This window comes from Caloenas nicobarica, chromosome 4, assembly GCF_036013445.1.
Source record: "Caloenas nicobarica isolate bCalNic1 chromosome 4, bCalNic1.hap1, whole genome shotgun sequence".
Classification (NCBI taxonomy): domain Eukaryota; kingdom Metazoa; phylum Chordata; class Aves; order Columbiformes; family Columbidae; genus Caloenas; species Caloenas nicobarica.
In genome coordinates this window covers 65,388,392-65,532,570 of record NC_088248.1, presented here as the reverse complement: position 1 = coordinate 65,532,570, position 144,179 = coordinate 65,388,392, and the positions used below count along the sequence as shown (strand labels likewise).

The window sequence follows — 144,179 nt, the reverse complement described above, 5'->3', positions numbered from 1 at the left end:
CCAGCCATTTTGTTACTACCTTCCTCAAAGAAGTTCTAGCAAGAAGTTTAAGTTCTAGCAAGACTGAAGGCAATCATTTCTCTGTGAATTCATTCCAAAAATAAAGATGGGAGAAATCACACGAAATTTCCTAGAATCTGTGTGCTATTATCCCTCAGCTCTGTAAACCCAAAATGTCTTTGGCAGATTTTCTCCTACCTCTTTTAGCCAAATGCATATTTTTCCCTTTGATGGTGATTCATATTACAAGCAATTAGGTCTTGCTCAATATTATCTTTCCATGTTCTTCTTCATTGGCCTGGGGATTGAAGCTCCTAACGCTGACTGTCCAAAATAAGCCTCACTGGTCTGTCTTCCATCATCCTAACCACATACTCTGCCCACTCAGGTCACTGGGATTTCACTCCATTCACTGCATTTGGCTCTTCATAGACCTCCCACAGGCCCTTGTTCAATAGTCCTCCCCACAAATCCTTCTCTCTAACTCACCCAAACATTTATCAGAGGACTTTATTCTCAAAGATCTTTAACTGTCTTTTGTTCTTTGTTGGTAAATTCTGCTGTTTCCTATCAAAGCAAACAACAGATTTCCTAGTGGTTCTATATATTGGTAGCTTGGTGTTACTTTGCAATTGCCTTGAGCTAAACATTATCTTCAGAGTAAAGCAATAACTGTTCCTCCTCTGTACTAATTGCACATTTTCCATCTCCAAGATGTTGCTGAAGTTTTCTGGAATTCATAGCTGAAATGTACGATTTGGTAATTTTCTTAGAAATTATGAGTTTAATGGTTTTAATTCAACTACTATATTTCTCAGATTTTAGTAACATTTCATTCATATCTATCATGTTTTTATCACTGCTTTCTTTTTCTCTGTCACCTAAATGATAAAGTTTCAAAGCCAAAATGTCACTTCTGACTTTATTATTATCATTTCTAGCATGAATTAGGTATGCATTCTCACATGTACTTATCTTCCCAGAGCTATTGTTATTTTTCCTGTTGCTGACCGCCAAGTTACGCAATTCCAATGTTGCACATTGTTTCCAGATTAACATGGAGATTTCCCATACAAACAATAGTTTTATTACACTTTACCCATATTTACATTTTGAAAAAAGTAAAATCCTCTAGTATTTGATTCTATGGCAGAGAGAGAACATAATATGCTATAAAATTAGCCTTAAATCATGTAAATATCCCCTAATTCCTTTAGCTCCAGGCAAAAGATGTTATCTCTGAGAGAAAAGATTTTTAAAGCTTAAGGACTCCTATTTTGCATCCAAGTAGTAAAAGCCACTAAAGTATTGCTGTTACCTTTGTATCAGTATTTGTGAAGAACAAAGGCCTTTTTAAGCAGGGAAAAGCATATTGGTGCAATTAAAGTCTGTTAATAACAATTGAAAGTATTTTCATAAGTCAGTGCAAACTGAGGTTTTAATCATTGGTGAAAAGATTTAATCAGAAATTTCTAACACACTGTAATTGCTGTCAAAACTGCCAACTTGGTAAGGAGTAAGAAAGATAATTTATCCCCTATTCATCTGTCTATATTCTTCCCATTTAATAGTGCCTTGTAAGCTCACTCTTTATCCTTAGCTGTAATTTCATTCTGAAACTTATTTTACTCTTTGGCAGAACTCAGTATATTCACAACTTCTGTCAAGTCTTAAAATTAGTTGGGCTGTAAGAAATTCCTGCTTGGAAGTGCACTGTGTTATAAGTGAAAGTGCAAAATATAAGCATTATCCAGGAGAGAAACAAAACAAGATTGGGAGTGTGATGCAATGAGAGCATGGGAAGGTTGGACATCACTTTAACAGGGTCCCGTGGAAGCTGACTGTCCTATGGAAGACATTGTGCTCTCTGCTAAATATTTTGCCAATGGAATAAACTATTCCTGACATTTGGGAAATGGACAGCAGTGCACGATAATGCCGACATACTTGCTAAATTTATAACTACTAGTATAAAGAAACTACTTTGCTCGCAGGTATTTTATTGACTGCAAAGCTCTCATATTGCAGCTTGCTGGAAAGCTACCAATCAGACATTTTTTTTTCTTTACATAGATAGCCAGGGGCTTGCCATCAGAAAGCTTTTACCTCGCAGGAGGTGTTTGTCGTTCCATTTTACCCGAGGGTAATGTTGCTAACCTGCACTTCACGCCAATGGGCATGTTTGGCTTCATCTGGGCCCTCAAGCCAGTTTAAGCAAAGGAGAAGAGGTGACAAAGAAAGCCCTGGAGGCAGCTTCCCTGCATAAAATGTAGATGGGAATCCTCTTACCCTGCATTTTGGCTGTCCTATGTAGAATGTAAGACCTTTCGATAATGACTGTCTCTGCTTACAGGCCTAGTCTAGAGCCCCTGAAGTAAACAGAAAGGCTTTGATAGTCTTCAGTAGCACTTGATTCCCAGTGTGTGCATGTACAGTAACCCACCTAGGTCAGGGCATGTTGATGCTGTTGGAATTACAGAGAACTTAGCTCTAACTCTGCCACCAGGGCTCAGATGCTGTGTACCCAAAGCAGATAATGTGTTATCCAGGCAGCAAATCCACTCTGTATTTATAACATGATTTTGGACTGCAGGATGAGTCTTTTTAAGTCTCCAGGTAAATACATTATCTTAATTTAGCCCGTAATTTGTTTAAAACTGGATCTGTCCTTCAAGAAATTTAGCATCTGTGTCAGTGTTTTCTTTGAGTCTGGTTACACATAATGGTAATCCAAACACATTAAGATTAGGGCAGCCTGGCACCTAAATAACTTTCGACTCTGCCCTTCAGTGATACCACAAGTAAGGAAAACATAGGATTGGGGAATCTCATGTGCTTTTAAAAATGAAATATAATCTAATCCAGGACCACAAATACAAAATGCTTTAATTATAATCATATAATTACCACACAGTTAAAGATGTTTCAGAGCCTTAATCTTCACTGATTACTTTAATGAGTGGATCTCTTTTAAGTGTAATCACGTTTTCCAGCTTTGACTTTGATGTAATTGAAACAAATCTGTGCAATATTTTTGCTTGAATTAATTGTTTTCTTGGTTTTAACACTGTCTTAATTTAGTTTTTTATCAGGCCATACCAAGTAATTGATTTCTAAAATTAGTAGCTAAAAGCTCATTTTTCAAGAGATTTATATAGCTTATTAGAAAATACTTAGCTTCAGTTGAATTAAATACCCTAGCAGTAGGGAAATTACTGAGTTTTGTAGCTCAGTAGATATATCTTCATGTATTATATGAATATCTGCCTTTAAATAGAAAACTTTAAACACAGTTTTTCACATTATTTCTTTTTTTTTTTTTACAAACCTCACATTATTACAACGACATTGGAATCTGATCATGTTGCATATCCATTAAAAACAGTTCTGAAAGCAGAGCACAAAAATTAAGTGTTCCAGCAGACAAAATTGTAGTTTATATATGTCTTTATCTTAGAAGCACCTTGTCTACACTCTAAATAGGTTAGTTTTCCATATGTTGCTGCAAATTGCTCTGTCAATAAATGCCTTAGATCAAAATCTAGGGATGAGCACCACCCTTTCATTGCTGTATCTATTTCTTAAAGCCACTCAATAGTAAAGGTTGATAAGAACAGATAAAAGGTTACCAACAGCTCGAAATTCAGAATGTAATTGAAAGCTAAGATACCCACAAACCAGTGGGGCACTGTTTAAAGTGTTAAAAAAAATAACATCATGACCAAGAAACACTAAGAGTGGGTGTTTTGCATGTTATGGTCATGAGGGTGTTCCTTGCCTGTTATCAGTGTTGAACAACTAATGACCAAACCCTGCATTTTGCAAAGGTGGTAAATTAAAGGTGGAACTTTTAGGACAAGTCATTGAAAGATTTATATGTAAAATTCTTCTAGATATAGTTTTCTTTTTGTATCAAAGCCTGGCATGCAATTCCTTTTATGCAGTTGCAATACCTACATTTGGGGAGTGACAGTCAACAGAAACTGTAGGAAAACATAAAGCTTCAATCGCACAGTGCTCTCAGGTCCTGCTGCAGTCAAGAGAGGGAGCTTGCAGTCATGCAGCCAGACATGCAAAGACAACAGGGAGGGCAAGCACCGACCAGCTGTCTGGAGGCTGTGGTAGCAGATGGACATGACAGAACAGTGCCTCCCCATTAAGAATATGATGGTGATGATGACAGCCATTAGCAAGTCTTTCAGAAATAACCCTATGTAGACTTCCTTTTCAACATAACCATTTTCAAAACAGTTGCTAATTCAGTATGACCCAGGCCATGACACTCCATGACAATAATACCTTACTCTCATGTTGTCCTCTTACTTCGAAAGGGGAAATTCAATCTCAATCCAGTGAAATTTAGACAAATGGTACCAACTACAAACCTGATGTGAAGCTGGTTGTAATGCTTGCAGTAATGTTTTGCTGAATCAGGACTAGACCAAAAAAGGGAACAGAGAAGTATCTCAAGATTATAGGGGGGGATGGGAAAAATAAGTCAAGCTCTAAATGAAGAAACACAATTCACTGAACTATATAGAAAGTATCTAATTTTGGCAGAGCTATTTTACAAGTGATTGGGTAGTAGGAAGAGCAATGACCATGTGAATAACAATTTGCTCTGTTCATGCTGCTCAATCTCTGTTCACTTTAGCTCATTCAGAGTTAAAAACATTTGAGCCCCCTGTTTTAATTATATAAAAGAAATTAATTGTACTTTAAGCTAGGATATGACTGGACCCTTGCCTAAAGTTTCTGCAAGATTTTTCCATGATGTATATATTGCTGTCTTTGACTGGACAGTAGGCATCAGTTTCTGGGACATTTTGTATTGAATATGCTGGAAGAGACACACAGTATCACTGAGTAAGTGATTATACCTAAAACTTGAGCCTATCCAATAGTCCATGCTGAGACAAAGCCCTGTCTGAGACTGAGATTGTCCCTACCTTAAGGCACTTTCTAGTCCATTCGGGACAATTATTCAGGCATTCATAAAAGAGCATTAAAATTAATACTTTGTTTATAAATACATGCTCTCCATGAAGCTCGCACTTCTTTCCAGACACTGAGAAAGTTCTCAGGGTGATTGTAAAGCATAAAGATATATCCCTAGAGTGCCAGAATGTGAAAATAAAAATTAACCTAAGAAGAGGACAGTAATATGAAGATTATCCTTAAATGGTAGCTGAGCTTGTTTTACTTGCTAGCTAAATAGTTATTAGCAATTCCACATCTATAACTAGCCTGTAGTTACTGTGCACTAAAGACTGGAGTAGTTATTGAATAACTGTATTTGTTTTATTTAGTTGAAGTTCATATACTCGGAAGCTTTTCTTGTCTCTTCAAATGGGCCAGGAGTTTACCCCCAGCTTAGCTACCTCACTCAGCTCCCTGGAGAAAGTGAGGAACTGCAGACAGGATTTATCCTGCCTAAATATAGCTGCCTAAAGGTTGGGAGTCTTGTCTGCACCACTTACCCAGACTTCCTGTGTAGCCAGTGAAAAACTACAGTCATCTTATGCAATAAATTCCATCTACCTCTGGCACTTTATTACAGTTACAGCTACATAGCCATGAATCTATAGCTATGCTTTCCTACCACGTCACAGAGGATGCACTGTTTCTTCCAGCTCCCTTCTAAGCCTGTAGGACACTTCACTCCGGGATGCTGCCTACACTGCTCTGTTTGTGAGGTTAGCTCTGTATGGCCTCTTCTACCTAGCTTTTATTTTCAACAAATGCTCTGACTTCAAAGAAACCCTGTTGATTTTCTTTGTTACCAGATACAGTCTTTGAGATGATTAAGCTAGAATCAAGCACAGATTGCTGAGGTGGGGTGAGGGCGAGCTGCAGTCAGAAGACTGAGCCTGTGAGGCTGCAGTGATTGCAACAGCAGCCGAGCAGAGCCATGGGCCGGACACTCGGGAGCTGCACTTTCTTGTTTGGTCAGACCTAGTTGCTGGTAGACCATGCACAATATTTTCCTAATCCATCTCTCTGCTGTAGCTCTGACTATATGAATAATTATATTCTATTTCAAATAACAGACCAACAGGTAGGTTTAAATCTTCCTCCTCAGTAGTGATTTCAGCTAACCTGTTTGTTTGATTTTGCCTTAAACAGCCTTGGGGCCATGACAGAGACTGCTAAATTTCTCAGCTGAGGAGCTACTATCTGAAAATGAGCACCTCCTTAAAACATCTCGCAAATGAGTGTTGCATTTTCAAAGCCAAGTCAAGCCTGTAAGCTTGAATTACTTTTAGAACTTAACCAATATCAGGTTAAGGAAGCAGTTTAAGAAGCTGTTCCTTCCTGCTTTCAGTAATTAATTACCACTTGTCAGCTCAGACTGGGTACTCAATACATATGTATATGAGGGCTTATTTGGCTAACATCAAATGGGAAAACCAATAAGACACGTTAATGTGATCCAGTTTGGGGATTACAATATAGTTGCTTTTTAATACTATATGAAATCTCCAGTAATTCTCATTATAAAGACATTCCCTCTCACAGTCTAAAATTCTTCTGCAGAAGAATTCTTCTACGGAAATCTTTTTTCACCAAAGCATGCTATTTTCATCTTCTCTTCCTCATAGATCAGTAAATGGTTTTATAGCCTCCATACCTTCTGTAATGAAGATTCACAGCTTTTGCTAATGCTTTTTGAGAAGGAGGAGAGACTTGAAAGACTGCAGCCTTAAGGCACCATATAATCTCTTCTTTTATTCAAGCTTATCTTCATGGTTAACTCCATGGGACAGTAACAGTCTATCCATACACCATCTAGCCTGTTTTCTTGATTGGAGCTTCTAGTTGCTGCTGTAAATTAAAAAAAAATAGTAATTCTCATTGTTAACAGCTTTCAAAGTTAAGAGCAATCACTGTAATTTAAACCTAAGAATGGTTAGTAAACTCATCAGGGATTTATTTGAATGTGTTCTAGTATTTTGAAATTATCAAGATGAAATAATCTAAGTAAGATGTTTGTCTAATTTTCCAAGAAGTGACCACATAAGGCTGAATTCGAATGTCATGTATTGTTCACTGCAAGTTGAAACAAAGCTTGATGACCCCAGGGTAGTTTGATGTTAGATCTAATCTCATGAAATTGCACTCGCAACCCTCAAATGAGGTTATCCTGCTCTTGCATTGCTTGTTTCATATGCTCCTTGCCCTGTCGCTTGCCTGGAAACTACCGACCAAGTGACCTAAGGGTGAGTTAGTACAGTTTACTGCTCCTGTGAAAAAGTAATCCACCAAAAGAAAAAAGAAAAAGAATAATTTTCTGTTGCATCAGTTCACTGAACCATCTCATCCTCTGCTAGAGCTGATACAAAGAAGGGAAAAATAGCAAATGGTCACAGAAGGGAATGTGACCAGTCATTCTGGAGGAAGTCTGCAGAGCTTGGAGTAAAATTAAGCTCAGACCCTGGTCTTACAAGTGGTTTAATTTGATGTATAAAGAGACTGCTGCCAAAAAGCCCTATAGCAAACTCCATGCTGCTCGTAATATGTTTTCACATTGTCCCTTATGCTGACATTGCATCTAATTGTAGCTGGGCCAGGTGCCTTATGCACAACAAAACTACTTCGCAGTATCAGCAAGGCTAACCACTCAATCTTTTTTTCAAAAAAAACAGCATTTTTTGAGTTCTTTTTGGCAAATTAAAAATCAGCTATGTCAATTCCCTGTTCTAGCTGGATCATTGGGTAGTTATATAATTGCTAGAGTTGGCACAGGAAGAAATGTCAAGGTATGGGCAGCTCCTTTGGTAGTTAATTCTTAAATCATCGTAAAGTAAATGTGAGATGTGAGACTATACCCAGGCTACGGTAGATACCAGGTTTAGATCTAAAACACAGAAAACACAGAGAAGAAGGATAAAATACCATCTGTGTTGTAATTTATTTAAATCTTTTAATGCACATTTCCTGGTTTATGCTTTTAAGGTTCATATTCTGTGCAGAAATAACTACAGTGGCCGTTCTGCTAAGTTCATTTTCAGTGTTTTCTCTTTCTGTATTGCTATAATAATTATTCTGAATATCTATAAATGATGCACACCATTCTGAAGATAATTTCTGGTTTTGATCTGTTGATTCATATAAAATGTGTCTTCTGAAAGGAAGTATTTTATGTATTGATTTTAAAAGTGCAATTTTTTTCAAGCCTAGAGAGGTTCTGTTCTGCTAAAAGAAGAGGCTGTGCATAAATCCAGAGCATAACACAAAAATCAAGGAACTCAGCTGTAAACAAAATGTGGATTAGAGGCAAACAGCTTCATGAGAGATTTTTGTAAGATAACCAGTTTTTACACCACATAAGTATTTCTTCCTTCTTTCCATTAAACATGAGATGCATATATGTGATGCCTTTAATGTAAAAGTTTTATTTCTCTTCTTTCACACCTTCTCAGGACCTTTCTTCTGGTCATTTTTAATATTTCTTGCAGCTTCAACCTCTTTAGGGGACAAAGAGGCTTCATCTTTCACTCTGCTGCACCATCTTCACTTGTGATTGTTGCTTGCAGCTAAAACAGGTATTTCATTTTCAGCAAAACATTTGCTTTGCAAACCTTGCAAATTAAGTCCATCCACAGAATATAGTGATCATTCTCAGGTATTTTAAAGGGTGATCCTTGTGTGCAGCACTTCTAATACCTTTTGCTTGCTGTGACATCATATTGTGAAGAATAGGAATATGCCAGTATTGAAACAAAATTTACATGATGCTTTAGTTAAGGTACTAAATAAAGTAGCTCTCTTATTTTATGATTGTTCAGAAAATAGAGTAGGAAATCAGTAACTGTTGTGAACAAAAAATTAAGGTATAGAAACACACATGTCTTGGGAAAAAAAGTCCAAGCTGAAATCCTGACTCTAGAGTCAATTTCCCTTGGATTCCTGTGAGGTCTGGATTTTCTCTCTAGCATTTATGCTAATTGTGCTTACTATTAACTCCTTCATCATTGTCACTATACAGTGGCTTTTTTTCTTTTCCTTCTTAGAGAAATTTGGGGATGCATAGCATTGACTCCTTAGATTTCAACAGCCTCCAAGCTAGAGGTCAGTCTCTTGCAAGTGACATGGTCACATTTTAAAAAATATTTGATCCCAAATTGTTCTTTATATTCTCTATGGCAACCGGAGAGCAGGTTAAAATATGAGGCTTAGAGTTTACCTGCAGATTCTCTGTTACACAAGCCCCAGAAAGGTACTTGATGCAATGAGCTAATTTTAGCTCCAAGCATCTGAGCTCCTTCCCATTTTTTATATGTGAAAAAACAATGTTGTGGGGCCTTTCACCTTTATGAGCTTTCATGATTCCCATTGTGAAACAGTTCTGGGGAAACCTGGAATGTGAAATGTTTAATGAGGCTTCCATGCTGCCATTACTTTAATGGAGAAGCACAGAAGATGACTGTCTATAGTAACCACAGAAAGGATGCAAGACACTACCCAGCCTCACTACACACCCTAAAATAGCTCAAAATATGAATAGTGGAGAAAAATTAGGAGCAAGGCGAGCATCCATTCCTCTTGATCTGCAGGACAAGATAATACCCAGAGGCTTAGCGTTCTATTTCTTAATTTTTAAATAGTTAAATGAGATGCTATCAACTGAGCCTGCTGAATCCACAGAGCACAGAGGGTTGACAAATGTGTGAGTATCCATTCTTTTTGCAATGAAAACTGCAGAACTATGTCTGTGTTTGTGAATCAAAGACAGGCCCAAGCTGCAGATATATGATCAACCACAATATTCAATTATTAGCATAATACCTAGGGCAGTTTTGGCCTGTGCCAAAAAGAATCTCCCAAACTGCATCTGGGGCAATGACCACTATCAATAGACAGTTTGGATTTGGCATCCTGATTCCAGCAGGATAATTCAAGCGTAAGGATGTGAGCTGTGTCATACCATTTAACTACATGACCAGAAAATAGTTTCTGGCCTGTTTTATTTACTGGTGTAGATATACTCTACATGTGTCAAAGAAGAGGAAATATATTTTCCGATGCAGCCTAAGAAGCCAAAAGGAATACTACTTTCATATTTTATAATCATGGCAGCTACAATTACACACACATACAAATTTCATAAAAATTAAGGTATATAAAAATACATTTTGATGTATCTTAATGTAATGTTTACATTTTTCATTGGATTATTTTCTTTGTTAGAATCTTACTTTTTTAGGTTTAAAACCTAAAAAGTACATTTTCTGATGCATTATCAGTATAATCATGCCTATTTTTTTCCATCACATTCCTCAAAAATTGAAATGCACAATTTGAAAAAATGTTTGTGATCAGGAAAGCTGAACTTGAAAATAGCTTCTGTGTCTGCCTCTATGTGTTTTTACATGTCTTCAATTTCAGATTAAAAAACCAGCAGAACTGAGCCAAAGGAAGCAAAATCTGACTTTTGAGCAATATCAGCTTCTTACCTCAATGGGAAAAAAGTCTCTGTAGAGGTACAGAAAGAGAACAAACCAGGAGTTCCTGGCAGTTGCATCACTTATCATTGGGTATGGTGCAAAATTTGCAGATTATTCCAACATCAAAGGGGGGAGAGCAAAAAAGAGAGGGGGAAAAAAAGCTATAAATAAGTCAATATTTAATAGCATTAAAGACAATTCAAAGCAATTACCATATAACATGTGTTCTACATGAATACAGGAGTGTTAAAACTGATTTAATTTGCTTTTGTAAATAAAGAATAACATCCAAGCATGCACACTTATCTCTTTCAAAAAGGTAAGTGTTCCATCTGCCAGTAGCCTCTGCCTACAAGGCTGGGCTTTTATCTTATTGTGTATTTTCCACATCTAATAAACAACAGTGAACTTTCCCATGTGGAACTTCTTTGGCATTCTGACTTCATTTTCATCTTATTTTCAGTTAGCTACCATTTCTCTTTAACATATGATTAAAAAAATGCAAAATTAGATTGACAGGGTCTTAATAACCTCTTTTGTGTTGCATGCTTCCCTGCACTAATGGTTTGAATAAATCATTGCTGAGACAGTGGAATTTAATGCTAATAATCACCTGTACATTTCCCTCCTCTTACCCTTTACCACTTACAATGGTGAGAATTATTGTTGTCTTCTTCAGTGCAGAAGGTGAGAAAAACCTGGCAACCTGGTTATTTACCTATAACATTGTTCAAGCTGCAAGCACTGATGTATGATAAGCATATGTGATAAAATTTCTGAGAAGAAATACGATCAGACAAATCATTATGGAAGTTGTGGTTTCACTTAACCTTTTTATTCCGTGAACATATTTGATGTTTTCTTACAGCAAATTCAATAAATTCAAACATCCTTAGACTTCCTGGCCACCACTGTCCTTTACTGGTATGTAGATCTTTGGAACTTGAATAGCTGGAGGTAACTTACACGGTCTGTTCATGCTACCTTTGCTACTTACACTTTAATCCAGTATAAAGCAAATAAACTTTCATCTTCTAGGCACTTAAGATAATTAAATTTAGCTAGAATCTCAAGTACTGGGATCAGTTCTATATACAGCCATTACAAAGCCAAACATCATAAAATCCAGATGCAAAAAACATGGCAACTTAGTCTAACAAATTTTCTTTGGCGTGAAACATAAACAAAACCATATTGATCACTGTAGCACTTCAGACATTAAACTGTTAATCAGTGTTTTAAAATAAAAACTTATTTTACTATGATTGTTATATACATGTACATTATTACTAAAATGTACTTTGATTCAAATACTAGCAGATGTTAGTCTAAAATGCTGAACCTTTGAAAGTGTTTTCCCAGAATAATAATCATAAGTTATAAAGTCAATTTCAGTTTGTTACTGTCTATTATTTTTTCCATTGAAGTGAAGGGATTTTCTGTATTTTCATTTCTATCCCACCAGTATTGCAGGAATCACTCTTTTTTCAAAAACTACTAGTAGAGATCATAATTACAAAGAGTCTTTTTCAAATCAATCCCACTTTTAACACTTGAGTTAACCCCACAAATTTTTTTTTGGGTCACACTAAACAGTTGATAAAATAAAACTAAAAGAAAGAGCTCATATAAAAGTGTAGGGACATAATCTAGCTGCTTCATTTTTGGTAAAATAATTCATATGTGAGCCAGGCTGTGTGATACATTAGCCTCCTGTCTTGCACAGGTACATTAATACCCTGATTCCTCCGTTCTGCACAGTGAAAACTGCTTTTATTATTCCTTTGCTATATGTAATCCAGTAACAATTTAAATTAGTTCAAGGTCCAGAAAAGATTGGTTTAGCTTTAGAAAGCTTTGCAGTGTTTGATTCTTCTCTTACTTTGCCAGTGTAAAACTGTTCCAAGTTCAGTAGTCTGATTCCCAAACTCTCTCTCTAGTTCATACTGCTGTCATCGCCTTAGGTACATAAGATTGTTTACATTAAAGTAGGCCTTAATTATTGTATGGATTTTACAGAATCCATACCGCACCTCATCTTGGCAGTCAAAATTCCATTTAAGATAATTTGGGAGTTTTATATCTTATTAATTCGTTATAACTTGTTTACCACTGGGTTCATGTAGTAAAAGGTGGACTGAGAATGAGTGTGGGGTTCAGTTCCTTTTGTTGTTAGAAAAGTAATTTGAAAAATGATCATCTAGCAGTTCCTGGAGGCAGCGGTGAGCTCGTCTGCTTTTGAATCATTATGAATCCTCAGTCACTGTGAAAAGAACATGCCACCTACTTTTCATCAGGAATTTCCAGTCATGTCTTTTTCAATCAATGTCAGTCAAAATCAAAACTTCTCAGTGGGATATTTGCACCAGTTCTTGTGAAGATGCAATTCTTGGACAAAATAAGAGAACGTAATCCACATTAGACTAGTCGGTATCTACGATATGAGAGAATAAGGTTCAGGACTTAGATTCAGTTTTGGGTTTGGTTTTTGGTTTGTTTATTTGTTTGTTTAAATTTTCACAGAATCACAGAATGTTAGGGATTGGAAGGGACCTCGAAAGATCATCTAGTCCAATCCCCCCACCGGAGCAGGAACACCTAGATGAGGTTACACAGGAAGGTGTCCAGGCAGGTTTTGAATGTCTCCAGAGAAAGAGAAAATTTTATTTTTTTAAAATTCAAATAGATTTAAACAGCTCCTGTAAAAAAGGACTGAGAAGATCCACCTCTAAAGAAGCAGACGGTGGATTCATTCACATGGGGTTTTGGAGCCTGAGGCAGGGCACGGATATAGTAGGACAAGCTGAATTTGCTAGTACTCCTTTTTGGCTGCAGGCTATTGCCCCAGAACTCTGCCAGAGGAAAAAGTAATGTCCATGATGCTCAGCCTATCTCAGAAAAAGCCAGTTAAGTTAAATTGTTACTGTAGGCATTTGATATTGTCTGATACAGGCTAGGAAGTGCTTTTGTAATTCTTTCTCCACCCTGCTGCTGGCAGCGAGAAAGGAGATGGTGCAGTCCGTGTTACTTGAGCTGGAGGACACCATCTCCACTGCTTCAGGCTCAAGTCCTTTGCATCTCAAGCAGCGCATGATGTGGGTTTTCTCATAATACAGGTTTAGATCCTAGCTACTGATTGTCTCATCTTTTTCTGCTGTGAAATAGGAAATGTCTTTTCTTATCACTCTTACTGGTAACAGTTGCATCACAGAAACTGACAGTGAAAACACTGATGAGCAGAACGGTGAGATACTCCAGGATTCAATTCTGCTGCTGCCATGCAAAATGCTTGTTAGTCAAAGTTTGGCTAAAAGCTGCCTAAGGAAAACTTACAAGTGAATTCCATTCTTTCAGGATCCAAACACCAAATTAGATGACAAGCCAAGCTTGACCAGTCCCCTAAGCTCAATAAACTTCAGATGTGCGTGAAACTAGCTTTCATTGTAACACATTTATTCCAGCCTTTAAAAAAAGACTGATGAAGATTTTTTGCTGCTGTTGTTGTTACATTACTGCTGGTATTCCTTGAAGCATGATTATTTCAAGGACAAAACCCAAAACAACCCCCAACCCATTAAAAAGAGAGTAATAATACCAGCATTTTGAAAGGAACCAATGTCACACAGGTTACTCTCCAACTTCTTCACATGGGATTGCCAAATCTTTTTAGTGTTTAGGTGGATTCCTTCCTTCACCTAAGTAAGCAATAAACTAGCAATATGAAGTTTATAATGCAGTTTTAACAGCCTGTGTTATTTCTTTTTCCCATGGAAGCTATAGGTTTGGGAGCTTCCTCACAACCTTCCTGTGAGATGAAGTTCAGACATTTTGCCTAGGGAAAAGCTAAATATGCTTTTTAGCAGAGTCTGTTACAATAGGACAAGGGGTAATGGTTTTAAACTAAAGGAGAGGAGATTCAGGTTAGACATGAGGAAGAAATTTTTTACCATGAGGGTGGTAAATTACTGGCACAAGTTGCCCAGAGAGGTGGTAGGTGCCCCATCCCTGGAGACATTCAAGGCCAGGTTGGATGGGGCTCTGAGCAACCTGATCTGGTTGAAGATGTCACTGCTCATTGCAGGGGGTTGGACTAGATGACCTTTGAAGGTCCCTTCCAACCCAAAATATTCTACGATTCTGTGATTCTATGATTTATTTACACTCTGTCCTGTTAGCACATCTCACCTGCTAGTGCACATTGAGTCTAAATATTTTAAGTTTTGACTCAGTGTTCTAATTCATGCTACTGTGCCTCAACAGAAGTTATACTCACATATTATGTCCATATTATGTCCATATTATCCACATCAGAGTAAGCATGACTTCGAAACTTCTTCAGACATACCCCCTATATGTATTTGTGGAAATCTGATTGTAAGTGAATTTGAGTAAGTATAATACCTTACCTACATAAGAAACCTACTAAATATATTTAAAATATGTAAAATATCTAGAAATGTATATAGTTGCATTGGTGCAAACCTTTGCTAACATAATCTTAGTTTTCATAAACAAGTTGGGAGAGCATGTCTGACATTTCTCAGGCCAATACAGATTTTTGCACAGTGAGGGTCTGAATTAGCTGAAGTGTGTAGGCCAATCTCAGTGTAAACTTGTAATAACTGATGACATCATGGATTTTCAAATGCACGGGTAGCTCTGGATTACTTAGTTTCCATCAAAAATCAACAGCAGTTAGATGACTAATTTCCATGGTGATCCCTTCCTGTGCATTTTATTTTTCATAGCCATTAGATTTCTAACTCACAAATGTATTTTAAAGCAAAATAAGTGACATTCTTCTCTCACACACTGCTCATAAACTTACAGCTTGGTTTCTCCCATGGAAAAAGGTGGTCTATGGGGAAAGATAGGACCTGTGACCAGTGTGCAGTCACTATAGAATTAAGAGTCTGTTCAAATCTAAGTATTTGATAATAACTGAAATGTGACAAGTTATGCAGTGCCTTTACATGAAATGCTTCTGGAACAGTATTCAGACACCTAGGAGATATCTTCTAGCCTTACATTTTGTTTTGGGATCAATTTGATGTCAGCATACATTTGCCACAGCGCTTCACTAGAGTTAAAATTCAGAGGTCTTATTCTGCTCTAAAGTCAGGGTTCCCTGATGCAGCAAGGTCACCTCTCCCTGCTGGCATCCTGGACAAGGCATCGTAGGAACTGTCTGACACAGGGCATTCAAGGACATTTATTTGGGAGTTCAGCCAGTGAAGGAGAATCAGGCTCGAGTCACTCAAGCCACAATTTCCATGAGGCACCATGGCAGCTGAAAGACACCCTTGGCTGCAGGCCGAGGCCAGGCATTTGGGCATTTGTCTGTGAAAATGTCCATGCATTAATTTCTTGGCATTAGTGACATTGCATTCCAAAGGAAGGCCTATTTTTTCAGATGTCTGCCCTAAGAAATGAGTTACTTGAAAATAAAATTTCCAATACAATGCTGAAGAGAGAAATCCTTAATGCACTATTGAGCCAGCCATTTGCTTTGCTTCTTTAACCAGAATGACAGAAAAAGTATCTGTCAGCGTTTTCTTAGACACTTACACATTCAGCTTTTGCAAGTGACATGGGTATCTCATTGCAATATTTGAACTCTGTTAAGAGCAGCAGTTTCTTCTAAGAATGGGAGTGAACTTTCCAAACTTTTCATTTTCTTTGTTTTTCTCCCAAAATATATAGTTTTAGTGAGGGTCCAGTGGGCTGTTAAGGACTGTCTTTATTTTGGCTTTCCTTTTGACTGAGCCCTTTATAAGAAACGATCTGTGGTTTCCCTTTAGAAGAAGAAGAGTTTTGTGAGTAGTTAAGGGCAAAAAATTGAATTTGTTAGTGGTGCATTCCACACTTTTATGACTAAGCCTGTAGCACATGTCTATGTAACTGGTACATAACATGATACTAAATCAGCCCACATAGCTAAATTGCAACATACCATTGATTTTAGTCACTAATAAAACACATACACGTGTTTCAAGTGGTTTTAATTATCTGTTCATTATTAAAGCATGTTTGCTGCATTTCTATAAAGTTTTGATGAATGAAGGAATTTTGCTTCCAAATTTAAGCTTAGCTGTATTACTTGAAACATTTTTAGACTGGGCAAAGAGCAACAAATGGCCATTTACCAAATTATCATTCTTTGGCCACTTAAAGGTGCTACAGAAATCATGCGTGAGAGCTGGTGTTCAGGGAAAAATAATTAAAGATCTGACTGGTTGCATGCTAGGTCTCTGTGGTTAGTTTCACAGAAATTAACCACTTCTTAAGCTGAGGCCTGAACAGTCTGTAAGCCTGACTAACAAACTCACAGGAAACCAGCGCTCTGCCTCACGCTCTGTTCCCCTCTTGCTGACCCGATAATTCCCACCTCTGCAGTTCCCTGTTCTCTGCTCTTCCTTTTGTTTTTATCCCTTCCCTGACAGCAGAACTCTAACTCCCATTGCTCCTTTCCTCTCTTCCTGGTCTTGTACAGCACAGTATGACTTGGTGGCTTAGATGCCTTCCTGCAACATAAATATGTTTTCCTCTACAGTTTTGTCCTTCAGAGTAAATCTACTTAATCCCAGTAACTTTTTCCACATCTCTGACTCACTCCTTAAGCTTTCCATCCTCCTCTATCCACTTCTCCCTCTTCTCAAAGGCCATCTCACCAACGCCTTTGGAGGGGAAACCAGCAAAGACTTCTGCTTTGTCTTGCTTTTTCTTGCCCTCTCCAACTTTCTCCTTTTCTCTTGAGGCAGAGATGCCACAGTTGCTCTCTTCCTCTCAGAGCTCTGCTTTCTCCAGCAGCCCCATCCCGTCACTTGATCACCCTCTTCCATTTCATCCATTACTCTTCCTGTAGCTTTTGTCACTTTGCCCTTTCTGTACAATCCTGCTTCAGTCTGTCCCACAGTCATCTCCCCACCCTTGTCTCTCCAGTAATTGCCCTATTTACTTTTTACTTTACAAATGCACTGAAATAAAAATTTGGTTTCTCTCTCCTGGTTCCATTATAGAATATCTTCCAGGCAACACTTTTTGTATTCTACCAAGATGATGATTGCCAAAGTCTTTTCAGACCTTTAGACCACGTATTTTTATCCTGCTCAGTATCTTTCATTCCTTTTCAAATATTGGCTCACATATTAACAGGAACATAACAGCGTTCGTAGCACTTTATACTCATATAATAAATTTTAAAACAAGTGCCTTAATTCCTTTGCCCACTTTGTCCATTATGCTTGGGAGGAACTATCACAAATGTTGATGGGACATGGCTTCTTCACAGCCTTCTCTTTCTTTGATGTCTGAGGATAATCAGACAATTGCTAGATTACTGGCCTGCAGAGACCTTTACTTATCACTGCTTTTACTAAATTAATCCAACATTGCCTGGTTTCCTTGTACTCATTTGTCTGAATCTGTTCCTTTGTTTTATCCTTAGATGATTTTTCATGCAAAACTGGTTTTTATCTGCTCTTCATAGAACTCTTCCCACAATGAGGTCTCAGTCCATGACTAAGACACCACTTCATTTCAGAAATAACAGCCATACCTTAAAGGCTTAACTGAATTTCAACAGTATGTAAATGTACATAATCGTTAATAAACCAGACTCTTATTTTTATTTGAATTGTTTAAATTTAAGGCCTTTTTCAGTAATTTACTCTTCTTTGTAATTAACAGTAGTGAGAAACATATGGTTACTCTTTTTGATCTGAGCAACTAGCCATATTCTGAGATCTCATAGGTTATTCCCGTTGAATGGAGAAACTGATGGGGTAAATTTTCTTTGATGTTTATTTGTTTATTTCTGAGAAGGTTTATTTCCAAGAAAGAAGTTCCTGCTTTCTTGAAACCATCAGGATTCAAGCTACCAGAAATAATACGTCCTCCAGTCAGTATCCAACCAATAGCATACTCCTAGGGTATATAACAGCATTGGTCCTTTTTATGTCTTCAATCTATTTCTGAGCTTTGCTCCACTTCTCAGTTTGAAGAATTCTCCTCTACACACGTATAGATACACATGCACGTGCGTGTGCAAACTAAGCTGAACTGCTTCACTGTTTTTATTTCAGTTCGTGGTTTGAGTCTAGAGACTGCTGCTTGCCTCCGTGGAGGGACTGAACGAAATCTTTCAACTATTATAAACAAACAGCAAATTCATCCTTGTCCCATTAATGCATTTATTAAAGGGAGGTTTCTTTTTAGAACTGTATGCAGATGCATTTACTATTAATTTTGCAAAACGATCTACAAAATCCCAACATAATAAACCTACTGTCATATTTTGGCTTTGTAAACCTCTGGAAAAACTGTTTACCTCGAAAACATAAAGGATTTTTCACAGAACACTGGAAGTGCATCATTTACATTGAGACATTGAGACACCTCAATTTTGAAGCCGTAAGAAAAATATTTTTTCACACAATAAGATGAAGAATTTTGTAGGAAGTCCTTTACTAACACTCACTGTGCTCTGTTTCAGAACCTGTCAGAAACCTGGCCAGAATCTTTGCATGTACCTGTAGGTTTTGCTCTTTATGTGCATTTGGAAGACTCAGTTATGGCTATATGGTTACTTCATGTGATTTTGTGGTGAAATGAACAAAAGGCACATCCTAGACTCATTACAAACTGTAAATAATGCAGTACTGGCCTTGTTAAACCATATGTAAAGAGCCGTGTTAGTTTTACCCACACATTCCATAGTTAGTATTTTGCTGTCACTTTTTATTAGCACATTGTAACTACCAGCTATTTTACAAGTGTAATATGTGATGATACATTAAAGAATGCATAATGTATTTGTGTCAGGAAAAATACTTTTCACTTGCCTTATTTCATTCTTTTGCACTTCCAATTGTAAATTTGTTTTTATATTCTGCTGCACATGCCCTGTATGCAGTAACCTGTCTTCCAGAGGAAGCCTTGCTAGTGTGGGGGAAAAAACTAATTTGGGATTTTACATTAATACTTAGGGCCATTTTCCTTGGATCTTAGTTAATGTTGACATTCCCTTTGCTGCTTTAGTAATCCTATTGGTGCATTATAATTCTGGCTTTTTTATTCCTCCGTAAGTTTTCCAGTTCTGACAAATTAGAGTCAGTTCTACCAATGCTCGGATTCATTAAGTGAAAGAACATATGAATATACCTTCACAGACCCAATAGACATGAGGATGGCCTGCCCTTCTTCTGAGATGGTTGCTTCTGAGCCTGCTCTAGCCAGAAAGCTGATTAGCAGTATCAGTGGGACATGGTGTCTCAACTAGAAAATTTGCTGACAGGCAGGTATAGTGTTTTGGGAATAGTGTTCCCTAATGCAGTTGTATGGCTCCTGGATTGTTCATGACTCGAATCTACCAAGCTCATGACTGTCTGTCTATGCATGATCAAGGTTAACATTTTGTATTTTAAATATTGTGTTCTTCACTCGACCGTGTTCAGATCACTGGTGCATTGTCTTCATTCAGCCTTAGATCAGGGCAGATACAGAAAATTGAGTGTAAAACACCTGCTACATCTATATATATGCATCTTCAAATGATACGTGCAAATTTCTGTAGCCCCATGAAAACAAAAGTTCTTTTTCAGTCTCATAATATAACAAAGTAGTTGCTATAAACTGTAACCTTTCAACACTGATCCTGATGAATATGCAACAAAAAGATAAGGTTTTTGAGAAGAGCAATTGCAATGAACTAACTATAATAATACCTAGCTCTTGTACAGTCCTTTTCATCAACTGATCTCAGAGCACTATAGAAAGGAGATCAGTATCATTACCCCCATTTTGCTCATTGGCTTCATTTTCTTACAGTGTATTGTCCCGATTTGCAAAATGTATACAAAACTCTTTATATTCCTCTTTCAGATCTAATGTGAAGTGGGAGTTATACTCTCTCTGGCATGAGAGGGTGCTTTTTGCCTTTCATATCCTCCAACCCCTACACACACAGACCTCTCTATTTTTTTTCTGACTGAGTGGTTTTGCAGAGCAGAGATCAAAAGGAAATTTATCAGTATCTGTCTCCCTTCAGACCATTGAAGCCAGACTTCTGACAACTGTGTAGCAGCCTTAAAGCTGAAAGAGGCATCAAGAACAGGGAAAGAAAAGAGAGAAAAAGAAAAGTCCCATGGCTACACTGTCATTGTCAGATTGTGGAGGAGGAAATTGCAGTGTGAGAGTACTCACAGATGCTTTGAAGGTAGGGTGGCAGAGGCTGGGGAGCGTGGCCTCACTTGATTGTTGGTTTGTCCAACCCAAAAGATACCACAGAGTCTCCAGTCACTGAAGACCCTTGAGCTCTGAAGTTGAAACAGCATCCTTGTGTGTTACACAGTTGTGGTTAAAGGTGACCTAAAATGCTTTAAACACATAAAGCTCCCTAAAATGTTGGATCACTAGCAGAACATACATGTACAACAAGTAATTACAAATACTTCACTGAAAATGCAATTTATGGCGTGTCATTTAAACACAATCCTTCCTTCATCTAACTGCTAAAATTGGTGCAACAGCATTCAGAATTTCCTCTGTTAGAAAAGCTCTTGTGTATAAACGCTGAAACCTGAAGTAAAAACTTATGAGTTACTGGTCTGAACTTATCCAGACTCGAAGGAATTTGGGCTAGGGATTGTCTGAAGTCCCTTGCTTAAATACTCAGCCAAGACTGCCGAGGTGATATTAGACAGCACAGACTCTGTTCAGCTACACCAGAGGAAAACAGTCAGTGGATCCTTTCATGTCAGATGTGCTCAGTATTCCTTCAACAGCATCCTCTACCTACTGAATTGCAAGTGACTTTACTAAAAGCGCTGGGGAGACCTCTGCTTCTGCATTGCTTTAAATAATCACGTTAGTAATGTGATTCACTGATGAAAGAGGAGTAGATAAGTCCCTGAGCTCTGAACTTGGAAAGCAGAAAGAAATGATGGATGAACCTTCTGCACTGGCAATTCAATTGGGTTCAGATAATGAATCAAATGTTTAACTCCTCATCCAGACCCTATCCCACAAAAGCTCTCCAAACAGTTATATGTTATACCAGGACGGCATCCAGCTCCCTTTGAAATCAATTAACAGCCTCTCACTGACTTCAACAGGGAGGAGATCAGGCTCTAGGGCTCTGACAGGTTTGGTATCGAGGTCTCTGTGACTTACAGATTTTTTTTGCATTTTGGCTGAGATGGGAACAAGACTGACATAGCACTAGTCTGAAGACAAATCTCCAGTCAGGGAGAAATGGGACAAGTGAAAATGCCAAGGACTTTTAAAATCCTCTAAGAAAACCTCTGGTGGCACACCATTATTATGTATTTATTTTCTTAAGAAAACAGTTGATTCAGTTTGAGCTTTGTGGAAGAAGTCAGATTTATTCTTATTTTGACCATTCTGGTTCACCTACCACAGTAAAATCCATTATATTTCATTGTCAATAGAAAATTATTTTGAACCTGATGTCTGAAAGATGCATTTTTTTAATGAGTAGGGCCTGAAAGCACCTTTTTGAAAAACACTCGTATTTATCTTTGAGTTAAATCATGGCAGCATACATGGCAAATTCTCCACCCATGGTCAGGAAAGAGTTTAGAGGTTCCATATGGCAACTGGCACCAAAGAAAAGGAAGCTGGTCAAAGAGGTCAATTGACTGGGACACATCCTCTCAAAGTTTTGCACAATGTCATTGCTACCCAGAGAAATTCAACAGGATGTGGCTATATTTTGTCTTTTTGGCATTTCTGAAATGTATCTGAGACTGCGTTGTTGAGCCCTTTTCCGATTTAAGAGCTGTCAGTCCCAATACTTTTCTGTGACAGTGTAAATAAGAAAAGGATTTTGTTTATAGAGAGGTTGTCAACACAGCATTCTTGTATTTATGACGGGGAGAAAATCTCTACATCTCTAGTAACTAGAAATATTTTTTTCCAGGGAACATTAGGTTTTAATTTTTTTTCTAACAGAAAATGTAAACCACTTCTAATTGAAACGTAAAAAACAGAATTTGTGTTGGAATTAAATATATTTTCCTTGTATTTTTCATGTAAACATTTTTTTTTCTCATGAAAAAACCTGACTCTGATCAAAAAATTACACTTTCTGATAGGAAGAAAGTTTATGGTAAGAAAATGAACCAATTCTATTAATAACTCCTTAGATCTTCATAACTATTTGGGATATATTTCTAGACTGTGTGGTTTTCTGTCCAAATTAACCTTGTTAATGTGAAGGGGAGAAAAGAACACAGATGTTTCAGTCTCTTGGTAGTAGTTGGGTCACAGCTGCAGACACTTTTTGTTAATCTGTTTGTCCCTAGACACCCAAATAAGAGTACAAAAAGCTCTGAGGATGTGAAGCCACTGCTCTCAGTGTGTTGGTGCTATTTTTGGCCATCCCTATCAGAGCACTGAGTTCATCAGGCATAGCTGACAAGAGCAGCTGTAGGTACAACCATCTACCTACCTGGTGTGGCCATGCACAGGCTCCTTTCCCAGGAGCACAAGTCGCTCTGACACAAAAAGACTACACAGACCTGTGACAAATAAGACCATACACACCCTAAAGTGTGCATTTCTGATGAAAACTGTTTCTTGAGCTTCTGTGGCGTGACTGTGATTTCCCTGAAGATTCTGGGGAAGGTACAATTTAGTATACACCCATACAAGAAGGCACAAATGCCAGACAGAATTGAGTCCAAAATGGTTTTTAATCCAATTTTCTTATTATTACCTTGCACTTCAGTTAAATGCAAATGGAAAACAGAGTAGTCCATGTTATTTGTTTTTATAGATGTTTTCTGGCTAGGTTCATAGTCTGGTTCTCAGGCCCTCCTAGAGTGTTAGCAGGACTCACAATACTGGAGAGGAATGTTCAAATGCAAAACATTTCCCTTTATAATGAGCACAGATCATCGTAATAGTTCCACTCCTACTGTCTTTCAAAAAATGACTTCATGAAACCTAATTTGAGGCCCTAAACCACATGGCACATCCCTTGTAATGTTAAAAACCCATCTGAAACAAAATGTTCTTTTACCTACTTAGTTACTATTTCTGAAAGGTGTCATCACATATTTTTAATTTCCACTCAGCTGAGGGTGGTTGTGGTGAAAGTTTTCTTGAGGAAAAAGGCAGACCTTATATTGTTTCTGCTAAGAACTAATGCATTCACTACATCTGAGGCAGAGAAAAAAAATCAGGATTTGAAGTATGTTTCCTTCTGTAGCCCTTCTTTTGTCTCCTCTGAAAGTAATCTAATATTGGTCTTATCAGTAGCAGGTTACCTCTCATGTCTGGATCTGTTACTTGTGGTACAATGTACACGGTGCTTGAGAAGATAAAGCATGCCTGGCGTGCCACATCAAAACCACAGGAATGTTATAAGGCTTTTTCCTTAGTCTACAATTGTCTAAAGGAATTGGCCATAAATCCCAGTGCACTGAGTGTGCCGATCCAAACACCATCCCCGTGAGCTGCAGTTTGGCAGATACTGCATCACACTGGTGTCTGAAGGCTGTTCTGGACACATCTCCCAAAAGTGGGCATAGAGATTAGATGTTTTCTTCAGAGAGCTGGACAGTGGGGACTTCAGGTAAAGGAACCATAATCCACAGGAATGACTAATGGAGTTGTTTGTACAAGTCATTAGAACATAAGGCACAGATGATAATCCTGATCAGAACAGTGTATTATGAATGTCCAAATTCTACAAAAATGACAAAAATTTCCCCATTCCCTAGTGGTGTTTGTCACAACATAGTGAAGCTCTCTGAATTTCAGACTGTTTTGGACAACAGATGCTTGTAGAAAACCACTTTGTATTGTGGGTAAGCTCACAGGAGAATGTATTCTTCCATTTAACTTTAAAAGTTTTGGAAACAGCAGCTTTGGATTCACATCAGCATATTGGAGATCAAAGATAGCTCATGAGCGGAAAATCTTGCCTATTTGTGGAGGTTATTTGGAAGACTGTGCTGACATTGCAGTTTCAAGCCTGACATCACCAATCATCAGAAACATCTACTCTTTTTTGCCTAATATGTGAATATGAATCAAAGCCAGTGCAATTTTGCTGATGGAAGATACCGCTTCTGAACAGTTCACACATGTATTTCGGAACTCAAAATCCAGCACAGAAAATGTAAGTTCTCTACAGTAATTAATTAATTTGTTGAAAAACATACCATTTCTTAAGATTGTACCTACAAACACTGGGACATTTCTTTGTAATGAAATGTCTCAGATGACATCATTCTTAATAGTCAGGTCAAACTACACATTTGCAAGCCTAACAGCTCCCTGGAAAGGCATCCTAGAGCACAACCATAACCGAATAACAATTAAATTCAAAACTGGAAAGGCAAAATCAGCATACTGGATATAAGAATGGCAAATTCTACATGAGGCCCTTTCATCTGCTGTCTTCAGCAGGCTGTATCCTGGAGCTGTTATTCAGTTCTTACTACTTTCAAAGCAAAACCATCATTAAAGTTTAAAAGTAATAATTAAATTATAAATCAACATAGGAGGCAGATTTGGGGATGGACAGATAAATTACACTAAGGCTGAAATTTTCAGTATTGGATACATGAGAATAGCTATATTTTGCAAGTGCCCAATAAAGCAATTCCATTTTCAGGGAAGTAGAATCTACACAGAGAATGCTCTTTTCTCACGTGGAAAATTCCCTTTTTTGCTTATTCTCTCCAGAAATCCCTCCCCCTTTCTTCTTTTAGCCTTCTTTCCTTATAACTATACTCACCATAATTGCAATGTGTTTAGAGAAAGAGAATGTGTTAATAAACCTCCTCACTTGGTTATGGACCCAAAATACAATTACAGCAATTACATATAATAGTGGCAATATATTTCTAAAAGCCTCCCTGAGACAGCAGTTTTGAAACAATAATGAACATCCATGGTTTAAATCACTTATGACTGAGATTAGCTCTTTTGCCTTATTTATGTTCCCCTATTTCCAAGAAACATTTCTGGAAAATATCTGAAGCAGAACAGCAAAGACTTGCCATTGAAGTTTTGTGCCAAAACATCAAGAAGCAGACTTACAAACAGAGATTACAGTCGTGTACTGAATTGCTCTAATTTCTTAATTACTTATTCCCACATGTAGAATTGAGGTCCTTTAGGAAGTATTTTAGGAAGACATGAACTCTTTTTCTGCCAAAATAAGTGGTTAACTTTCAAGACTTCATCATCACTTGACAGAAGAAAATCTCTCCCCATAAACTCTAATCTGGGATCTGCTGTGTGCCAACCAGTTTTGAAATGTAAATCTCACCTGTCTAGGTGAGTGCTGAGATTTTCTGAAACTCTGATCCACTGGTATTCCAGTGATGACTGATCTAGAAAAGTGTAAGAGTTACAAGTGTCTGTTTCTTGTGGCTTAGACTGCACAATACTTTCAGGAAATGATCCCGGTGTTTATCCCCTAAAAATACATTTGTTTATTACTTGAGCTAAAGAACTATCTACTGGCTCCTTATAAATGTCTATCAATCAAGGCTGTTTTCTTCATACTACATGAATTGATGGACAATTTTATCAGACAGTTTTCTGTAGAGAGGGAGTATACAGTCAGCATGTAGCCACAGAGTATCTGCTTTTTCTCTGGTCCCACTGTATTTTTATACATCATCATCTCATATATTTAGACATTTTACAATCAGCACCTTACAGTGACTGGAGACTTCTGGAAAACTTGGATGATACTAAGCTATCACAATCTGACAAACTTTGCACATCCTTTATTCTACATAACCAGATGTCACTGCAGTAGGCATGTGCATTAGGCACATATTTATTTGAGCATATTTACAACGAGTGCAATATATGCTGATGGTGTTGTTTTTCCATAAATAAGGACTTAGGCTCCTAAAGCGGCACTTAAGTAGAGTCAGAGACTTTCTGTCTCGCTCATCCTTAACCTGTAATCACCAGTTAATAAACTGCATCTTTCTTCACCTCTCATTGCATTTGTTCTTTCAAACTCCACTCAAAATAATTTAACTTTTGAATTGTGCAGGAAGTTTTGCAATCTCAAGTTATTCAGTTCATTTTAGAGGACAGATGACAAAATGTCAGCTATAGCACTATTTAGCATTATAACTACACAACTTCTAAGATACAGCTCCTAAAGTATTGTAGATGAAGCCTTCAGAGGAGGAGCCGGTAAAGAAATATATAATAAAAACAATAAAAGTGGGCAGTAATGTTTAAATAGCAGTAATCACTTCTACCTCCTTTTCTTTCTTAGTCACTTTATTTGTTTCAAGGGGACTCATAGGCCTCTTAAGGCAGTCTCATAATGATACTAATTAATTAATAATTGGTAGCAATTTGGGTGTGTTGAAGAGCTGACCTCGGATAATTCATGCATTGTGACATGATGTACTTTACAGTGCCAGGAGCAGAAACAGCAGGAGTGTCATCCTCCAGCTGCCAGAACTAATTATCAGCAGTTTGTCTTTTCCCTCAATGGCAGATTTTGTTTGTTTCACAACAGCCCATTTAAAAGTCACTTGTAATATCATCATCAACAAAAGAATACCTGGAAAACGTGCCCTCACTTTTGACCAAGAAACTGCAGAATGAGTTGGATTTCCATGGTCACTTTTGTTATTTCAAACAGTGAACAGAAGGCAAAAAGCAGATGGAAAGTCTCTCACAGGAAAATATAAAAACCAGTATTGCTTTTGCACAACCAATGTGGTGCTGATGGGTTAGTTAATCCAGCAACTTAAAATATAAAGTCTCTTCCTGAGGCTCTTGTATTCTATGATCAAGCTCATGACAAAGGACCACAGGATACATTGGCTGTGAAAACTAATTCTGTGTAAGTCTCAGTGGGCTCAAGGCACTGAGAAAGTCATACAGTCTTATAGAATGATCCCAGTGTTCACTGAAGTAGAAGGTAACTCACTGTTATGAATTCTCCTCCTTCCTATTACTCAAAACACTCACACCATTAAAATCCCTTCTTAAAATTTCATTCTTCCTCTATAGTAAGGTGAAAAGGTTAATTCCCAAGGGACCAATCCTGTGAGGTGCTGGGCTCTCTCAGCTCCCACCGACTTCAAAGTTAGATATTTGGTTCACATGAAAGCCTCTTTAATTCCCCATTACTGTAAGGTATACTTGTATACAACAGTGGGAGCAGTTGTCATTATAAATCAGACAGTTTATCAGGGGAGCTGTTCTCCAGGGCAGAGCAGATTCTAACACAGCACGACATACTTTATTTGTTAGCCTCAATTCTGCAGGAATTTTATTCAGGCAGACACCTCAAGGCATGCATCTTTTCAAAGTGTTTAGGCAGGAAGCGAAATTCAAATTAGATACACTTACGATGCAAATGCATTATTATTTAGCTAAAAACGACTGAGGCTCAGGGGTCGTAAATCCTGCCATAAAGAGATCTTTCAATTACCTTCTGTTCAGTGAATCAGAGAAGAGGAACCCTTTCCCTGGCTTTTTCATGCAGAACAAATTTGACTCCCAAACAAATATCAATCACCATAATTCTCTATATTTTGGCCTCTATATAGACCTAACTCCAAGCTGTTTTATATGGGGTTTTCTTTTAAGATGGTGTCAAACCGAAACCTTGCATTTAGTGTGACTGAAATCTGAACCCAGTCCTGAATGGCTCCTCCCTTTGTGAGCTGAGCCAAAACTCCAGACTAGAGGATGTTTGAAACCTGGAGCCAGATCTGGATCTGATTTAAGATTTTTTTTCTTTCCATTGAAATTTCATTTCTTCCTCAGTTCATTCCTGTCCTTCATTCCAAACATCCAAATTACAGCTAAACTTTATAACTGCTTTCTCCCTAATGCTTCCTCAGCAAGACTATTTCTCGTGGTTCACATTTCCCTCACCTCCTTGCTTGATGTTTGGGTTTTCTAACACTCTCCCAGTTGCTTCTCCGTCTTCTCCTTTCCTGTCCCCAGCTGTGCCAGTCTGTTCTACAAACCACCTACCCATTCGAAACACTCCTACTGTGGTTGTTTTCCACCATATTGACCGTGGTGTCTATCACAGGCACCTTGGACCCTTTGATTAGTTATTCTCATTCCACTGCATCAAATACACACCTTATCCCCCTCAGGACGCCTTGAACTTCTTTCCCTTGCTTCTTTGTTTTTATGTTATATTGATCAGTTACACCAATATGCTCCCCAGCAGCCAAATTTTGCATTACCATCATTGAATTCTGTTGCATAAGACACTGGGAAAACTCTGTGTCTGCTTCTGCTCTGATCTTCTGAACAGGTATAAGAACAGAGAAGCACAACATCTCTTCTCATAGCTCCTTAAAAAGAATGTGAACACGCCAGTCTCCATGGACAGTGCCTTGGCTGGGAGTGTCCAAGCAATTGTGAAGTGTTGGCAGCATAAAGATTCAATCAGTGCAGCTCTTGCCGTGTATATCCACACTTTAGAGTGCCTCTAGGAAATTTCAGTTTTCTCATTGCACAGTGCTGATTGTATAAGTGGTGGTTTAAAGCTTCTTTATGACACAAATTAAAGAAACATCTCCTCAGATACACAAAGCCATCCCAACAAAAATTCACAAAAATCCTATTTCCCTGACATGGAGAAACTCTACATTCCAGTTCTAAGTTCCTTATATTTAAAAAAATCCAAATTTAAATATCATTTGAGGCTGTACTTATAACAATACAGATATTCCAGCAACATTTTATGCAAATGTATATTGTATTTATGTTCAGCAGAACAACATCTAAATACATTTCCTCAGCAAAACTTGCTAGTAAAATTCACATTCATCAAATTATATATTCAGTTCGTTCATCAAGTTAAGTACTTGGTTGTAATTGTACACATGTATTTTCTCACAGAATAAATGAATTGCTATTGTTTTCAGTGTATTCTAAATGGGAGCATGCTTTTAAAAATTAATGGTGTGACTGCAGTGCTCATGAAAGGTGCCAAGAAAATATCTTAAGAAAATGCAATTTTCCCTGGGTTTCATCTAGGAACTCTTAGAGAAGCAGTGTAGGTCCTGTGGTCAGCGAGCAGAGATGTGTCAAGAGGCCAAGGCGTCTGTTCCCCACCCGCCAGACCTGCTGCTTCACCCCAGGCCAGCCACCTGATCACTTTGTAGCTCAGTTTGCCCATCCGTGAGGAGAGTTTAATCTTTCCTACCTACTCTGCAGGAAAGCTATGAGGCTTATTTTGCTGATGTTCAAAAAGTGCTTTGAAATATCTGTCTTGAAAGCAAAGCGTATCTCCTGTGGTGCTGGTTTTACCCATAGAACTGGTACCACATTTATAGTCATGGTACCGGCTCTCCAACACCACTGATAAAACTAAGTCGTATTGAGAAGGGTGGCTCCCATATCATAACTTTCCATTTTTTTTCTTTTACCTTTCCTCTTTTCTTGTTAGTTCAGGTGACTTTTTTTTTCTTTGCTTTTTCCAGACTAAAACCATAAAGGTTCAAAGCAAATAATATACTTTTCAGACTTCCTCCTTCAATTTCAATCAAAAGGAGAGGAAAAGGAAAAAAAAAAAAAAGAAAACAAACAAATACATTTGGTTTGTGTACATTTAAAATTATTTGTAAATAAGGCTTTATGAGTATGTATAGCAAAAAAATACAATGGAAGCAACCACAGTGTCATAGCTGAAAAGATAGTATCACTGGTCCTTGAGTTTGTGCAGGCCTTCTTAGGTCTTTATCTGTGATTCCATTACCTAAACAAAAGCTTATCTTTCTTTTGCTGTCCTTATCTTGTTCGTCAGTTGATTGTTTGCTAAGTATCTCAGTGAACAAGACCCAAATGAAAATGACTGTTCATGTATAATTTGTTTGGATCAGATTAAATTGGAAAGAAGGTAAAAGTGAGAGACAGAGAAAGTAGAATGGACCTTACAAATGAGCAGTAGAGGTCAAAATGAATTAGCAAACATTCTGCTTGAAGTTTTGCCTTCCTCTTGTCAGACTTTCCTGTGTACTTTCTTGAAGAGGGTAGCTATAACAGCATGTCCAAAGGAAATTCTTTAGATCATGTGAATTGGAAATGTCTCTTATTAATGTCTCTTATTATTCTAAGGTAAGAAAATGTCTTGGGAAGAATAAAAGGATCTAACACGAAGTTAACATAGTTACCTCCTTTTGTCACACTCTTGCCTGCTGACAATTCTTCCCATGGCTGTTATTACTTTCTGTTCTAACTGTGAATTTCTCATACTGATTCATTTTAACTGTTCTATCAGTGCAAGTCTTTGAAATTGATCCTACATTTCTCGCTAGAAGATTCAGAGGCCTGACTGGGATGTGATTTGGAAGAGAGAGGCTAACCATTTTAAAGTCCTTTGTTGTTCCGTTTTTGCATTGCAGTAATACCTGTATCTGAGATTTGGACTCTGTTTTGTTCAGAAGCAGGACTATCTTACGACTTTATTTCAAGTAGATAAGGTAATCAAAGGATGCCTGGGGAATTAGAAACCTTGCAGGACATCATTACTTGCCAAAGGCACAGCAGGCCAGCAGCAGCAGGGGCAGGATTCTGGAGATCTGTTGTGCTTCAGCAGCATCCGCAAGCTGCTAGTATAGGCATCTTTCCCACTTCTCATTCTCTCTTCTGTTTCTCTTTACTTCATCCTCTCATAGATATAAATCTAGATGGAAAAAATACAGCTATCTAGTCAACATCCCTTCATTCTACAAGCTGGATAATCTTGTTATGGTGTCCTTCTTCTGTTCCTTCTGGCCTGCTTTTTAATTAAGACAGACTTGTTGATTTAAAACCAGAAAGAAAACCACAACACCCCTGTGTAACCTCACACGCTTGCGTAACCTCTTCCAATGGTTAATGGCTCTCATTTTCTAAAATGTATGATTTTTTTTTATTTTGAATTTGTCAAGTTTCAGTTTCCAGATGTTGAGCCTTGTTACATATATGTCCGATAGATTAAAATCTCCCAACTAAATGGATGGTTTTGAATGGTCTTAAGCTTCTTTTACATAAACAACATAGAATTTTTAGTCTCTCACATAGATCTTTATAGCTCTTTTCTCTACTTTTTCTACCTTGTCAGTATTTTATTTTGGACAATGAGTATCCAAACTTGGTATAATATTCTACTTTTGCAACAGTTTCAGAAAGACCATGTATAGTTGTAATATTTTCCTTGTGTTTGGCTAGTCCTCTGCTGACACATCCAGAGATCTTCCAGCTATACCAGATTCAGTTCATTATTTACCAGAATGACTAAAAGTACATAACCTGTATGTGCCTCAGACCTCTGTCCACACAGTCTTGCTGGTCTCCCACTGCTACAAGATACAGGTATTTTTTGATCATGCAACCACTGCATTTAACTGAATCCACTCCTCCAATGCCTAACCTCACAGCTCCCTAAGTCATCCTAATTCTTTCCTTCCTTGGGCTTTCACTGAGCCCCACAAACTCCAGAGATCATTTTTCATCCCTGTTATGAGCATGTGCAGCAAGATGTGATCAGTGCTAGCAGCAGTGAAATGACTTATGTCAGAGACAGCTCAAAATGAAGACAAGTCCTAGCCGTCATTTCTGTGTGTTCCTGAAGTCTTTCTGTGTTGTATGGAAAAGGTCAATGGGAAGTCAACAGAAGAGAAAAGGAAAACATGTAGCAGTGTTCTTTCAACAAGCTACCTAGTCTTCATTTATTTGCTGTATATGCAGATACTTTTAAAAAATTTGCAGGACTGATATGCTTCCCTTTCTTCCTCCATCTCATGGAGACATTCTTAGGCTTATTTAGTCTGCCACATGCTTTGAGCTCCTCCATTCACAAACTTAAAGCATTACTTACTCATTGACAATTCATACAAAATTAAAAAAGAAGACCCAACACTCCCAGCGTGACAAAATCGCAAGTAATATTAAACAGCCTTCAGCCCACAAAATGCCACTCTAAAGACTCTGAAAGGACCTCCTCTGAAACTCCACGATAGTTAGCAGTCTGACATTTCCGACAGCACGACCTGATCATCTCTTTCAGATGTCAGCACCTACCAGAAGGCTCATTCCAGCAATAACACTAGTTCTTTGTGAACTTTAAAAGTCAGTAGCTCTCTCCTTAGTGTATTCCAGAAGATGACATAAGTATATCCTTTTCCAAAATAGTATAGTTCACATTTGAACACGAATTTGACTTTTTCTTCCTTGTTTACAGTGACCTTCATGCAGAGGATTTTGAAACGCTGCCCAACAGGCTGTTCCTACAGGGAATATTGCATCGTGGGAGAGTATGTACGGGGAGAGCAGCCTATCGTGTTGTGGTGCAGGACCAGTAAGTGTTGATCGACTTGTTCTGGCAGAAGGCTTGTGTCACTACATAAAAAGAAATATTTATAACAGTGCTGGAAAAGTGAAGGATTTGTTAGTGGAACAACATCATACGTAAAAGCTAGTTAGGATGGATCGAGTTTTGCCAACACATTTCTTCGTGCAGACCAGGCTGGAGACCCTTTATGCAAGTCTGGCTTTCTCAACGGCATCTTAGTTAATCTAATTTAGGGCCTGTAGCCCCAGCCATGCAGGACCCGGCCCCTGGCCGGCCCCGCTGCCTTGGCCCGGGCAGGCCGGGGAGCTGTGACACTCGCACTGCAAGGCTTCCTCTGGCCCTGAAACCAGCCATTATTCACTTGAAAGCCAGACTTGCACAAACAAATATTTTGTGTAGCTGTTATGATTATTGTCAGTAACTGTCCCCATTGTTCAGGCACAGGAATTCCTTTGGTCTCATAAATACTAAACCAAGTCCTCCCCTCCTCCCTTTAACTGTCAGATAATTACACAGTTGGCTTTAGAGTTTAACTTGTCAAAGGAGTTTCATTACTTTGTTCCTTTTGGGCAGCTTCCACTATTGTGCTTTCTGAACACTAAACAGAACCTATATTAACTGTCAGTTAATTACACACCGTTTTTCTTCAGTATTTACCAGTCAAAGGGGCAGGTAGGCTGCAATCCTATCATCTCAATCACTGTCTCTGCTCACAAAAGAATCAATAAAGATGAGTCACTTAGTGTCACCCAGTGTCTGATACTCAAAGCCACCCATTCCTAATTGCCTTTAGAGATGGATGATAATACAAACTTTGAAGTGATAATCAGCCTAATGAGTGGCCTTGCTGAGAGGGTAGATCATGTGTCAGAACAGTTTGCAGATGCTTACAGGCAAACAAAGCCAGCTTTCCTTTTAGAGCTGAGAGGACCATGGCAAGTCTGGTACCCAGAGCCCAGCACAATGGCAGAGACTGGAGCACAGCAGGACGCTGCAGCCTGCTGATCACAACTGACTCCATCCATCTTGCTCTTTGCCTTTAATCAGCACAGTCAGAACAAGTCTTCCAGATCTCTGCATGTTTATGCTGGATGTTTAGGCAATAACTGCGTAAAAGAGAAATTCTCTTGATTCTGAGTTGTTGGATTTAAATAATAGTGATTGGACTTGATAGGTAATGGCCAGAGATCCCAGCTAAAACTACTGAATAAATGTAATTAAATACAATCGGGTGCAGTCAGCCAGGCAAAGGCAGAGACCATAAAAGGCTCATTCAGACAGCAATGAAAACAAACAACGTCAGCAACAAAAACAAAACCAGTGTTTGGATTGCTAATAAGAGCATGATCTGAGGCCCGATCTACACTCAATTTTTGCACCCAACAATTTGACCAAATCAATAATTTGAAAAAAACAGCAACAAACAAACACACGAAAAGACAAATTAAATTGTTATAATCCCTTGGTTTGGATGCAGTTATATTATCATAAAGACATGTTCTTTTCAAAATCGTTAGGCTGTCATAAATTCAATCAGGTGTGAACAAATAAGCTATGGCTATGTTTGTGTTAATATGACTGTCTCAATATAAATGAGTTGTTTTGATTTAACAATCCTTTACCAATTCAGCTAAATTTTGACAAGAACTGACTGTGGACATGACTTAAAAATCATCTGACACAAAGACTTAAAATCTGTAAGATTACACCAGTTTGATTTCAAAGTATAAATGAAATACACGAATGTGTATAAATGGACTGCTTAACACATTTAGCAATTTGGACATAACAATTTATAACTATTTTGGGGACAAATGCTAAAATCCGTATTCACTTTCTTAGCACTAGTTTTCAGTGATTCACTGTGAGTCAGGGAGACAAATGTGATGAAAGAGCTGAACAAATGTGTTCAGGATTTGTCACTGTTTTAATAAGAAGCTGTCAGAGGTTTTAATATCTTGTAGTCAACTATTTTGCTTGTAAAACCTTTCATGCAAATGAGGAATTATTGCGATAAACCAAATGAGAAACAGAAATTGTCATAAAAGCACACTAACCCTTTGAAAAGTAAGATTATTGCTGCCTTTAAAAAACTATAGAGTGAGGCCTCTTTCAGATAAAATCAATTACATTTACTTATTTTTTCCAACTTTACATGTGCCTTGCTTCCTATCTTCAAGTCAGTGAGAAAAGTGCAATCTTTAGGGTATGAATGGACATAAAAGATAGCTTTTTATCTTTTGTAGTTCATGCATGAATATAACAGCAGCACCAGGGGAAGGATTTTAGAGCTGTCCATACTGAAGTTTTCATTTTGAGGCAGTGTCCTCTAATAAACAATGTCTAGTAATACTTGCTTTGTGTTCATATGGAAAGCTATGTCTTCAAGCTCTCTGTTATTAATAAGATCAGTAATTATCTCAACTTAACACTATCTGAAACTGAATTCACAGTAAGGATTTCGTTTAGTTCTTTTGGTAAAGAACATAAGAAAGAAGATACTTTACTGAATTCATATGTGGGCTCCAGTACACCTGTCTACCAGTGGTCAGAGGCTGCCAGCGGTCACACAGGATACCTCAGGTTCCCTAAATCACAACACTGAAAACATGTGTGTCCGTCTGCCAGGGCTGTGCACTTGTAAGCTGGCCCAGGTCTGCTGCATTCCCTCAGAGGCAACTCTGAATGACACCAGAGTTTTCCACATGTTGAGGCTGTGGGCTTGCTCCCTATAGACAAACTGCCCCTTCATCTCTGCCCAGGAACACCGCAGAGTGCTTCTAACTTCTACTCTTTTAGTACTTCTCTAACGGTGCTGCCACAGAACTTTCGGGAAGTAGTTTTGAGTTGTGGAGGTGCTTTGCCTTCCTTCTTACCCGGGGAATCATCTGGCAAAGGCCACCCCAGCCATACTGAAGTAATATTCTTCTCCAAGGCAAATTCTAACCCACAGTTACATTTCTTCTACAGATAAGATTCCTTTAAAATCTTCTTACACATTTAAAGATCATATGATTCAAGTGAATTTTTAAGTAATAAAGCTACTAAACATTTTTAAAATCATGAAATAACCCCACATGCAAAAGTATTTGACTACATGCACACCACAGGTTCATGCTAATTTAGTTAAACACAAATATATTCACAAGCATGCAAGACTAAAAATGCCCTTTCAGGCACAAAATACTGCTCTCATTACACATCTTATCACTTAGAATCACATTTGAAGTCTCCATCTGAGCTCTAAAGAGTGTTGGAGAAAGGGAAAGCTTACCTGTGGTCAGACCTATAGAACTGAAGTTGATAATTTGTGATTAGTTAATGGAAACGTGTTGACATATGAATTACGGTTACAAGTTTAAGCATGTGTGTTGCAGGAAACTATGGGTGGGAAATGAAAGGGAACAATGAATTGAATAAATGGGTTTGGTGATGCATGACAGCTGATACCCGCTCAAGTTATCTTGATTCAAAATTTGGATTGTAGGTGAAGATGTTAACAGCCACGTGACATGATACACTGCAAGGAACGTAGTAACTTTTTTTAAAACAAAATAAACAGGACTTTCAATGTATCTTTGAAATCTACTCAGTTACTACTAACCTTAGGATATGAGTTTACTATTACTTTGATAGCTCCTATTTATATTATTGTACCTCACAGTCATAAAGAAAGGGTTCCGAATTCTTGCCTCTGTACAGATAGCAACCAAATAATCTGTCTGAAATATTTCCCTAGATATAAAGCCTTAATAAAGGAAATTATAACTATGATTTTCAGAAATTATTTAGTTTTTGGATGAGCTCAATCTGAGCACCTGGTTATCAACAGATTTTGAATTTCATACCTTCTAAAAGTATCTTAAATTGGATATCCAGAAATAGAGGCAACCACAATCACTAGTGATCTTTAAAAATCACAGGTGTGGTTTCTCCATCCATTTATGCCATTCTTACACTGGGTCATTGCTGAAAAAGGGAATCCTTACCTCCCAGTTGCCCCCGGTTATACACTCTCACTGCATTAAATATGCTGGCACTCATGCTCACGAGCAAGCCAATCTGATGGAAATATAAGCCTGCAGAAAATGCAAAGTAATCTGGTTGACTGGGCAGCCACACAAGCGGTACTGACAGCACATGGGCACAGGCTACCAGGGCTGGCAAAGGCAGGACAGGTCTTTCAGCACCAGCCTGAACCCACATTACCTTAAGAGATGAAGTAACTGCACCCTGAGCTTGTATGGATTTGTGTCTTCCAGTATGTAAGCAATTTGCTGGTGCTTTGCCAATAAGCAGACAAAGAAACACAAACAATACAATATTAACCCTTAATAATAAAATAAATCAACTTCATGTTAGAGGGAAGAGCAGAAGATAAATAGACTGAAAAGATTATAAAAGAATGTAAACTAAGCATGCCCTTGCTTTAAGCTTTTTATTTACATGTGGAGATTTACAGTGATAGCGAGTTTAAGTCAGCATCTCCAAGCTCTTTCACAAATAAGTAGCTACAAGTTTTCCACAAATACCTATAGAATTCCATAAAACTTTCCATGAGGCAGCAGAAATATATCAGGAGCTAGTCACATGCCAGTGGAAGGCAAGTACATCTTGAGGAAAACACAGCAGGGGCACTAAAATCTGACACTATACATAATGGAAATAACGGGAAGAAATTAAGGCAGTTAAGAACAGTTACTGGAGAGGAAATTTGGACAAGACATGATGGTGTACAATCCTTTTCCCAATCTCAATCCTATTTAAAAGTGCCATGAAACTACTAATGACAAACAGGAACTGGAATATCCTTTTGTCTCATATGAGAGGTATCTCCAGAGCAAGTAAGAATCTTGCTTTTTAAATGGTTAGCCCTGTATTTATTCCCACTGAGCCAGTGTAAACTTTACCATGGTTTTAATTGGACCAGATCCTTGGTGTGTTACTGAATAAATTACCAAACCCACTTCCTACTTTTCTTGGAAATGTCTCCATTTCCCACGTTCATCCAGTCCAGCTCTTTTCTGAGCTGCAACTCTGTCAAGTCTTGCAAGCTACTAGGGCAGCAGAAAACTGTAACTGTGGAACTCTGCAGCAAATTTTGGACATTTTCTTTAACGCAGGCCATATGGTACTATAATTTTAAGCAGATAAACTATATAGCAAAAGTCACACTCACAAAATCAAATGCGGCTTTTACAAAGTCTTTTCATTTTTTTAAAGAAAACACAGTATATGATCACTGATATGTTAAAATGCAGCCTGATTCAGCACTGGGCTGTATTGCCTTCTCTCCCATTGACTTCAAAATGAATAAGCTCAGCCTGGGTATTTGAGAATTCATCGCTGCTAAAACATATTCTGGCAGGTCAACACAAGCATTATTCATAGGCCTCAATTCAGTCTGTCATCTGAAATGAAAGAGAGTCTTTCTTTAAAAAGCTAAAATACATCTTTAATTTGTTATCCTAGTAACTGTATCAAAAACTGTTTCAAAATAAATATTAAAAATGAGAGCAAGCTGATGGGCAACTGAAACACAGCAAAATAGATCTGGAAGTGAGTGCAGGGCCACCAAGTCCATGCTCCAGCTATTGCAGGCAACCAGATCATATAATCCTTTTCATAAATTTATCAAGCTCTATCTTAAAAGCAAATAGATTTATTTCTTCAGTTACTTCTATTGTGCAGTTATTTGTATTTTTTCCAGTTTCAGTTACAGATTCATAGATTATATGCCAGAGGGGACCACTGTGATCATCAAGTTTGACCTCCTGTATAACATAATCTGTAGGATTGCAATGAATTCATTTAAGAAGCCAGTGATTTTGCATCCATGAGGTTACTGGAGAAAGAGCACAAGACCCACTGTATCAGTGTTAGACTGATGGGATTAATCAGTTCATGTTAACACACTGATTATCATATAGTAAAGGGAAATGTTTCAAAAGAATACTCCAGTCTGAAACATAAAGTGAAATCATTTGGACTTCCAGAGAGGTCATGGTTGAAATATCACAAAACTCTCTTTACTCAAAGCAGATGCTTATTAAGATTAATTTAGTGTGAAAAGTGAACCAGAACACATATAAAAGACAATGCTTCCTCAATTATGTAATAGGACACCTCCTCATTATATTCTGTTCACTGAAGATGGTGGTATTTTCCTAGGGGATGTATAACTACAGTTTGCCAAAGTCCTTCTCCCTCATTTTAGATTAAATATCAGACTACAGAGCATGAAGCCAAGTGAACAGAAACAAGAGAACTCAAATAAACATCAATTCAAATGTAAAAGAAAAGGCCTGTTGTGTTTGTTTTCTAAATATTCATGTGCAAAATAGAAAGTTACAATGATGCCAGGGTACAAATACAAATAAAAACTACTAGCATTTGACATAAGCAAAAATACCTCTTTATTACATTTATACATGGATTGAAATGGGAGGCAACTATAGGTGTAAATATTAGTATAAATTTTCGCATAACTGGAATAAGTTCTCTTTCTTGCCACCTTTTGTCTTTTCTTCCTGTCTCTTTCTGTGAGCTCCCTCCAGTGTCCTCAAGGAAGCATTGAATAATTTCGTTTTGGTATATTCCATTTTTACCACATGAAATACCATCATAAGAAAGATTGCATTCATCTAACCTAAAATCAACTGCCTCAAAACTAGATGCCTAGTCTAAGCTGAAAGTCTAGTCTAAACCATGTTATGAGAATAGGTATTGCAAGAAGCTGCATCTCACCCACCACAGATGTCCCTTAAAATGAACATCACACTTTGGCCAAAGGACCGCTGGCTGTAGAGGTGGCTAAAGAACGAGGTGAGACTGTGTGCCAACACTGAGATTATTTGGAGTTAAGGCATACCAGTTCTTTCCTCCTTTTCCCCTTAAGGGCAAACAAGAAAAGACAGAGGACCAGAAAAGACCAGACACTGACTCTCAGTCATCAACGTGAAAAGAACAAGTTGGCTCTAAGACCCCGTCAGGTAAGGTACATTCTGTATAGCAATAATAATGCCTTTGTACAAGTCTAAGCTGAAAGGCTCAGGGGATATGATTACACCCTGGCAGAAAACATTCCGGGCACCGAATCCCGTAGGCTGTGGACATGCCAGCCTGCTTGGAGCCAGCTTGGGGATCTCTATACAGTGCTGCTATATGCAGGCTGTAAACATGCTCTGACACCTATTGGCTCCTGCTTCTACCAAGATCAGCAACAACAGAGTCAGACACTCTGTCTTCTGTGTCTCTTCCACTGGCTTTGTGGAGTTAGTAAATTGAGCTGATGCAAACGAGAATAAAATTATTCTCTGTAAGGCTAGTCTGCCTGGTGTGTTTCTGCTGGTTTGTTTTTGGGGTCTGTTCACTGACAGAATAAACCAATATAAGCTGAGGCTCTTACCCTTTCCTCCCCACATAGTTCGTTCCCATCCTTTCCCTTGTACCCACGCTAGTGCTTTGTGCAACTGGGCCATGAAAAAGTTCAGGGAGCTTAGCTGTAATGAAAATAGGCAAATATTGTGAGAACATGCATAAGCTTAATGTCATAAGCAATAGAACTAAAGATAATTTAATTTTGAGTACTGCAATGTCAATTAATTTGGTGTCTTTACTGGTGCTTTATTTATTGTGAAAGCCACTATGACAAACCACTGTACTGCTAATCTGCATGATATTCAGCAGATAGTGAACCATTGCCCAACCTCAGAAATGTCAGAATGGAGCTATGGATTTACTCCAGTCCTTTGTGGGTTTGGCAAAGATATTGTAGGATCTCTAGTGACGTACGCTGGGCCTGATTCAAATCCCAACAATGGAAATGTCTTTGATTCGGTTTATTGTTATTTCTGACCCTGTAAATGTGGGGAACACTCAGGCATTAAGAAAGATATTGTTTCTCTGACATTTCGGTTGGTCATTGCAATTAACATCAAATGAAACAGAATGAAAATCCCAGTTTGATTTCTCTTCATTTACTTTTGAAGCACTCATAATAACATAAATTCAATGCCTGCCCAGCCATCATGGTTTGTTACGTACACACCAGGATTTGAGTTTCTTATGAGAAAATGGAATAAAAAATGGTCCATATTTCACAATTCCCTCTCTTATACCATTCTCTGTAAATAACTTCAGAGCAGTTCTTCCCTTTTACGCTCTTTTTCTTCTTTAAAATATTTCTTTAAATAGGTTCCTTTACATTTTAATTTTTCAACCCTTTTTGCATTTTTGTTCTATCCATCTTCTTGTAAGGGCCGCCCCACCATCACTGCTGAGTGTTGTTAATGTGGAATCAATAGAAGATCACATTTAAATACAGTTATTCTTTAACACAAGACATTAGCATACTCTGTACTGTTTTCCAAGTCTGAAGTTCATCTTCATATTTTATAACAGATTTTTTCCTCTCAATTTTTATCAAGGAGTTGTAATTTTAGAGAGTAACCAAAATCCATCCAACGCCTAAATCCACGAATCTTCAGAAATAAATTGAATCTGGACTATGCTGGGGGAACTGCTGGGTCTGCACTGGTTTTCAGTCTTCATAGCAGGATGGTTCCCGAAAAGTGGTTCTTTTCAACCTCTCTCCTACTGTTTTCACAGTGGGCATATCAACGTTATTTTTCTTGGGGAACTTCTAAAGGGTCTCTTGCATATATGCTTTCAGCTCTGCTCACTGCCGGTAACTCAGGGCATTTGGGACAATGGGAGTGTCTCACATATACAATACTTGTTGCATATGTTTTTTTCCAAGCCAAATCCTCTTGCATCCAACATGGTAGGCAGTGGTGTGCAAAATGCAGGTCTGTCTGGTTTGTGCTCATTGTATCCCATTTCTAAGGCCCCATAGGCTGACAGCCACATACATAGTTGTTGTGGATGTTCATTCTCTTCTTTACCTATATCATATTATACTTGTGAGAACTCTGCATTGAGATTCCTTTGTGCTGGCTGCTGCTCAATTTATAAGGGTTCAGCTACTCAGGGAAGCTTGTGAGCAGCAAAGTAGGTTCTGAATGGACTTAGGCATAAAACAAGCTCTACTTAAAACATCTGTACATTCCTGTGCTTAGCCAAAGCTGCTTCTTAACATTCATCAGTGCCATTTAGAGAGTGTTCAAAGGGCTCACTTTGTCTTGAGTGGGTTATTGACACATATATTTTCACAATTCTTAAAATTCAGCTACATGAGGTTGCCTGTGCCCTGCTCCAGGACCTTCCAGTCTCGTGTTTGTTTTACAAGCTCTTAATATTTTTTACATTACATTTTGCTCCCAGCTTGAATTTATTGTAAGATTTGGATTGATATAGACCTTATCTGCATCTCTTCTTCTACTTTTAATCTTTTCTCTAAGCTCATTATATTTTTCTCATTCTTAAATCCTAAATTCCCATTCTTCTAACTGCCACCATTTTTCCAATGAAGAAGTTCTTCAGATAGCAGTATGTTAAACCATAGAATATGCAGGTCTGCAGACATTGCAGGTCTAGCAGCAAAGATACATGTAGGATTCTTGTATATACAATACAGAATTTGTCTGAGTACATGTTCGACTATTTTTTTCAGGATTTCCAAAATCAGTGGTTTTGGAAGGTCTGAATACATTTTTCATTCATCAAATGTTTTTCTTAAAAATGCATGTAATGTGGATGCTACCCCTGGAGATCAAAATATAACGTTTTCAAGGCACATGAAAAATAACAGCTTGCAGTGGTGAGAGTGCTAATATTTTAGTGGCTGCTCTCAAAAATGACTTCACTGATGAAAATTATAAGGTAATCCAGATGTTTCATCAACTATCTACTAAGATTATCCAAGCACATGGGAAACAATGCCTGCTGTTATTGTGCGTATATTTTTGTTGTTGTTGAAAAAATATCTCCATTTTTATTTCTCTTTTTTCCTGGTAGACAATGCATGGCCTTGTTCATATATATGTAGGCCAAGCTTCTTTTTCAACTTCTCAGACAAATGTTGACTGATGTTGTTGAAGAACTGAATAACAGAGTTTGACTTTGTGAGTCTCTGCAGTTGTGTCGCTACAGAATTCAGTAGACTGAACTTCTTTGTGTTAAGTGCCAGCTGTCTTCTTTTCCTGCAGAGCTTCAGAGCCAGGCGCACCCCCAGCCCAGGGCACTGGCTACCTCCCTGTCACCAGTCCACAGGGACATCATGAGGGAGGGCCCAGAGGAGGCTGGTCAGGGACAGTCAAGGCTGTTGGTGAGCCTTGACACCCAAAACTCACTGAAATCGAGTTATATATAAATACTTCAAACGGGATTCCGATCTCCTTAGGAGTCAGGCTCCTAACTAACTTTGATTCCAGGCTTCCTCTTAGCTACCATTGCTCTGGATCAAGTGATCAAGTGATCTGGATCAAGTCAAGTGATATCCAACTTAGATCATAATCTGCTCAAAACACTAGCAGCAGAGTTATTAGTTGCACAAATATATTTGCTGTAAGTAGTGCTGTTGTTGGATAGGTCAAGAAGCAGTAGTGATAAGGCCAAAAACCCCCTAATATATGCTATACCATAAGATTCAAGGTTTAATAGGATAAGCACAGATCTGTGGGATTACACTTTGAGTTGTGAGCAAAGAATTGAAGATCTTACCCTCTGAAGTCTGCTGCTTTGGAAAATAACATTTATTTTGGTGCATAGATTAAGTGTATAACCCAAGTAATTTTTTTTTTTATAAAACCTTGTCTGTAAGGTAATTTTTTTCTAATTAAGACCTAAATTTTCTTCCTCACTTGGAATTTCAGCTGCTTTTTGCATATAATGTCCAAAGGCAGGGACAGTGTTTCCATGTATGTCAGGAAGAATCAGCACCTCTGAGAATTATTCTTGCACGTTGAAGCTGGATCTTCAACATTTCTATAGCTCAAGCTTAATTGCACTGAACATACACACACACACACACTTCTTTGGTGACATAGTCCGGATAGCATGTAGCAGTTAGGAGTTACAAGTAAAGAAGGGTTTTATAGGTAATGTCTTGTAAGAATCAAATACGCCTCTGAACAATCGGAATATCAAGTTATCATTTTTTCCCTGAATTTCTATTTTTAAATATCATATCTAAAGATATATTTTAAGGCAAAATACATCTATTTTGCATAAGTAGTTTCTATTTTTTTTAATTGCTTTGGGTATAAATTTTGGTGTGACATTCTAGTTTCAAGAGGAGTAACAGAACCTTGATGTTACTTCCAATTGTACTGGTTTCTAGTGGTCAATATTTGTTGCCACAGACAATACAAGTTGCTTAAAGCTATGCAGTTCACATCCATTCTTTCCACAAAACTTTGTTTCATTGTAGACAGTGATTGAACTTCCTTTGTACAGGTTGTACTGTCTTACAATCCTACTTTTAAACACCGAAGATTTCTTTACACATCCACAAAGTTGTATTTACTTTGAGTTTAAGCCAACAAGCGTGCATGCTATTGGCTTAAAAGTTTAAACAGTCATCAAATACAGCTTCTCTCCTTTTGATTTGCCTTGATTACAAATGTGCACTGCAAGCAAATTGCCTTCCTTTTATATTTTGTTCAGTTTGTAACACTGCCATCACATAAAGAAAGTTACTGCTTTTATGCCAGAAAAACTATAAAATGTATGAAAGGGACCGCAGATAGTTTTCTGTTGTCCATGCCAAATTAGGACCTTTGTATCTGGAGTGCATTGGAAGGGAAGAAGTTCAGGACCTTTATCTATTTTGTTTAGCTCTCCCATTAAAATAATTTAAAATGTGAGGAGCTACCTGTCTGTGAGTGGAGATGAACCTCACTGGCTCCTCTTTAATGGGCACATTGGTTGATAATCACAGGGAAACACTGACTCCTTTTCACTGGCAGCTTTGCTCAGGACATTTTGCTGGACACGTCTGTTAAGCAGGTACACCAAGACCTCATGATGAGCATCCTGACCTCACAATGCACACAAAACTGGCTTAGATTTCAAACTCCCAATTCCTCCTCTTTGAGACGTACTTCTGCTGAGGCATGACTGAGTGCAGAGTGCATATGTTCTTACAGATCTACCTGCATTGCTTGTGGTGGGACTGTAGTCCTTTGTGTGTGATGTGGAATTTTACTCCAACTTTAAAATCTTAAATTTCAAGGTTAGTCTTTTTAGCAATTACAGGAAGCTCCAGCATGTACTATTGAAACCTATCTGCTCCAAAGTAAGCTTTAAACTTTCAAAACAAGGTGGCTGTGGAAGTGCAAAAAAACTATGGAGTAGATGCAGTTACTATATACAGGAAGCCAGGATCAAGTTCAAATAAAAGCTCTGGGCACCAGTTCTTAGCAATTGATTTTAAAGCAGTTGTAATCTTCAAAGCTATCTATTTATCTCTACAGCAGAGGCCCTGGGTATTATATACCTAATGAGTTAGACCATTTGAGCAACCTTCTTTCACATTAAAAAGATACTTTAACTTTTTCCTTTGCCAGATTAACTGTCCAGTCCATTTCTGACAGATGAGATCAGCTATATGGAATTTTAATACTGTGTTTCTTTTAAAATGTGTTTCTGCTTATTTCCTTGTGCCTGAATGGAAGTTTTAAGACTGTTGAGGGTCAAAATGGGTTGTGCAATATTACTATTACTGTTTTGGGGTGGTTTTCAGTAACTACCGGTCACATACACAAAGCACAAATAAATAAGTAAAAGGAGAAATAAAGACACAATCTTATTGCCATAGAATTTCCAGCTAAGCTCCTGATCTGGTAAAAGGGTTCTGTGCTTAACTATATGTGCCATGTATGGTTCTGTTGACCTCAATTGGAGTATTCACCGTATTCAAAGTGGTTTAGTCTGTGTATAAATCTTTGCAAAATTAGGAGGCAAACTATAGTATGTCTGTTAAAATTTACTTTGCTATAAGAAACTGTAGGGTGGTTTTTTTTAAACCCCAAAATGTATAGAGTATTCCAGTTACCTTAAAGTACTTTAATTTCATTAGAAAATGAGTAAACTATAACATGGCATAGGCACCAGTAAGATGCTTTTTCTAAAAGCAGGAAGGGAAGGTGAAGTTCAAAATTTCAAAATAACTCTCATATTCCTACACTTTAAATGTAAAAAAGCAGCACTCTAATAGAAAAAACCCTATGATTATTATCCAATGCCTACTTAAATGGGAATACTTGAAGAGAGTATAAATGTTAGCTTCATTAAATGTTGGAACAAGCTATATAGATGAATATGCACAAAACCAGAGGTTAATCCTGTCACTGACATCTTCAGGAGCATTCTACTGTGGGCCAAGCTGTGAATTTCTTATTTCTATTGGCAAGAAGTTACCTGTGCAGGTGCCTACGAAGTGATGTGTTTGTGGAGTGATGAATTAGTTACTGTAAGGTGGGCAGAACCAAAGCATTTGAGAACTATGCTCACACATAGCATTGACAAACATGTCTCAGAATTGTCTTCAGGGAGTTTCAGTCTGAAGGTGTCAGTGTGATCAAAACATTCCTGGAATTTTATTAAGCGTGCTTACTTCACTTTTGGTAATGCAAAGAAAACGAAAACAATCAATTTTAGGAAACATACCTTACTATGTGTAAGTTCCATGCAGCTTTATGAAATACATTCTTTGCTAAAGTGTCTTTATGCTGAATTTCTTAATCTTGAAAGAGCAAAGACATTTAGCTCAAGGGTGAATCAAATACTGCTGGCATTCCTGGAACAAGAGGTTTAATCTCCTTCATTGTCTACTTTTTGTCATACCTTACACATACTTTCACGGTAAATCCAGCACTGAGGACAGGGACTTAAAACTGTCTCTTCCTTTAATTAGAAATACATGTCTGTATCACAATAAAAATACAATTTAAGATAATAACAAAGTATGAATGAGTACTAATCACAATATAACTACAAGGGAACCCCTAATCTACAGCTGAGGCTGAACTGATGAGAATGGAACTGAAAGCAGAGTAGTTTCACAGTATTCAGCAGCGGAAGAAAGTCTGATACTCTGGAGCAGGCAGGAAAAGTAGATGTGGTTGATTAAGTTCCAGCCCACTGTCGAGAGGCAGGATTTTGAAATACTGTTCTTTGGAGACTGTCTCAGGGAATGTGCTTCTGGTCAGTGAGACAGCGAGAGCACAGTTAAAAACTACATGGTATCTGCTGGATCCCAGAGCATTATATGGCACATTATAGATATGTATATATATGTATGTAATACCATCACTTATTTGGTCAAGTTTTCCCCTTCGTGACACATAATTTCATGTAGCTAGCCTACTGCACAGAACGTGGTAAAGAAGTTGCCTCAATAACGAAGGTTTCTTCAGGAACAGTTAAGATTACAAACAGCGCTGTACTGTAGGTGGCTGTGATACATTTCCCAGGTACCAGCATCCCACTGTCCCGGGGTGGGATGGCAGCAGATCACAGGACCTCACAGGCCGGTGGAGGACTTGCCGCTGCACGTTCCGGGTGTGACGAGGTTGCTCCACAACTCAGGGATAAGTAACCAGGGGACATACACGTGTGACCATTTCCTGGGGGAGATCTCACCCCAGCGCTAATCCCAGATCCCGGTGCGGATCTGCTGACACGTATTAATCAAACCTAATTATCCTGCCTTTCCATTACTAAGTTGCCAACCTAAAAACTTGGGTGACTGCGTATAACAGCACCACCTGGCGACACCTGCCAGGCGTCATGTCGGGGTGCTCCAGACGTCGAAGTTTTGTCGGAACATAATTTTTATTCCGCAGGCGGGCGCAGGGACCCGCGCACGGCCCTGTCCCGGCGCTCCCGCTCGCTGACACGAGCTGAGCGGCGGCGGCAGGAGCCAAGACGCTTCTCCCGAACTCCAGCACCGGCTGCCCGGGCTCGGCGCCGCGCTCCCCGCCGCGGGCTCCGCGGAGGCTGACGAGGAGCTGCTGAGTTAAGCCGGCGCCGCGCAGAACGTGCGGGCGCAGGGCGGAACGCGCCGCGCGGGGCCGCGTTGCGCGGGGAAGGGTGCGCGGCGGCACCGGGGGCGGGCCGGCCGCCATGGCGGTGGACATCACCCTGCTGTTCAAGGCCAGCGTGAAGACGGTGAAGACCCGCAACAAAGCGCTGGGGGTGGCGGCGGGGGACAGCGCCAGGGATGAGCTGCTCAAGCGGAGCGCCGCCCGCTCCAAGAGCGACTTCACCAGCCGGGCCCGGGAGGTGGTGAGTGCGGCAGCCGGGCCCCGGGCGGGAGGACGAGCGGCAGCCGGGCCCGCCGGCGTTCTGCGCTTGACGGCGCCCCGACAGCGGCTCCGCCCGGGCGCCGCCGCGGGCAGCCCGCCCCCTCACCCCCGCCTCGGAGCCGGCCGCCGCGTCCAGCGCTCCCCGGGGGCCGGGGGCGAGCGAGCGGGCCCCGGCGTCGCCCGCAGACAAGCCCGGGGCAGCTCTTTCCCACACGGGTGTGGGCTGGGAGGGTGGGAGCGCAGCGTGAGAGCCGGGACCCGGCGGCTGATGTGGCGGCTGGGGAAAGCTCCGAGCCCGCCTGTCGCCCGCGTTCCCCCCGCCGGGCCGTCCCGTCCCGTCCCGGGGGCTCTGCTGGCGGCGGCCCTTCCCGCCAGGGCCGAGGCTTCTGGTCGTGCAAACCCGAGTTTCCTTCAGTCTGTGCCGCGGTCTTGCGTGTGTTCACACGGGCGTTGCCTCACGCCAGTTGCCACGTCAGAGATCGCTTCCGTGACAAACATGAGCACAAGCGTTTCTAGTGTTGCACCGTATATGCTGCCTTTAGTGGGTTTTTTTTTCGTCGCACAGTATGGCTGTAAAGTTTTAGCTCTATACAAATTACATGTAAAAAAGCGATCAGAACAATTGAAAAGGCAAGCACAGAGGAGTTAAGGAATTACAGAGCTGAAGGCAGGCCAGCATTAATAATAGTCCTCAGTCCACAGTTGTGCTGTAAAAAAAAATTGTTGCAGATTATCTTCCTCCAAACTGAGTAAAAGGCAGGGAAAAAAAGTCTGATACCGAAGCAGGGTTTGAGTAACACATGTTTAATAAGGCACTGGACGATATTTTGAAAAACTAAAAACCTTCTTAGTATGCTCTTTGAGAAGACAGTCTTACAGAACGCGCATGCAAGTTTAGGACTAAACAAAGAATGCACAAGTAACCTCATTCTTTCTTCTTCTGACTTATGAATAACTTAGTTTTCAAGCACAGATACTAGTGTCACATTCAGTGCTCATTGTACTTTTTCCAATTCGGAGAGAAAGTACTTAAAAACTAACGTGGTTTCTAACACTGGATATTTGATGTTCAGTAGCTCAGTGATTGCTTTGACGCTGAAGCAAAGAGTGTCAAGTTGGATACCTGTTAAATGAATATATAATTACTAACCATTACAAAAAGTTGATTTAAGTGACTTGTTAGCTATGAGTTCTATGGTGAGGATCTACCTGCAGTGATCAGACTAGTCCATAAAACGACCTTCAAGATCTTTGTCCATGAGATCTATCTTTTTTTCCTCTACTGCACCTCCTGATTTTAACTAAAGGTGTTCCACTTTTGCAGTGTTAGAGAGAACAGGCTTCTTCAGTCTTACCTCAGAACAGGGCAGCCTTTAAAACGCTATTTGTGTGCTAAATTCCTAGAATTCTAAAAAGGATTTAAATTTTATCACAGGGCATCATGTTGGCATTTATCCGAGTCATAAACATGGCTGCAACTTTTAAATCTGCCATTCAGAACTCCAGCACTTGGGCTGATGCTGAGGGCAGGTTGTTACCCTGCAAGGGTTTAGCATGAGTGTCATGGTTTAACGCGAACTAGCAATATAACCACGACAGCTGCTTGCTCACTCCCCCCATCTGCCACACCGGAATAGGAGAGAGAATCAAAAGGGAAGGGAGAAACTCACGGATTGAGATAAACACAGTTTAATAATATAAGAAAATAACACACATACTACTCATATAACATGGAAATGGAATATAAAAGATACTCAACGCAATTCCTCACGAACTCCATCTGCAATGAGCAGCCAGTCCCTGGGAGCAGCACCTGGTCCTGAACAGCCAATCCTGGAGACAGAAGAGAGAAAAAGTCAGAAAGGCCCAGAGGCCTCTGTAAAATGGCAGGATGGCAAAAGGCCGAACTAAAGAAACTTCCGAACAGAACTCACCTGAACAGGTCTCTGTGCTGGCTCCGAAAGAACCTAGCTGGAAGATCCTGAGTCTACTTAAATATGAAGCATGATGCTAATGGCATGGAATGCTCTTATTGATCTGTCTGGTTGTCAGTCAAGCTCTGCCCCATCTATGCTGCCCTTCCCAGCTGCCTCACACCTGTGGGCAGAGGGCTCAGAATGTCCTTGTCTCTCAGACTACGGCAGTTAAAAACATCAACTCTGTCCTGGAATATGATCTTGTTCTCCAAATAAATTCAAACAGAGACTATGCTAGCTACAAAAGAGAAAATTTTCCTTCATGCAGTTAGAAACCTAACTTGTTTTCAGTCAAAACAGTACAACAAGGTGGTGTTTGGATGCTCTGCCAAAGCGTTTCACAGTTTTTTGCAGTAGCAGAGGAAGCAAGAAGAAATCTGAGGATTTAATGTTCCATTGTAGATACTCTTACAGCCACAGACTTCTGATAATTCCCTCAGAAGCTTTTTACCTTCTGCCCCATTGCCTCCAGTACTGTCTCTGCACTTTGATTCTTCCTTTTCAGTTCCAGTATCTGTTTTCCAAATAATTTATAGCCTAGGACTAGGCTCACACTCACTTCTTCTTCCTTCCTAGTCTTTTCTCTCTCTTCCCTTTGTATTATCAATGCTCCCTTGCTTTTGCTGCCTCCCAGTTTTGGTTTTCTTTTGTAAGTTCTATTCATACTCAGGCCTAGCCTCACCTTCATGTTATTGTCATTGCCCAGCCATGGTCCCGTGCAGCGATGGTGTGTTATAGCTGTGTCCTTTTCCTCCTACCTTAGTCCTTTTTGTCCCCCTGTTCACAGCTGTTATTTCCTGCTGGCCCCATTCTTCTCTCTGAGCTCCTTGTCCTTGCTGAGTTTCCTCAAGGCACCGTCCAGGCAACAGAAAGGACAAATATGTGGATAAAAGTATCTTGTTTGATTACAAGAGCTTCAAGTTAAGTGAACAGCTAGTGCCACAGTGGATGAGCTGAATGGTCTGAAGGGGAGAGTGTGTTTAATTAATGGTACTTGCATAAACAATGACTTTGGAGGAGAAGCCAAAGCTAAAAATGTGTTGCTGAAGCATGATTTCTATCAACATGATGTAGGAATGAGGTGGATTGGCCTTGCTCTGCTGCTGTAACTCAGTTAGGTTTGTGACAGTGAGGCAACAACCTGCCAGACCAGAGTCCACCATTTTAATGTGTGGATAAACCACGGCAACTGCAGCTAGAAGAATAAGCTTTATAGTAAAATAAATCACTACTTTAATTGCTTGTTTCAGCCAAATATGGTTTGGTTATGTATGTGTCAAACCCTCTTTTAAATACTTTGTTGTAGTCTCACAATTAAAAATGTAGCTGCTTCTGCCAAGACTTTGCAACTTACCTTGCAAATATAATCTTTGATGGATGCATTAGTAAATTAACATATGTCTTTTTTAAAAAGCTCCCAAAAAGCAGGTGAATTCTTCCATGTTAATGGACAGGAGTTTTGTTTATTGTTTAATCTGAGGAACATATTAAATGGTTAACTAGTGTCATCTTTAAAAATTTTTATGAAAGACACTGGTCAGAATCCATATAGGATAAGAGTGAAGACCCTGAATAACCTACACTTAGTCACCACTTTCCTTATGCCTTATTTAGTTCCAGGATAGAATATTTTCAGTTGGAAGGGAGGGACCTTCAACGACCATCTGGTCCAACTGTCTGAGCATTTCAGGTCTGAGCAAATGTTAAAGAAGTGTTGTGAAGGGCATTATCCAAATGCCTCTGAAACACTGACAGGCTTGAGGCATCAGCCACCTCTCCAGGAAGCCTGTTCCAGTGTCTGACCAGCCTCTTAGTAAAGAAATGCTTTCTGATGTCCGGTCTGAACCTCTGGTGGTGCAGCTTTGAACCATTTCCATTCAGCACCTCTCTCTCCACATCCCCTCCTCAGGAATCTGTAGAGGGCAATGAGGTCGCCCCTCAGCCTCGTTTTCTCCAAACTAGACAAGCCCAGAGTCCTTAGTTGAAGATCTCCAGTTGTCGTGCAAATGTGAATATGCTGAAGTATTTATGTAGACTCTGCACACAGACCTGCTCCTTTCAGTGTTATATTCTGGGTGAGTTTGCTTCACTTCTGGCAGGTAGAGCTGTGCTGACTCCACTTTGTCTGCAGGAGCAGCAGCCAGCCCTGGTCCAGATGTGCAGCAGCACAGCTGGAGTGCGGGGCAGGGAGGGTCCTCAGCCCAGCCTGGCGTGGCTGCACAGCTGTAGGGACAGGGTTCTCCTTTCTAACCCATCCCAGGGACGTTCTGTGTCGCATTATTAATGTGTTTGAGCACTTGGCTGAACTGTGTTAACTGTTGTAACTGTGGTACATAGTTAATTTCATTCTCCTTTTTCCCCTAAAGGACCATGAGTTTTGCTGTAGGATCTGAGGACTGTCGGAACATGTACTTTTTTTTTGGTCTGTTTCATAGACAGACTCTAAGTGGTGTTTAACAGGGAAGGCTGAAGGTACTTAATATCTGGAGAGGCTGGCAAAATTGTAATAGCTCCTTGTTTTCTGTTGAATTTCATTTTTCTTTCCTAAGAAAGCTATGTGTCTTGCACAGTGGGCTTCTGTATTTATCGTAAGGTGTCACTGCACCTGGGAGATGTAGTTATAAAGTCCTGTTTTACATTTTCAAACATAACAGGATTTTTTAGGTCAACTGAAGTAGGCACAGAGAATGTGCAATATTAGAGCTTTGACTTGTACCAATATTGTGTAGGGAAACTAGTGTAGTGATGGGAGGATACTTTTTGTATGCTCTTGGTATTTTATGTTAGTCACAAAAAATACTTCAGCATGCTGTGTTAATTTGTATTTTTTGAAAACTGACTGGTTTATGCTCAGGTATGCTGTCTGTGGGGAGCTGATGAAGGTTTTTATGTTTGAGACTAAGTGGGTAACACAAGGATGTTCTGAGGTTGTCTAAAACCAGTGTAATGTTAGTTGCAGAGGCTGCTGTTCTTGGGGATATTGTTAAACTGTGACAAAACTGATCCGTTTGCCTATGGATGCCCTTCTAAATCAAAGGCAACTGTTATGGCGATGAACTTTTGAAAGGATTTTCTTTGCCCCAGCATTGATCCATTGTTTATTTGGTTTGGTTATGGGGGTTTTTTGTTTGTTTGTTTTGTTCGTTGTTTGTTTTTGTTTGGGGGGATTTTTTTGTTTGATTTGGTTTGGTTTTTGTTTGTTTGTATGGTTTTTTTGGTCCGTCAGCTGCATTGTACAACCATTGGATTGCCTGATATGTAATGAAAGATAACTAACGCTATGTGAATGGTGAATATTTCTTGTCTCTCCACCTGTTCACCTGTTCACCAGTTACATATTGACTAGGAACAGGTAAGAAATAATTGTTGAGGGATTCCTTACAAGAAAGCTACAATAACAGTGACAGATTTTCCCATTGCTTGCAGTTTATAAGAGACTAAGAATTCATTATGTGTATGTTAGTGCTTTTTGGTGAACTAAAACAAAAGCAGTGTTGGGTTTTTTTTTGTCCTCTTTTACAGTGATGGGCTATTTAAAATTTAATATGCTGGGATATTAAAAGTTTGCATTTTATCATACTTTTACAGACTTATGTAGTTCCTTGGTATGGTATCAGATTTGAAATTAAGCTGAGTTAATGTGCTACGTGATTGGAGAATTTTAAGGATTACAGCAAAAGCATTTAAATTTAAAGAATGGGCTTGAATGAAGTGCTAAGAAACAAACGTAAGCAGTTCAAATATCGCACAGGCCAACTTTATGTGACACTTATTCACAGCTTTAGCATGGTCTTAAGCCTGCAGTTTGGGATGTTTTAAAAGATTGTCAATTTTGGAAGGTGTTTGGCACTTCTGTCTCAGGACAGTCTTAGGAAATCTCACCATTCAAGCCTTTTGTGTTACTTTGGTTCATGGCAAATACGAGCTCTTGGGAATATCATCTGTCAGATAAGCTTTTTTCTTAGTTATTTGAAAATATGGACAGAATGAGAACTTTTTATCTTTGACTGTTCGATATATGTTGGAGAAATGGAATCGGGGCTGATACAGTCTATTAACAGAAATAAAGATAAATTAATGGTCAAGCAGAATTTCGTGGTGGGCTTGATTGCAGCCATGGATGAAATTTTGTGTTTTGCTAGGGGGATTATCTTCTTTAAGGTTTTTGCAGAAAGCTGAAAATAAATGCTGGAGCATGAATTCTTCAAAAGCTATACCAGACATATCTGAAAACATATCCTTGAGAATGGAAAATTTGAAAGGTTAAATGTTTCTAAGTCTTTAAATGCAAAATTTCAGAATTATCAAATGTCTGTTTGAAGCTGTTGAACGCATAAGGTTGCCAGATTCATGAGGCTACAACATCTGTCATTCATATAACTTCTGTGTATGGATTTGGTAGGATGATTAGCTGATTCTTCAAAAAAATTGGTGCGATAGGTCAGTATTCACATGAAGAATATGTTTGGCTGCTCTGTACAAATATATAATGAGGAGGAAAAAATCCCCACATAAAAGTTGCCTCCAAAGCTAGTTCTTGTGAAAGCTAGAGCAAATGACATTGAATATAAATTTTGACATAACCTGTTAGTTACAAGGCCACCTGACTTTCATAGTGTGCTGCTCTGGCTACACATAGATTAGTGGTGGCTTGTTTGGTTTGTGGTGGGTTTTGTTTGGTTGATTGGTTTTGGTTTGGTTTGGGGTTTTTTTGGTTTTCTTTTGTTTGTTTGTTAATTTTTCATACTCCGAGTGAAACAGCCTTTTCATGGATACCTGTGTAAGTCTAACATGTCTCATTGTTTGGATGCAGCCCACGGAGTAATTCGAAATAGCATTGCTATTAGAAGAGTTGGGAAGCTGATGTTTTGTCCTTGGTCCCAAACATGGGATCTTCCTGTGTATCTTTGCACACATTGGTATTTGGAGTGTTCTCATAGGAGAAAAAAGGGGTGGGGTGTTTCTATATGGTGCTTACAATGGCTTAATCTTTGCCACTGTCACTGCATTAATAAAGCCTAAAAAAGCATGGGAATGCCCAAACGAGCAGCTGGTTGCCCAAATTGACCATATAGGACCACCTTGAATAGCCTAAGTGTTGACATAGCACAATTAAAAGTGAGTGTTCTTAAACATACAGACTTTGGGATCCCATTCAGACTGTTCAGGGTTGTTTGAAGAGATACCAAGAATAAAATTCAGCCACTGAAATTGTGTCATGGATCTGGTTACAGTACATAATCAGTAGCCAGTACATGCCACTAATAGTGAAAGACAAATCTGCACCCTCACTGGGTTAGGGGATAAATAGATGTAGATTCCAAACAAAGGTTCCTTGTGCTTAATACCACTTTAGTATCGTAAGAAAAAATATTTGGCTTGCAGACTGGGAGGTCCACAGGCTTTTCCTGCATGCTTTTGGATATATAATAGCTTCCGTGGTAGGCAGGTGCCAATCTGCTGATGCAGGGAGTAACACCATCTCTGTCCTAAAAGTAAAAAGTATATGAAAATAAAAATGCCAAGTATTAAACGTTTTATTGGAATATGACAATTATTATGCTGCTAGTTCTGAGTCAAGTTCAGGTTGGTGTCTGCAGTATGTATCAAATTACATCTAAGCCTTTTAAAAGACTGAGAAATATCAAAAATAATGAAATAACCAGCTTGCTATATTAACTTTTTATAGGGTGGGACATGTATTTGCCAAATCTAGAGTAGAACTGAATGGGTCTTAGTCCTGAAAACTTCCATACCTGAGAGCGGTCCCATTAAAGTCCACGGCAGAGCAGGGACAGCGCATCACAGGCTGCATGGTCATGTAGTGAACTGCTTCTCTGAGGCCGAATGGCTGATACTGACCAGTGCTATGAGGAAAAGGGCCAGATATGCTTAAAATGGTGTGCTTTAATTGTTTTGGTTTTATACTCAAAAAATCTTCTAGCCTGATTTACTAAGGTTAGTTTACGTGATCATGTTGACTCTAATTATTCCATAAGAGTGGCTCCCGTGAGAGAGTATTTGGATGCAAAGGAAATATATACTGCTTATGGTATAGCCAATTATGGGCTTTATTAGAAATTAATGACTGTGCCGAATTTTGGACAGCAAGTGATATTTCAATTCACTTCTTAACTTTTAATGAGAGGTAAATTCTAATAAATTGGACCTGTAGCTGATGTCGTTAGAATTAATTCTGACTTCTCCCTTGCAGACTTATGAACAGTCACTTTTTTCCTCAGAGTTCACTGATCATGCTGCATTTTATACTCATTTACACACACATGGGTTTTCCTCTCCCTTTTTTTAGGCAGGAAAGTATGATTCTGAATTATACTTTTTCAAATGGGGAGTTACTTTCTAATATTTCAGATTTAACTCTTCCCTTTTGCAAATTATGGTTAATGTTAGTTTTTTATTATGAGCATTTATTGGTTTTACCTCTCATTCCATTCATCCTTGTTAGAGAAGAAATTTAGCCTGAGAGATGGAAGGGGAAGAAGCTGATAGTTTTAATTGGTAGAGGAGAAACGCATAAAAAGCTGGTTAAGGAAATAGCAGAGGGAAGGGTTTTTTAATTTTTTTTTTTAAATACTTTTGGAATGAAATGCTGACCTTGTTTGATGCAATAGGATTAAATGCCAAATCACTAATGTTCCCCATGTGATACTTCTGGTTTTAGCAAAACTCAGATCCATAATGGTAGTGAGGGTGTAGGTTGGCCTTGGGAAAGAATTATGAACCCTTCTATTTTGGGAAATGGGTGTGCAGATGTCTGTCACTGTCCCCCCTGCTTTGTTTGTTTGGTTTTGAGTACATTCTGAAGTTCACAGGAATTATTTTTTGATATAACTAAATAGTGGGATCGAAAGTTGACATGGGAGGCAACTTTCCTTAGTTGCATGTTAGTTTTGTTTTGACTAACTGGACCTCATGTGGTGCCGAGGAGTCCAAAAGTATCTCAGGCTGCAGCTGAGGACACTGTCTTCGCCTTCACCTCACCTCACCTCCTCCTGTGTTGGTTGTGGGAGGTTCTTTCCTGACTTATTGTTGTTGGAGGAATTGTGATATCATGTGGCTGGTCACTACAAATCGTTTCCTGACTGCGGTTGTCCATTTAACTGATACCTCCTCTGAGTTCTTGATTTGTCATCTTGCCACAAATAAGGGTGAAATTTATGGAAGTTTGTAGTGCCTGCGGAAGTAGGCTGAGATTTATCATACGTAGCCTCCTTCTTTTCTCAAACATGGGTAACATTAGCAAGACATCTGAAGGAGAAGGGCAGGCCAGGGGCAGGGTGGTGGGTCCTGGGGCATCTGAAAGGCTGGAGAGACACAATGGAAGAGAAAGGCAACAGAAAGCAATCAGGCTTAGCTGAAAGAAAATAGGATGATGTAGGCTGGAGAACAAACAGTCTAACATGAGGTGGAAATACGGCTACAAAAGAAAAGAATGAATACCAGGAAATGATGTGGAGTTTATGATCGAATACATCTAGATTGGAATGAAGGGAAGGGAAATGGCAGAAAGAAGAGCAAGAATGAAACTTAATACTTACAGGTTAGTGAATTTAACTGATGCAGTTATGTTTTTTACTGTTTCTCAGAGTTCTTTATCAAAGATTTTGGAGCAAGAACAGCTCATTATCTTGAGTATTTTTATACACGGTCATAACTAGAAGCTTTGGGCTCTCTATTTTTATTTTTTAGCTATAATATCTTGTTTAGGATAGAAATGAACTTATAAATGAGCAGGCCCAAAAGAATATTGGTGGGATTCATTAGAAATTTAACTGTTGGGATTTATTTTTCCAGGTATTAGCAGTGAGGCTAAAATAAAGCTAATTGCTCTGGAAGTTAGTAACTTTAAGATTCTGATTCCCTTCATCCTATTTTCAAAAATGGGATGAATTTTGTGGATAGTAGCCCACAGAAGAACTTACCCATGACTCTTCATGGCATCCTGCTGTTCTCATTTTCAGTCTGCAGAAATGCTTGTTAAGTTAGGTAGAGAGGGGTGTTCCTTGTATCTTGGACATTTGAAAAGTACTGCTTTTGTTAGAGTCTGTTGAATCTAGACTTGTACTAAGGAGTTTTCTTCTCTGTGACAATTAGCGAACAGAATATCTGAGTCATCAGGATGCTAATTGCTTTGAACTCTGAAGTGTATTGAAATATTAACAAAATGGGGAGGTACTGTGATTTAGGATGCTAACTATGCTTCACGTGTGATAAGCAAATAAAAAGTCTAAACTCTCGTAATCTCAGGGAACAGCTATTTCAAAAGAAAGATTTTGCAACTTCTCACAAAAATCAGTAACAAATTATTTTTTCCAACGAATAGTAGTGACGCTTGTGTTTTGCTAGTTTAGGCTGGTTTTGGTCGTCAAACTAGTTATTGCTGTAATGCTGAGCTGATTCCTTGTGATTTTTGGTAATGAGTGTGTTACATTTTTGTGTATTCTACCATAGACAAAAGGATATAAATTTTCAGTGAAAGATTATGTAATTATATGCTCTGTCTTTGAAACTTCAGACCACTATGCTTGAAAATATTTTTCAGACTGACAAATATTAAAATCTGGTATGATAGCTTCAGCAGTGAAAGCAATTACAGGGTGAAAATTGGAGGTATGAATAATTTCCAGCAATTTTGGGAAAAATGTTCTTTAATGTTGAAAATATTACAGTGTGATATAATTGCATTGAATTTTAAATGATGGAAACTGCATTGAAAATGTAAGTTTCCTGACTTCAGGGTGGTGTGTTAAAGCTTTCTGTCTGCCAAAAAATGACATTTTATAGTGATCAGGTACCAGCCTCGAGGTATTTGTTGTCCCTTTTTACCCTTTCATTCTGATTCTGCCTTCCCTCTTAGAGGGGAGGATGGGAGCAGTAGAAAAGCAGATGTACTGCATCTGCTCAAATTTAAATCTATTTCCATAGGTATTGTGCAGTGTGAGGAAAAACAAACAAACAAGACAAAAGCCAGATACAGTTAAATATAATCCAGCTTCCTTTCAATGTTGCTTTTCCACTATTAATACATTGCTTGATGTTTCCCACTGGGTATTTCCTTTTCTGTTTGGCTTTTAAATGGTTTTGAATGTGGATGGAATGGAATATCAGGATTCTAAAATGAGCATTTTATTTCTGTAGTACAAGATGCAACTGACTGGCGTTTCCCACCTCTCCCCATCTCAGCTGAACAGCAAGTGTGAAATGGGTTTGGAGTGAGTGTCAGCAGGGGTTCTGTGGGCACATCCAGCAGCTGTTAAATGTTATGGTTGCGGTTGAGAAGGAGTCTTGGTGACTCATTAAAAAATGAAGTTCCAGTAAGTGTACTAGAATATGGAGTAATATCCTGATATTCTAATTACAATTCTAATGTGGTTGTTCATGGATTTTGGTTTTGTTTGTTTTTAATGAAGAAGAAGCTAAGTCCTCACATGTTCAGTACAGGTGAGATGTAGTGATATTTTTCTTTAGAAGACCAGAAATAATCCTGCTGCAGGACTCTGGGGGTTTCTGGGACAAAACGCACACCCAAGGCCTGGCAGGTTGGTGAGAAAGGAGCAGGGGGCTGTGGGGGGACTCCTGGCTCTGGGGGGCTCTGTCCTCAGACATCCCACAGAGGAGGGGACAGTTGATAAAAGGGGCAGGAAGACCAGGGAGTTTGTAAGCAATGTGTTGAAACCAAGGTGTTCTACAGAGCATCGGTATTTTGAGGAGGAAAAGCATACTTTTGGAATTCTGAATGGTTCTAGCAGTGTTGTACCATCTGCTGGTTTTCAAATTGACCTGTGTAAAATACAGATGTAATTGCATTATGTGATTTTTTTTTTTTTTTTTTCCCTTGCCCATTTTCAGGCGGTATGGATGTTCTTGCAAAGCAGAAAAAAAATGCGTTCCCAGGCTTTTTGAGATTTCTCTTTCTTGAAGAAATTCCAGCTTCCCTTTGAGAGCTTTTGGCCAAGCTAATCGCCTCATTTTCAAACATTAGAAGGTTTGGTTTTTTTTCCTTGCTTTTACTCTTGTTCTTTCCTGGAAAAGAAGCAAAACGTTGTATGAACTGCAGAGGAAAATACTCTGTAGTCTCATGATACTTTATGTATAACATAAGGCATGTTATACATTATATCTGTCTTTTTTACAACTAGTCATTTTCGCTAAAAATAAATGGTGATAGCAAACTGACATGTGAAAGACAAACGTAATGGTGATGAAAACCATTTACTGATTAGTAGGGAAGCAAATATTTATTGAAAATAAAAACCATGTCTAAAGGCTCTAATGCAGACTTTTGGAAACACTACCATGTTGTGGTATTTGCAATACCGTATGTCCTGTACAGTAGATATTGCTTAAAATTGCTTGGGAACTGGAGCTTGCTTGCAATTGTGAGCTTGGAATGTCCTGCAGATAATTAAGTTGTGGTCAGGCTTTAGAAAAATAAAAGGTTCTCGAACTATGATTTTATAAACATGCTACAATAACATTTCTTTATATTTAACAGTTTCTTATAGAAAGCTGATACTCTCACAAGGCATTGGCTAAAGGTAAAACATCAAGAAAGAAAAAATATTAAATTAAAACTTCACTTAGGATGTTGACCGTTGGCTTGTAATATTAAACAGATGTGCATGTTCTTGGGATGTTCTTTCACAACCTTGTTTTATACCCGTTTTCAAGTGACAGCTACAAATTTTTGATTAATTTAAAATTCTCCTTTCTTCAGTTGTCTTTGTTATATATTATTTATTTAGGACCGATTCAGGTGGGCAGTGTGATGTATAATGTGATTTCTGCTGTGATATTCAAGGGAAAGGGTTCCTTTATGTAGGCTTAAATTGAGGCATGGGTCACTCAACAATGTAGAAAAATTATGACATGTATGCAAAGATTCTTGGGCATGATATTACCTTTGCATGTGTAAGCAGGGCATTTATCGATTCCGGTTGTGGATATGGCAGGGCATAATTTGGTCTCTTTGGCTCCTAGTCCATATGGCACATGGAGTCAATACCCAAATAAAGAAATGTAAGTTTTTAAAAGACGTTAGTGAAACATGGAGGGAAATATCAATTAAAGGAAAAGAGTATAGCACTAAAATGACAAAATGTTGTGTCCAGTGCTGATGTCAACCTTTTTCAGAAATGTGGTGGTGGTGATAGGAGGTTGTTTTGTTTTGGTTTTTACAGAAGGGAGGTACAAAAACGATCTGAAGTCTGAAAAATCTACTTTGTGATGAGAAATTTGCTCATCTTATTTTGTTAGGGGACATGATCACAAGAAGAGAAGTGAAAAGGCAAAAATAAGATATAGCACTGAGAAAAGTGTACGTTATTTGTGGTGCAGTTCAGTTAACCCTTGATTTGGTAGATTCTGCATCCCTTGAAATCTCGAAGTCAAGTGCACGTATTGCAAAATGCATATGATACTCACCAAGTAACACAGGAGTTAATGCTTGGAGATGGCTTAGGAATTCCTTTTTACATGAGGGACACTGGTTCATACCAAAGCAAAGAACTGGATACTGGTTTCCCAAATCCCAGACTACTGCTCCAGTGACCTGTGATTCTGATCAGTCTGACCTTAAACTGTGTGAATGTATGAATGTTCTGTCTTCATTTTTAATAACAAATAAACTTACAGGAAACATCGTGTTAAAGTATTTCTAGAGATAAAATAACTATATTAGAGTTAACAGGGTGCTTAATCTAGTTACCAGCTACAGAAGTAACTGCAAATAAGTAACCTCTTTTTTTTCTGATTTTTTTTTTTTTTCTGTAGGTAGAAAGTGAAATGATTTTTTAAAATTTAAATAATAAAGGGGCATTAACCAGTGTGAGATATTAATGGATTAAATAATAGTACATTTCTGTAGTTTTCATACCAAATCAGTTTCATGTGTATGAATTGGATATCGTCTTTCTTTTCTAAAGAATTATGTAAAGACAGAATGATAAGCTATAATGCGAGCGAGACTACGTTACTGTAAGAATATACTTTATTTCTCTTAATGATTTTGTTTCTAGTTCCTAAGATTTTTAGTTCATTGTGGAATCCATTGAAGTATAGATGGCCAATACTTATGAGAGCTCAGATACTGTTTCGTATGTTCCGTATGTTTTTGAATATGGTGTAATGGAGTGTACAGCACATACAGGAAAATACATCTAAGAGGTAATCAAAAGGTGAAGGAGAAGAAAAAATGAAAAAATATGAGTTAATTAGTTGGTCTAAAATGTGACCTAGTATAACTTCTTATATTTATTTTCTTCTGTGTTGTGGCATAGAGAATACATGGTGCTGTGGTCTGGCTATTTATTTACCATGGCTTCAGAATTTATTGTCTAAAAAATTACAGCAGTTTCAGGAGTGGTTTGTGGGTTCATACAATACACTTGAAATACTCATTATAATTTTATTTTGTAGGGAATAAGGCATGTACATTTTTTGTAGGAATTTTTTTGTTGTTGTTTACAATGAGTGAAAAGAAGTTTGAGGCTTATGTTATTGAAATAGCATATGTACCCTATGTAAATTCCAGTATGAATATTATTCCAGTTTTAAACAAATACATTGAAAAGCATCCATTAGAAACAGGGGAAGGAGGATAATGCAAATATTACATGGATTTTATCTTTTGAGCCAATTTGCGTGCTTGTTTTTGACACTAATAAGAATCAGAAGTTTACTTCAAAGACCTTTTTTTTTTGTTTGTTTATATGTGGTTTTCACTAATGCCTTGATGTTTAAAAAAGAGCTACTATTACAAAAACCCATCGTTTGTTTGCAGGCATTTTATGGATAGAACTGTTTTGAATAAACTGATTTGTATCAATCAGTTTTTAAAATATAGTGGAAGAAGTTTCTTCTTTCAGTGAGACATGTAAGATGTGGGAATTCTGCGCAGCCTGATGATGATGGGCACAATCTTCTGTTTGAGCAGACACACAAATAACTTTGTTATTATCATGCATCTTTCTGCTGGGGCTTTGTAGCGATTGGTTCTGACTTCAGGTTTTGTCCCTTATGTGGAGGACTTTGAAATAATATGAAGAAAATGTTAATCATGGAAATTACATGAGAGAACTTGCTACGCTATTAAGCCTCTTTTGTTAGCACACCTGGAGACAGAAGTAGGTTATATTAACATATTTCCTATTCTTATTACTCGTGCTTAAATACTAAATCTCTGGCAGAACAGCTCTGTAGGTGTCTGATCCTGCAAAGATAACTGTTTGACTGAGGCTGTTGCCGATGAGATATTGTTGTTGATTAAACACAAATGTATGTTGTAGCAAAAAATACCTTCTTGGAATTTGATAAGCCAGAAGGTTGTTGTAATGCAAATAAACTGAAACTCTTGAATAGTAAGTTGTTTGGAATTAAGTTTCCTACCTCTTTTAAAATGAATTGAACTGTTATATTGCCTTGCATGGTGTGTTTTCTGCTTTAAATTGCTATTAGGGTAGCTCTGAGAGTCAACTGACAGCAGAGCTAGTGGAGCTCCTTTGTGGAGCATTCGAACTTGTAACTAAGCAAGACGTTTAAAGATGAAAGATTAAAATATGGCTGTACTGAAACAGGCTACAGAGTTATGGTTGATTTATGATTTATTTTATGATTGAAGAAAAGATTTTGCAAAAAATTCTTAGCAGAGTGGAAGTTTAATGCTCATTGTTACACATTTTATCTTGTGAGTGAGAGTGAGGATGAAAGCTTAAATAGGAGAGTGCTAAAAACAAAGTCTTCTTGAGTGCTTTTGGGGATTTTTTTATAAAGGTATGTTCTTCACCTTTTTGGTTTGTAAGAAGTGAACTGAATTAGTTTGGACTATTCATACATTGTTGAATTGGGTCCTAAGAGAGCATTCTCAGAAACTCCTGGCAAATGGGAAGAAATTACAAGTAAGGACATTTCTAACTTGTGGTATTTATTCGTATTTCCAAAGATATTCTGTATGCTAAACCAAAAAAAAATCTACAAATATCTATGCATAACTATTGTTGGGTAAAAATTGCAATTTTTCAAAAGAGTGTAGTTTTGAAACCATGTAAGAGTTGTAGCAATTAACCTACATGCACATTTATAATTCTAGAAAATGGACAGTGTATTACATTCAAAGACTTGATCTGATAGACTCAAATTGCTTAAAACATCAGTTATTGAAGATGTCCCCCTGGGACTTTGAGAAACCATTTAACAGATGAAAGTACATTTTGAAAAGTTTGACCTTACAGGCAATCATAAAATGAATCAAAACAGCTCTTTCCTCCCTGAAATGTACAGAGCCCATCTGTATCTAATCCAGTAATTATAGACTGAGTTCAATTACCTTTTCAAACTTGGAGCAGACTGGAGACTAGGCAGTGAACAAACACAGGGTTTTGTCTAGACCTCAATTGACCACAGTCTAAAACTTGAATTTATATCTAATTTTATTTTTAGCTTCATTTGATAGTTTTTAAAGGATTTACTTTTGCTACCTAGTTGCTAGATCACGAAGGTTTTATTTTTTGACCTAGTGTTTATGACTACATTTTTATCCCAGTGAAGTTAATAAAATGACATCAAGTCCTAAGAGTTTACTGGACAAGTAATTTTAAATGTAATGGAAGTAGGTTAACCAGCTTTGAGTCTTTAATATTGCTGCAGTGAAAATACGAAAGAACATGAACAAAATGATGTAATTTATTCTCTATGTTCATATCTGCGTATTTGGTGTTCAGATTTGCTCTTTTAGAAAGAGGAACCCCAAACCAACCTGACTACAATATTGCCAGGAGTTGACACAGACTAGGAACTACACTGAAAATAGATTTTCTACTATTGTATTAATTTATTTCAGTTAGAGCAAACAGACTATCCATTCAGCCGTACAAACGGTGTTAAAGAATACTTACACAGCTACAGGTAGTAGCAGCTAGTACAGGTTATCCCTTTGACTGCCGAGTTGAAGCCCAGGCATCTTTTGATATTATCCCACAAATGAAACAGACCACATAATATACATCTTGTTGAGAAGTATCCTGTGCTGCATTCACCTTCTGACAAAATAACATTGCCAACATTTTCTCATTCCTTATATGATGGTTCATGTGCAACCTTCACTTGAAAAGTGTTCTTTGCGATAAGGATGTGTGTGGTTTGCAGAAACCAACTGCGGGGTGCGAGACTTATGTTGTTACAATAGTGTGTTTCCTGTCTCTTGAGTAGCAGTGGAGGAGCAATGGTTAAGGACAGAATAAACACTGTATTTTGGACTTCTAATTGTGCCATCTGCTGTTGATGGAGTGGCGTCTCTTGGCAAGTGAAGGCTGTGGTAGTTGGCGCATTTAGTTTAAAGTACTGATTCTTTATAGTAATCAGTATTTTGTAGCAGTTGCTGTAATTAGTTAAGAATGCAGTTCATTATGACTTCCAAGTCAACACGTATTTAGTGAGTAAGTCATACTGTTCCAATGAGTAGTAAATTTGATGTGACAAGCAGGAATCTTTTGATGTATAATTGGTTTTCCTTGTAACACTTGAGGAAAAAAATGATCTAATGGAATGTTGCATAACTCTAAAGCTGAGAGGCCCAAGAGATTGCTTTATTCTGAATGTATTTTGTCTATATTTTATAAGCATGGGAGAAGTCCTCAAATACTTGTCTTCTGATTTGTTTTGTAGTGTATAGTAGTTTTCTGGATGAGTGGTAGTATTCCGAAAAGGTAATATGGAAATGTACCAAATTATTTTCGTAATTGTAATTTTAAAGCAAAAGTAATAGTATATGATGAGGAAATGTGGTAGGTTTTGGTATATAACATCAGTGTGGTGTGGTTTTTTTTTTTTCCTTTCAAAAAAGGACTGTCATGCACTCAGAAGTCAGGAAATCCAGTCTTCAATTTCAGTCCCTCATCAAAATCCTATTTACAAAAACACTGAGAACTTGTTGTTTCCTCCCTGCCTTAACTCCACATCAGGAGCTAAGATGACCTTTCAGCTCTTGCTAATGGTAAATGTCATAATCCGTTGTACAATCGTATTTGTGTCAGTAGGTTTATCACAGAAGATAGGACCATATGCTGTCTACAACCAGTGAGCTCTTCCAGTAAGCCCCCTAGCACTCTTTTTTTTCTCCTCTTTAACATAATGGCCGTCAGAAATAACCAATTCACCTGGAAATTGTGGTAAAATTTATGCTGCCATTCAACATAGCACCAGGCTTTGTAATTGAAAGTAAGGATGGTTGATATAAGTTTCTGAATTTTTAATGGATGTAATGAAATTGTGTTACAGCATCATAGGAGTTAGGAAAAGGCTACTACATCCAGGATGCTGAATCTGTTACTTGTGCTCCATTTCATTTTATAGGGCTTCAGTGCTCCACAGCACTTCAGAAACGGAAGTGTTTTAGAACAACAGCTAAAATAAATATGTTCTGAGAGTAAACTGAGGCGATGCCTTTAGTCTGTAGGTTACCCAAAATGAGAAGTCTAGATTTTTCACTGTGCTTAGTCTGCTCTAAATAGTTTTAATTCCAAGGTGTAGTGACACTCCTCCTCTTATGCAAAATGCTAAGGCTACTAGCAGTAATCGTTAAGAGAGCAGTGCCTGCTACAATAGGCAACAACTGTGTTACAGTAAAAATAGAATAATGACTGTTTCGGATCTCAAGATTTTTCATGACCTTATCAACTCTGTTTGTTCCAAGTGAGGGTTGGTTGATACAGTTCCACCTTGTTTGTTTTGTGACTACAAGAAACTACCAAATTTCAGTGGGTCACATTCAACTAACACTGCCACGTGCATTGCATGCACTTTATATTTGTAATGTAAGAGAAAAGCAGTACTATTTTTTTAAAAAAAAACAAATTTTTTTTCAGTTTAATGGAAAGGGAATTTTTTAAAGTGAAGGTATTTGTCCTTTGTGCTTCAGTATTTTCGTTTTGACTGTTTTCAAACCAGATTACTTAAGTGAGCTCTTACAATTGCACGGGCGTCCTCTGCCCCAGAGCGCACACTCTGAAGCAGGCAGAGAGCACAGCAGCTTTTAACTGCCTCTGTTCAAGTGAGTGCATTTAATTTCCTTGTAGAATCATTTTTAAATATAAAGGAATTATTAACTGTATTGCAGTCCCTGAACTTGACCTGGGCAAAAAATAGCGGGTCTTCAGGAGTTACCCCGTTTTCTCCTGTTTCACTCATTTCAAAGGAGTAGCTTTCCTTTGCCCTCATTTGTAACTTCCAACTTTTACTTTTTTGATGATGTGTGCTTGTGCTTCTGGCTCTGTGTGGTGTGTTTTGTCATAGCTTTCTGTTGAAATCTCTCTCACACAATTTTAGTGTCACTGGTTTCTTATTGTTGATATTTCCTATTTGCTTGCACTCCAATTGATTTGTTTGTTACTGTATTTGTTTCCTGATTTTTCTACTAGCACATATTACAGAATTAATAGTTGCTTGTTTATTTAAATTGTAAGAATACTTTAACTGCAGGAAGGATAAATTGGTAGTCCAAAAATATATGGTTAATTGTTTTACTTTCTTTCTCCAGCAGAAGGCAGGCCTATTCTTTTTGTTCCTTTCTAATTTGTCTTGTAAGTCAAAGAAAAGGAAAAGAGCAGTCTGTGTGAAGCTTTAATCTACATAATTTATTTTTCCTTTTGTCTTTTTTCCCTTCTCTTGTCTAGCTCTTGCTTTTTGGACTTCTTCATTTTCTTGACTCCATATCATTCATTAGTATTAATAGTGGCTAGTAATTAACCAATAAAAAAGATGAACGTAGTCATTAAAGCTATGCTTTTTATTTTCTAATGTTCAAATTCCTCAAATCAGTTTAAACAAAAGAAAAAATATGTTGAGTTACTTAAACTTCAGAAAGAATCACAGTTCAGCCAGTTTGATACAGTGCAGCTAGATATAACTAAACAAATTTACATCAGTAAAATTTTCTATTTAGATGAGGGGGGGTTTGTTTCCCTTCTCAGTTTTTCTATCATTAGTCGTTCTTATTTGTCTTTTCCATGTTTATTGATGCTGTAGTGATGTCAGGCAGACACTTCAGCTGCTTATTGCTGAAACAGTATTTGAATCATTATGAAGGGGACTGCAGAACATTCAGAACAAAAAAATAAAAAATACCTTCAAACCAGTTTAGATATCATGCCTTTCAGTATCTGCGCTGCTGCCATGCAGTAATGCAGCTATTTCGTGCATTCAACAATATGCTTTTTCATTGGTATATTATAGCTGCAGGCACTTGAAATTGTTGTGTGTTTCTGTGGGGAAAAATGATAGTTTTGGGATGCTCTGGTTCTGATGCTGATGTGCTGAGGAGTAAAAACATACTATTAAGAACATAAGGTCACATTAGTCCTCTCTTTGCTAGCTTATATATAGCACAGAGTGTTGTGTTTAGGCTATTTCAAACACTTTCAAGGAGAATATGTTACATCTTAATATATTTAATTATTGGTTTGAGGGGTTTGTTTCTTCCCCCTATTAAGTGTTTTTTTGTTTTACTACCCTAAATATGGACCCCATTCTTCCCAAGTACATGCCAGCTCTTGTGTTTCTGGCATCTGTCTCACATTTGCACTGAAAATATAGTTATTGCATTAGCCAGGATGTATCTTATGATGTTTTGGGTTTTTTCATTCTTTACCAGACCATGGTGTTCTGCAGGCATTTTTATTCTCTCTTCCATCTTCAGTCCTTCCCTTCCTTCACTTTTCATTGTTGCTCTTATTTTTTCACCTCTGTGCCACAGTGAGCTTTACCAACTCCTATCTACTAATACAGTCAGATACCTGCTTGATATTTACCACGTAATCTTGACCAGTCTCCTGATGATAAATTCTCTTCCCATTATTAAGCTTTCATGGTTTAATTCCCCTTCATAGCCTTAAAATTTTAATCTTAAAGTTGCTAGTGAGATAGCTCCCCAGTGGGGAGGAACGTCATGTTTGCCTTTCTCTCTTCCTAAGTACGTCGTGCTTGTGCATGGGCAGAATACTGAAATACTGATTAAATCTATTTCAGTAATACTGACTCATCTGCAGTGCAGAGCTGAACTGTGGAGCAGTGGCATGGCATCGGTAAATCAGGTGTTTGTAACCCAGTTCAAAACTGGAAAACGTAGTATCACCTCTGTCCTTGACACAAGAGACTGTTCACGGAATTCGTACAACACCTGTAAAACACTGGTGTGGCAAATTGCAGTAGCATTTTACTCTAACCTTGAGTGAAAATTGGTATGCAATCCAGTATCCATCTTACAATAGGTACTTCTATTTTTAGCTATTTGTATCTGCTGAAACACAAATATTTTTCTATCCAGTTGTTTTTGTTATTCTCCTCACCGTCCCCTTCTGCAATGCGGTAGCATTTAGCTACTGCAGCCAAATGTCAGCAATCTGGTTCTTATGGCAAAAGGCACAGGGGTAACATTGATTTCTTCACTGCGTAAAGATTGGTGAGACACAGTGGAACTGCTTGATGGACACTGAATCTGAACACAGAGCTTCTTAGTAACTTTTATGGCTTCATCTATAAGCATGATCCCTTTCCTCTAACTGGAAGTTAACATGTTCTTATCTTGGTGTACTTAGGTGTTGGATAACAGAAGTATGCAAAGTGCTCGTGAACATAGATCTGTCAGTAAATATGAGATGTGTCAGTGTGTGTTTCACCATCTTGCTTCCCAAGATTGTCTCACAGCTGCCTGGGCGCTCAGTCATGCTTACAGTCACTTAGTGATTTCAGAATGGAGACTTTTGCTTTCCTGAGCAACCATGAGGATAAGTCTGTAGTTTACACCCCTTTCTTCTTGGAGGCCCTTTGGAGTTGAACTTCAGACCCAGTGTGGCAGTACACGGTGATGGTGTGTCTCAGCACAGACACTTTCCTTTTGTTTCAGCCAACCCTCTTCTTTCCTCACCTTGTGTGTCTGTGCTAAGTTTTTGCCTTAGTTTTTTTGACTTGTTTCTGTGTTCTCTCCCTATTTGCACATTGTCTTTTTTCTTTTCTGTCAATGCATACCATCAAAAAGCTACCTACTACGTTATTTGTGGGTTCCTGAGAGTTTGAGGCTTTGTAGAGATAGACCTAATGCTTTCTGAATTGAGTAACACATTGCAGGGAGAGGTTGCCTGTTACAGTAACAGATGAGTTAGCTGGGAGTCAGGAATGGACTGCTGTATTTTCAGGTGTCTTGTATGGCTTTGCAAAGTTCACTTCATTGAGTCTGTTCTTTCTGCTTTGTATTACAATCCAAGCATTTTTATGTCCGTGTGAGCCTTGAGTTTGACTGAGTCTCCTAGATCATTCTCCAGTACAGACTGGGGTAAGATAAGGAGACCAGAACCATGTTATCATTAGTTAGGATGATGCATATTCATGTGTCTTATTATGTTGCTTAGCTCACCCCAGTCACATCCAAGTTTCTTTTCTGCTACCTAATAATAGTGACCTTGCAAGAGCAAGCATCAACTTGGGCCGGTATGCTCCAGGCCCTGAATGTGTGCAATTTTGACATATTTTTGCCATTGCTGCTACGGAACATTGCTGAATACAGAGGTTTTCATAAATCTCTGTTTGAGGTGCTGGTAAGAGGAACATATGGTACGTTCAGTGTTGTCAGGCTTTGGATGCAGCTGGAAGAAATAGAAATTTTTCCTGAGTGGGTGTATGTGTGTGAAGGAGGGAGTCAGGGAAGGCTGATGGGAGCATGCGATTTACATTTTCTGCAAGACAGGAGGTTTCTTTGCTGGGAAAAGTCGCCTATGTTGTCTGTTTGAGACGTGTGTTTGGAAGGAGCCCATGTTAAAATGCTGTCAGCGTGCCATTCCGTTACCTTTGTTTTCTCAATGGTAAACATTAAAGCTGTTGCAAGTAAATATTTAGTTTCTGCCTGTGAATGAAGAGCCAGGTTCAGGTTTTGCTCGAATGAGGTTTTACAGTCGGATCTACAGACAAAATATTTGGAGTAAACCAGTGACACCGCAGATTGCAATCTGGTTAGATTGATGTGGCATCCTAGAACTGTCATACATTGCACTAAAGAATGTTGTTATTTTATGTATTGACAACAAAAACCTGTTCTTTGAAATCAATGCTTTGTAATGGCACTTTCATGTTCGGCTCTTCACTTCCTTCTTTAAAAGACCCTCAGTTGAAGTAAGGGCGATGCCATTCTGGAAACTCATCTCTTTATCACAGGTAGTGAGACAAAAAAATAAAGTTAGAATAAAGTTTTAAATTATGGGAAATGCTGTGCTTTTCGGCTGCAAGTATTGTAACAGCTTGCTGGTTTTCAAATTGCAAAGCTACACATTGAGTCGCCCCCCCTAGGAGAGCTTTTGGGAACTTCAGAGTTGTTACTGTGGCTTGTGAACAGTTACTGTCATTGCAGAAACTTTGGGCTTTTAAACAACCTCCTTCCCCTTCCCCTTCCCTTCCACGTATCTGTCATTTTATAATAGATAGAATAATTGGCTTTAGAATTTAGAGTTTAGCTTTCTAGTTGTACATAAGGCTATTTTTTTCCTGATAATTTCGTGTTGATATGATTCGAGAGAGGCTTAGAAGAAGGCTTTATATACAGGTAATGTAACAACTAGAAGTGCAGATAATAGTTTGTCATAATCCGTACAGGAATTAGAGGAATGATCTGTTAGGTTGTATTTCTTTAGATAAAGATTCCTTGTGCTGTATACTTGTATATTTTTCACAACTTCTGTTAGATTTATGTGGCTGTTACGGGTATTCCCACATGAAACTATTTCTATCTATTGTGATGTGAAAAACTTTCTGAGTTTCAGGCTATAATTTCTTGTTTTGATGTTACATTGTGAAGCATATCATGTTAGCTCCAAGTTATTTTCCTTGCTTTTTGAAAATACAGCAAATACTAATGCTCTTTTTAGCTCTTACTTAATGGGGCTGTAAATATTTAATATTTAAGTTATTTATTCTTATTAAAATTTATTATTAATACTTATTGAATATTTAAGTTCTTTATGCATTGTCATTGTTTTTGAGGGTCTGCATGCTGGAATGTTTCGTGCAACTTTTTAAGTACTCTTAGTCTATAGGAAACACTTCTGTTTCTGAACACATCATTTTTTAAGCTATGCTAACATATCAAAATGTTTCCCAGTTTGTGCTTGCTTTTTTTTTCTTCTCTGCTATTCCCAAACTTTTTATATGAAAAACTCATTAAAGTTTTTGTGCTGTCTTCTTGATGGCATCGTAATGTCATAGCAGTTTCTCATGACTGCTCTTGTCATATAAATATGTTTCTTACATTTAATTTCAGCTTCTTTAATCTGAAAAGTCTTCCACTTTTTTTTTACTGATTGATATCTATCTCATGTAAAATTAAAATGCTCAGAAATCTGAATGCTTTGTTCAAATTGATTGAGTATGATGAAGTTATAAGAAGTAGCCCATCAAGTAAAATCTTATGACTGCATAAAAAGCTGAATTAAAAAACCAGAAACCTAACTTTCATTTGTAATAGCAGTGTTCTGATTTTCATTAAATAAATTATGTTCTACTCTATTTTGTTTAAACTCAGGATTAATTTCTGTGGTTACAGGGGATATAAATCTCTAGATTGTTTTTAAAAGGAATTGTTTATTTAGAGCAGGGCTGACAGTCTCTCCTTAAGAGAAGCTATTACTTAATTTTATTTTTCTAAGTTTAAATGCTTAAAAAATATTTGTAATGATACCCCTAAAGGTATCATAAAAAAATAAAAATAATTATACTCTAAAATTACAGGAAATGGACACTTAAAAAAAAATCTTACTGAGATTCATGGCTGAGAACAAGTGAGAAAGGAAGAGTGCCTTACTTCACACCTTGAGTTCTTGTCAGGAGTTTCTGCTTTCAGTGATTAAAAATACACTTTTGAATTGTCGGCATTACTCAGATGCGAGAGAATAGCATTGATTTCCCTTTTAATTACAGCTAAAGATTACTGCTGTCAAATTCTGCAAACACTTTACTGGGAGAAATTTCTATGTGACTATCTACTGGAATTTTTTCAAGTAAAAATTATTCTCTCCCATGGTGGGAGTGGGGGAACTATTTTTTTCATGGGCCAAACCAGTTGGCAAATACCCTTAGGTAGGTCAAACCCAACATGAATAGCATTTTGTGGTGAACAGATGCGGGGCTCCAGGGACTCTATTTCATGCCACATTACAGGTTACTTTGGAAAGCTATAGGTCATTTGGTAGTTAATTTATATGTCAGAGTGATGCACTCTAAGGAGAGGGGTTTTTCTCAGGCATTACAGCTGGACTTTCATGTCAGAAGATTCTCGAGCAGGGACAAAGTAAGGTGCCTTCATTCTCAGTGATACTTATAGGACAGCTTGTGCTCAGATAGTTTTCTAGCCCTTGCTGTAGAGTTGAGAACTTGTCATGGTTTGCCTTACTATTTTATAAGACACTTTTGTTTCTTAGAAAGGGACAGGGTGGAGGGAACGGGATAATATTAGCAGACTGTATTTCAGACTGACTCAGTATTCCTGTCTGGTTCGAGAGTTATTAAAAGGATTATCGTTTTATTTTTGGATACTGTTGTTTTCCTCACCTCAGTTTAGCCAGAATTGTTGCAGTTATAAGGACTAGTGGAGAGGAGTTATTTTCCCAAGGGATGGAGGAGGGTGTTTTTTGTTTGCTTGGTTCTTCTTCCTAGGTGCTATAACAGGAACAGTGGCTCACTCAGAAACTGCAGCGAAGCGGGGCAGCACAGAAGAGATCTGTGTGCTCCATTGAGAAACTTTGTCTACATTTACCGAAGATGTGAATAGCCTCTATTAGTGCATCACTCCGCATCAGCCACGTGAGGACTTAAAGGGACCTGGTTGCCCAGTGAGTTCCTAAGATTTTAGGGCAGATGATCCACATCTTTGGTTTTCCTGTAACATGAGGAGGGGGAGAAGAAAGGGCCCTTTGTCTTAATTTTTCTGCTGATACCATAAAACAATTGGATGAAAATCTTAGTATGTACAGAACTAGCTTCTTTCCAGTATATTTATTTATTTGCTTTCTTGCTTATCTATATGTGTTCTTTAGATACAAAATAATAAACTTCTCATTTCTGGCAGGGCGTTTCCTTTGTCAAGTCCATTGTTTTAATGGGGGGAAAAGCTTGTTATTTGGCATAAACAGCAGAGCATCCATGTTTCATCTGCGTAATACAAGTGAAGGTGTTGAAACATAATGATTTTTGCACTAAGAACACTATTGTACCGATGATGAAAATAAAAAAAAAAAATACTTGAATGCTGAAACAAAGTGATGCTTGTCTCCCTGAATTGTATTTGACAGAGTGGCAGGATCTTGAGACAGGCTGAGCGCTGTGTCAGATTGTGCTGCATCAGTGTATAGGTGTATTTAGTGTGAATATACCACAGCTGTAGAACCCTGGATGGAAAGGGCCTGGCAGGGGAGCGTGGGGCTGCGAGGGAGGCCCTGGCCTGGCACAGAGCGGCTGGGGACGGTGGCTGCGGAAGCGGATCCATTTAGTCCCCAAGTGACGCACATGCAACTCTCTCTGAATCGCACTGCAAAAACTTGGATTCTCCATTTCATAATCATGATCAGGCAAAGTAACCTTACATTACCGTACGTCTGTTAAATGAGGCTGGAAATCTTTTTACATTGTAAAACATCTTTGAGTAAAGAAAACATAGCACTAAATGAGTTCAGACTGTGAGAACAAGTGACAAGAAAAATATCTTTTGCAAGTAAAGTTGAACAGTTACTGAAAGGCTGTAAATGGAGCATTTTGAACAGCAACGGTAAAGGCCAATTATTGCAAATATGTATTCTGACCAATTTACTTTCATCTCTCAACCAAAACACTCACCACAATTGTTGTGGGGTTTATATTTTAGTCAGTGAGGTTTTGGATGATTGTGTAAAAATATAAACGTTAAAGAAAGTTCTGATTAGAGTTGGACAACAAACAAGAAAAAGGGAAATAGTAAGTTTTATTCAAATCAGATGTTGCTCTTTTTTAAAATTTATTTTTTATTGAAAGTGTTTGCGACAGAGAGTAAATGAAGACTGCTTACTAAAAACATTTAGCATGATGTTATATTTTAGAAAGCCTACTGTTAATTTTTTCTGGAGGTCTCCTCATAGTCCAGTTGACCCTCTACAGACCATTTTCAGAATATTTAGTTGTGTTTCTGTGTGTGCAGGTATCAAACCAGTGTGTTCCCACAAGACCTAAGAAAACAGTGACAAAATTAACTCAGATGTCTTGATCTTAAATTCTACATGTATAGCAGTTTTCTGTTTCAGAATTGAAATTCGGTGTTTATAAGTAATTATCGTAGAAATAAGATTTTTTTTTTCTGTATTTGTAAATGCCTGAAATACAAAGCATTAAAATTATTTTAAGAATATACAGTATTCTTTTGGATAACTACCATTATAGAAAAATATTCAGTGGCTTCGAAGTAATTTTTCTATACAGTTGGAATTTGCTGTAAATACCATACACATTTTAAAAACATACAGCAACCCCACCTCCAAAGAACACCCTAGTAAACCTAAATCTAGTGATAATACTGGGTGCTTTCTGTCTTTATTATGGTCAGTGGGCAACTGGAGCTTTTGAGCTCTTCGGTCTTAATTTTGCTTTACTCTTATTAGAAGAGTCTTGAATGAAGAATAGTTTGCAATTGTGTCACAAAATTCCAAAAATAATCTCTTCATCATGGGCATGACCGAATTTTATACCAACTCTGGATCGTTTTTAAGGAAAGCATGGTAAGATGAAATGTGAGGCTTTTAGGCTGATAATGAGTTATTTACTAAAAGATTTTCCACTTTGTATAGTAAACAGTTGATAAAAAAATCAAAATAACCAAGTGAAGACCTAAAGTGCACTTTAGAGACTAAATACTTCAAATGTGAACTGAGAGTAGCAAAAATCAATGAGAGGAAATTTTTGAACCATAGGCAGTATTTATAAATATATGCTAAGTAGAACAGGAATTAAAAAAAAAAAATTCTTTAAAAGCAAGCTGGTTTTTTTCTTTACTGTGCAAGACAGTGCTTTTTTAGTCTTTCCTTTTTGCCAGTTTGGTATTAAGCAAAAGGAAGCGTATTTTGCTCCAGCCCAGATGTTAGTAAATGGGCTTTACCTCTTGCAGTTTAGAGGTTTCTTAATCAGCCTATTAATGATAACTGAATGCTGCCTCTGACAGATTTTATCTTCCAGTAACCCACAATTGTTAATGCAAATGTTTGCAGTGATTCCTCAAAATTTTGCTTTGGTTTTACAAAAAAAATAGTGTTGTTTTGAATGAAAATACCAATAATATTGCACACTTTATTTTTTAGATATTTTTCAAGTTTTTGTACCGTCTTCACCTTGAAGGACGAAAATACCTCAGTCTTAATTTTCATGCCTTTTAATTCAATCATGAACATTCTTACCCCAGGTACCATGCATTTTATTAATATGACACTCCCATTCTTGGTTCTGTTAATTCCTTTGCTCCAAATTCAAGACTGCTGATAAAATGCGATTAAAATGTCTCCCTGCCCATCGCTGCTGCTGTACCATGTATGCTGATGTACAGCAGGAACCGACCGAAGCCTCCTGCCGCCCGTGTCCATCACTGGGCCACCCCCACACCAGTTTAGATATTATTTGCTCTTTTGGGTTTGAGATTACAAGAGCAATTGATCTGCGTGACCTGTTTGAGAAACTTCCACGTTTGCTGGGGAAACCTAAACCAAATGTATCCCCTCCAGAGACACAGCAGCTGAAAACCCGCCAGTTGACATGTGGAGGCAGCCAGTGCTCCTCCGCATTCAACTGTGGTGGGACAGCACCACCTCATGGCCTCCTAATAAATCACCACCCAAACCCCTTCAAAGAACAGATTTCACACTATTAAATTCAGAGCTGAAACCTCAGCTCTGAATTTAATCTCTGTTTTAATTGAATTGGTGTAATTTTTGTTGCACATCGGTGTATCAGGGAATGATATAATTCTGTCTTTTGAACGTTCCAGCTTCCGAAATGTAGAATCCGGGTAACAGGATTTCAAAAGCAAAATTTTGTCTGTTCTTAGGCAACATCCTGCAGGAGCCTGTGAATTCCATGGCCTCGCAGTGCTTAAAGTATAACGTAGAAGGAAGCTGGTGGGACTTGGCCTTTCATGTGTTGTATTTCTCCAAAGTTCGTAACTCTATCTAATCAAAGGTAGTTTGTAGTGGAAAACTTCTCCATAGGAGTATTTTCTGTATCAAAACTTTTCAAACTAGTCTTTCCCAACTGCAATAGTTTAGGTAAGAGTTGAAGCTCTTAGTTTTAAAATCTATTTAGTATAAATTTGGGTTCTGTTTATCATATCTCTTCTGTTTGGATTCTATTCCAGATTTCTGAAAATGCTTGCCTTATATGCACTAACCATGGAAAATGTGCTGTTCTTTAATATGGTTTAGATGTTTGAAACTTTTTTTTTTTGGTAATAAAAACAAGTTTATATTCTTACACCAATTACTGTACTTCCTAGTACTAACACTGTAATTTTCTGGCTGGAAACATGCAGTCCCTGTACATCACCTAATGTCTTATTGAAGTTGTTAATTTCTTCAGAGACAGGAAATGGTTATGTTTGAGTTGACTGTATGTTTAGAATCGAAAATATGATTAATCTCTAGATATTAATATTATAACAATCTTAAATTTTCTGCTCTTTGCAGAAGGGATTGTAGAATGTAGTCACCCTTTCATGAATCTGTAGATGGGGTCTATTTAAGTAAGAGACTTGAAGATCAGGATTTTTGGACTTATTAAAAAATTTGGTGTAAAACTTTTTTTTTTTTTAATTTTTATGACTAACAAGACACATCAGCAATGCTTGTTCGTGCTGCTGAATCAACAGTAAATGTGGTGTCTCATGACTTTTGCCAAGAGTCTTTATATTATGTTTTGGGTTTAAATATTTTTTGTTTCCTTTAACAAAGTACATCCTTTAAAAAGTCAGAGTGGCAGTATAGTACGAAGTGTAAAAGTCCATTTTATATGGCAGTAAATAGTTGCTTATTGTTATGATGGAAGAGCGACCTTGATAAAATGCTACGTTTGTTCAACGAAAATGACTATTCACTGCTGTCGAGTTCTCTCTACAGCACGTCACGGGAACCTACTCCAATGATTTTAATTGTAAACAATGCTGCTGCTTCTTGTGGTGGGTTAAATGTATGCAAATTGAAACCTACTGCTTCATGAGTGATCAATTCTTTGTTGGGAGTGGAAAGAAATGCTGTATGTATCGCTAAGATACTGAAGGAAGCACAGCCAGCATCTTGGTTCTGAAGCATCTGCACCTTTTGCAGATGCTGCTGTGGAGGGAATGCTTTCCTGTTTCTCTTGTTGTTTAAAAATATAGCCTGCTCTAAGATCATAAGAAGAACATGTAAATAGAAGAACATGTACCATTTCTAGTGAAGGCCCAAAGTTACACAGAGCTGTGCATGCCACCTGTGGTAGCAGATGGCAGCCACTCACAGCTTCCTTTTGTGTTGGACCTGCGTTATGTGCAGTATTTGCTTTTATGTTTTAATAAGAGTTGTTTAAAAAAATCTACAGTGGCAACGAAACACAGATACATGCATGAAAGAGGTGGTTTACAATGAAGTTAAACTTTTTAAAGTGCAAACTGAAACCTAAAGTAAGTTAAAAAAAGTTATGTTATCAGGCTTTAATGTGTATTTATAATGTTTTTTACTTGCATGATGCTGATGCTTTTGTTGCCAACCAGTGGAAAACTGCTGCCTCTTCACTGTAGAGAATCAATTGGTTTTTCATGATCAGAACTACATTTGAGAGTTTTAAAATAACACGGGGAGTCTCCAGCTTTGGTACCTGAGCTTAGGAGGCTATAATTTTAAGATTCTTAACTTGTTACTAAATATACGTCCTTTCGTGGCAGATGCATCTTTTAGGAAGCTCCTGACTGGTGCTCTCTCGCTTCTGCTCTCCCTTGTGATACAGGTATTTGTGGAGTGCAAGTGAGATAAACCCATTCTTTAAATTTGATCTTAAGCATTATTACCTCTATTTCCAGAAGAATAATTTTTAAAATAAGTAATTTCAGTGTTTTGATGTCTGGTATTGACCCTCAAGGAAGTGCCAGTGGGAATGGGAAGAGGGAGAGCATGGAGTTTGATAAGCAGCCTTCATTGTCAGGAAGAACGTAACCCTCTGTGTTCTGGTAGTGAACAGAAGCTCGAGAATGTGCTGTTAGTGTAGGGATGTAACTGATGTTGGCAATATTGGGAGGAAATTTTTTTTCCCCATGATTCTCGAAACAATGTCAGTTATATATGGAAATTCAGTAGTGCTCTTCACCATAAAGTAAGTTTAGTCTTAACATAGTGCAAGAGTGCTGCAAATATGAAGGGCATTTCTCTGAGCCCTCCTTTCTCTTCAGGGGAAAAAAGGAAATAATTTCATTATTTCAGGGTTGAAGGAAAGGCTTATTTCTCTGCTCCAGACTTTCAGAGAAGAAGAAAGCTAATTTCCAGAGAAAAAGGATAGGAACCATGACAGGAGACCAATACTTGGATGTGTTTGTGCTTCGTCTTCAAATTGCTTTCATCTATCCTTTTGACAGCTGTGTCGACTGGTGGTATAACGGTTTTTAAATGGACATATACAGCAAATAGGAAGTTGCAGTTATGAATGGGTAAATGGAGTGGGAAAAATGGATATGCTGAAATGCAAGTGGGTTTTAAAATTGTTCTAGATCTACTCGAAGGATTAATTAGAAAAGATACAAAAAATTAGCCCAGGGACAACATGAAGCAGGGGAGGAGAGACAAAGAGAGACTGACTGGCCAAGAAAACTGTTGCTTTTTGTTAATAGAAATAAGGTCACGTTTGACAAAATTTATGAGTTAACTAATGATATTAAAACCCCTCGAAGTTAAAACATTCTTTAGCTGTGTAAATAAAAAGGGAATTAGCAAACAAGAGGATTTGTCATGCAGCTGGATTGAAGATCAATAATAGTTTAGGCATGGTATACAGGCTACATTAATAAGAAAAAAGCCATGGACCAGCAGGGTAAAAGCACGAGATATACTGGAAACCAGAGCATGGAATTGGAAATTGTACAAAATCTGAGAATTTTAATGCAGTCAGATTGTGATTATCAGGTTATCACTGGCTTGAGTTCAGACACAGTGGATCTGAGAAATCCCAGCTTCTGAAGGCAGCTAATTTTAATGACAATACATTGAAGATGGTACCATTTGATCAGAAGGCAACAAATTTGGCGCCTATAATTAAGTCAGCAGAAGGAAATTAATAATGGCATCAGCAGGGCCTGACCCAGAAGTGGTCCAGGCTTCAGAAAAGATTTTGAGGGGAAAAAGATAAAAAGAAGGTAAGATACAATGCAGTATAATTTGCTATCTTACTAAAAGTAGGATGTCACCAACCAACTCGATGCTTTGAGAAAACCTGCTTTTCCTTCATTAGGAAGAGCTGATGTCTGATGGTAAAGTGTCTGATAAAGGGCTAATAGGAAGTTTAGAGGAAATTAGCAGAGAAAATAGTAACTGAATAAGATAAACGATCAGAAGCAATGCTTCTGTGTGAAAGAAGTATTGGGCTGAAGAGAGATTAATAGTGGAATTACTCTGGGATTGATTTTAAAACTCTTCTTGTTTAGTACTGTTCTTATTTTGGGGGAATGCAAAAAATAAGATGAATAAGTAAAATTTACTGATGAGGGAATGCTGAGAGGGAGGAGGGGGAGGAGCACAATATGCTACAGCAAGCGATGAATTACTCTGGAGTCTGGAGTTGTGGGGAGAAGAAAGAAGTTCAGCAGTAGAATATGCATTTGGAGACTAAAAAAAAGAATGAGCTAGAAACTAATCCATGAAAACGATGGAAGAAAATCTATATTTAGCTGAGTTATAAAGTCATTAACAGTAGGGAATGCCCATCTAGTCACCTGCATTGGACGAGGATGGATACAAACTGGAGCAAATGCAGAGGAAAGTTATGGGCAACTTCAGAACTGTCCAGTGAGAAGAATCTAAAAGTTTGGGGTTGTTCGTCTGGGGCTAGAGAAGTTCAAGGGAGATCGGATTATTGACAGTAAACTCAAACACATGGGCAGGGAAGCAGAGCTTTTAAGGGAGAAGACTGTTTTGAAGCAAGAACAGATGGATAGAAGCTGATAATCAGTAAACCTGGAAATTTGATGGTTCTTATTCATAATAAGAGCAGTAGGACTCTAATAAAGCCATTCCGTTGAAATAGGAAGATGCTTTATTACTTTCAGGCTGGAGTTTGATAACTTTGTAAAGAGTGTATGGTGTGCGTCTGATAACCCCAGGTTAATTGTAAGTTGATAACCCTGGAGATATTGTCAAGATTTATATCTGTATAATCAGGGATATTTTGTGTCTGCAGATGATTAAGCATTGTACCCTCCATTACAAAAAAAAAAAAAAATCTTATGTTTTTGGATAAAACTCACATTCCCTTTAATGCCAGTGAGACCTTTTTCATAAAATTGTTTAATTTTCTTGATATGGTAATAAGGAATTAAAAACTCTGCCAGTTGTACATGGTAAGAAAAGGCAAAAGAGAAACAGCAGCAGTGCAGGATCCCAGAAGATGCTGTTAGAATTTGAGGGAAAACAGAAAAAGAAGACTCACTTCTGATGCAAATCTTGGGAACTAAGAGCTTGATGCAAGTATGAGCATAATGGTGTCATTCTAAATTCATGAAAATAGCTATACAAATGAAGGAGAGGCAAAGTGGGGTCAGTGCAATTCAAACACATGATGACAATTTTAACCTAAATAGAATGCTCTTTGTGACTAGATGAATTAATTACTGTAAGACAGTGTTCTTGCTTGTCATTCTGATTCTTTCTGCTTGTTAATCACCTCTAATTGTAGCTATTGCAATAATATTAAGATTTATTACTTATAAAATTTTGCTAATATCTTTTCTACTTCAGTGTGTGTTCACATATTAATGTAAATGTTTGAAAATCTCTTTCTTATTTTACATTTCTACTCTTTGTCCTCTGTAGTTCTTTCTTTCTGCCTATTAAGTATTATTGTTCTACTGAAACACTGTATGGCTGTTTAAAATGTTTTGCTTTCATAGTCAAGCTTAATTTACCTATTCAGCAAATTTCACAACAATACCAAGTCTGAGCTGAGAAAGAGACTAGTATTCAAAAAATAAGTTCTAGTGGCGATGAGAAGGAACATCTGTAGAATGGCTTAGTTAGAGTTCTTTGTCCTTCGTTGATCTTGTAGTAATTTCAGTATTTCCCTTCTTATTGCTTATGATGGGGCTAACACACTTTAGGAAACTTCAGATCTACCAGAGGTACTAACAGAACTCAGTTTGCTATGAATGGAGTGAAATTGCTGGTGCTGTTAAACACATGGAAAACTTTAAACATGAAAACTGGGAAAATTCTTTTCCAATACGATGAGTTGTAGTAAAAATGAAATGTAGCAAATAATAATAGAGAAGTGTATGCATATTTATTTGCACAAGGAAACACTTATTTTTAGTTTTACAAATCACTGTGGTCTTAATAAGTAATTTTTTTCCTCTTTTCTCAAAAAGCTGCTGATCTTTTGAAAAAAAAAATTGGGGAAATTAATCTTCTATTTATCCAAACTATTCCGTGTTCTTTTTCTGTGTTTTTTTTTGTTTGTTTAATTACAAGGAACATTTGCATGAAAATAGGATTTTAAGACCTGAACAGCTCTTATGCTTTTTTCCCAGATAAACGAGTAAACTACACTTATTTTATTTGTAAACTGAAACAGCTGCTGTTTTGTAAAATTCCTTGCATAATGTTTTCACACTGAATTATTAATGAGCATTTGATAATGTGCTTTAGAACAGTCCCCCTGACTCCTCCTTGAAAATATATACCACTAATGTATATAATTCTCCTCCCTCTCCCTCCCCCTATGATGTCTCCTTCAAGACCGACAGAGGAATTCATATTGGTAGTCATCTCATTTCTATGACCAATTAAACTAGATTTCTGTAGTTGCTCTAATCTCTAGAATTGACAGTATCTTATGCTACACCAAATCTTTTAAATCAGAATAAAGTTTGCAAAAGTTCTTTCAGATTTTTAGTAGTTTTTCATCTTTTCAATAGATCTTTGTAAAGTCTTTTAATAAAGAAAATCAAGTGGATTTATAACAAGGTGTATCCATGGTGAAGTAGAATTCCAGAAATAGAAATCTGATAGGGATGTATCCTCTGGCAGATCTTACTAATGATTGTCAGATGACAGGGATACTACTTCAGTTAAGGCACAAAATGGTCACTGTATTACTGCAAAAATAGAAAGGTGAGGGACAGTGTCTTGTTCTACATGTTCTGATAACTCAACCTAAGTATTGTATTGTGCCTTATCAATGAAATGTTTAAAACTTTCTTGCATTATCTTTGAAAATGACTTTATTTTCTGAAATGTGTGTAAAGGTCTCGATTGCTGGTTTAGATAATGTTTCGTGTCAATATTTTCATGTTGGATATTTTCAGTGTTTAATATTGTAGTTATATTTAGTGTTTAGTAATGTTTAGTACTTAGTTTATGGGTTTTGGATAGAAAATGTATTTTTACTACTTGTCTCTGAGTTCTGTTTTCATAAAACAGATCTTTTTTAGGTGATGGTTAGGTATCGACTGCTTGCAAAATGTGAAAATTCTACTATAAAAGAGTAAATTTTATGATTCTATTTAATTACAGAATAAATAATTTTACTAGTTCATGTTTGAAGTGTGAAATACTGAACTTTTATATTTAAAGTAATCAGTTACCTGATCGAAATTCAATTATGATTTCTATTCATTTAGATTTCTCATATTGGAAAGCTGAAAGATTTTCTTCTGCAACACAGAAAGGATTACATTAATGCTTACAGGTAAGTTGTGTTTAAATAGATTCATTTGTTTTCAGGTTTTATAAAGTGAACTGTCTAAAAATCTATAGGCATAATGACTAAAAATAAAAATGTAGGTTGCATATTAATTGGCTTACTGTAAGCTACTTAAGACAAATAATAGTGCTATCACAAGAAGAAAATGAGACTCAGAATTGTAGAAGATTTTTGGTTCTTAGGATTGAGTTCTCAAACAACCTGGCGGTCTAAGTCCACCACCTTTTAAGGACCTGCAGAGTAGGTTTCTGAAGTGGTTCTGGAGATGTCAGGGCAGACAAGATTTAGTGATCCAGGTTGTCCCTTTCACTCTGACGCTAAACTATCACGAAGGATACGGTCAGTAGCATCAGCAGGTGCTGGAGGAGAATGGTGTGAACTCTTCAGACTCTGGAATGTGAATCCCAAGTGAGAAAGACACTGTTGAGAACATGGTGGCAGGGGACAGCAGCTTTTCTGTGACAAAAACGTTAGGTTTCAGTTCTGGTATTTATTTTTGCGTGGAGAAACTTGTGATTCTTTTCGGTTGTTAGGGAACATTCAAAACTGCTGTATGTGCTTACTTGCTGATAGCTTCAGTAGCAGGATTTTTAGAAGAGTAAGAAACAAGTTTACAGGTTGATGTTTGTTAATAAGAAAAGAGCAAAAGGGTATCTTGTGGTCTGTGGCTGTAGCATTCTTAATGAATTACTAAATCAAGTTGTCCTAAGATTTAAATGTTACTGCAACTGGTATTTCGGTGAACTGAGTACAAATAATCATATCATTTGAGAAACTGAAAACTTTTTTTTTTTAAATGAAATTCTTGTTTCATTAGTAGTCATATTAATAGCTTACACAACATTTCACTCCAGAAATAGAAAATACTTCATAGGTATAGGTATCTCCATTTAACTAACTTTGGCATTGTAAAATGAAGTTTAACAGTTCCAGCTGAACTAACCACTGCTTTATTTTGTGTTGCAGATAAGGGTTTGTGACACATTTAGAACTGCTGTAAATATTTATTTGAAAAATTAAGTATCCTCTGCATGTCTTTGTAGTGCGGACCCCGCAACAGCTAATGAATTTCCTTCCTTCTCAGCCTATAGCTATGGCTAAGATGAAAAAATGCATTGTAACATACAGTGAATGCTGGTTTTGGGGGAAATACATTTTTCTGCGGAAAAACGCTCACCAAAATTGCAATGCCTTTGTCACGCCATTGTTTAAATCAGGATCATCTGCCACCCTAGTTATGCATAGCGAAGAGATGTTCTCTGTGCTTCTGGGACTCCACTTTGCTTTGAAATTTGTGGTTCAAAACCAAAACTTTCAAAATTCCAACCAGATGTGAAGTTGGAAGAATGTACTGTAAATGCAATACAGAATTAACACCTCCACATTGGAATGCCTTAAGGAACTGGCATGCACCTTCTATAAAGAAACAAATGAATTTCTACCAAGTGCAGTTTCCAGATTGTAGGGTGCAAGCTCTTTAAAGAGAGCGTCAGGAAGCTGTTCTTCAGGTGACAAAGTGGATCAATGAGGCAATGCCCTTCTTGGCAGGGAAAATGTCACTTAAAACAAGTAAATGTGTTCTTTTTTTCACCATGATCTGAGTTGTGCACAGCCTAGCTGGTTGGGGTTTTTTTTGGGAGTGGGTATATCCAAATGAAACAGTGTAGGTGAGCTTGCCCTTTTAAAGGATCTTCTGAAACTTCACCATTTCCTGTGTTGTATTTCTGCAGTCCCTCAACATAACCACAGTATTGCACGGGGTGAGCCAGCCCTGTCTGCATTCCGCTTCTGCCACAACCCCAGCTACAACCCGGCTGTTGCTGCAATCGAGGTAGAGAAAAATACAGTCTGAAGTCATCTAGGGTTGAAGATACTGAGTCCCAAGTCAATTTAATACCTGTCTCGAAAAGTCTTTGTGGGTACCAATAGGAGCAACATCCAGAGAGCTATCTGTCCCACAGGAGATGACAATAGGAACAGATGAGCTGTCTCCTGCTCCTCAGGCTCTGTCCATCCTGGAGGAACAACTTCTAGGCCTGAAAGGGTCTGTCGCAGCAATAGCAATACTATACAATCAGTGATATCAAAACGTGTCCCTAAATAAGGTCCCAGAAGATATCTGGCACCATTTTTTGTCTCCCTGAGATTTTAAAAGCAGTATTTAATTGTTTCAAAAATGAACAAAACGGAAAAAAAATTTGGCACGTTTTGCAAGTGTAAGGCCATGAGAGTTATTCGTAGTCAGTGCCAGTGAAAAGGAAGCTTTGGGGTTGTGGGTGTCAGTTCTTTGTGCAAGGTGTATGAGTAACTGCTTTTCCAGGCAGAAGTAGCACACAGCTACATGCTCTGACCAGCTCTCGGCTTTTCAATTCCTGTTGGAACAGGTCATGAACAACACTAGGTGGAGCTACCAATTTAATACTGAAATAACTGGGTTTAATGTGTGAAAACTTTGTGAATGCATAAGCTGAGAAACTGCAATTAAATGCAGCAAGAGCAGTCAGTCAGTAGTGGTTAAGTTCTGGGTACTATTTGTATTTTAGTAACCGTAGTCTGCATAAAATTGCAGTGGTAAGAGGAGTAAAAATTTGTCCAAGTTATTTTGATTTCTAAAAGTTTTTAATGTTCTTTTTGTAAACTCTCTTTTAACCAGTTATCATGATAATTCTCAGTGATTTTCACCTCACCTCACCTCAGGTATTATCTAAGGAGAGGAAAAAGAAGTGTCATTTCCTTTATTAAACCATAAAATAATCCTCCAAATCACTTCTGTGGTTGCAGTTGATCCTGTCCTTAACGGTCAAACTTAATATAGATAGTACTGTCAAATTCCATCCTAGGTTGCTTATGCTGCTTTGTGGATGCAAAGCGGACTGTAGCATCCATGCTGCCAGTCCCATAGTCCTAGCAAATGCCTCACTCATTCAAGACAGCAGTTTTCGATACTTAAGCTATGGGGAAAATTTTTAAACAATTTAATGCTAAAAGGCTGTGATGGAATTTATGTAGGAGATTTAATTTTGTTAATGAAATTTGACTACCTTGTATTTTGTTAATCCTATTTGGTTTTCAACTATAGCACAATGTGTTGGTGAAATTCAGCTTTTGATTTACCAAGTTGAATTATTGTATGCGCTGTAAAACCTCTTCATAATGTGTTATATCCAGGTTCTTGGTTGCTTCTTTGACCTTACCTTTGCAAATCATACATTCTTTAGTAAGAGAGTTTTTATTTTGGGCATATGTAAAATATCTTGCTACAGAGGGGATGTATTGAATTCATTTTTAGAGAACGATTTTTAGCACTGAGGAAGAGAACAGGAAGAAGAGTTAATTGAAACTAAGGCCCTGATCCATTTTATCAAACTTTAAATATTTAACTGAAATATCAAAGTTGAGTCCAAAAAGCTCAAGAATTAGTAACTGCTTATTCTCTTTCCGTTTTCTTGATTTGACTGTTAACTATAAAATATGTGAATGGCAAAACACATGAAACTAGTGATGCATTGACCTAAGCTTGCTGACTTAGAAGCCATTGTGCCTTTATCCTCTTCTGTTTATCAGGATTTGTCTGCTTTCCCTTACATCTTGGTTTTCAGCTTTTTGTAATAAGGAACTTTTCTGTTTTCACCTCCTGCCTGTTTCTTATCCTTATGCCGTGATTCCCTCCTCTGCATTGAACTTCTGAGAGTTTTAGTGGAACCTGAGCTGTGGCTTACGATGGAAGGAAACTTCAGACTGGCCTGTTCGAAGGTTCTCGTTTACAGAGAGACACGTATAGAAGCTCCTCATTCAAACTTCTTTCCAAATGTATGGTTATTTCTTGTCATTTGGCTTAAAAATGGGGTTGTATTAATCTTAAAATCTGTGGCAGTAATTTTGAAAACTTGGGCTTTCACTACAACACACAGTTATAGGAAAAATAGTTACTAATGAAAACACTGAATGAGTAGCAAAGACTATGAGTGACTCATGTTATTATTGGCTACACCTCCTAAGGGAAGGACCAATAACTTCATGCGTGCCATTGCTTTTATGTAATGTTAGAGCCTTATCTTGAAGAAAAGTAATGAATAATTTGAAGTATTTTCTCGTTGGCTTCATGTACACATTTCAAACCTAACGAAACCCTTTGGGTATCGTACTCATGATCAGTGAACACATTCAGTGGCAGGGTATTTTGTAAGAAATGTGTAGCTAAATCATGGGATGTCGTGTCATCCGTGTTCCTGCTGACAGTGGCTGTCTCTGAGCTGTCACCTGTGATGTTGGTAACTGCAGTCTCTCTCCAGTAACCTTTGGAAAGAAGATTAATTGTAATTGTAATAAATTATCTTTCTGTTTTGAAATATTATGTTTGTGCCCAGTAATTATGCCTCTTGCCCAAGCATTTATCTCCCTAGTAAAGCTGAAACAAACAAACAAAAGCAACAAATCAGTTACATGTTTGCCACCCAACAGAAAAATCATTGAATGCTTACCCCGTGTTTTATGGAGAGTGTTCCATTGGATTAACCAATAAAACAAAAGAAGTAGCCTTTCAAGAACTCCAAAAATAGCGTCTTACTGGCTCCCATACAGTGCCAGACTGCTTTCTTGTCTTAACTTAATTGTGTTTTTACAAGAAGCAGGGCTTGGTTTGTTATACTAAGACAGTGAAACATGAAGATTATCTGTAAGGACTTTCTTCATGGAGGAGTATGTAGTATTTGCCAGTTCTCCAGGGAATCCAGGGAATTACTTTTAAATTATTTATCTTATTTTTTTGTTTGTACTATATTCTGTACTGTTTTAGAAATAGTAATTCTTTGTAGCAGCATTCTGGAATTTCTCAGCAATATTTTACAAAACTGAAAATGTTAATTCAGGTATGTCTCTGCTGCCTGTTCTAGTAGCTGAAGCTTCCACACAGAGTTTAAAAAGAAAAAAAAAAGTTTTAAATATGCTGTGGAATGTTTTGTCATTTGAGTAGACAAGTTTTTACCTTTGATTTATGTCAGACGGCATTTGGATGAAAAAAAAGCAGTGAATTAAAATGCACAAAACATAGTAAGTAATGTTTAAGTTTAGTAGTTGAATAAGAAATAAAACAATGTAAAACATACTGGATGCCCAAGGGGAAGAAGTTTAAAAATGTTGGCTATACGTACAACTAAGGTTATACATACGTGTACATATGTGCATATGCCTACACACGTGTGTGTGATCTTCTATGTATATATTTGTAAGGCAATGGTACACATGGTAAATTGGACATATTTCCACTAAAACAGTATGTGTCAGTATTTTAGAACTGGTTTATTTTAGCTTCTTACTTCTCTCTCTTTTGTAATACATTGTTGGAGGAAAATCAAGTTTTTCTGCTTGATTTGATGCCTTTATTGAATCAGTAAGCAGAAAATATTTTATACACCCACAGAAAGAGTCACTAATTCCAAAAGCTGGTGCAATGCCTCCATCAGCTCTGGTTCCTTGTGCTTTGCCAGCAAAACAGGATCATGGAAACGACAGGCTGGAAGGAGCACGGCTGACATGTTAAAAAAAAAAAAGAATAGGTCATTCGACCACCATGTTTTGCTTGCTTTTAAATATTTATTTCAGTGGAGATTCCATATCCTCCCTCTGCTTTTTCCTGTTTCCTTATCCATGCTACAATTTTTTTAAAATTTTTTTTTACACTAACATATTTTGGTTTCTCCTCAGTCTCTTCAAGAATCAACAATTACAATGTATTTGGGTTTTCATACATGTTTTCTTTGACCTTTGATCGTACGTTTCCCTCACCTTTGGGCACCGTCCCACTTGGTGTTGCAGTGAGGTGTTAAAATGAAACAGAGCTCCAGCTGAAGCCCTGCCCAAAACTAAGGGTAGCAGAGAGATTACCTTTCATTTGTAATAAATTATACTGCATTTATGCATCCCATTGTAATGATGACTTTTTATGCAACAACATGTTGTTGTTATGTTTAGTTTATGATCCAGTATGATCCCAGATGACTTTCTGAAGAACTGTTCCCTAATTAGTTGTTCCCCATTCTCTGTGGGTTCAGATAATTGTTCCTGCTGTAACAAAGAGCCTCTGTCCATTCCTTATTCAAATTCTTCATGTCGTTTCTCCAAGTTGGCAGGATTGTTTTGAATTGAAGTCTTGTTCTCTTGGTACAGATTTAATTTGCTTAGCTTTATGCCTCTGCAAATTTAATAAGTATATAGTCCATTCTGCTGAGTTGTTAATGAAAGTATTAAATTGCAGCGGATGCAGGACAAACCCTTGTGGAACACAACTTGGTGTGTCCCTCTGTTTTGGTATATAACTACTCCAAGTTCAGCTTTTCAAACAGTTTCACATCCATATGATGTCTGTTTCTTCTAACTCATTTATTTGCTGGTAGCTTATGAGAATGTTGTGTGAGATGGTAACAAAAGCCACACTAAAGAGAAGATAAATAGCCATGATTGCTTTTCATCCATCCATAAGACCTGTTACTGCATCCCAGAAGTAAATTACACTGCATATGACTTATTCTTGATACATCTTGGCTACTGGTTGTCTTTTTGTTCTTTCCTAAGTGCTTAAAAATTGTTTGACTATTTGTTTCTATATTTTCCTAGGCTGAGTCCTCTGCTTTCTTTTTTTTTTCTTAATGCTGTTTTTTAAAGTTAATTACTGCACTTCATCTTTTCATCAACCTAGCGCTCACTTATTCCCTCCTAGTTCTTGGCACTGAGGATACATCCTCTCATTTGGTGCATTTCCTATTTTGGGTGTTTCTCGTACTAATATTTGCAGACTAATCTCTCGTTGTCATTGGCATCCCTTGTCAGTTCTCATCCTGCGCTCGACCTCTTTTTCTGATCGTGTCCCTACATGCTGTGTTCCTTTAGACTCGTCAGTAGCAATCAAACCTAATTTGCACTTTCTGTATTCTGCTTTTTGCATTTGAGCTCAGTGAAGAGCTTGCGGAGTAGCTGAGTTGATCTCTTACTGCATTGCCTGTTCTTCCCTGTCATCAAGGGCAGAATTGGAAACTATGATAATGTCATTTCTATATATACATTTCTATACATTCACATAGAATCACAGGTATTCTTTTCTGTTCCTTTTTGGGTTTCCCCTTTTCTGTGCAATTTAACCTACTAATTTTCCTAGACTATTGAAGTCTGCCTACTTGATGGCCACTGTCTTTATCTTACTCTTCACTCACATTCTTAAACATCACAACCCAAGTTGCCTTCCAGCCCACGTTTCTCAGGAAGGTTTTACCTATTGATTAGGATAAAAATCTAGAAGAATTTCTTTTCCCCTTTTCTGCCTTCTTTATCTATATGCATTAGCCAGTGCGTATCTTGGCTAATTCTTCTGATTGCTTCTCAAAAACCTGGTTCATTTGACTGTTCTTGATTTAATGATCTATCAGCCCATTGCTGTGGTACTGCCACTGCACTTCTGAGCAAGTATTTGTATCTCTGACATACAGAACACAGCTGGATTTTTTTGTTCAGGTGGATTTTGTGTGTGTGTGTGCTTGTTTTTCCTTGGCTTGTTGTTTTTAGATGATTGGTTCTTTTTACAGTAATGCTAGAGGACGGTGATTAGATGGATTTTTCAGTATAATCTACCTGTGTAGCTTTACTGGCAAGAGCAATGGGGACTTCAGTACCCTGTTGATCGTAGTGGATGCCATATGTGTTTTGAGAGGATGGGATGTGATTGTGTGACCCCATTCTTGCCTCCCCAAGGAGACTGGGTTTTGGTGTCCTTGCTTCCCAGTGGCCTGACCAGCCCTTATTCAAAAGCACTGGTACCAGACACTATGCAAGCTGCAAGCAGTTATAAAAGGAAAAGTATTCTATTTATTTTTTACTGGATAAAGCTGCATTTTGCTACCTTTGAGGCTGTGAAACTGCTTTTTAAGAATTTGATCTACCATACTTTTGTTTTAGTAACTATGAAAAGTAACCAAACAAGTTGTTTCGCAATGTTAAAGCTGTTACAATTATCCTCAGAATATCACTATATTACTACTAGCTACAGTGTTAGTAACAAATAAAGAATACCCGAGGCAAATTTTTTCATATGTATTTCCAAGTCTGATTTAAAAGAAATTCTGGTTTGCATTTTGTAATCTTTATTTTACCTTGTAATGTTAAAAAGTGTGTGGAAAGTATAGAACTCTGCAAATACCACAAAGCTGGGCAGGATACAAGAACCTAGATGTATAAAGACAAGAAGTTCATACGCTGTTCAGCAGTAGAACAGCCAGAACTTATTATCGTAATCTGAAATAGAACAGTGGAGATTTTTTTTCTTCATCAAGGGACCATCATGAAGCTGTTCCTACACCCTCATTTTCTGTCTGAACCTGCGTGCCCTAATGTGCTCAAGTAACTCTCTAGGTGGGGTTTGCTGAACAATGTTATACATTATCCCATACTGGATGACCTTAGCGGTCCCTTTCTCTTGGACCTCTGCAGAGCTGCATGTAAGAATGGATTTTCTGGCTTTACATTTGCTGGGAATTTACTGAGGCCACAGAGTAGTAATAAAAAGCCCAAACTATATAAGCTGTGCAAAGTGAGTGAGGGAGAGGTCTGTCCTAATACATTTAACAGTGAGTTATCTTATATTGCATAGGTAACTATCAATATGTCATCTTAACCAAGCTGTGGAAAGCTTTTCTATTAGATGGCTCTCAAACCAGACACTTCCAAACCTCTCATCATTCAGAAGCTGCTTTCTCAGAGAGAGCAAATTACACTTACAGCGTAGACCACTGATTACAGTGGCGATACGGATTTTGCCACAAGTTTATGAAACCCGTCTGTCCTGACCAAAGGAGAGCAACTCAGCTAGTAAAATATAAATGGAAACACCATAGCTGGCTGCTTTTCTGTAAATTGTAACTAATAATTTTATAACATTTAGAATAGTTTTAACAAGAGGGGAAATTTAGATATTTAGATGTCAAATACATGACTGCGTTGGAAACAAACAAGTAAAATATAGAATATTACTTCTACTTAGTTTGCCTTACTCTTCGCTGGCTAATCTGTGCTTGTATAATAGCTGGACAGTACGCAGAAATTAATTTTCAAGCCAGATGAACCATATGCTAGTTTTTTTCATGTGCAACCAGTCACATGGGATAAGAATGAAAACATTTTGATATAATACTCAGGGACATTAGAGGACACTTAAAACTTTACTTGTATTCCTGCATTAATACGGTTGCATTATACATACCTTGAACAAGTGGGCAAATTTTCACATATGAATAAAAATCTAAATAAAAATGAGGGTATGGGTTAAGGTTTTCTTTCCTGTTCTTAAAGGCAAATATAATAGGCTGTGATGACTGCATCATCAGGAAACCCTAGGTGATCGCAGGATAAGATGCTGTAGTAAAGTTTTATCACCTGATCATCTGTGGCTGTGGAAACACTGTTCAATACCAGTATGCTTTTCTGGTGCTTATCTACAGTGTGTTAACATTTTACAGGCAGGCCTCCATTTTTATTAATTTAGTAACAAAAAGATATATGAATCCTATTGGACGATATTAAATACATACTGGATTATCTAAAATAGAAATAAACAATGGGAACCATTTTTAATAATCCTTACAATCAATTTCATATTAAAAATGTGCATTATTTTCCAATATTATTCTTTACTCTGGTTTGAATTCACAGATTTCACAGCATAACTACTTCAAAAATGAAGCTCAGTAATCAAGATAATGAGAACATATATTTAAGTAAAATAAGTTCCAATTTCTTGTACTTCTTTCAACATTTGACCTATTTCTTTATCATACTTGTTTTCATGTTTTTAGAATTGAAATATACTTCATTGGAATAAGTACTGATGGTAATGATATGTTTTCCAGTTGTATTTGCTCCTTATCTGCTCGGTATTTGATTACGTACAAGATTATGGGATATATTGCTTTTTCTACATCTTTTACTAGTGAAAAATGTTTTTTAAAACCTCTCAGCTTTATAGAAGTGGCATTTTTATCAGCGATGGTTATCGTACTTTTTATTTATTTTTCTGTGAAAATCAGTGTCACAGAAAAGCTTCTGTGGAGACGATGAGTGGTAAGAAAGTCTAAAGCGTGTACTTGTAGATATTGTGTTGGGGATTTCTTAAGTGACAGTTTGTCTTGTTTCTCAGCCATATTATGTCTGAGTATGTGAGGATGACAGATACAGAGCGGGATCAGATAGATCAAGATGCTCAGATATTTATGAGGACGTGTGCCGATGCCATCCATCAGCTGAGAACAGAAGGTAAACTGAGCAACTCCTAAATGTTTTTTCTTACTTATTGATAAGGGCCAATATAATGCTGAATATTGGATGGTGAATCTGAAATGCTTTTGGAGAGAGATTGGTGAAGTCTCATTGCCTTTTGTTTGCATCTGTGTAATCCCATGGACTGATCAGTACTTGATTACCTTTAATGTTAGTGGAAGGAGAAGCCAGAGCATAGAATTTGATTTATGTGTTCAAATACACTAATTAGCAAGTGTAACAAAGATAATCTGAAATAATTACTACGTGAATACTAATTTAGCACTGTGACACAGAGGCCTGAACCAAACCTTAGTAAACTCAATGGTTGTCTCTTTCTAGCCTGTCCACCCATCATGTATTACAAGTATAACATTTCCAAGTTTGAGATAATTAAATACCTTTTACAGAGCACTGGTAAAGTGACAGTGGTTTTGACAATTTGAGTATGGTATCATACCTTTACAATGCTGTCTTATGGAAGTTGTAGAGAGAACTTATGCTTTGGCATTTTTAAGTTGACTTGCTCTGTGTGTTTTCCACGTAGCATATACACTGGAGAATTTAAAATGTTAGACTAATATTTTAAGCAAGCTAAATCCTTAGATCCGTTTTGCCAGGCTTGGCTTGGTGACATCTATTCTTGTTTAAAAATTTAATTGAGATAATATGACTCAGTGGCGTATATAACAGATCAATAACATAAATATTGTAAGACACTAGTTGTTTTCAGCTTTTGCTTTGTTGTGATGATTTGCCGTTTTATGGAACCTATATTTAAATATAGCTGTTTCAAATAAATATTAATATATAACACATTCAAGTGCCTATTAACATTTTATATAACTTGTGTATCAACTGACAATGCAAACTCTGTGTAATTCAGTAAAAATTTAAAAGGCTGTGTTATGTCTTTCTTTTGTATTTCAGCACACAAGGGTGTCCAGTCTTCTCAGGTAAAGGAGCACAGAACAGCTGTCTTGGACTTCATTGAAGATTACTTAAAAAGTACTTAGTATTTTGAATGGTTTAAAATGAACTATTGTATTTTCCAAGAAAGAAATCATGCTCTTCTAACCTGATGTTCTGTTTACTGCTGTCTTGAACAGGAGTGTGTAAGCTGTATTCTGAGCAAAGAGCGATCCGAGTTAAGCGAGTGATAGATAAGAAGAGACTGTGAGTAGTGTCAAAAAATAGTTTAACTGTGCCTTTTGTTTGTAGGGTATTCAACAAAATTATTATTCATGTTTAGATTCTAAGGAGATTGTTTTAACTTTTGCTGTCAGCAGGTGTATTCCAGGGCTCTTTCACACTTCTGGAATGTGAAGTTGAGTTTATAAATGGCAGCGTGCCAATACAGTGTTGTACTTTCCATTTATGTAAATGATTAAAGCACCAAACTGGTAAAATGTGGGTTAATAAACGTATTGGACTTCTACAAATGCAACAAAATAAGTAATTAAAATTAAGTAATAGTCTGCATAAAATAATTTAGAATGAAATCCTGCACATTGGTAATATGTCTCAAAGATACCATTTAGGTACAAGAGTTGCCCATTTCTCTCTCTAGTTCTCCTTCTTTTTCCTTTGAGAGAAATATATATATATTTAAGCCACTAGCTTTTTGATAAAGCAAGTGATTTTGTTGTGAATATAGGCTACTTGATACAGCATGTCTTCATGGCAAGTAGATACATGATTAAAATAAAAATCTTGCATGTAACTTTTTAATTGAAACAAAAGAATTTCTGCTTCCTATCGTGGCATACGTTCATAGAGGTGAAAATGTCTAGGAGAAGTTAAAGATTATGTGCTTGCAGGCTTTTTGGTCTGTTTTTTGTTTGGTTTTGGTTTTTTCCCAGTTAAGTATAAAAACCCATACTTTTCCAATTTCTTCTTCTGCACACTCCCAGGTGTAAGAATGACAGGGAGAATAAACACATTTGCAATTTATTTAGTACCTGAAAGGCTCTCCAAGTCTTCTCAGTCTGCATTATTTGATTTCTAACCTTAAGTTCTGTTATGTACACCTTAATTTAAAAATAACAAATTCTAGAACATACACATCAATACATAAATTATTGAGTGTTTTTTCTAAGACTTGATGCTGCTTTATCAGTTTGGTGTTTGGCTCAATCAGCTATTTACGTTGAAACTAGACACATGTTTCAGAAGTCCATAAGTACTTTTTATTCAGAGTGATTCAGCATGATTAAGCACAACAGAATTCACTTAAATATACCCACCTGAGACACAAAGAGTAGTACAAGTAGAAACCGAGTAAACAAAATACCCAGACCAGTTCTGAAGTTGGGTAAGAAGTAAGGCATTGGTATTTTTGTAACTCCCGTAACTTTTCAGAAAACACATACAGAAACGAACTGTGTGATATTTTTAGTTTGTAAAAAATAGGTAACCTTATAAATATTTTTCACACTAAAGAACGGCAAAGAAAGACAGCGTGGTCCCTGCAGTTATCAAACTGGCTCACAAATACCAACTCTTCTCTTTGTTGTACTCTAATGTTACTGTTTCCATGTCAAATCCCAGGTTCAAGATTTCTTAGAGGACTAAACAAAGAAAATAACTCAATTTGATGGATGCTAAACACGGAGCAATGAAAAAGCTATCTCAGAAGTTAGAATACCACTTAATTAAAGAGCATGAGGCATTTAAAAATAACCCAGGAGATGCAGTCCTGGTATGTGATAGTGGAGGATGCCTTTCTACGTCTATTTAGAGATGTAAGAACTGTAGTAGAAAACAGATGTTGACCAGGTGGAGCCTGGATGCATTGCAGACATGATGCAATGGCTAAATTGTCATTTAAGATAACATTCAATTTAAATAAGTCAGAGAGCATAAACCAATTTTTATGATGACTTGAAGAAAAATTGGCTTTTTTGTATGCCTTCAAGTATCTGATTTTTGTAATTTTCCTAAGAATTTCAGTAGATGTGATAAGAACCTGTTCCATCACTTGAAAGAACTATGCATGCTTTAAATAATGCATCCCAGGCATTTTTTCTTTTTTAATTTAAAATCTTTGTACATTAGCATACTGTGCAAAGTAAGGGCAACACACAATAAAGGAATACATTTCTTTAAAAGTAAATTAATCTTAGCGCTGATCTTCTTTCCTGCAGTTTAGTCAACGTAAAATATGTGTGTATCAGACAATACTGAAAGGTTTGCAGTAGAATCACACTTCATCATGTTTCCTTTTATATTGATAAACATCCTAAGCTCTTCAACAAATTGCCTGAGTGTTATAATTTTCTTACCTAAGTTGCCTTTATGTATTAACTCATAATTTTTTCATTCAAAAGTTCTGCCAATTACATATGACTAGTTCCCAAAATTAAAAGTTGATAAATAAAAACACAAGCAGCTCTTTCTGTAAAGATACTTAGTTGTGATCTTCAGTTTTTATGTCTACTGGTATTCAAAATTATATTTCATTTCATTTTTAAACTTATTTTTCCACTAGAATATCTTGTGAATTATATATTGATGCAGATATTGAAATCAAGCTGGGGTATTTTATTAGTGTCAGAGTCTTTTTTTCCTCAGTATTAAGCAAATTTGGGACTTGAGAGGGAGGAGATGAGAGGAGTTTGTTCTTGTAAAATTACCAAAAGCCAAGTACTTGCAGAATTTTTAGAACTGAGAAAGGTTCCCTGTTACTGTTTTTTCTTGTTTAAATAATATAGTCACTCAATGATGGCTAATGCATTATATTCAGTTTTTCTTAGAATTTTCTAATTGTGGGTTAGAATTTAGACACAATAGAAAAAAGGAAAGGAACACACAATGCAACACCTTCTGTTAAACAGCAGGGGAAGATTGCAAATCGTAATGAGATTAACTGTTGATCATATTTGAGAGGGGAGCAAGTGATGAAGGTGCCACAGCAGGTGATTCAGCCCATTGCTTTTGGTTTTTTTTGTTCTTTAGGGTCTCTAACAGCATTACTGCTGAACCTTTAACTGTCTGCTGTGTAGCAGTTACAAAATTCATTCTAGCTGGAATAAACCACAGAAGTTTACTGGAAAAAATGTGTTGCCACTGATATTAAACTTTTTCTCGTTCCATAGTGAAACGTACTTGACAAGTACGCAATATATGGGGTGTTTCAAAATATGGACCCAATTTCTTCTGAGGGTTGTCATCAAATTTGGTCTATCTTTTTGAAACACCCTGTATAATCACCGAATACACTTCTTGTTTTTTGCATTGCCTTTGTATTAAAATTACATAGCAGGGCCATAGATGTAGTATATAACTGTCCACTCCATACGGGTTTTCTTCGCCTTGCTTCTAAGTGGTCTTTTCTTTCTTTTGGCAGATAAGGTAAGGATCACTTTCATCCTGGTTAAACTGTTCTTTAAAGCTAGTTGAATAAAAATATTTGTTTCAGGAAAAAGCTAATTCTGTTTCATTTTCTTACTTTTCATTTATGATAATTCACAATATCAAATTGTAATTATTACTTGAAAGAAAACAAAGTAGTGGTGTTGGCTATTGCTAGAAAAAAGAATTTTCAGTATGGCCAAAATGTTGTTTGTTTGTTTTTAAAATATGTATATTTTAATAGAGTGGATTTTTTTAAAGGAAGTTTAAGAAAATGCCTGTCTTTTTATGCTATAGCCTTCAAAATTCTCTTCAGCTCTTAACATGCAATGTATTTAGTTCAGGAATACTATTTGTGCTTTCTTTGCTTTTGTAATAATACTTCAGTGAAAGTTGCTGAGTACATTTTGTATCTTGACTGAGAAATCTTTAATATGAAGTTTGCAAGAGTTAAAGTGTCAGATTTAGTAATCTGTGGTTGTTCTCTGTTTAGAGAAATTCAACTGTGTAATATCAGTTAAGTTACAGACTCATGTGCTTCTAGGTCCAGACTCGAACCTGAGCAGAGCAACTTGTCTAAATCACCTCTTTCCCCTGAGAAATCTTCACAGAATCCTTTAGATGATCCCGAAGAAAAGCTTTCTGCTGAGGAAAGCAAAGGTAAGAATAAAACATAGTTATATTTCACTTTTTGTGGCCAGGCCTGTCTGTTCACTAATACTTTCTTCACATTACAAGGGCCTGTTCCAATGGCTTGAACCTTTTCTATTTTCATCTCCCCTGAGTTGATCAGGGTTTTATGACGCACGTTGTGAGACATGAGGAAGCAAAATCTTAAACTTTTTGACGACCTATTTCCGACCAGCTAAAAAAGTCTTACGCCTTGCTGGGTTCCTCATCCTCTCAGTAAACTCTGTGTGAACTCTTCCTTTTTTATTTATTTTTATCAATATCCATCTACTTACATATCTTCTGAGATCTGTCTGATTTTTCCACATTCCTTTCACTGATGGCAAGGAATTGGAAAGTAGCTCAGTGACTTCCTGAGCACACAGACCTGGAGTTGGACCACCTCTACAGTAGGAACTCAAAGATGGAATATGCTCATGGAGGGGAAGTTACTGTCTGGTCAGGTGCAGTAGTTTTGGGGATGTTCTTCTCCACAGCAATGAATTTCCCTGCTGGAAAGATCACATCTCATCTGTCAGTGGGCAGGAGATACTGCTTTGGATTTCAAACTATCTCTGACCCCAGGGTCATTTCAGCTGGTGCTGTTCTTGACAGGGCTTGTGAGCATTGCTTCTGATTTTTTTGGTGGCCTTCTTCTGAGACCCGGGGATATAAGTCCCTTCTCTTAGCTGTTTGGGTCTGTCCTGAGACATGTACACTGGCAGATCTTCATTGCAGAATGCCTTTCGGAGGAGCACTGCTATGCAGGTAACTTCAGATTTCACATCTAAAGAGAAATCTTGTTTCTGTGATTCTCGAGTTACTTTTCCTGCCTTGAGTTCTCCTGCTTGTGCTGTCTAGAGGAGTCCAAGGTACCCTGTGATTTACAGCGTGAAAATTATTTTTGCAGAGAAACAGAAACTATATGAAATGTGCCATTACATAAAGGATAATACTTCATCAAGATAGAAGAAATGCACTCAATGGCCATATTATTCTGATAAACAGTTATTGTTTCTTTGGTGATTTTTATTGAAAGAGTAAAGTTCCTCTGGTTGGTGACTTCAGGGCTGTACAAAGGGTGGATTCATATGAAGTGGCTACTCCATTTCTGGGTGAAGGCTCTTTTGCTGAATTACCACACACTGTGCAAACAGCTTCATTTTCTGATACAGCATTGCTTATCTTCCTAACCAGTTTGTACTTCTGCAGCCCTATCAATATGCTTCCCTCCCTCCCTCTGCCCCCACACTGAATTTATTGTAAGAAGTGAAGTTTTTGATTATGTGTCATTTCTAGTGCTTACTACATTTTTGTAGTATGTCTGAAGTGATCAGCACACGGGCACATGGATGAGTTTTGCTGTAGCACGTTATCAGTGTCTTGCAGGTGTGAGCCGGTGCCGGCAGAGAAGCGGCAGCGCAGCAGCATCTCTGCCCTCTGCTCTTTCCTTGTTACTGAATGTCTCCACAATCTCTGAAATTGTGCACTCCCTCCCCACAGCGGCATTAAAATTTTTAGCTCCAAAAATCTGTGCCATGCTGTGGAAAACGCTGTTCTTTGGTTGCCTTGGACACAGCAAACCACTGTAATAAACAGAAATGAAGCTTTGTTTCTTGCACAGGAGCTTTGATTACTCCAATTTTCACTTTTATTAGTTTATGCTTTAGTTTTTTATAAGAAAGTAGGGGTCCTGTCACATAAGTGATGCTGATGCAGTATTTATGAGGGATTGCTGACTAGTCTTGGAGAAAACTATGAAACTTGTATATCAAAATAAATCTGTCTGAAACAGTGTGTAAGTGCAGATAGCCTGTGATTCCTCATATAAGTGTAAGTGTTGGTTGCTGCTGCTGATAGAAATCAGCCTTGTGACTTCGCTAGTAGGTGGTTGTCAAAGCATGGAAATGGCGTGAACAAGATGACGAGGAAATAAGCTCAGTGTTTGATATTTCTTTTTTTATTTTAAATTTAGAAGTAACTTTTCAAATTTTTTCAGACATTGGAGAACTTAACTGTGTTTAGAAATAAACTATTTCATCCTCAGCATGTAAGTGGTGATCACTTGTATTTATGAATTAGCCATCATCAGCGTGCCTGGGTCCCTTGTGTAAATATCTCAGCTGTAAAGACAGTTTTTCTGAAGGGAGCTTGTGGTCCTGTTCTTAATTTGAATGTTATGTCCTGCTTGACGTGCTGAAGCACATCTTGGGTTTTGTCCGTTTTTTTGGCAGGAACCAAAACAAGATGTGCCTACTTTAGTTTTGAGGCAAAGCACCTGTTTACATTAGAATTATACTGGACATGCCTCAGGGTAGGAAAATAGTCTCTCTGGAGATTGCTTTTATGTGCTGACAGTGTTTATTTGCATATTACAAATTTGAACATTTGTTCATGGCAATAAAGGTAAATAATGAGTAGCTTTTGGACTGGTCCACAAGCTTAGCAGCTGTGTCCTTTCAGTATGGAAAAGGGTTCAGAGGATTTGATCATTATTTTGTATCCCTGTCATGTGCTAACTACTTCTTTCTGCAAAAGGAAAGTGGCTTGGCTTTCGCTGGATGATTTGTAGGAAAGCATTACTGTCAGCTCCATGAAAGCTGCAGCACAACTTTCGCAGTAGCCAGGGATGTTCTGCAGTGACAGGAGGAACCCTGGGGAGATTTGTTTCTCACTTACCTCCTACTGTATTTGCTTATCAACAATCACATTGGATACAGGTGCTATTTTTTTAACATTGCTGACAGGCCCTGAAAATAATTGGTTCCTCTGGGATAAAATCAGAATATATTTTTTTTTTCTTGGCTCCATAAACTAATTATCTTATTTTCTTTGAATCTAGTAAATAATTCATTATAGTTTTGACATAATGTAAATACATTGATTATCTAAACAAATAAGTTTTGTGTTTCTGTGGAAAAGATTTGAAATACTGGTGATACCCCATGGAAAACATAGTGTTGAAATTTTTCTAAGCAATTTTTAAAGATATTCTTGTTTTTATTTGTTATTACTTGTAAGAAAGAACAGATTTCTTTGGGGGGTGGAGGGGGACAGAGGGGTGTTTGGTTTGGGGTTTTTGTTTGGGGTTTTTTAATTTACTATATTCCTTATCCACATCCCTCATTTGTAACATTGTCATTGTTTGTACATCCTGGTTTGGTTGTCGTGAAGCAAAATATACATTTATAAAGAAGACATACACAACAATGTGCTTTCATAATATCTATTTTTCAAGAGTTTTCAGAAATATTATAATGGAGGATAAAGGGGAAAATTTCTGCTTGTAATCCTTTTCATATATTTGTTTATAAATAGGGCTACGCCTTTCAGAGGCTTCCCAAGAGAAGTCAGTACCTGAATGGTGATGCACTAGTGCTGCTTATGCAATTGAAAAAAACAGTTTAGAAGGTTATAACAAAACAAATGAAAATACTTCTGCATGCCTGAAAAAGATGACTGGGATAAATAGGAAGTCTGAAATCTATGAAAAAATGAAAACTAACTCTTTCTGTGTTTTAATTTGCAACCTGCATCCATTAAGTCAAAGCAGGTTCAGCTTTGATCCGTTGTGGGGTGGTGAAGATCTCTCTTCTGGGTTTTGTAGAAATGTCACAGCCAGTGGGGAAAGAGAGGCCTTCTCAGGAGTGTGCTCTCCTTGCGCGATTTTAAACACTGATGCTACAACAGCTGTAAGAACAGTGGGTTCCAGTAGCATAGTTTCTTTTCTCTCCTATTCTAACTTTGCCTATAAATCAGAAGTATATAATTTAGCCTAAAAATAAATCTTCCAGAAGGGAATATCCCAGAAATAGCCATTCAATATCTTTTGTGCCCAAGTCCTGTTAAGATTCATGCAGCTGATTAGCTTTAATTGGGGGGGAAGTACTATTGGAATCCATGAGGCAGCTGTGATGTGTGAGAGTTAGTTGTGGGATGGGGTCTGATTCCTGCCATACGCAGAAAGACCCCTTGCACCGTCTGCTGTAGGATTTGCACTGTAATACGCTGTTTGCACAGCATGAGGAAATCAAGTGTTTTCCTGTGAAATTTGCTTAAAATATCTTTGAGATTCTGTTTTCATTTTTTGGAATGAGGAGCTGGTGGTTCTGTCAAGTCTCATTGGAAGATAATAGCTTTGCATATAGACTGTCATTTTGAAAAATGTGTGTTTTCTTCTTTTAAAAGACAAATGCTACAGTATTTTGCGCCATAACAAGTCCTAGTGCATTGTGAGTTGATTTACGTCCTTCACTGTCAATATATTACTGCAGCTCTTTCTTACAGCTCACAAAATTAAAAATAGGCATAGATGTTTGTCCCAGTTTAGAAACTAAATGTTACTGGTGTAATATTGTGCTTTAGGGTGAATCTCGGTTAACAACAAATGAGATATAACAATTTCATCAGGGTTCTGAAATGGTGAAAAATGCTTTTCAGGTACTACTTAGTGTCCTGCGTTGTCTGAGGTGTTTGGTGGTTCTTTCACAGACAGGAATCTGCCTGATGCCCAAAGTAACCTTGGATTATGGGGGGACGGTAAAGGTGAAGATGAGCTGTCACCTGAAGAAATACAAATGGTAAGTATATCTTGTGTTTTATTATCCATTTAATTATATTTTCTGCTGTGTTCATATTTGTTAAGAAAGTACAGACTCACCCAAATTAATTTTCAACTTTCACGTTATGCAGAATAATGCCATAACAAGGTATACCTTTTGCACATGGCTTGCTGGTTCTTCTGGTAGCAGCTAATATTTAAATTGCCACAATATACTTACAAGGAGCCATGAAATTAGTAACAATGTATTTCAACAATAGATTTTTTTTTTTTTTTTTTAAATTATGAATTGGTTTTTTTAGTCAGGAAGCAATAGAAGTCAAGGCAACATCAGAAGAAGCATTAAGTGTTGGCTGTTTTTCACTTGGACTATTTCTAGAACACACCTTAAATAGTTATACTAAAACTATGACATTGTACTTCATTCTGTTCCTTTTTTTGGATTATCAGGATCAAATTGGGTTACTAGAAGGACTAGCTACAAGCTTCCTGTCACAGCATAATCTCATTAATTTTACCTTTTTGCATTTCCCCATTATCAGCACGTTTATGTATTGTTTGATCCAATTCTGCTTAAAGTTGAACTGATACACTACAAAAATTCTAACATAGGTACGATTGCTGGCAAACTATCTGTTAGACGTTTTTGATGTTCCTAAAATTTAGCATTTTGAGCATAGCTCAAAATTCTTAGAAAACCTGTCTACATTCACACACATTTCCTTGTTCTATATGAAGAAAGAAAAACCGGTTTATAACTAGCCAGATGATGTGCAGTTTTCAAAATGGTGAGTGTTACTGAGGCAAAGGGCTGCTGCAGGGTGTGTTAGGCTTCCTTGGCCGTGATTGGAGATGTTCCCCAACACAATGTGCCTCGCTCTTCCTGGCAGAGGTAAGTTCCACATCACCATAGTGCAGTTTGTCAAAGAGAAGAGGTTCTTCAGAGGCTGCTCATAATGCTCTCGTGTCGTTCTTGAGAATGCCAGTCTGACATCTAAAGTCTTACTCCTGCTTCCTGTTTTCTTTTCAAAGAGAATTCTTTACATATTTTCATTCTGTGTTTAGGCACAATATTATTAGTCCCCTGTGTGTAAGCTTCCAGAGTATCAGGAGAAAACAAGTTTCAGAGGTGATGGCTCTGACAGGGCTTACTAAAAATTGACCACTAAATGTTGAATTGCCTTTTGTAGGCTTCACACTGCATTAAGTTTTAAACATGCTACTTGCCATGGTACTTTCGGAATTAATACATTTATTTTTCGTGAAATCCTTTTATACATTTTAGATTAAGGCCCCCAGATACCTCATGACTTAGATGAGTTGCCAAAGTCTGTGAGTTTTGTTCTATTTCTCTTATCAGGAGTGAAGAAAGATAAACATCTTAAAATGCTGATTTTTTTGCCCACTGAGGATTTTAATTTTTCCCTGGAATAAGTTTTCTTTAATGACTTGTGGGCAGGGGGGATGATTGCAGGTCTAAGAGAAAAATCTACGTTCATAGTTTAACAGCTGATTCCTAGGCATTCGGACAACTCTTCCTAAGGGAGAACCATTAGATTTATTTTAAAAATCCATTATTATTCTTTGCCTATTCAGAGCTCTCCTGTGCTATGCAGTTTTAAATTACTATACATTTTTTAAACTTCTGCTGGTTGTTTCACAGCAATTTACTTCTGTTGTGGTTTCAGGAGTTGTGCTTCATGTGAAAAGGGGTATAAAAATAACACTGATGTTCCAAATAAAATAAACTTTCAGCTCAGACAGACTCTAGTATGTCCTTACTAGCTTACACCATTCTGCCTGTAGCTTGCAAGAAAATTTATAGTGTGTAACGGTGAACTTGGTGTCAGTGTCGTGATTAAGCCTAGAAAAATGACTTGTGCCGGAAACTTTAGATCTCAGGTTTAAGTTTATCCGTCTGCTCAGTGGGAAGAGAGAAACAAATTTACTAGTCTGTTTAGAGAAGCAGAAGATCAAAATGCTACCAAAATAAACATGACATACTCTAATACACTGAAATGTTATTACTGCTCTTGTTCATTCTTAAATTTCCATGTATTAATTTACATTTAAAATTTGTTATGTACTCTTGGTACGTGTGTTTTTGTACTGATACTAGGAAGCTACAATTGGAAAAAGCACACAAAGGGAAGTTACCGCTAGAACAGCCTCCTCTGTGCTTACAGTGTATTCTGAGTTTTGCAGGAAGCTGTTTGCGAGCTGGATGTGTGAATGTCACGATGGTTCCAGAGCTGTTCTCTGCTGCTGAACCTCCCTGCGGGCTGAGCAGGACTCTTGCTTCTGGCCCTGGTGTGGAGAAACACTGGCTTGCTGGCTACCTCTCCTGAAAACTAACGAGCATCAGTTACTTCCACATTATTCTGTGGAAGGAGTCTATGTTTCTTATGATTTAAAAGAAAAATGAGTCAGCGTTCATGACAGTGTTAATACAGACTTAAAGTTGTTAAGTAGAAAGTGAGCTGATTATTTCTAGTTAGTGCTCCCCATCCATGAGGGTCACTTCTTGTCAGGTAATGTTTTTACCATTGGATTGAATTGCATATTATTGGCGTTGTCAAACTGTAAACAGAGATTTGAATATTTGTGTAATACATTGTATGTTTACAGCAGGGTTTCAAACATAAACGTTGCCGCTAACATGTTGATGCTCAGAGCTGAGCAAGCCATCGCTCTTCTCTGGACCTAACATGGGGGGGGTGTGTTTTTTTATTTAGGTTTTGGGTCTTTTTTCCTTTTTATGAACACTATAATTCGGTAAGGTACAAAGGCTAGGGATGTATGTGGTAACTATTGCACAGCAAAACTGCTCTTTCCATGCATTTTTGAGGAATGTATAGCTAAGCGTTGGTCTTTATTAGTAAATGCTGGATACTGTGTAATTTCATTCCTAACAGACTTTAAAGTCACTGGATCCAATATTCTAATTGTCAGGTAAATTTAGGTCCAAGGTATAACTTGGAAATAACACGAGTGTTTGAATGTGCTTTGCTTTTTTCATTGCTCACGTAAATCCTTCATACTAACTTGGCAATATTTAATTACTTCATTGTGCTTTTAACATAGGAAGGGTATTTACAAACACGTAACGACCCCTCACAACTTTGGTTAATTTATTGACTCAAAATACAGTTAATTATTTCTCCTCCGCATTATGTTTGGTATTACCCAGAAGTTAATTTCTACTTTTTGAATATTTGATGTGTGAAGTGTGGACCAACTGCATTGAAGTTACTCAGGAAATCCAGCAGGTCCCAGAAGAGGGTAGGATATAGTGTAGAAACTGCTGTGCTGGTTTTAAGTTGGAATGTGTTGTGTCAAATCATACAGTTCTCAGTCATGATTCCAAGATCCTTCCTCTGGGTAAAATAATGAATTAAAGGCCTATCATATTGCTACAGCAGCAATTTCTATCATTATTTTACCCGCAGGAGAGAGCTTTACATTGTTCGAAATGGTTGCAGGCTTTTGTATGAGTTGGACAATAAATTTCAGTTTATAACTCTGAGTACAGGTTTATTAATGTTTTTATAGTTATTGTGAGCAGATGTCTTGTGGTTGTATTGAGCGGGAAAAAATCTGGCTCCGCTGTTTGAGTTTTGAAAATATCCAATTTTCCCTGACTTGATCTTTTTTGTTTGGTTTTATCTTAAATTCAGGTACAGTACATATAATGACTTACAGGGTAACAAAACGAGAGCTGTGATGATTTCTTCCATGCATTAGATTTTTTTAGACATATCTTAAGCAGTTTGTCACTTTATGCCGTACTTTGGTCACAGAATATTTCACTGTCATAAAAGAGGCTACTTTAAAAAGCCATAAATCATTGAGCTGTACTGATGGCTATAGTTTGGTTTATGTTCCCATCATGTAAATCCCCTTGTGACACACTGGTATAGGATGTGTTCTGCTCTATAACCTTTTGTTCAATTGACTGGCTTAGCATAGCACTGCTGTCTGTGCCAAGTGGTCCATCACCCATGATTTCAAATTGCAAAGATCATTTAGCAGTTTAAAAGGCAATCTGTGCCAGCGGAGGGTTTTAAATATCAAAGGGACTTTTTAAAGAATACTTTCTCAAGTGGATTTGTGCTATTTGTAAGGGATTAAAATCATTCACTGTTTCTTTATTGAAAATTCGCCTGCTAAATTAGTTATCATCTCAGTTTTACTAAGGCAGCAAAACAGGGAATTTTTCATGTTGAATATTTGTGCAGAAATACTTACAGAAGTCAGAAAAAACAATTGCAGCTTGGTGGCCTCAGCCACGTCAGGACCATCCAGTTGACTTGGTGCTGAATGTCGTGGCTGCCGCATTGCTCCGTCCCTCGGCTTTGTTCTGGGGTGACTCCACTGGAACCAGAGAGGTGCAGTGGTGTGAAGGTCAGGGGTGCAGGGCTGGAACACCTTGAGCTGGGAAGGAAATATCGCTGTACGAGTCTGCAGTACAGTGGTATGCTGTACAGTGATCAACTCTGCAGGAGACACCACAGATAGCAGTGGCGATGACATTTGGTACTCTTTTATTTAACAAAACCATGGGATCTTTAGGGTGGAAATCAGTGGGACCTCGGGGAGCTGTGCAGAATATTCCCCTGTTCCCCCTCGGGCCATGGGGCTGGGCTGCCTCCCTGAGGGCGCTGCCCCACAGCGAGGGTGACAGTGCCCCACAGCCCGCCTGCTCACCTGTGATCTTGGACTCTCTGGAGTCCTTTACCCAAGAGGAGAAAGCTGTTCTTGCCAGTCAGGTAGATAGTGAACATCTAGTACAAAAATAAATTTGTATTTGAAAAGAAATAAAAAATAATTTTTAATTATTCTTCATGAGATACGTCTGAAGACTAAACCTTTTTCTGAGATCCACTGTTACCCTTCTTTAAACATACCTGTCATTTCACACCGACTTCTGCCAAACTAAACTTACAAATTTCTGATTTTTATCACAGTAACCATTTTCCCCAAAGTCATGCAGGTTGACATTTAATTTGCTGTTGGCAGTCAGGTACTGGTTCTCTGAGGTCCTGATGGGCCTGAAGCAAGATGAAAAATGTTAGAGCACAAAGTGTGGGGGACAGTGGTGATGGTGTGGGGTGTGAGAAGGAGGGAGTGAAAGCCACGGGTATGAAAGGCAGCTTGACTTCACTCATTTTCTTGCTTTCCTGGGTAGGTCTGTGGCAGTGCAGAAGTCTTGCTCAGCTTCTGCTGTCCACTCTCCCTTAGGCCAGCCCTATCATCTGGTCCCGTGGTGGGATTCAGTTTACTAACCTACCAGAAAACTCAGGGGGATAAAGTGGTTAGTGAGCTAAAATGTCATCCCATGAAACCAGATCATCAGCAGCAGCACCTGCTTAGGACTGTGTATGTGGAGAAGAGCAGGACAAATTCCTCAGTGGCTGCACTGGATCTTTTTTTACTGCAGCCTGCGTAGCATACACACTTTATTTCTTTGTGTTTATATTATGAAAGTACTTGATATGGCAGAAGTTTCCACGAGAATGTTGTGGGTCGCTTCAAGGGACGCACACACATCAGCAGCTGAAGCAATGCTCATGAGAAGTTGCGCAAGCTGTGTAAGGAAGATCTTAAGAGACCTGGGACAGAGATGCTGCTGCTGTGATTGGGACAGGGCAGGAGTCCCAGTGCTGGCCAAAGATCATCACCAAACGTAGCAGTATAATAGTGTTAAATGTACGCACTCCTGTAGACCGGCTCCATGAAAGAAGGTATGGGTCGGATGAACCATATGCCATATTACAGCCACTAATTTTCATCTTGCATCTTAATGATGAACTGTGCTGTTGTTTAAACTGCTTTGAAATATTAAGTGCTTCATTTTCAGCTATTCCAGTGGCACAGCTCTAAAAACAAAATGCCCATTTGCCTTTCACTGATGGAAAGCCTTTGCTGTTGTCATAATTCTCTGTGATTCAGACCTTTCCTCCTCCTTCCTCCTTTTGCTTTTTGCACAAGATGATAGTTGTTTTCAAATACTTCGTATCTTCTCTGGGCAGCACCTCCTTTTCTTGCAAACTTAAGCATTGGGCATTTGCTCAGGTAGTGAGCAATTCCTGTTGCACTGGCTGAAAACCAAGTCTGACCTGTAAGCCGTGCCTTTCATCTTTGACAACACACCGCTCTGTCTTAAAGAGGATAACAAGACCTTGCAAGGTGGCCAAGAGGAATGCTGCACTTTTACTGATAATTAAATTGTAACATGATTGAATTATGCCAAAAGCCCAGTGTATTATGTGGGCTGGTTCAAAATAAGGAGGTTAACTGAACTAGAACAGAGCTCAGTGTCTTGCACAGCTCCAGCGTCAAATTCTTTGCATTCTGAATACTGTTTTCTGGTATTCGCGCTGCTGCTTGTATCGCTCAGGTCTGTCAGAGGCGCGTAGCAGGTGATGTTTTCAGCAGAAATGGATGTCCTGTGTGCTATTTCTGTACAACCGTGTAGACCGGGGTCTTTCCCAGCTTTGTGAGAAAAGTGCCGAGATCCAGTCAGTTGTGTCTATACCACTAAGGTCCAGCTCTTATTGAGGCTTTGGTCATGTAGAATTAACAGGCAGAAATCGTCATGATCATTTGTTCTGTAATGAATCTCATGATCCAACAGTCAAGTCCATCTAAAACGTCAAAGCCTATCTTACTGTATGAACTCTCCCATTTATGCCTGTATTTGACAAATGTGGTGCTAAAAGTATATTTAAATGTTTCATTGATTACTCACGAGTTATAAATGGAAGAGCTCTGCTGGAATAAGTGAAGCCAATGCATTTATGAAGTATGAAGTATTATACTAGATGTCAAAATATTTCATATTGTAGCAAAATCTAAAAGCTCTTAACTTCATGCCATGGGCAGTACATGAATAATGGGGATGACAGTGCAAAGATACCATGAAGAGACTCGCATGCTTTCTCAAGTGTGAAAGCTTTCCCCACTCAAATTTCAAAAATAATAAAAAGGACAGATTTCATCTACTATATTTTTCCTTACTGCAAAGTAACTTGAGCAAAATCTTCAAGTTATTTCATTAACAGGACGAAAATGACAAGCGTCGCAGTGACTGGAACAAATAAGCAGATTCATATTGTTCATTTAGGCCAGTATTGGTAATTTTGAGCTCTTTTTCATTGAGACACCTGGTAAATAGAATGCAGGGAAGGTGGAAGTTGCTTGATTGGGGTGGGGGGCTGAAGAAAGTTCCTTGAGTCCAAGCATGTGAACTCATGTGTGATTTCTTTCTTCTCTCTTCCAGTTCGAACAGGAGAACCAGAGACTTGTTGGTGAAATGAATAATCTCTTTGATGAAGTCAGGTACAATTTCCTGTTACTTGCACATGCCAGTCCCATAACCTGAACACCCTCCCACAGTGAATCTGTGGCAGGACACCCCGCTGCGTGGATTGTAGCAGGGGGACAGGAGGGACAAAACAGGAGCACCCAGGGAACGAACCGTATGAGTTTACACATTGTGTGGTTGTGTAAAGAATGGGTCTGAGTGACATAGGAACTATCCAAAATGGTATTGGTTAAATTTGGAGGGTTTGTGTTCTATGTCGCTTATTTACAGTTTTAAAAGATCAAGTTTTCTGTTCACACCACACTGTCGGCTGCATTCCCAGGCAGCAGCAGGGGGGTGCAGTCACTGACCCCCGAGCAGGGACCAGTTTTCAGGGCAGAGCACAGAATCACAGAATGTTAGGGATTGGAAGGGACCTCGAAAGATCATCTAGTCCAATCCCCCTGCCGGAGCAGGAACACCCAGATGAGGTTACACAGGAAGGCGTCCAGGTGGGTTTTGAATGTGTCCAGAGAAGGAGACTCCACAACCTCCCTGGGCAGCCTGTTCCAGTGTTCTGTCACCCTCACTGTGAAGAAGTTTCTTCTCAAATTTAAGTGGAACCTCGTGTTCCAGTTTGAACCCATTACCCCTTGTCTTACCATTGGTTGTCACTGAGAAGAGCCTGGCTCCATCCTCATGACACTCACCCTTTATATATTCATAAACATGAATGAGGTCACCCCTCAGTCTCCTCTTCTCCAAGCTGAAGAGCCCCAGCTCCCTCAGCCTTTCCTCATAAGGGAGATGCTCCGCTCCCTTGATCATCTTCGTTGCTCTGTGCTGGACTCTCTCCAGCAATTCTCTGTCCTTGAACTGAGGGGCCCAGAACTGGACACAATATTCCAGATGAGGTCTCACCAGGGCAGAGTAGAGGGGAAGGAGAACCTCTCTGACCTACTAACCACCCCCCTTCTCATACACCCCAGGATGCCATTGGCCTTCCTGGCCACAAGGGCACAGTGCTGGCTCACGGTCATCCTGCTGTCCACCAGGACCCCCAGGTCCCTTGCTCCTACACTGCTCTCTAACAGGTCGTCCCCCAACTTATACTGGAACCTGGGGTTGTTCCTGCCCAGATGCAAGACTCTACACTTGCCCTTGTTATATTTCATCAAATTTCTCCCTGCCCAACTCTCTGGCCTGTCCAGGTCTTGCTGGATGGCAGCACAGCGGTGCCGTTTGCTTCCCCACTTGCTGCACAGAAAACCCGAAAGGCCAACTCCAGCTAGAATGTGACTTTTGGGTTATTAGTACTAGGCAAGGTGGATTCCACACTTCAGAGTAGCCTATCAACAAGATCGGTCGAAACTGACTACTCAGGGTCCACAATGGATTTTTTTTTTTTTTTTTTTTCTTTATATGAGATGAAAGAAGGAAGATGAAGCCCTCACAGTGAAGGCTGAATTTTGGGTGGTGTCTTTCCCAGAGCTTCACTGTGAGCTGCTCATCTTCCCAACACGAGCCGTCCTCACATCTCCGCTGTGCCTGCACCGCAGATGGTGACAAACCAGCGCAGCCCCCGGCACAGCCCGCACACCGGGCTGCGAACCGCGGCTGCAGGAGCGGGAAATGGCTGCGCTCGTTTCTAACGGAGTGTTTCTGTTCTTTGCCAAGACAAATTGAAGGAAAAATGGTGGAAATCTCCAGATTACAAGAGATATTCACTGAAAAAGTCTTGCAACAGGTTAGTATAATGTAATACTACAGCAGCAAATACAGCTTGAAGAATTTCTTGGGGGTATTTTGGTCTTGGTTGCATGCAAGATGTAAATATAAGATTAATGAGTCTTTGACACAAATGTGAAGGAAAATATTGTTTTTCAAATGCAAAATCAAGGTATTTACTGCTGTTACTTAGAGCACATACTGGGAATGGAAAATGCAACATGTGTTAGAATGATCCCTCTGCCTCAGCATCCTGCTAAATGTGTTATTTAATAGCGTCCTTTCTGAAAACGGTGGCACCTCTTCCAAAAGAGCTGGCAAAAATTAGACAGGTTAGGCTTGATTCTAGATAAATGGGAGACTTCTGTTGATCCTGGTGGTCTCCAGTAAGGCTCATAAAATCACACGCGAAGAAATTACAACTTAATTGCCTCTGTACCTTTGCATCATTGCAACTAAGATGGTAATAATACCAGATTTTATTTTATATTTGGGTTCTGCTTATTCCCCAAATCCTTACAAGTGTCCTTTCCTAAAATTCATCACTGTTTTTTGTTTGTTTTTTTTTTAACAGGAAACTGATATTGACAATATCCATCAATTAGTTGTGGGCGCAACAGAGAATATCAAAGAAGGCAATGAAGACATAAGAGAGGTAATGTCTCCAAGTTGTGTTTTAAATCTGTTTCTCTTTCAGTTCTGCCCAGGTGTAGCTTTACACAGCACGTGCAAGTTCACATGTGTGTGCTGGGGTGTAGGATGATTTTGGAAAAATTGTACCCGTTAGCCAAGGTTCACAATCATCCATTTTGCTTGCCTTGCTAACCAGAACTGGAATAGCTATACAGGTCTGCAGAAATCTGCTTGGCCTCACCTATTTTTTAAACCTGAAGGTCACCTAGTATGCATTTAATGGCCTGCAAAGTTTGTTTTAAAAAAAAAAAAAAAAAAGAAAGAAAAAAGAGGAGGAGAAATTGCAGACTAAGACTAAAAGACAGTGCTGAAATTGTTGAAACTGGAGTTAAATGCTGAACGTTAGCAGAAAAGTCTCCTTACTATGCTGAACACATCTCATGTGCTCCTAGTAAACGAATCTATCCCACTGTCTTCCTAATTAGAATGAAATGTTGTTTTCTCTCAGGAACTGAGAATTAGGCTACTCAGTAAATGGCTTTTTTTTTTTCTCCTTCCTCAAAGCATGCAAAATATGTAACTCAAGGATGAGTTATTTACTGCTCAACTCTCCTGAAATGCGCATCAAACATACATTAGCAAGCGTAATTTAGGGCCTTAAAATTTCTGATTTGGAACTTATTTCCACATTTCTTCAAATAGAGTAGAATATCTGGAATATCCTCTTCAGTAGCTCTCCAGCAGGCACAGGCTGGGGAAGATTTTTGGTATTTTTAAAGACTTAAATCAATACATTAACTACTATTTAGCATGTGGTTAGTAGGCCTTTAAATCATTATTCTTAAGCACTTTAGACAGGACGCTTAGAGGGTACAGAGATGTCAGCTGATTGTCCCTGTGTTCGTAGCTGGAGATCAGTGTTCAACAACATGGCACAAACTGAAGTTATTTTTGCTTCATTTTTTCACATTTGTAGGTAGCACTAAGTTTCCTGAACCACACTGAGAAACAGTAAAGGTGATAAACACAAAACTTTGTGACTCACATTAATGTTTGTTTCACATTAAAAAATCTATTCTATGCGTGGTTTTTTTAAATGACCAATTTTAAGATTTTTGAGAGAAACTTTAATGTGATAAAGAGCTACAGCCAACCTGACTTTTATTCACCTGAAATTAAGGGCAAGTTTTGTTTTTTCTCCTGTGGGAGGGAAGAGTGAAGCCACTCACAGTCACCCTGGGTTGCCATTGTTGAAATTCTACTGTATCTTTGCTGGTGATGGTAATAGCAATAACCTTTTCATCACAGGCCATCAAAAACAATGCTGGATTTAGAGTATGGATCCTGTTCTTCCTTGTGATGTGTTCGTTTTCCTTGCTTTTCCTGGACTGGTATGATAATTAAAAATACAATGTTGTCTACATGCTTTCTTTGTAAAACTTTTGACTTTTTTTTTTCTATGGAGCAGGGTATATGACATACCTGTATATTTTATGCATTTTTTCATACTGCTGTGATGGAAATATTTTCCAATAAACAAGTATGTGTGTATATGCATGAGCACAGAGGCAGATGACAGCATTGATTTTAAATCCCTTTATCAAACACAAACCCACACTTAATCCTCCAAAGAACACAGAAACCTTTGGAAGAACAGGTAAGAAAGCCCCAAGCTGGAGCACAGCTAGCAGAAAAAACCAAAAGGAATAAAGGTTTTATGTCACCCACACACCTGTGGTGGTTGAAGTCCAGATCAAGAGGAAACTGTGACTGTGCAGAAGCATCTACACTGTCTCAGGCTTTTATTTAATCAAACCACTTCAGTACACGGTGATCACTTTGCACATGTATGACCTCTACTTCTAATCCTTAATTCGAGTCAGATCAGGTTGCTTTAACAGTAATAATGATTATGACAAAAAGTCAACTGAAGAGCTTTACTTCTAGGCGAAAAGAGAATTGCACATTGAAACAGGTGTTCTGGGATGTCAGAACAAAACCAAAGGACAGAAAATACTAAAGCCAAAATCTTCAGAGTACTAAAATTAGGAGCGATTTGTTAACTAAAAAAAAAGTCTCAAAACCAACTATAAGTAAGAATCAATAAACTTCCTCCTACTAAATCAGAGGAAAAAATGGTTTTGACTTCAAGAAGCATAAGCAATCTCTTTCTCCTAGATTGTAAAGCTTAGTATTTTTTAATGTTTGTTGTTATGAGAGAGAGAAATAAGTTGTTTCTCATCAGTATTTACTTGTGCATTAAAGTTTTTATTGTCCTAAATTTAAGGGCAGGAGATGTATCACGAATCATTACTATGTAGGACAGTCTTGGGGAACAGATCTTTCCATCTTGTAAAATCTGAATGTCCTCTGTGAATGTGTTGAGATGAAATGTGTGGTTTGCTACCTCTCTTCTGAAACATGTATTTCTATACATTATATGCAACAAGCAGCATCATCCTTAGTCATTACTCTGCACAGAGTGAAAATGTCAAAAGTTACAAGTGAATTAATTACATTCAATAAAGCATCTGCCCGTCAGAAAATGCAAACATGGTGTGTTTTGAGTATCTTAACATAAGCTTGACATTTTTAAATGTAAAGAAAATTTGGCACGTAATTTATTGCTTTTTATGCATTCCACATACCATAATGACTTAATAAAAAGCCTTTTACAGATACTACTGTGTAATGCACATTTCGTATCAAACCTAGAGAATTAAGGATGGTTATTTTTACTGTACCATTGATAAAGCAGTTCTACTAGACAAAAAAATAAAAGTAGAGCCGACCATGTTTGTTCTATGACAGATCTTGAGAAACAGCCCAGGCTGATGTTTTCCCTTCATTTTTGTATAGTCGCTACCAGAAAAAAATGGCACTTTTGACATGTCCACTCCAACTTGCCCTGTTCAAGTTACATGAAGAAAAAAGGTGACTTGCTTGCCCAGATGTTTCACACACTTATTTTGTCTAACTGTTAAATTAATAAGATGTCTGATTTGTAATATATTGAAGATTTATAATAAAAATGAAAACATGGTTTCACACATAGAGAAGTTTGTAATTACAATGGAACATTAACGTGCATCCACAATACTATGTTCTTCTACATCTTTTCCCCTCCCACGCTGTACATGAACAGTTCTACTCTTCACTCAGTTTCACATGTAGCTTTGAAACAGCCTGTTGTGTTATCTAATACCCTATTGTTTCGCTTGTGATGCTCTGTGTTTTAAAAAGTATTAAACTGCAAACCATACATAAACTGAAAGCTCTTTCTATTTAATAAAAAGGGAAAGTGTTAAGGTAGTAAAAGAGAAAATTCAGACATATTACTCCCTCTGCCATATCCAACAAATTACATAGTGGACAACATCTACTGTGAATATACTTTCTGCCTCCTACGTATGATCAAGAGATGTCGTTTCTCACTAGAACATCCTGAACCATGTTTTTCACACTGCCCTCACCATCCATCACTAAAACTGTCTGTGTTTTTCCATAATGTCTATCTAGTTCGTGTTTCAGTGCACATCCTTACCAAGATGCTAAAGCCACGGTGGAAATGCAGTTAAATCCTGTTGACAGCAATAATAAAACATTGAGCATGCCTTGTTGCAGAGAACTTCGTTATCACTTACAAATAAACAACAGTAAAGAAAATGTAAGAAAAATGCTACCTGACAGTTTCTTTCTCCATACAAGTCATTATTACATCATGCCCCGACATCAATGCTGACTAGCATTCTTGCTTGAGCCAAAAATAAGTATTAAATACAGCTTTCAGCTAAACAAGAGATCACTCTAGTTATGGCGGGGGTGTTTCAGTTTGCAAAATGACACAGAATAAAAAAAATTAATAAATGAAGTTTCAGTTCAGACAACAGAACACTTGATCTAAGGTCCAAGCCCTGAATATCCAGCGAAGAAATCTGTCAGTATCCAATAAACTGCAAGAACATACCTAACATCAGATTTTTTTTTTTTTTTTTAACATTGAAAATGGTGTCAAAGCTCTAAAGCAATGCTGATATGCACCTTGTTTTATGCCCATGAATGTTCTGCAGCAAGTTTTTGTTTTGGTCTTTTTGGTTTTTTTTGTTTGTTTGCAAAGCAGTATCAGCAAACAGAAGCAATTGCACCATAAACATGAGTAACCTCTAAATTATCCAGAATTATATTTAATGAAAATTTCCTTAAAGTCCCTTAGTTACCCTCAAATGACATAGTGTTAATAATTATCTTATCATACTAAGCTGATTTCTCAGCGGCTTCAGTCTCCTGTTCAGATAGTTTCTCCTCTGACAGTACCGTCATCCACGGGGACACTGAGCGCGTGATGGTTTGTTTGGCCAGGTTGTAGTGGTTTATGACCGTGTAAAATTTCCCTCGAGCGCTGGAGTCTTGTTCAGAGTAGTAGTTTTCCAACCCAGCTGGAATGCATTGATTATTCTGAAAAGAAAATCCATCACATAGATTACAGATACGGTCCCACACACACCAAAAGTGGGTTAGTTTTTTTCCCTTTAGCCTAAGCCAATATTCACTTTGAGTCAAGATGCAACACACAGCAATTAACTACAGCCTTATCCTACTGTGTTCCAAATGTTCTTCCCTGCAAGCCTTAAACTACTCGTGTATTTGCCAGGAAGACCAATCTGGGTTCATGTGCCAGAATAATTAACATACAAGAAACATGCTTGCCAAAAGTTATTTTTAAAAGTCCTCAATCTCTAGTTCCAGCCATATTTTGCTGCTTTTTGCTCCCCACCTAGTTCCAACTGTTTGGGCTACAATTACCAATGTCTGCGTTCTACCATTAGAGGAGCTCCAGGCCCTTCAATACAGTGTTTTCCATCTGAGAAACAGAAACTAATACCGATCTACTGGTGCCAAGGTACGAACAGTTTTATAGCCCAGTAAATGAGACATACAGGGAAGACACTGTGGGTGGCCAAGCTTGTGCACCAGTGTGCACACACATGCAAAATACTTCACTCTTGTTTGTCAGAAAGATGCAGCAAACAGCAGGCTTTTAAAAACCTATCTTTAGCTGTGGGACTACATTATTTAATTTCCTAGAAGTTTACGAGCACTACGTAGAAACTGCTGGATGCTCAGAGCTTTTCCAAGAGAATTACCTGATTTAGAGAGTCAAACACTAATTAAGATCCCAATTTTGCTGTCATCTTAAAACCCAACATGAACGTGCCTGCACAGTGCGTTAGCCAATGGGTAGCACCCATTCGGTGCCGATGCAGCAACAGCCCGCACAGCAGCTGGCTGCACTGAAGGAAAAATGGTTTAAACAAATCTGTGACCTCCCCAGGTTTTGTTCCAGAAGGTCGGTGTCTCTGCCACTCCAGGCAGATCCCTCAGCGTGCTGGGGCAGTCATCAGAGCAACTGGATTGACCCTCTAAAATAGGAGCAGCTTGAAGAAAAATAAGTTTAATCATTTCTACTCTGTTTTAAAGAAGCAATAGGATGTTCGGTCTTCCTGTTTCCAGCACAGGAAGACTAAAATTTTATAATACTACAGCACAGCAACTTTGAACTGCCACTGTTCTCATCGAACTTGGAAAATGAAACTTAATATTGGAAATTTCTGAACACAGAAACACAAGCAAAACCATCATCTTTTTAGGACCAGAGGCTATCTCAAATGTGTTCACATTTAGTTTTCGGTTGGCTCTTGTCTTTGTCGAAAAAAAAAAAGGAAAAAAGGGAGGGGAAAAAAAAGAAAAAGAAAAAAAACGTGGCATAAACACACACCAGTAACAATAGTTTCAAATGGTTTAAATCATGAGGTAAAAAATTACTGGGGGAAGATCCAACAGGCAGTCTTGGCTTAATACAAATTTTGCATCCTAAGAATGTTAGAGTGAAAAAAATAAATCATCCAAAGGTATGGAAGAAACGAAGACTTGTCAAAACGACAGGCCTACAGGTAGCCTGATGAAGCTGCCTGCCCCTGAAAAATGTGATCTCGTGGCAGCTCGCTGAAGGAAGAGTCGCTGTCACAAGACCAACCGTCCTCCCACGGAGTTCCCAGCTCCTGGGTCCCCACCTGTTGTGTGGCAGAGGCCTCCACGTGTGTCGGACTCGCAATAGCGCCCAAAGTTACCGCCCCCACCCAGGTTCAGTTCATTATCTTTTGTGAACTCAGCAGCTAGGACAAATCCTCCCTCAGAGTTTTGTTCGAAGCAGCACTACAACGCGGACAGGCTTTAACCCCAGCTAAGCCGACACTTGTGCCTATTTAAGTGCCTGTTTAAGTCAGTGGAGGTTTCCCTGTGGTCATAATCATCGTACATGCCGGCTGCAAGACTGGAACCTAGATTCAAAAAAAATAATCCAGGAATATGGCATAGAGTTACTTGATATGCATGTTCAACTACGCCAACCATGCTATCTTCTGGAAGTGTTATCTGTGCTTTATCTGGGATAACTGACACTACTTCTGATGTGATACAATGACTAAGAAGTACGTAGACACAGCCATCTTCCTAGTGATTACTTCACCCAGTTATGGGATATAGTCGCAATTCTAAATATTTAAAATGGAGAAAGGAACACAATCCATTGATCTAATGAAATCCGCCAAGGAAATTCAAGCAAATATAATTATTAGTGCTGAAGACAAGCCAAGATTACTGCCAGTCTAAAAAAAACGCCACAGAATCTTGTGTTGGTTTTCGAAGCAGTTTGCTTTGTGACAGGCAAAATGACTCAGTAATGTTATTTTTCGTAGTTGCGAACATGCACAACATCTGACAGAAGAGCCTCAAGAAACACACAGCAGAGTTTCCATCTTGACTGCATTTTTGCTCCCCGGATTTCATGTTTCTAGAAAAGACAGGAGAAACCTCCTCTTTTGGTCACTGCTCCCTGTGTGCTGCCCAAGGAGAGCCCCTGTGCTCAGCCCCTACCCAAGGCAAGCCATGCAGCACTTGGGAGTGACCGAGCAATGGAAATTGGAGCTGACCCTCATCCTGCCGCTTGCCTGAGACCTTCAGCTGACACAGAACATTCCTCTCCATCCTTTTTATTTGTTTCTGTGGTTCCCAGGTGAGAGAAGTCATAAGGAAGGTCATGAGGAGAAACTGGGAAGCTCCAGAGTGAGTTGCCAGTCTCTTGTTTCTTTCACAACCCTTCTGTTCCAGAAATTAGTTCTAGGTTAAGGCTTTGGATGCCAGAGAAAACCCTGGTTGCCAGTCTCTATCTGTGTTAAGAGGACTCCTTTTGTTCCTTTGACATAAAGACCCCAGTGGTATTTACTTATAAATAGTATCTTCAGTCACACTAACTTCGCTGGGTCAGTAATTCCAAACTTAATAGATGACCGTGTTGTCTTTAATGCAAGCAAATGACTTCGTTGCACTGTCCATGAGTCTGACAAGAGCGCAGGTGCTTTGGCAAGGAAAGCTAAAGAGTAAGAGATGCAGCATGGAACGTACTGAAGCCCTGGAGAAACTCCTCCAGGATCTAAGTGCACTGAGGTCTTTGAGGAAAACTCCAGCACTGGGGCTGTGTCAGAAAGCTTGAGCAAGCACAAAATTGAGGCTTGAGCAGTTTAAGATTGCTATACAAAGGCAAATAAGCACCTTTTTAAGCACACCTTCAAGCTCTGGATGCACAGACAGCAGAAAGGATGGAAACACTGAAACCTTCAGAACTGCTCCATGTATGAGAGCATCAAAGGAGAGGAGAGGAGAGCGAGTGTGACACACAGCTGTGGGAGCTCAGCCCGTATGCAGCAAATCTGATGGCACCAGGGCTCCTGGGGCAGGGGACACCTCTGCCCTAAACCAGGAAATCACATCGGCATCCAAAGCCTGGGGACATCCAGGCCACAGAACATGGCATGAGGCCAGTCCACAGAGATGCTGGTCACAAGGTGACAGACTTCTTCATCTCTAGGCACATCTGTGCCAAGCTATGCCACGACATATTACAGATTCTCCCAAAAAAAAAAAAACACCCAAAACCAAAAAAAGAGAGGTAAAGGCAACAAACAGAAATTCGTGTCAACACTGCTAGTTTCAGGCCTCCTGTAATTTGCCAACATGTTTATCCTGCAAAACTCTCAAGAGTGACATGACCAGAGATGCTGTGCCTCCTGGCATTACGCCATCAAGCAGTTTGGAAACAGCCTCCACAAAACCCAGCGCTGGGAGAGAGTACCAGGAACACAGCCCTGTGTATCGCTGCACCTTAAAAAGAAAGCAACAGGACTTTCTGCCCGACTTCTTTTTCAAACACAGGGCCCTGAGGAGACAAACCCAACCTGATCCTGTTCACAGTGCAACTGAAATACAGGTTAAGAAACTGTCCTCTCTTTACGTGTTTGTGACACTTGGAAGAAAGGACAAAAGAAGCCAGAAGGCTGCAACTCAAAGGAGGGGACAACATGGTATGAAAGGAAGCAGAAGCAGCAGACTGTCACTAGACTAAAGACAGGAGCACGTTAACTGCCCCGTCCATATTCCAAATTGCTCAAAGCCAAGAGAGAGCGTATTAAAAAAAAAAAAAAAAAAAAAAAAAGACTATCGTCCCATGAGACATGAGCACAGGGGGGTTTCAGTGCTTGTCTAACACAAAACAACAACAGCAGAACCAAAAGCTGCATCTCCCGAGTTGCAGCCAAATGTTCTAACCACAGCATCTTTTGCCCTTGACCCAAGGGAAAGCAGTAACCTAAAGCTGAATGCTTAGAGCTAAGAGAATCCAGCAGCGCATCACTGATTGTAACTTGGGACTAGATTCTTGTGAGATATTTATGTGCCTGAAGTGACAGAGTCAGGAGTCCTGAACAGGAGCGTCAGAAGTGCTGAGGCAGCCATTCTGTCTTCAGTCCTTTTGAAGATCATACTAGGTACTTGTTTGATTCATTACACAACTAAATATTCTTAAAAAATTAGAGGGAAGAATGCCATCATCACTGCTGCTTTTCTTATCTAATTATAGCCAAGTTCAACTCTGCTAAATTTACAACTGAGAAATCAGTGTTACCTTCCTGACTGCCAGCCCAGGTCACAGCTGAGGAGCCAGCAGCACCATCTGGCACGAACGAAGCGAGCCCCCGCCTCCCTTTCGGTGAGCACCAGTGTTCTTTCCAATAAATGTGTTTTACCTTTTCTGGCACCACTTTTGGCCTGTGGCAGTAGGGCTCGGAGATCACTGTTCTAGAACACGAAGTTCTTTCTACAAAAATAACCTTAAGGTAACTCTGTTACTCTTAATGAGAACATCACTCTACTGTTTCTTTGACACATATTCCAGAGTATTTTTTTTTCCTCCAGGTTTTATCATTCTCTTCTTTCCTAAGAGACATGAATTTGGAGGAACATGCAACATTAAACTGTATGACCCAATAAACGAGGACTTTGTCCAGACAACTGCAGGTGAAGTAGGTTTGAAGGACACTGGTGCTGGGACTTCTGCTATATTTTCAATGTTTAAAGCATTAGCAAAATAACAACATTATGAAAACTGTGTAATAGTACAGCCTCAATTATAAATTAAGCAGAAAGAAACATAGCAGGAAGCACACTAACCTATGAAAACAAATACAAATTTCTATGCAATACAGCATGACTTAATCAAGGTTATGCAGAAAAAAACACAGAGAATATTACAGAGTCTTCTATTTTTCTAGAATATGTATGCAATTTACCTTGAAAACAAATCCTTCTGGACAGGTATGATCATACTTGTAAACCTTGTAGACTACCAGAAATACAACACATGTTAAGAATGCAAGGGCAAAAAGGACCAGCACAGTTACCTGTAAGGAAAAAGAAAACATGCTCATGTTAGTAATGCACTGCTTATTGTATCGCTGTTTGTTACTGTAGGCAGCAGAAGCCAGCTATGAATGCACTCCCCAGTAAAATGAGGCAAAGGATAAAACCAGCTTCTTAGTTATTGAGGGAGAATAGGGAAGCAGCACGTCAGTGCTTCTGCCTCCTTCTCGGAGAAGAAGGCAGATGATCTGGTCAGTGGCCCATCGCCTCTGCCCTGCAAGGCTGGTTTTGGTTGCACTCCTGTTCAGTGCACACGTGAGCCCAGAAGGACACGCTGAGGTAGCTTTGGTCCCCTGCTTTCTCAGTATTTGGACACTGTAAGTCCAGCTTGTGTCAGCTGATAAGCACGCTTGTTCTCCCTGCGCCTGTCCAGGAATGGAGTCAGGCGACAGCAAGTTAGCACAGGTGGCATCCAGATTATACCAAGGTGACCCTAGCAAGGCAAGGAGAAAGTAATGTCTGCCTGCTCTTGTCAGGATGAAAGTTTGTTGCACCTGCTATAAATGTATGGATAGTTATACCAGTAGTCTGCATGCTTGGTTGCTCAATGCTCCTTAATTTATAGGTTGAAACACTTCTTCATCATCACGCAGAGGCTGTACAGGAGCAGCTCACTGGCCAGCCCACCAGGGAATACACCATGTTCACCAGAGGGCGAGCCTCGAGGAGTTCTGTTCCAACTCCTTCCACAGCAGCCACTGAGAAGCTGTCACAGATGCACGACATGGCAGTGACTTTGCACCGTGCCCTGAGGTACCTCTCTGGCCCTGAATTTGGGCTGGAGGAAAACGCAAGACACACCTTCAGCTGGATCTGAAATCTCTGTCAGGATCAAGCTAACGTGTCCCAGGAATAAACCCCGAGCAGCTGCAGACCAGCAGCCTTTCAGGTGAGACAGAAGACAGAAATATCTCTAGAATTACCTCACCCATTCACATGAGAAAACACAGAATTTAGGCCTAGCAGTTACACTGCAAAGCTCCCTAATTCAGACCCATTTTTGTGGAAGGTGTGAGCTGACCAAATAGCATTCATTACCTGGGAGAGTGTCTCAGATGTGTGTTTTTATTATTCTAAAGCTTCTACTGATAGACAAATAAGTAGCTCAAGGAGATTACAGAGTAGTTGAGCTTTTTTTTTTTTTTGGCCAGTTAGAAAGAAGCCAGTATGTGCTACAGCATAAGAAACAGTAATAAACAGAAACAAACAAGATAATGCAATTAATTAATTTAAACAAAGTATAATATGATGAAAATTTTGAAGGAAGATGAGTAAGCCAGCTATATACACCTCCTGAAAAAAGAACTTAGGCACATCAGTGTCAATTATGCAAACGAGAATAATCATATTTGAGAAAGCAAGAAAAAAAAAAAAATGTAGCTTTGCCTCTTGGTAAAAAACACCACCACACACTCCCCCTTTATGATAAACCCCAGAACTAATAGGAGTTGCAACACTGCAAACTGTGTGTGGCAGTGAATACACTGAAGGACTGAGATGAACTTTTAGGGACTTATACTGGGGAAGCAAACTTGACCAGGGGCAGACAACAGTGAGTACTAAATTTCCTGGCTGAAACAAGGTTGGGGAGTATCAGGTGCTGCTGAAACCAAGGACTTATAAGGATTTTTGTTAGATGGCAAATAAGCAAAAAAAGGAGGGATGGAAGAGAGGCAGGGAGAACTGCAGATCAGAACATAATTTAGCAGAAGAAATGTAGATATTACTGTAAAGATGCCAATCCAAATGAGACATGGAGCAAAGGACCTTTCTGGTTAATAGCAACATCTTCAGCTTCTCAGAACAGTCACTGGATTACAACAAAAAAACAATACTCTTAATCACCTCCAAAAACCTCACACTGACATCAATTTTCAAATCCAATTAGTCTTTCCTCAAATTTATTACTCGTTTGCATACACAAAGGTTAACAGAAATAGATCGCTCTTGTCTTGCCAACCTCGTATTTTGTGCTCACATGTCCCATGTCTCAGTATATCCCCCACGAATCCAAGAGATAATAAAGCACATTTTCCTTTCCGGTCACACTCCGTGGCCCAGTTTAATAACGAACAACATAACCCCCTCCCATCCTGGCCAAGCCGTGCCCCAGCTCAGCCCTTCTCACGTGTTTTCAATGAGGCCTCTCCCTTTTCTACAGTTCTTTGGGGCCCCTTCCCATGTTTCCTCAGCTATCCCACCCACACAAGGCCCTTCGTCCTCTCTGGCTTGGCACAAACCTCACATCCCATCTTACAGTGTTTTCCCCTTCCCATAACTGTAACAAGCCTTATTCTCTCTTCTCCCCACAAAATTCTCCTTGCACCCCAGGCTCTAGAAAAACTGACCTTCCTCCCAAAGTCTGCAGTTCCCCGTTGGGGCTCCTTGTCCCACCTCCCTAACCCCCTGCTGGTTAAGTCCCACACACTGCCAGTCTCACCCTGCACCCAGGGTCCACCTGCCCCACGGACCATGCCCGGGCCCCTGAGCAGGACACAGCCCTGTCGGCCTGGGGGGCCGTGGGCCCCAGACCTTGTCCTCCCACAGAGCTCCAGCTGCTGAGCAACGGGGGAGGATGAGGACCCAGAAAGGAGGGGGCGCTCCTCAGCCAGCCCAGCAGCTCTGCAACACACACACGGCCCTGCCCGAGTTGCAGGTTTGGGGCCATTCACTTCCCACAGGCTCAAAGTGTACGTTATCCCGTTCCTTCTGCTCTGACAGTCACTGCTCTCTCCCTGAGAGAAGAAACGGACAGGAGAGACTGGGAAGTGGGGACAGAAAAAGATAAAATCCAGATGGAATTACTGCTGAGGCTTCCCATGCCCTACAAGATACATTCTACACAGCCTTGGAGAAGAGCTGCTCTCTCTAGGAGCACAGGCCTGTGACATGGGACACGGACACCAAGCAAACAATTGCTATGGTACAGATCGACTCAGCTCACATCTGCCTCCTCCACAGATAGGTGTAGCAGTTTAAAATGCTTTGAAAAATATTCTCAAGTCTCAAAGCATTTTAACTATATTCCCTGGCCATCCATCATACTAGCAGGGAATAGTAGAATTATAACATTATTTCCCAGTCATAACCATTTTGACATACAAATGAGGCCCCAGGAACATACTGCAAAGCTAACAAGCTATTTTGTAGCTGAGGCCAATTAGATGATAGAAAAATATTCGCATTTCCACAATCACTGCAGGATCACTCCCTCCAAGGCTCTGAAACTGTTTTGGAAAGTAATTATTTTTTTAAAGAGGTCAAAAGCCCAGTGTTGTGCAGATTGCTGGAGCCTGGCAAGTTGCAGAGCCACAGCCTCAGGGCAGACTTGCTGTGACATGGGGCATTTACCTGTTTCAGTGACCTGCATGGAGCTGTGACTTCTCACTGCTCGTTCAAGTCATGTCCAGCATGGTTCTTCCACTGCCACACAGGAAAACACTGGGAAATGCTGTCAGGGCTCCTTGTTCATAATTCTCGTAGAATCTTTTTTTCTCACTGTATTTCCTAATGTTATTAATTTCAGTATTAACATGTAAATTTTTATTCTCATTATCTCCAGTAATTTGCAATCACACTCCATTTGCAAATCCCTAATCAAGTAAGCTCTTGTCTCCTTCCTATTAGAAGAAAAGCTCCCTTCTCTTACCATACTTCAGGATACACGTAACTTCTATTCAGATAAAGGACAGTTGCACATGAAAATGACACAGAGGAAATAAATCCATCACTGGATTCCAATGTGATCCCAATCACCTGTTAATTCAACCCACTTCTGCCTTATAAACTGAAAATCCTTCTCTTCCTTCTAACAGCCATTTTCCGCCACTCTCATAATAACCCACCGTTGGTCCCCAATTGTCAGATGCCCAGGTTCACTCCTGACCCCGAGGCAGATTCCCCTGCCGGTAACACAGCGCAGCCCTACCTCCCTGCCTCACCTTCTGAGCCCTCTCCTCCCAGATGCCTTTCAGAAATAAAACCATGGAAAGAGGGAAGGCAACAAGCTGCTCTAGACCACAAGCGCTACCACGTTGTCACTTTATTGCTTTCTTTGACAGCAACTTTGCACACTCAGTATAAATGGAAGTTCTCCTCTTCGTACTGGAGCACTGGCAGCAGCTTGCCCTCCTTATTCAAGGTAGGAGAGGATGCAATGCACACACAAGCAGCACTCTCCATCCTTCTAGAAGGAAATCTTGAATGTCTTCTTGTGGCAGCCAGCTGGCTGAGCGCAGGACCACACACAGTGGGAGCAGGAGTCTTCTGAATTACTATGATCATTCACAGCCATCTGCATCCTGCAGAATTCCAAGGTGCCTGTCACACCACAGGAGTGATGGGCTTTTAAAATACTTGCTATGAGCTAACTACCAGATAGCACAAACAGCCATTTCTTTTAACTAGGAACTCAAAGTCTAGTTTTGTTTTCATCTTGAGAGTGTCCTTTCAAGCTGGTTTTAAGGGGATCTGGCAACAAAACCATGTGAACAGAAAAGATGACAAGATATTATGTATGTGGCAGATTTTTTAATAGATTGAAAGTGAAGAGCAGAAGAAGGACAATGTCTAGCCAGAAGCCATTACAGTAATCAAAATGAGAGATGACTAATGAATGAAGTGCACTCACAGCAAAAACACCTGTCTTCAGACGGTAAGCATTTAGCTGAAACCCACCAGATCTGACAACTGCACTAACATGTAAACAGCTCGTGATAAGGCCTTACCATCACAGCCTGCTATATCTTCCCAATCAATCCATCCCACTTTGCTACAGCTGCAGAACACTGCAAGCTGTTTTTCCTCTGCCTTGCTACTGCAGTCTCCTCCCTCCTCACTTCGTTAACATTTATTATGCTCCCCTTTTAATCAAGCCAGAATATTACAGCAAAATTATGAATTGCACCAACCGCGCCTACTTCTCTTCACACCCCTTCCTGGCTCCTGTCCCTTTCTGAGCAAATTACAAGCCCTGTTTTTCAAGGCATGCACAAGTTTTCCCATCTTGCTCCTCTTGGCTCCATCTCCTCCCATTCTGCCTGTATCCCACTGTCCCACTAAAGCCCAGATGCCATCTGTTTTCCCTCTGCCTTCAACTTCCACCTTTCCCATCCTGCCTCCCCTTCTTGACAGAAATTCTTTTATTAGCCCACTCCCAGTGTGCTGGTTTGCACCGCCTTCCTTCGTGCTTTTCCTTCCATCATGCACCTTTCAGCACACAAACCCACCTAGGAACATTCCTGCTATTATGAGAAGTGGAACTAAAGTGGAACTAACAAGACATGCAGTAATTTTCACTACTCAATCACTGCCACTTGGTCACATCTCATCTCTGCTCTACATCTGTGCATTACCTATTTCAATTGCAGCTTCTTGGGAACGCAACTTTCATTTCTGATTTGCCTGTGAAGTGCTGGGCACAGACTTGGCGCTAGCACCAAACAAAAAGAGCAAAGACACACATTTACAGAGCACCTTTCGTCTGAAGTGATTTACAACCAATTTATGCTTTGCTCACCGGTATGAAATGCAAAGCCCTCTGGGATGAAATACAGCAACTCTGCACAACCATTTAGGACAGGAAATTAAGATTATTGCAATCCAGTTTAAACTCCAAGAGAATTTTAGGCAAGCAGAATGTAATTACAATAGATTGAGTCTGGCTACATCTCACAGACTAAAATTTGTAAAACATCACACTGACTTTCCTGCAAATGGCCATGACCTCCATTTCACCTCTCTCCACTAAAATCCTGCACCTCCAGCTGCACAATGCCCTCTGCCAGTGTGTTAGAGAACACTGAAATCAGCTCTCCACTTCCCCTAACATTCCTGCTTTTCAAAAATTATTTTCTTGTTTGCTGTTACCTGGGCCTGTCCCTAGAAGTTTACATGAAAGATGCATGTGAAACAGTGCACTGAAGGAATAAGAAATGTTCAATTTGAAGTAAATGGCAACATGAAAGAAAAAAAAAGAACATTCCCATCCATAGATGCAACATTTGACTCATTCATTCACAGAGCAATCCACATTGCACAGAACAACTTGGTACAATTTTCCACATGCGCTATGGAAACATACATACATATACAAGACGACCAGTGACTCAAAAGACAACCAGGTGCCTCATTTCAGAACAGTATTGCTAGCATTACATGCCATGTTTAGCTATACAACTGGTATATCTATTAAACTCATCTTCTGCAGCAGAACATTCCCATCAAACCTCTGTGCTCAAGGATGATAGTTTTGGGGTAGACTGTACAGAAAAAGCAGGCGAAATCAGAAGACTGTCCTCAGAGTTAACAAGGAGGAAAGGAGAACTGGCTTGGATGCTTACCTGGAGATGACTGGCAGGAGCAGCTAGAAAGGCAGATAGATTCATGAAAGACAGTAAGTGAAAAGAAGCTACAGACCCAGTGCTTATTAACAGCAACAGTGCAAGACAAAAGAATCAGCCTGCAAGGGAGTCAATTAATGAAACCTGAGGGAGATACTGTTAGACAAAAACAGGTTAACAAAGCAGTGGCCTTGACAGTCTAGCACTGTGGCTTAACACAGCTGTTCACAACAGTGTTCCCATCTTCCACCACGCAGCACCATATATTAGTTTTTTAACTACAGAGATGTGAGGAAGAAGCTCAAGAAACCCCGTGGCCCTAAGAAATTGTTACCTTCCCATACCAATCCAGACGATACCACTGAGGCCAAGAGAAAGGCTGGAAAGGTTACTATAGAAGAGGAAAGGCTATGTGTTACATCTGGAGAGACCCAAAACATGTTCTGTGTCACTAGTGTCCCTGGTTCTGCTCCAAGAAAAGGATTTCAGATGGATACAATGGCAGACGACACCTGACACAGAGCAGGGAAGCTGCTGTTAGCCATCCACTTAAGTCTTCCAGCTCCAACTGTAAAAAAATTCCTTTCAGCCAAAAATTCAGCAAGAGGACTGACAATGTCATATCAGGGAATTATCAAACATTTTTTAAAAATGGAAAAATGACAGTTGCCATGCAGTGCTTTCACTTACATCAACTGTTTTAAAATAGCAGTTATACTGAAAGAAGAATGTCTTTTATATTTTCTTGAAGTAATAAAGGAAGAAATCAAAGCCAGGCAAACGCTTATACTTGTGAGCAACTTTAATCCTATGAGTAGTTCTACTGAAGAAAACAGGACTACTTATGGCAGTAAGTACCTGTCAACACTACGTGACAGACACAGAATATACTGAAGGAAGCGATATCCTGCGCAGGAATCGGCTGACATCTCATGCACCTAACAGACTCTGTAAGGGGGAGCAAAGAGGTACTCAACACACAAAGTAATCACATGGAACCCGAGAAGTATTTTCCTTGTCTCTGATTATTCTTGCAGCAATAATAATCATTGACATTACCAAGAACAACAGGTAAACAAGTCTTGAGGCAGAAACATGTTTTAAAGGATACCTCTTTAAGACAGGCCACAAATGTAATATTTAGATGTAAGTTGCATACATTTTTTCAGCTTTAAAATGGCCAGGTAAACCTGCAAGAACTGATTTTGAAAGTAAGTCTTGCTTCCTTTTCCATAACCTCATGGAGACATTTCAACAACTGTTTGCACATTCAACAACTGATAGCACATGGCTTGCACCATATGGTCTTACCACAGAAATAAGCTTGAGGCTTTGGCACTGCACTTCAATGTATATAGAGATGTCAAGGATAAAGTCTGAAGAACTGAATTGCCTCTGAATAGAACCAAAGGGTTTAAGGAATACCACAGCGTGGGTTTATTTAAGGGCTTAAAATTTATTTGGAAACACAGGTGTTTGCTTTCAAAATACTTCTGAATGTTCTTTATTCAGGTTTCCCCAAAGACAGAAAAATATCTCATGTTTTGATACTGCAAACGTTTTTAAATGGCTGTGTTTGTGCACAACTGTCAATTGTAGCCCAGTTCAATGGGTGTCAGAACAGACATCCCACTACAAAATCCCACTGCTCTGCCAATGGTGGAGGCAAAGGTTTGGCCTTGGGTAACTGATACCATCAATCTTCTCCCACAATAGCTTCCTATATCCCGATTCATTAGATTCCTTTGAAATGACATGTCCAGCCATGTTGTGTTGTTCTGTACAGTGGACAGAAGGAAAGACAAAGCTGCCTCATTCAAAGTTGTTTTCCAGATGTGAAGGGCCAGGTCTCCCCATTAGCTTATACTGTTCAAAGAACAAAAGCATGACTTCTATTTCTCAATGAAAAATAATCTTCAGTGAAAAATCACATCTTCTTTGGTGTGGTTAGTGCCATAAAAATAAATTAAGACAACAGGGTTCTCAGAATCAGGAAGTCTTCACATTCTTCTGACAGATTCTGATTTGAATTCAGAATGTGGCTTCATACAGGAAAATTATACTTGCAGTTTTCTTTGTAAACATACTCAGCTCTGTTGTAATAACTGCGGTAATGTGGATTGAATGCAGAAAATATGTTTTATAATTTCTTATTCAGCCAGCTGCTAAAACACCAAATGATCTACATGACATATGCACATGCTGGAGCTGCTTCATTTGTTATAATGTATAATTTCTCAGGAAGAACAGCTTTAGATGATCTGCACTGCTGAATCCCAAAAACGCAATCTGCTTTGTCCTTACTTAAGCAGCACATCTTAGAATACACACGTGAATTATTTGTAAATATGACTGACTGACTTTTTTTATTTTTAGCACAACATTTGGGCTGTGTCTTGTGGCAAGCTTATGCATCGGTGATGTACATTATTAAAGTCATTAAAATGGCATCTGAAGCTTTTTTCATGAACACAAGCCAAAGTCAATATCTCACCAGTTAAATAATGCATTTCATAATTACAGCAAATATTTAATTTTCAAACAAATATCCTTTTGCTATCTCAGAATCAACAGCAGCAGTTAACATGATGGTTCACAATTAATAAGGACCCAGGAGAAAACCTCACACTATTGGTACTTTTCATCTACATATTTATGAAATTTCATCAATTATTAATGCAATATTTACTACTGGGAGTGGTGAATATGACAATCATCCCTGCTGGAAAACCAGTCAGTTCTCTTTAAAATGTTGTAAGCAGCGTAATTCAATTCTAAAACTGTTATATAGAGATTAAGGGACATTTTTAGGACCTGGATGTTCTGCATTAAACTATTGTTTTCAATTAACTGAACATGATTTTCCTGATTGATCAACCCCCACACTCTTCTTCAGAAGCCTAGACTTAAAGCCAGTGTGAATCACCCTGCAATTCCCAAGAGATACCAAATCTTACTGAAACCTCTCTCTGATGCAGTAGTTACCTAGCAGCAAAACCTAGCAACCCTGTAGTACGAGATTAATCCCAGAGCGATCATCATAAAGCAATATCTAAAAGACATTTTATTTAAGTATGCCATCCAAAGGCACATAAAAACATAGCGCAAAAATGCTCAGGCTTCTAACTGTTCAGCTATACAAATTAGAAAAGACTACCCAACAGCACAATGAGCTGTGTATTTCTTGTTCAGCAAGGTCTCATTTGCACAGCTCTTCCAAAACAGACAAGAACCCAGATCTATAAAGAGATGTGCAAAACATTTAGATGCATGTTCAAAACCCTTCCTTATCTACAATTTGACGTTCAAGCAATGAAATCCCTTAGTACCTACAGCTGGTGGATAAGTGCAGAGTTGTTCACGTATAGGTTCTGCTCAGTTGCTTGGAACTGAAGTCCTAGCAGGATACTCAAACTAACCACTTTCTCCCCTTTCTCTTCTACTACGTAGTAAGCATTTTGGATCACCTTAGTGTGGCCAGGACATACACAAAAGCCAGAGAGAGCTAAGCCCTCCTTGTTCTGAGCTGTCCATCTGCACCTTACACAACACTATAATGTGCACAACCCTCACCTGAGAGGAAGGGGATTACTCTCAAGGACTGGTACCATGGTGCCAGGAGGAGAAAGAGAGAACATCAGTCAGAATGTAGCATTTTCCCTAAGGGATGGGATGTCCTTGCCCCGAATCAGGGAATAGAAAAACCGGAACTGGCTTTCTTACCTCCTTAGTAAATCCCTGCCAGGCCCCATAACATCTCTTACTAGCATCTGGGGTGCTTCCCCACACAGCTTACTAGGAACCCACATGCTCCACTGCATGGCTGAAGACTCCACCAGGTGACCTGCACTTAGAACATTTGTCCAGGCAACAATCTGCAAAGTTCCTTTGCAAATGTAGCCTAAAGCATCTAACCCATCCTACAGCCTTCGCATTGCTTGCTCAGCATGCTCTGATTCCACAGAGAGCTGTACATAGACTTGCAAAGGTAGCCTTGGGCCTGGGCAACTTTTAGAACAGGTACAACAGAACTAGAAGCTTTGAGTGTGCCCTAAAACTCCTACCACAAAAGCAGAGGTTATAAATGTGCAATATAAAAAGACTCCACGTATTTACTGTAACTCTGTGTTTTTCCCTCATACTAAACATTAGGCTTTCCAAATGTCTTTGTACTTGTGCACTGAACAGTGTGGTTGCCCACTGTTTAAAAATGCTTTGGCATCCTTGGGTAAGATGCCAAATTAACAGCACTGAAAAGCTGCAGTCTTCCTTTGTTAGAACAGGTAGGAAAGCATGAGCTGAAGTACCAACTTCCCTGCTTTGCTTTACTTACAGAGCAAGAAAACCTACCCTTCAGTGAGAAAGGGGAAAGGAATTAAATCCTTACACCAGTTAAGCTCTCAGCTTTCCTCTGGGACTACTAAAGGGAGTAATAGGGGCATGGAAACTAAAGAGTAAATGTGAGTCAGATTCTTGCTGAACTGCCATCTGCCATTAACAGTCGTCACCAAGCTGTAAGATACAACTGGACCATGAACACTGATAGCAAAAAGCTCTGGTATACATTCCTGAGCTGCCAAGTCATACATTTAACTATAAAAAAAATACATAACCAACCATGACAGTGCTTTTAAGAGAATGGTTTGGCCATGGGGAAAAATAATAAGCCAAAAAGAAAACAAATACGCCTGTGCTTCGAGTCCTTAAAACCCTAACAAGAGCTTTATCCATGCCTTGAGAGCTACCTGTGTGCAGCCCACAGACCCTGGCCAGCCACGTTCTGAAACCCACACACTGACAGAAGTGCCTTCTGAATTTATCTGCTAGTGAGAGGTTAAAGCAATAATGTTGCAATATTTGCTTTTGCTTCTAATTGCTAAATACTGAACCACTGTAAGGTTGAATTTTTTTTTTTTTCATGTCTATATATATCCCCAACAGCCACTCTGTTAGTTATAGCCACTTTTGGCTCCAATCAGCAACTGATTTTAAGTACTTCTGTGAGCATAACCAAGTCATTAATGTCTTCAGATAGCACTGCTTACCTTAAATCTTTCTGAAACCCCTTCAGTGATGCTGATTGTGAATTCAGCTATTTTAGGAGTACGGAACTTTCCTTTCTTGCGATCAGGTTCATATTCTGTTTTCGTTTTGACCACAACCTTTAAAAAAAATTTAAAAAAAAAAAAGCTGTCAGTGGAAACTAACCACAAGAATCTTATTTATTCAATAACTCTTATTTTACCTGCTTACAAGTGCATCTAGCACAGTGGTTTTTTCCCCCGCTCTGTCTAATCCTTCTTTTGAAGCTGTAAGCTGTTAGTTGTTTTTCCTGCACAGTAATCATCAACAAAATTATCCCCCAAAGTCGTTTTGATGGACCTATGGGAAGACTTGTTCATTTTTTTCAGCTGCAGTGGTCCTGTGCTGCTATACTAAGCAAGCATGTACCTAGTTCAAATCCAAATCATTAAGCTTCCCACTTTGTTTGAGAATAGCCACCTCCATTTGCTTCAGGAGATTCCACTAATGGAATTTCAAACTGTAGACCAATAGGATGAGACTTATCGAAGAGCATCCATAGAAATCTAGCAGATGATGATGCCACCAGCAGCCATGTTCTTTGACAGCAGGATTTTGAGTTTAAAAGTCAAATGACCCGCCCAGTTGCTATTCACTATGTGCTAGACTAAAGCTCTTGGCACTCTTAACATCTAACTTACGAATTAGCAGACGCACACAAATGCTTGTGTTAATGAGATTTCTTGAAACACCTAAGGCTCTTTAACTTGATTTTATTCCTTGCTATGAGCTATTGCCCCCAGCTACACTATTTAGCACCTTACCTGTATTCCTAAAATATTCTGTCAATCATATTGATAGTGCTCTCCTTGGCACTCTAATCATACAACATTTTCACATACCTAACCTATTTGCTTCATTTTTGTCTTCTACATTTTTTCATTATCTTCATCAAAGTACCACTCTCAAGGCAGGGTGCAGTTTATCGTACTGACGGCGCTATTAAGATTTGCTCAAATTTCTCTGTTGTTCCAAAGAATAAATAACTAGACCTTTTTAGATTTTTAGAAACAGATTGGTATCAAGAGCAACTACATTATTCTGAAATTAAGATTGTGATATTCACAGGTAACCAGGTACTGAAATTAAAGCTTTGGGTTCCCCTCAGTTCCCTGTGAAGGGGTACCTAGAATGTGTAACTATACCTAGACTCAGTACCACAAAGCTTATTAGACACTTTTACAGCATTATACACATACATGCAGGACATAGGTAGTTTCTCAACCTATTTCAGCTAGAATTAATAAGATAACGATAATAACTATATAACTTTATGATTGCTAAACAGCGGCATGGAAATAAGCTGTCTGAAGATTCTGGAATGGTTTTTAATATTTTACTTCCCCTCTTCCCCCTTTATGTTGCATAATCTCAAATCACATTCAGCTGACACTGAACATACAGTTCTATCTGCTTGGTTATGTAATGTCTTCTTTTGTTTAACATACCTAAATAGGAATTTAAATCAGTTCATCCCTTTAATTTAGAAGCTGTCAAAATCATCAAATTCTTAGTGCTGCAGTCACTACTGTTCAAGAAGTTATGCTTCACTGCCATGCTGGAGCCTTGTAAGTGAATAATAAGCACAGATATATGAAGTATGTACTCCTTATTCATTATACATGAGTGTCTTCCTACTTCAAAATTTGATCTGTGTGTCAATCCTGACTTGATACTGTTTCTTTTCCTCACATCAGTTGCTCTACCACTGCCTTTGAGTCTGCAGCAACCAGTAAAGACACACTGACATGACTAACCAGGCAGTTACAGAAAGAAGCCAGTAGGACCAATAAATACATGATAGTTCTTTTCCCCTCTATGTCTGCAAAAGGAAATGAAAGCTAATATAAAAACAGATACTGGAAAGAGTAGAAGAGCAAATCAAATATTCCTTTATTTAAGCTTCTCATCTAGTTGCACTTTCATTCTGGTTGAACTTTCGTTCAAAGCCAACGTTGTGAAGGTGGGAGGAGTTCTGCCCCACTCCAGCAGGAGCGATCAGGCTGGCACAGAACCTCCTGGGTTCACTACAGAGGCTCTGCTCCAATTAAACCCATTACCACACAGGTCCCTTGTTCAGACTTGTGCTCAGCAGTGCCGTAACAAATTCCTTTGGACCTTGGGCCTTGGTAATCGGTTATATCCAGTCACCAGTTGGCAGGCATATCGGACACAGTAAGACTTGTTTTAAAGCCTTTGGGTGCAATTTTGCCCTCAGTTACAAGATTTACACCCATGTAACCGAGGGCAGAAAATGGACCCTCAGGCTCTCTAACAGCTGTTACAGCTTATTGCATTTATGCCTGCCAACTGGTCACCACACACAACACAGAATGATGTTGATAGCAATTAAAATAGAGGTCACGAATTTATTTGCATTGCCCACAAGCAACACTCTACTGAGGCAAATTCAACAAGCTAAAATTCTTTACCCCAAGATAAGATAATGCAAATTATTTTGAGCTGTCAGTTTATCTAGAAGTAGAATTGAGCTCATGAGAGACACAATGCCAAAAATAAAAATCAGCACGAAGATACTAATGACCATTTTCCAGTTAAATTTTGTATGTTCCAAAGACTGCAAAGCTTGTTTGCCAGATGTGTATGTGAGAAATGTGCAAGTAAACATCCTACTACAATAGGATACTGAAAAAACAGAGTACTGAAATATCTGAAAAAATATCCTACTACCATATGCCTTACCTGTAGTATCACTTAATGAATTCTATATTGTGAGAATAAACGTATTTACAGGCTATCACATCACCTTCCTAAATCCTTAAAATTAAATCCTTAGTAATCAAACCACGTAATGAGGAATGCAGGATGTACATTTCCCTTCCAACCTGTAAGCAGCACGTTGAACTGTCCCCTTCCAGCTACAGACCATCTGAATCATCTACTTGCTGGGTTTTGAACCAAGTAAATTACCAAGGAGAAAACTCAGTGGCCTGTTTTAATCTCATTATTTCAGCTTGTCTGGGACTAGCATTCATTTCCTACTGAAGCACAGAGAAAACATGGAAGTTCTTTCTCTCTGTGGCCAGTCTGCACACGTTCATCTTGCAGAGAAATAAAGCAATGCTTTATTCCCCCATTAGGGATGCATTTTCTGGACAGGGAAAATTCACATCATTCGCAGAAAATACACAGTACCTTCCAGATACAAAAAAGAAAGATACAGAATAGGAAGGGCTATGACAATACAGCCTAAAGAAGCTTCTTGCTTGCACCCGTATGTTTATATATTTCATACAGCAGCAACAAAATCTATATATGCTTATATGCAATATAGCTTATTGCTAACGTTTCCCACTACTTTATAATGCAAATCACTACTACTAGGTTTTCATCAGCTTAACTGTTGATTTTTTTCCCCAGAGGGAACCAGCATGCCCTGAAACACCCCGTATTTCTTGCCGTTTCTAAGCCGCTCGTTACACATAACCTATTCTTTTGTTGTTTGCCTGAGATTTGGGTGTGATTCTCCAGGGTGGAAACTAAAGCCTACTGTACCTTATCAGGAGGTGGGAACTGGAGCTGATTGACATCCAGGGGTGTGATCAGGGGGATGGTGTCAAATCCATCCTCCAAAAGGGGCTGCTTTGTGCTCTTCTCGCTGAAATTATTCCCCAGTTTCACCATTCTTCCAGGATAGAGGGATTTTCTGCAGGCACGCACAGCCACACACGCACAGAAATGCAAAACGTCAGAAACGCGGGATGCGCCAGACCTTCCCCCAGCACCTGAGGAACCCGAGATATCTTATGGAAGGGAAAAAAAAAAAAAAGCGTTGGTCCTTGTGACTCGGTTACATTTTGGCGTTTTGGGAATAAGAATGATGGCCAGCACTTTTATTATCAAAGTTGAAAAGAAAAAAAAAAAAAGGCGGGGAAGAGAAAAAAAAACCCACAAACCACCAAAAAACCAAAAGCACGCCGAATTCCGACACGTTAGCCCGACCCAGGCGATGACTTCCCGCACGGCCCCGGTGCGGCATCGCCCCTCGGCCCCGGCCCGGGAGGGCTCCGGTCCCCGCCCCGGCCCCTGCCGCAGCTCCCCGCCCGCCCGGCCCCGCTGCCCCCGCAGCAGGGCCGTGCCCGGGGAACCCTCCGCGCCCTCCTCCCGTCGCGCCCCGCCACGGCGCTCCCCTCACAGGGGCAAATGCCCCCGGCCGCGCCGCCACGGCTCCCAGCCGTTCCGCAAGGGACGGCGAAGTGCGAGGCAGCGGCCCCGCCACTCACCGCCGCGGCTCCCGGCCCTTCCTCAGGGGGCGGCGAGGCGTCGTTCCGCCGCGGCCCGCGCAGCAATGGCGGAGCGGGGGGCGAGGTGGCGGCTCTGCCTCCGCGGGGCGACTCTGGGCGGCCGCAGCGCCTGGGCCGTGACGCAGCCGCCGCCTGGCTGAGGGCAGCTCTGGAGCAGCAGCACAAAGGGGCCCCGCGGGGATGAGGCGGGCGGCTCCCCCCAGCCGGCTACTGGCGCAGCGGCAGCAGGTGGAGGAGGAGGCGGTGGAGGGGGGACGGGACGCACCGCCCTCCGCGCCCCTCCCCTGGCGGAGGCCGGGAGCGGTGCCGCCGCTTGTCCGTGCCCTGCGCTCCCGGCGAGCGGCCGCCGCCCTGGCCTTCACGGCAGCCCCTTCTCCCTGAGGTTGGGGCTTCCCGGCCGGGCTGCCCCCGCCCCAGGGGAGCCCCGGCGGAGTCGGGCTCGGTACCTCAGGCGGGGAAACCGCGACGGCGCCGGAGAGCCGGCCCCGGCCTCACCCCCCCGGCCGGCGCGGGAGCTGGGGGTTCAGCACCGGTCGTTTGGCTTCGGCCTTAGCGCGTCTCCTTGTTTGGCCCAGTGGTTCCTGCAGGGAGAGGACGAGCGTGCTCGTCAGGACAGCGAGACCGAGTCTCCTCTCTGTAAAACGGGGGGGGAAGCGAATACTGGAGCCGGTGCTCGCGTCACTTCAAGGTAAATGCGTATTGCAGGGCTTTGCAGCCCGAGTGAGAGAGGACATCTTATGATCTCTGTCTTGGGGAAAAATAAAAAGAGTGATTCCTATTCACTGTGCTGTCTCCTATAACCCAAGGCGACCAACATGCTTTTTTGTGATCTGCAGGTGCATCGCTTTCCAGCGTGTGGAGGAAAAACCGCTGTGGGCGATGCAACAAGTGACTTGGATGGCAGGCAGCCCTGGAGAGGAGAGGAGGGGAGGAGATCGGTGCTCAGCCTTGTGCCAGGTCTGTGCTTCAACACCAACCAGCCTCCTCACGGATGGCAGCGTGAGCAGCCCATCTTCTCCCGTCTGTGCTCTGAGTGAGCACAAATTACTGGCAAAATGGTGTAAAGTATTAAAAATTAGAATGTAGAACCTGAAAGTTACTGCAATTCTTATTTCAAATTTTCTTGCTCTCAGAGCAGGTTAGTCTATTCTGCCATTCGGACAAGATTTTTCTTGGTTCCACAAGGGGCAGGGACTAAAGGCTTGCTCGTGCTCGGGATTCAGCTGTCAGTCCACAGAAATATTTAACCGCGCTGATGCAAATGTGAACTGCAGATAAAAGTCAAACCATCCTGATCACAGCTGCTCTAGGAACCGCTATGTTACAGACATGGCTTTCCTGCTTTGCGTTTAAAACCACCAGACACTGGTAATCGGTGGCTGAATTTGGGCTAAGTCTAAAATGGGCAAGGTCACAATGTCTGTAGATAGAGAATACAAGAGAGATTTCAGCAGTGAGCCATTTCACCTAGAAGTCAGAATTTCATGTCTTTAATGGGAATTTAGACTTTTCTATACAGAGCATAGCAAAACTAAGGTGGGATGGTTTTATTTTGTTTTTTCAAATCTCAAAAAAACCCCTTATTTTTGTGAGAACTGTTTTTAATCTAAGAATTTTATTTTGTCTGAAAATCATGTTAGCCATTTACATCCTTTTTTTGGCTCTCGTGCAAGCCCTTCAATGGGTGTTAAGAGTGCAAATGAAACCTGAGTTCAGTTACAGTCACTGGAGAAACTCCTGTTGACTTAATAGGAGTCATGATTTCACCCATTTCGCATAGGAGAATCTCAGCGAATCTGGTGCAGAGTTAATGAAAAAAATGTACTCAAGGCTATTTAACATCCTGTGGCTATAAAAATAAATCTTAATCTCACAGTTTTAAATGATAATTTGATTTTTTGGTTGGTCTCTTAACGAAAGATGCTCTGGTTCCTGTCATCTCTTTTCTGTTTTTGTCTTTGGCAAAAAATTGATTTCTCCTCTCCCCCCTCCTTTCTCAGAGGGCACAGAACAATGGATTTTCCTTCATTGGCTTCGTTTTTTTGTCATAAACATCATTGATAATGCTAGTGTCATCAGCACAGTTCTGGGACATATGCCTTCAATTAGTTACTGCTGGCCAGATAACTACCTTTGCAGCAGCTGAGTAAACATACTGGAAGATGAGAGTGATGGGCTATAAGTAAACGTACGGGAAGATGAAAATGGTGGGCTAATACTTATTTTTAAAACATTCTCACAATGGAATAGCTTACTTCAAATATAAAATACTCCCAAATCAACACAAAACATTTTCAAGGTAGAAATTGATTGATGTGCCTCTCAATTACTGAGCAAGCAGTTCTGATTTTGTTGTTGAAGGTCTTAACAAATAGAGAAGAGGTGGACTCTGAAATAGTGAATTTACCTCTGAGTATTGTAAGGGCAGCAGCATTTATATACATCCCAATGCCTTATTTTTGCAGCCTTACGTATTCAAAGCATTTGACCCCCGTGTCTGGCAGATAGGGCTGACACTCAGTTATTGACTCTCCATACATACTGATTTCGTATGTGTTGTCCAATCCAAAATGCATTCCATCTCTTTTCCCAAGGTCAGTGGTCTGTGGTGCAAGAGGCCCAGAATCCCTTCCTGGCTGTGGCATAAAGCAAGTCATGTCTCTGCCTATGGATCATCTTGTCTGTCTCATTTATTTCTCCTGTCAGTGTTCTGTTCCAAGTAAATAAAGTGTAAAATAAGCTTGTCTTGCTTGAGTAGCATTTCATAAATCATACTTGGGTGTGTTAAGTAGAAAAAATATGTTATTCATTTTCTACAGAAAATTGGACCGGTAAGTGGAAATGAAGGGGTTTCTCAAAAACACAAGAAGCACTTTAATTATTTAATTTTGGCAATACTCCTGTCTTGCAAGCAAGTGTTCTTGAACTGAACAGATGAATTACGCACGGATGGATGAGTGTAATCCATTCATTTGTGTGTGAAACCAAAGTCATTCAGAATCCAAATGACATCAAAAGTCCAAGTGATGATCAGAAGTATATTTGACAGTATACTATAGGGAGTCAAAATAACACAGCACATGGTTTAACAAATTGACTGACTAGGCCCTTTCATCTCCAGCTTCTGTGATTTTCCATCCGAGCCCTTTTGTTGGCTGAAGATGGTCAAAAGCAATGGGCAATTGTGTATTAAGTGTGTGCCTAAGGAAGTATCAGATTAAGATGCATGGACCTGTATTCCCCAGCTGACTGGTGAGGCTTTTATTTTTTCAGTTATTTGAGCATATTCACAGGGTACTCTGTTTTAATGTCCCTTGTAGGCAAAAGGAGAATTTTGGATAACTTATCTATGGTGTAAGTTATTCTTCTCTTTGTCACTGTGCATTGCTTTAATTGTAATCTGCATTTTACGAACACGGGGAAACGAGGCATAGTCTTATCCAGTTCTCTGGTTTTACAGAAAAATCCTTACATCGCATTTTGTCAAGCAACTGCATACTGCACTGTTGCCACTCCGTACCACTACAAATACTTGGCTTACTATGTTTCATTTTAAGTGCGTTTCACCTCACATACTATAACAGAAAACACTTGTGTGTGTGCATGTGCGTACACATATGCACACACAAATACCTGTGGGTAACGTGTTCATTTGCCAGGTATGTGAAATAAGCAGCTAGGAGGACTTCATTTCTGATTTCAAATAACCACGTATAGTTTGCTGCCGATGGTTTCAGAAGCAAGAATGAAATAACTGACTAAGAAAACTGGCGTGCTTCCTAGTCAGAAGCTGCTACCTTGAGGATGCAAAAGGGTACATATCAGTGTAAAAAATATTTGAAAATAAATGTGTCTTCAGGACTAGCACACCTCTTTCCTCCAGGCTTCCTGCTGTAGGTCATTTTGCTTTGGTTATTCAGGGCGTTGTAAATTTTGGGAAGGACCATCCTCCTCTGTGCCTTCTACAGACTAACTCAGCAGGTTCCAGGTGCTTAACAAATAATGCATATCCTTGCTGAGGCACTTAAGTGTCATGCCCAGCAATCTTTATCTAATGTTAGCAATCTCTGAGGTAACACAATAGCTCCTCATGGGTTTTGACTGGTGTGTGAGCAACAGGAAAAGCAGGCAGCGCACAAAATTGCTGACCTAGCGGCTGGTCTCATTAAGTCAGATTGTACTCTGATTTCCTTACTCCAAAACCTTGATGGTCCCAGTGAGGGTAGAATTCACTGTGTGTACCATCAGCCTCACTGTGAAAGCAGAAAATTTGCACTTCCATCAAGCAGATGTAGATCTTCCTAATGAACTAACTAATGGAGAAAAAATAGGAAGTAATGCTAGGCTTGTGTCGGCTGGCGCTTGGTCCAGGAAATGGTGCAGAAATCTTCCTTAAATAACAGTAGGCCTGTGTCTCACAAAAGCTGGAGAAAGACCAATTGCATGGGACAGCCTGTTTTTTGACCTGAACTGATAATACATGCCAAGCCCTCATTTTCAAGCGGAAGTATGAAGAATAAAGTCACACATGCTCTACACATGGAAATGAAAGAAATACTGTAAACGGTAAGTGCCACTGGGCCGGACTTCTGATTCATCACAGGCAAAAGCTCTAGAAATTACAGGGTTTTTGTCCTGTAAAAAATACTTTTTCTAAAAACAAGGACAAAAATTGTGACCATTAACCTATTATTTGTGATTTGAGGATACTTTATTCAGGTTGGCCACATGCCTTTTTCTTTGTGGGTTGTAGTTTATCGACACAATCATCTGAAATGGCTCTTCTGAAGCCATTACAATTTGTTGTGTTGGTGCAGCTGAAAACACTTGAATATACCATGTGTCACGCTTTGTCAAGTTAACAGTTGATGTTTCCAAATCAGGATTAGGAACAGTGCTGATGCAGTGCAATGCAGCAATTACTTGTGCAACATAAGCATTCATGAAAAGGGACAAACTCCACTGAAGTCAAGCAGCACTACCTATTGTTGCTTGTCAGGTGTCCCAGCAGTTTATTTTCCCTAAAGCATCAAGTGGTCCATCCCTTCAGTGTCTGAGGTTACTTACAAATACCAAAGGAAGAATAGCATTCTCTCAGCTGGCTGAACATGAGCCAGCAGTGTGCCCGGGTGGCCAAAAAGGCCAACAGCATCCTGGCTTGTATCAGGAATAGTGTGGCCAG

General features: G+C 38.9%; 2 protein-coding genes across 3 annotated transcripts; one reads left to right on the top strand and one right to left on the bottom strand.

Annotated features, from left to right (window-relative positions):
* The first annotated feature begins 47,788 nt into the window (after positions 1–47,788).
* Positions 47,789–116,767, top strand: STX18 (syntaxin 18). The gene is made up of 11 exons (XM_065633356.1): positions 47,789–47,964; positions 83,871–83,938; positions 94,131–94,246; positions 95,180–95,257; positions 95,359–95,425; positions 99,147–99,262; positions 103,763–103,851; positions 111,115–111,173; positions 112,816–112,885; positions 113,441–113,521; positions 114,808–116,767. Exons 1-11 carry the CDS (start codon positions 47,803–47,805, stop codon positions 114,901–114,903), a joined length of 1,002 nt encoding a protein of 333 aa, XP_065489428.1. The 5' UTR covers positions 47,789–47,802; the 3' UTR covers positions 114,904–116,767.
* An 896-nt stretch (positions 116,768–117,663) lies between these two features.
* Positions 117,664–139,374, bottom strand: NSG1 (neuronal vesicle trafficking associated 1). Of its 2 annotated transcripts, XM_065633357.1 has the most exons (5): positions 138,977–139,374; positions 138,249–138,399; positions 134,696–134,812; positions 123,180–123,290; positions 117,664–117,954 (listed from the first exon to the last, which is right to left on the bottom strand). In XM_065633357.1, the coding sequence occupies exons 2-5, from the start codon at positions 138,375–138,377 to the stop codon at positions 117,754–117,756; spliced, it is 558 nt and encodes a 185-aa protein (XP_065489429.1). In that variant the 5' UTR covers positions 138,378–138,399; positions 138,977–139,374; the 3' UTR covers positions 117,664–117,753. The 2 variants fall into 2 exon arrangements, with proteins under 2 accessions (XP_065489429.1, XP_065489430.1); XM_065633358.1 differs by lacking the exon at positions 123,180–123,290.
* Between the last annotated feature and the right edge of the window lie 4,805 nt (positions 139,375–144,179).

What these genes read in the sequence shown, in the direction of transcription:
- STX18 (XM_065633356.1), top strand. Translation starts at nt 47,803, where the DNA reads ATGGCGGTGGACATCACCCTGCTGTTCAAGGCCAGCGTGAAGACGGTG. An exon ending in GATTACATTAATGCTTACAG is followed by an intron (nt 83,939 to 94,130) that starts GTAAGTTGTGTT and finishes CTTGTTTCTCAG; the next exon opens with CCATATTATGTCTGAGTATG. An exon ending in GCAATGAAGACATAAGAGAG is followed by an intron (nt 113,522 to 114,807) that starts GTAATGTCTCCA and finishes TTTTCATCACAG; the next exon opens with GCCATCAAAAACAATGCTGG.
- NSG1 (XM_065633357.1), bottom strand. Translation starts at nt 138,377, where the DNA reads ATGGTGAAACTGGGGAATAATTTCAGCGAGAAGAGCACAAAGCAGCCC. An exon ending in AGTTCCCACCTCCTGATAAG is followed by an intron (nt 134,813 to 138,248) that starts GTACAGTAGGCT and finishes TTTTTTTTAAAG; the next exon opens with GTTGTGGTCAAAACGAAAAC. An exon ending in GGGTTTCAGAAAGATTTAAG is followed by an intron (nt 123,291 to 134,695) that starts GTAAGCAGTGCT and finishes TTTTCCTTACAG; the next exon opens with GTAACTGTGCTGGTCCTTTT.